The 142,537-nt window shown below is 45.6% G+C and overlaps 7 protein-coding genes across 16 annotated transcripts in view; 5 read left to right on the top strand and 2 right to left on the bottom strand.

Moving 5' to 3' along the window:
- LOC115531208 (probable phosphatase phospho1) overlaps window positions 1-1,160 on the top strand; it is a 3,121-nt gene extending 1,961 nt beyond the window's left edge. For all 3 annotated transcript variants that reach the window (XM_030340337.1, XM_030340338.1, XM_030340339.1), the window contains exon 2: window positions 247-1,160. In XM_030340337.1, coding sequence (XP_030196197.1) covers window positions 281-1,063 — 783 coding nt within the window. In that variant the 5' untranslated portion in view covers window positions 247-280 and the 3' untranslated portion in view covers window positions 1,064-1,160. The remainder of the gene's footprint in view (window positions 1-246) is intronic.
- Window positions 1,161-7,480: 6,320 nt separating this feature from the next.
- LOC115531510 (gap junction gamma-1 protein-like) lies at window positions 7,481-18,670 on the top strand. Of its 5 annotated transcripts, none has more exons than XM_030340829.1 (3): window positions 7,481-7,799; window positions 8,344-8,417; window positions 15,462-18,670. In XM_030340829.1, the coding sequence occupies exon 3, from the start codon at window positions 15,733-15,735 to the stop codon at window positions 17,179-17,181; it is 1,449 nt and encodes a 482-aa protein (XP_030196689.1). In that variant the 5' UTR covers window positions 7,481-7,799; window positions 8,344-8,417; window positions 15,462-15,732; the 3' UTR covers window positions 17,182-18,670. The 5 variants fall into 5 exon arrangements, with proteins under 5 accessions (XP_030196689.1, XP_030196690.1, XP_030196693.1 ...); XM_030340830.1 differs by having other exon boundaries at window positions 7,492-7,855; XM_030340833.1 differs by having other exon boundaries at window positions 7,492-7,855; window positions 8,344-8,403.
- A 336-nt stretch (window positions 18,671-19,006) lies between these two features.
- dbf4b (DBF4B-CDC7 kinase regulatory subunit) lies at window positions 19,007-29,418 on the top strand. Its single transcript, XM_030340758.1, has 12 exons — window positions 19,007-19,111; window positions 20,485-20,619; window positions 21,581-21,775; window positions 22,353-22,403; window positions 22,525-22,591; window positions 23,246-23,310; window positions 23,406-23,445; window positions 23,619-23,664; window positions 25,135-25,266; window positions 25,840-25,978; window positions 26,245-26,378; window positions 26,648-29,418. The coding sequence occupies exons 2-12, from the start codon at window positions 20,491-20,493 to the stop codon at window positions 28,056-28,058; spliced, it is 2,409 nt and encodes an 802-aa protein (XP_030196618.1). The 5' UTR covers window positions 19,007-19,111; window positions 20,485-20,490; the 3' UTR covers window positions 28,059-29,418.
- Window positions 29,419-31,164: 1,746 nt separating this feature from the next.
- On the top strand, window positions 31,165-63,723 carry LOC115531497 (disintegrin and metalloproteinase domain-containing protein 11). 2 transcript variants are annotated; one of them, XM_030340809.1, is made up of 27 exons: window positions 31,165-31,556; window positions 32,371-32,546; window positions 34,031-34,107; window positions 34,324-34,393; window positions 40,393-40,475; window positions 42,016-42,079; window positions 43,639-43,702; window positions 44,715-44,800; window positions 45,366-45,440; window positions 46,120-46,191; window positions 46,740-46,906; window positions 47,308-47,392; window positions 47,878-47,968; window positions 48,185-48,236; window positions 49,307-49,406; window positions 50,059-50,130; window positions 51,829-51,921; window positions 52,628-52,708; window positions 53,265-53,315; window positions 53,680-53,743; window positions 54,128-54,233; window positions 55,778-55,897; window positions 57,978-58,146; window positions 58,446-58,560; window positions 59,110-59,200; window positions 60,517-60,534; window positions 61,230-63,723. In XM_030340809.1, the coding sequence occupies exons 1-27, from the start codon at window positions 31,499-31,501 to the stop codon at window positions 61,243-61,245; spliced, it is 2,316 nt and encodes a 771-aa protein (XP_030196669.1). In that variant the 5' UTR covers window positions 31,165-31,498; the 3' UTR covers window positions 61,246-63,723. The 2 variants fall into 2 exon arrangements, with proteins under 2 accessions (XP_030196669.1, XP_030196668.1); XM_030340808.1 differs by lacking the exon at window positions 61,230-63,723 and having other exon boundaries at window positions 60,517-61,104.
- Window positions 63,724-66,172: 2,449 nt separating this feature from the next.
- Window positions 66,173-74,090, top strand: fkbp10b (FKBP prolyl isomerase 10b). The gene is made up of 10 exons (XM_030340342.1): window positions 66,173-66,532; window positions 67,088-67,233; window positions 67,864-68,053; window positions 68,288-68,433; window positions 69,191-69,380; window positions 70,923-71,068; window positions 71,503-71,692; window positions 72,307-72,449; window positions 72,616-72,779; window positions 73,256-74,090. The coding sequence occupies exons 1-10, from the start codon at window positions 66,339-66,341 to the stop codon at window positions 73,448-73,450; spliced, it is 1,704 nt and encodes a 567-aa protein (XP_030196202.1). The 5' UTR covers window positions 66,173-66,338; the 3' UTR covers window positions 73,451-74,090.
- Window positions 74,091-74,199: 109 nt separating this feature from the next.
- Window positions 74,200-82,100, bottom strand: LOC115531211 (cytosolic 5'-nucleotidase 3). Its single transcript, XM_030340343.1, has 10 exons — window positions 81,907-82,100; window positions 81,184-81,261; window positions 80,664-80,762; window positions 79,991-80,060; window positions 79,385-79,431; window positions 78,548-78,633; window positions 77,564-77,653; window positions 77,083-77,245; window positions 76,017-76,217; window positions 74,200-75,450 (listed from the first exon to the last, which is right to left on the bottom strand). Exons 1-10 carry the CDS (start codon window positions 81,907-81,909, stop codon window positions 75,331-75,333), a joined length of 957 nt encoding a protein of 318 aa, XP_030196203.1. The 5' UTR covers window positions 81,910-82,100; the 3' UTR covers window positions 74,200-75,330.
- Window positions 82,101-95,209: 13,109 nt separating this feature from the next.
- On the bottom strand, window positions 95,210-110,768 carry LOC115531412 (60 kDa lysophospholipase). Of its 3 annotated transcripts, XM_030340656.1 has the most exons (18): window positions 110,352-110,768; window positions 108,450-108,579; window positions 107,929-107,964; window positions 106,484-106,595; window positions 106,071-106,196; window positions 105,556-105,639; window positions 104,898-105,024; window positions 104,382-104,494; window positions 101,376-101,561; window positions 100,919-101,032; window positions 100,542-100,661; window positions 99,678-99,773; window positions 98,589-98,752; window positions 98,189-98,275; window positions 97,507-97,606; window positions 97,092-97,157; window positions 96,873-96,911; window positions 95,210-96,318 (listed from the first exon to the last, which is right to left on the bottom strand). In XM_030340656.1, the coding sequence occupies exons 1-17, from the start codon at window positions 110,518-110,520 to the stop codon at window positions 96,894-96,896; spliced, it is 1,848 nt and encodes a 615-aa protein (XP_030196516.1). In that variant the 5' UTR covers window positions 110,521-110,768; the 3' UTR covers window positions 95,210-96,318; window positions 96,873-96,893. The 3 variants fall into 3 exon arrangements, with proteins under 3 accessions (XP_030196516.1, XP_030196517.1, XP_030196518.1); XM_030340657.1 differs by lacking the exon at window positions 107,929-107,964 and having other exon boundaries at window positions 110,352-110,767; XM_030340658.1 differs by lacking the exons at window positions 107,929-107,964; window positions 108,450-108,579; window positions 110,352-110,768 and adding an exon at window positions 106,914-107,907.
- Between the last annotated feature and the right edge of the window lie 31,769 nt (window positions 110,769-142,537).

The following is a 142,537-nucleotide window of genomic DNA, read 5'->3' on the forward strand; positions in this document are numbered from 1 at the left end:
TTTTTTTTTCCATTTCTCTTGTTGATCAGCCATTTCCATAACACCAGCTCAGCCTGCATAAGAATTGTAAATACGCGCTTATCTCGTGCGCCATCACCCAACCCCCATCACGTGGTAACCACACTGCTCAGGAGGACTCTGAGCAGTTATGTATTTAGTTTCACCCAGTGGCACGATACTCGTTCCTAATCTTATCATTTGCTGCACGCCGTGCTTGACGACCACACCTATCTCTTCCTCCTTCAGTGAAGGACGAGGCCCCCGCTCTGCTCTGACCGCCATGGCCGCCCCTAGCACGGCCCCCGCCGCCGCCAACGGCCAACGCTTCCTCATCCTGTTCGACTTCGACGAGACCATGATCGCGGAGAACAGCGACGACGCGGTGGTCCGCGCCGCCCCCGGCCAGCGGCTCCCCGACTGGCTGGTGGCGGCGTACCGCGAGGGCCACTACAACGAGCACATGCAGCGCGTGCTCTCCCACCTGGCCCAGCAGGGCGTCGGCGAGGACGCCATCCGCGCGGCGCTGGAGAAGATCCCGCCCACGCCGGGCCTGGCCGCCCTCTTCCAGTTCCTGCGCGCCCACCCGCACGACTACGAGGCGGTGGTGGTGTCGGACGCCAACACGTACTTCATCGAGACGTGGCTGCGGCGCTTCGGCGCGCTGCCGCTCTTCCGCCGGGTGTTCAGCAACCCGGCGGGCTTCGACGCCGCCGGGCGCCTGGTGCTGCGGCCCTTCCACGCGCACGCCTGCGCCCGTTGCCCCGACAACATGTGCAAGCAGGTGATCCTGCGCGAGTATCTCGCGCGGCGCCAGGAGGAGCGCGGCGGCCAGGCCTTCCAGCAGGTGCTGTACGTGGGCGACGGCGCCAACGACGTGTGCCCGTCCCTGGCCCTGGGGCCCGGGGACGTGGTGTTCCCCCGCAGGGACTTCCCCATGCACCGGCTCATAGAGGCGGCGGCGGGGGGCGGGGGCGGGACGGCGCCCCTGAAGGCCCAGGTGGTCCCCTGGAGCAGCGGGGAGGACGTGGTGGCCTGCCTGCAGACACTGGGGAAGGAGAGATGAGGGGGAGGGGGAGGAGGCCGTGTGTGTGGAAAAAGAGACAGGTTAAAGGAGCAATAAGGAGAGCGAAGGAGTGTGTGTGTGTGTGTGTGTGTGTGTGTGTGTGTGTGTGTGTGTGTGCGTGTGCGTGTGTGTGTGTGTGTGTGCGTGTGTGTGTGTGTGTGTGTGTGTGTGTGTGTGTGTGTGTGTGTGTGTGTGTGTGTGTGTGCGTGCGTGCGTGCGTGCGTGCGTGCGTGCGTGCGTGCGTGTGTGTGTGTGTGTGGGCTAGAGAAAGAGAAAGAGAGGCCACTTGTAAGAGCAAGATAGAGAGGGGGAGAGGATGAAGGAGTGTGTGTGTGTCAGAGATTAGAGGGCTGGAGCGCGTTAGAGTGGACGAGGCGAGTACCCTCAGTATATATGCATGATTACATCCCAGCTCACCTAGAAACCTAAAAGACATTTACCAAGACAAATATTATCACAGTATGATTGTATACCCAGCAACCCCCATAGAGAGGATTACGTTTTCTACTGCATGAAAAAAAAATCTACCTGAATCAATCCTTTGTAACTACAGCCAGACAAAGGGAAGCATTTTAGCTTTTGTAATGCTTACTTTATGAGCTTATACAATTAAAACAGTAGTTTATTGTAATACAACCCTTTAAAACCACTCAATATAACATTCTATAGCTCTTTTTCCCAGGTATACGTATCAAACCACCTCAAACATTTTTGCTAGACTATAAACACAGATTAAATCACCCATTTGACTTTTCAGCCTTGTATTAAATACTTGTACTCTAGGAATTCAGCTAGTACTATTCACTAGTAGAGGGAGAAATATTGTGAAGCAGTATTGAAACAAGCTCGTAAGGAATAGAGAAAGGTTAGAAACTGTCTATTTGATGTATCCTTTATTCTGAGGTGGGACAGCTTCTAGCCATGGTCTCTGAGGGGTTTTGGTTGATGGAGGGGGGGGGGGGGATTTCAATCAAATGCCATCAACCTCCCACTCACCCCTACTTGCCCATCCTTTTGTTTATATACATTTGGTCTTTCAAAGGCCCCCCGTTTAGACTCTCAGACAGCTAACGGCCCTCTAAACACTAAGCATTAGTCTGTCTTTTATGCAGTATTTCTGACCATTTCCCATTCAAATCCTCTCAGTATTCTGGAGGTTCTTTATATTGGTGGCAACAAAGACAGAGAGAGAGAGGGGGGGGGGGGGGGGGGGGGGGGGCTGTTTGTGGTTCCTTGGCTCCCCACCCCAAGAAAGCATCACACAGCTACCCGTGGTTAATTATTCATTTGAATCCAAGACAACAAGCATGGATTACAAGCTCAATGTGCTCACATACACACAAGGACAAACACAAACACACACACAGAGTACGTGCAAGCCTTTACTCAGTGTTGACACGTCATCTGGGTGCTGAGAACGTGGCAGCGTAATGAACACCGACAGGGAGCCACCAGCGAACAAAAGGAACACGACCGCTACCCTTGACAAGTGCATGTCTTTTCTATTTCCTCTGTCCACACCAGCCTACAACTCGTCATAAGTAGTTTGTTGGGTTTGTAGACAAGCAAAAATTAAAAGCCAGCTACTGTGCTGGCACTTTAAGTCGTTGTGGATGGGGTGAGGGAGGCTAGGTCTCGAGGTAGAACCAGAAAGGTTCTAAGTTTCGATTCCTTGGTTCCTTGGCGTTTGTGTGAGGGGGAAGGTCGTGTTGTAGTGTGTTCACCCCCTGAGCTTCGACACTGCAAACCCTCAAAACGTAGACATGTTCGGCTTGATTAGTTGCTCAGTGTTTGTGTGATGTGTGTGTTTGTGTGTGTGTGTGTGTGTGTGTGAGACGGGTTCATTTTGCATTGCCCTCCACAATCAGCTGCAGATAGGCTCCAAAGTCTCAGAGTGTATATTTTTTTAAATGTCATAGTTCCTTTCTTTGAGGTAGTTGTCAGGTATATACAAGTAAGTAAAACAAACATCTAGGTTGAAGTAACCTAACCTTGATACGTGTTTGTATACAATATTTACAGGTAATTGGTAAAAAAGTGGTTGTGTTCTTGAAATCAAATGGCCGGGATTACTGTATGCCTGTAAAACGATATAGTAGTATGAATCTGTTAAAAGGAAAGCTTTTATTTTACATTGCGGACAAATAAAATAATGTTATGTATTATGCGTGCAAAAATTCACAACAGATCTATGTACCTGCTTTTTACTCTTCATTCCTTAACCTTTAAGCAACAATGAATTTGCACTCCTTGCTGTTCATGAGAGAAGGGTTAACGAGTGAATATTAAGGGAGTTTCATATTGGGAGTATTATACAAAGATTTACAGCCTTCGGAACGATGTTAATCCATATTAAGAATTGTTTTTGCTGTTTGCTTGTGTAAACAGGTTGTTTTGGCAAACCAGTTCACTGCCGGGTTCATGATCAATTGGAACCAGGGCAAACACAAGGTAGATTTCCAGAGACAGAAGATACAATAAATGTGATTGAATAACCCATTGCAAGTGATGAGGTGTAATCTTCTGCATGGACTTTGACCGTCTTGTAAAATGGAGGAAGCCTCATCACCTTATCCGTAAATTATCTGTGAAAGAGGAAGCTAAAGGTACGGAAGCTTTAGTGTTTATGGTGCTCCACCTATTAGGACTCAACAAGGGACATTTGTTATGACTTGAATTTACCTGTGTGTGCGTGTGTATGTGTGTACACCTGCAAGTTCTGCAAGAACCATTGCAATAATTCATGTGACATTGTGGTGAAAACAACTAAAGAGAAACCCTCAAAACGGTGTACAAGTTACAGTTTATTTACACTGTACTTTTTAATGTACAATGCGGATGTGTAATGAGGAAAATCACCAGTCTGCAACTCCCTATTTTTGTCTTCAAGATCACATTCTTTATCAGGGGGAAAACACACACTAGGTATTCTGTAATCAATCACATGTTTCATCGAAGATCATTATGGATCACATTTGTGTTGGTATTAATAAGCTTAAATTGCCAAAATATACCTATGGCACTTACATCTACCTTGATGTGTCTGCTTACTGATTCTGAGTTTTGTGCAATAATTTCAGTGCAGAATACTTGACATGCATGTTGAGACATTCGGTGTTTGCTAAATACACTTGTGACGCATATTTGCAACCTGAATAGCTTTACAAAATCTTTATTTATGTTCCTGATTTATTTAATGGGCCACAAACCGTAGGCAACTAAATTGTATAATCATGACCCACTAAAAGGCTGTATTATGAAATGATTTAAATAATTTATTGAAATAATACGTTTGTTTAATGACAGTTGCAGCTATCATATAGTAATACAGCAACTGTTTTTTGACTTTCCATTGTCTTTAAAGTATGGTTATTTAGCCAAAATGAACAAATGTGTGTCTGTTTAAAATATATCATTGTAATGTAAAGGAATTTAAGCCATTACCTAATTAAATCCCTTAATCCCATGGTGGCTGCTTTCACTGTTTCTTTATTTGCTCAGAATAGTTTTCATAATAAAACGTTTGTGTGTAGAGTGTACAGTGTGTAGAGCGAGATCCTTTTGGCCAATATTTTTCTTTCCAATAAGGAATTTGCAGAAGAAAAAAATTTAACAAATAAATAAAAAATACAAATCTTTAGAATGTATAACTTTAACAAGATAAATGGTCGGGGTATGAGAACAACGAACGTGTGACAAGAGAGACTGGAATTAGGGTATAGATTATTTAATAATTATCTTTTTTTCGAACAAACGCCCATTGTCTCTCACACATATATTCTGAACCAAAGGGGGGCGCCAAAACTATGACAAAACATCTCGTCGGGAGCGCCCCGCGGGGAATCACCGGGTAGAGCGCGAAGTCCGCGCGTACCATTAAAGGAGACATATTATGGTGTTTTCCCAACAAGGAAACATAGTATTTGAGTTCCAGAAAACATGTTTTTGAAGCTGTTTGCTGAAAATAGCTTTTAGAATGCGCTGTTTCTGGTGTCTGTAGCTTTAATGTTTATGAGCTGCAGCCCATTAACCAATGAGCTGTCAGACTGATCCACAGCATGGAGGAGAAGGGATTGTTGCCGTTTGCGGACTCCTGGAGCTCTATCATATAATATAATATAGGCTAATAATATTATATATGGGTATTTATATAATATTATAGCTAATATCCCAGCCAAAAGTTATGTGCGCCTGGGATGATATTATGAATCATAAAGACTGCGTCTGACCGACGTCTCTGGCATTTCCACAACAAGTAAAGACTCGTAGTGGGGGATACCTCGGCCATGGTTGAGAGGAATTGGGGGAAAGGAACTTAGCCTTGACTCTCTGAAGTCCATGAACCGCGACATGGAGGAGAAAGGGATTGTACTCCGGGAGCTGAGCTGCCGGACTTGCCGCCGAGACCTACCCCCGCCGGACCTGCCAGCTTCGGCGGCAGTTCAGCTCCCGGAGTACACCCGCCGGAGCAGCCGGAAAGCTTCGGCCGCAGTTCAGCTCCCGGAGTACACTGCCGGACTGCCGCAGAAGCCGGGCGGCTTCGACGGCGGTCAGACTGCCTCTTTCTCTTCCATGTCTCCTCCTCTGGACTGCTGCCAAAGCTTCGGCCGGCAGTACGGCAGTGAAAGGGATTGTACTTCCGGAGCTTAGCTGCAGGGCTGCTGCCGAGTTCCCCCCGCCGAAGCTGCTCGTCCGCTTGTCCATAAAATCGTAGCCAATGCTCTGATTAGAGGGGAGTGGGGAAGTGGGAGGCAATATTCAATTGTGCCCCCTTTCCACGTAGGAGGGGGCACCGAAACAGACTCGCTCGTTTGGTAACTGTAGGCGGGGTACTTTCAGAAATGCATATCTCCCTCAAAAAATCATGTACAGACTTTTTTCAAAGTTTGTATGCGTGTGGGAGCACCAGAGACCCAAAACAACACCCCAAATCCCAGGAAAAGTGTTGTTTTCATAATATGTCCCCTTTAAGGCCAGTGCCTTACCCCAGGGACCCGGGTTCGATTCCTGCCCGTGGACCTTTGCTGCATGTCCTCCCCTCTTTCTTTAGCCCAATACCTGGCTGCAGGCAGTGCAGCTGCACTGAGGACGCTGGCCGTCTGCTGCGATGCTGCAGATCCAGCCTGGAGTTGGAAGTGCTGCTGATGCCAGCCAGTAGGCTAAAGTTATCCTGCGATTCAGCATTCTCCATGTGGACCATATAAAAGAAAAGATGCCTGCTTCGTCTCTCCTCTGAACTCGTCAGAGGACATCGCAACAGGCCCAACTCATGTCGTGTTGTCTGTCCGATCAGCAGGAAGTCTGTCGACTAATCTTAAATCTTTAATCTCAATCGATTTGACTTGTGTCTCTCCGTGTGTACGTCAGTGAGTCATTTTGTACTTCAGTGATGGTAGGCCTAGGCCATCCTCTCATACTCATCGGACACCTAATAGTGAGTGTCTGAAATTCTCACTCAATATACAATAATTGAGACCTCTGCTCATGTTGTCTGTATATGGGAAAGTGATTAGATGTAACTTGTTGTCAAATCCGGTTCTAAATTATTTAAAGGATAAGAGAATTGGAGTATAACCTAAAGCAATAGGCCGGAGCCTATTGCGTACGAGCGCGTACGCACACACACACACACACACACACACACACACACACACACACACACACACACACACACACACACACACACACAAACACACACAAACACACACAAACACACACACACACACACACACACACACACACACACACAAACACACACACACACACACACACACACACACACACAGATGATCGATGATATACATATTTCAGATATGGAATACAGAAATGTATTATTTTTATTTCATTGTGAAATGCATTCACATGACTTGATAATTGATCAATTCAATGATTTTTTTGGATGCTCTCCCATCCACTGATACAGAGAGTAGGACTGTTAGTATGTCCTTCCCTCGCCCCAAACACACGCCTCACAACCATTAAGACACTTTTAAGGGCCAATGTTATCCGATAATTGGCTTTGGGGGATAACGTCATTGATTTCTCCCCCATTCAATTACTGGCCGAGGTGAAACATAACTCAGTTAAGACTCTGGGCTACCAAAGAAAAGCCAGTCAATGGCTCCTCATGTCAAAAAGCCTCCTTCGTAGCTCACCCAGCTCATCGGCATGCACATGTCTCCATCGGCCTTCTAATTCTCCCTCACTAAACACACGTGAAAAATACAATAACCGAATGAAAGAAAAGTTGTATTTTTTTCCTTCACAGCAAACTTTTAGGTAGCCTGTAAAGGACACACGCACGCACTCATAGACACACACACACACACACACACACACACACACACACACACACACACACACACACACACACACACACACACACACACACACACACACACACCCTCCCCCTCCCTGCGGCTGATAGACTCCCATCAGAGGTTCAGTGGGAGCGGCGGTGGGTTCTGGGTTGCCCACGGTGGTCGGGGTAATACTCACTCACCACTCAGTCAACCGGCGGGTTTAAGCTTCACACTTTGGAGGATTCCTGCGAGTTCACGTTTTAAAGTGTGGCTTTAAGGTAAAACCCCTTCCCATTGAAAGATAGGGGCAGAGAGGATGGACCGTCTCCCCGGACCCTGTCAGGCGGGGTGCTCTGCGAGGTGTTAGTGTTGTCGGGTCCACATGTGGTCGGACTCGGACTCGGAGGAGCCGGAGACACCGTGAGGACGCTGGGGTAAATACACCTTATCTCCTTTGAAGCCCACGTTTCTTCTCAGCGGTCTGGTAAAAGTATGTATTTTAAGATGACCAGACCAGTGTGTCAGAGCGAAATGTAAAATATAATTTAATATGGTTAATTGATAAAATATAATTGTGTCTAGCTAGCTGTTACACTGCCCTCGGGTCGATATCTCAGGTAACTTTATTGGTTTATTCGTCAGCTTTGCACTTTCTTTTACAACTTTTAAACGACCCTAAGATTTACATTTAACGTTATATAGGTCTGACTCACAAACACAAATTCCCCCCTCAAAACATAGCCTACAGAACTTAGCTAGCAAACTTCCTCATGTCGATATGAATATATTGTGAACGTGTAGCCTACGCCAAATAATTTGTTGATTGAATTTTGTTCATCAAATCATCATCAAATATGTTTTTATCTCGAAATAAAAGTTTAAATAATAACTCAAATAAATGTCAGACAGCAATTTGGTTTCCATTAGTTTCTCGTTGTTTCTTTTTTAATACTGGTTTCCTTTGTGCTGAATTGGCAGGTGCTTTAAAATGTCTTCGATTTTTGACCTACAAACACTGGCAACCCAAAAGGCGTAAAGGTAAACAGAACCAGGTAATCAAATGATGCCCTAAATCTCGATCTGTCTATCTATCCATCCCTCCATCCATCCATCCACCCACCCCTCCCTCCCCCTCCATCTTCCTTCCTGCCTCCCGTACCCCCTTCCTATCTCCCCCCTTCTGTCTTCCATCCATATTCTGTAAATTCTGTCCATGGTGCAAGTTTCAGGAGTTTGTTTATGATTCAAATGAAAACAGACATCTCACCTTACTACCAATCAAGCTGTGTGACACATCTTAGAAACTCATTCCACAGGGAGTGGGTCACAACACATTGACATTAACTTAACATTACGCAGAAGCACACTTCATGCAAAAAAAAATGCACCATTGGATCTGTGTGTGAGGGTCGTTAATCAACATCAATAACTCCAAGACTTTATTTATTCAGGCCGAAACAACATTGAGAAGGGACATATGAGTTAGAGGTGTAGTGGTAAGTGAGAATATGAAAAGTAAAGGAGCAATGAAATTAGTTGATTTTTTAATGAAAGAACCTATTAAAAACCAGAGCTAGAAACATTTGGCTCCTTCAAATGTTATGTCAGGGTGCCTTAACGAGATACTCAAGTCAAGGTTATGTCATAAGAAACAATTCCCCCATCCGCTGTTACTGTCGGTATATCTGTACCCTCCCATGCTTGAACTCAAGAGAAAAGGAAGTGAAGTATGTGATTACAAGGCTTGTCATTAGCAGTGTAAACAGAGCCCGCACCGTCGGCATGTCGTCTTGGCTGGGACATCCCAGCCCTCTACTTTTTTATCTAGCTCTCAAATTAGTCAAGCACCCTAGGCTATAGATGGTGTTGTTTGGATCTGTTCATAAACACTGGCTGTTTTACTGTATGTGTTGAGATTACCTCAAATAGATTGCTAACATTTTGGCCATGAAGAATCCTGCAGATTCTACCACTGGGATACTGGGACCCCTAATGAATATTGGAGGCCCAGCAATATCTGAACTGATGAAGAGAATGCGTGCGTGTGTGTGTGTGTGTGTGTGTGTGTGTGTGTGTGTGTGTGTGTGTGTGTGTGTGTGTGTGTGTGTGTGTGTGTGTGTGTGTGTGTGTGTGTGTGTGTGTGTGTGTGTGTGATTGTCCAAAATACTTGCATTGACATGAGCCTGTGTAGGGTAGGTTAAAAAAAACACAAACATAGTCAATGTGAATGGTGGATAGAATGTGTCATATTGTTCGCTACCTCCCCTTCACCTCTGGTTTCGAATGGAACACATGACAGTCAATCCTTTGTAACCATCCTGTTTGGCTCGTCTTCGCCTGTGGTTCTTCTTCTTGTTGTGTAACTGTTCCTCTTCTGTGGTAGAACACTGGGAGTGGTAACCGTTACTGGATGAATGCCATGGTTCGAAGCCGCGAAGAAGAATAAAATTCCGACCTTAGCGTATGCCACCCGGCCCGGTTCTGCAGCCCGCAGCTTCCCACAGCGGGTTGTAAAATAACTTAATTGATGTTTGGACCTTTAAAGAAACCAAGGTATGGAAAAATGCCTGTCTAAGGGGACGTCACGCTGAGAGAGAAGAGGCCTGGCTTGTTCACAGCATGCGTGCTGATGGAAATTAGTTTTTATTGAATTGTATATTAGACAAGAGGTTGTAAAGATATATTCACGATTTTGGCTTGCCTTACGTTTTGAATTGGTGGCAGGATAATCATGGCCAGTGAACAAATGCATGAGGAGGAGGGTTTTTTAGTACATGGATTGAAACAATATCCTTAGAGTTGTCGAGTAATAAGTGAAAGTAAATGAAAAGAGAGATGCTAAATGCTAAAAGACAAAATATATAAATATATATATTATTTTTTTTCAATCCTTTTTTCATCATCGATAAAGTTATCCTTATGTTGCCCCCTCCCCTTGCCCATGTTGAATAATGCTTGTTGAATTTTTTTATTTTATTTGAATATGCCGTCGGCCTATCCAAATCGAGACAGCGAGACTGTCGGCAGTCTTGTTAAATGATGAAGAAGAAGATGGCTAACTATTTGCAGGACTAGGTATTAACGTCTCTCCCTGTAGACGGTCAATAGTTTTTCCCTGGTGTGCTGCTCTAGACAGACAGTACCCCAGGCCGATGGCACGTGAAGCATCATACAACACGCCCAGATGTGTGCGTCTCGGAGTCGTGCGACCACTAATGATGCTGGTCGTTTAACAGATCAGGCCTCCATGAGCCTTCATTTGTGTATTTATTTATTTTCAGTGGACAAAAATGCTGACAGGAAAGCAGGTTTAGAAAACAGTTTGGGGTAGGGGCTGAGGAGTCCAGGGCTGTGCCCTCTGCTATCCTTTCCCTCTCAAGTTTGTATTTTACTAATTTCTTTGTGCACTGTGCTGAATATTCCTCCAGCCATTATACCAAAAGATGTGTGCTATCTTGTTGCTAGCCCTTGTGCACACCTGCTGCTTGTGCTGTGTGGCTAGACAAACAGAAAGCCAGGCAGCCTGCAGACTTACTGACTGACAGCCAGACCTGCAGCAAGGCACGCAGACAGATGGTTATAGAATGACAGACAGACTGATGGAAGGACAGACTGATAAACAGAAGGACAAGCCCGATGGCAGTCTGCTAGCGAGGTAGGTTGCTACCGACGCTCTCCCTAGAGACCTCCATTACCTATCCAGCTCCGATGTCAATCGGGAAGTGACTTACCAATATGATGTCTGTATGTTGGACCTCTGGTCAATATGTTTGCTGCAGATGCTAGTCTAGGCTAAAAGTAACTGTAACGTGTTGGGCAAAGCATGCTTCAAATCGAGTCCGGTCTTTTCTGATGTCTCATTGTTCTCTCCGGCCCCCCTGGGGAGTCATCCTTACTGCCAACCGTTGACAGTTTGACCTCCAAGACACTGTTTGTCCCACGCACAGTGGTGCTGAAACATAGCTGGCCTGTGACCCCATTTTAAGTTCTGGTAATTCTCATGACCCCCATCTTCCTCCCCCCATGGTATTTACTATATCAATAACATCCGTTGATCTCTACGTCTCAGTGATGGTCTGCACCACGGCATCAGACCAAGCCAAATAGTTAGCTTGTTTGTGGCTGTTTATCATTTGACTCCAACCACAGACTGCTAAAAGTATGAACCTAGCGTCCCTGACAGCCCAAGTTGGTTAAAGCACAAAGTAAATGTTAAATGGCCTTCATTAATATATAGCTTTTCTAACCAGTGGCCACTCATAGCACTTAACAGTATTGCCTAACATTCACCCATTCATGCACACATTCACAAACCGACGGTAGACTCAACCATTCAAGGCGACAGCCAGCTCGTCGGGAGCAGTAGGGTTATGTGTCTTGCTCAGGGACACCTCAACAATCAGCTAGGAGGAACCGGGGATCGAGCTTGGCTCACCGGATGTCATACCATTATATTCAGCATCCACCCCTAGACTAGCCTCCGCATACCGCATACCAACTAAAGACTGTATCAAGAACTTCATGCTTGTTTCTACCGCCTGAGATTCATCTCACTTGGCTTGGCTGGTTCAAAACAAAAGTTGAAGAGCCCTTGTGCACAACACACCCATCTCCAAGCTGCCTCTGGATGAGATGTGTTGTGGCCTTGTGGGATGACACAAGCTAGATAGTTAGATGTTGTTTTCCTAAGAGAAACCAATAAAGTTTTCTCACCCACACAATCCTCCACAAGTCCTTTGAACAGTGCACGCAAAGATCATGGCTTCTCGTGTCCCTGGCCCTGAACTGGTCCAAGGTCCATCTGTGTGGGGATCTTGATGCCTGGAGCTTGTGAGCGGGTGCAGTTGTCTGTGTGTCAGTGGTGGTTACGATGCTTGTGTTAGTCACACTGAGCCTTGGGCAAAGAGTTGACATACAGTAGTATGACTGTATGACTCGTCTCTTTTTTGAATTGATGGTTGTAGAGAGGTTGACTGAGTGATGGCGTAGAGAGAGTGAGAAGAAGAGAGAGCGGGATGAAGAGAGTGAGGTTCACTGAGTTACAACGATCGCAAGGTCACATAGTTAGATAACTGATAGTTATTGTTGAAAACGTACAAAAGGGTTTTGAGAGGAAACAGTTAATCCTCGCAATGGTACACACAAGCCTTTACCACAGATGTGTTGCACTTTGAATTAGTCTGCCTTGTTTTCAGCTAGATAGGCAACAATATATTTTCCGACATGATTATACCTTTATCATCCAAATAATTTGAGATGGGGGGAATAAAATATGTAATCTCAGTATTGTTAGTCACAGTTGTTTGTGCTATTTCATAAAATAATTAAAAAAAGATAATTAGGCCAAATGTTTGCAGTATTTTATGATTGTTGGTATCAGCCAAGAATGTTGACATCCCTGATGTTTTCACCCAGTGGGTTTGTTTTTTAATGTTTGCATCTCCTATACTAAAAAAGTGTTGCTATAGACGTTGCCGTGGCTACAAAATCACAGTGTCAGCGAAAGGACTGTCTGACAAATCTGTTTGCGTTCTCATGACATTCACACACACACGCACACACACACACACACATACACACTCACACTCACACACACACACAGACACACGCACACACATACACACACAAAAACTCACTCACTCAATCACTCACTCATCTCATATATACACACACACACTCACTCACTCCCCCACTCACTCCCTCACTCAATCTAAAAAACACACTCACACATAATCTCCCACGAACACACACACAATGCAGTGTACAATTCTACTTGTAAGCCTTTCGGTCCCTAACATTCTCTCACAAATGAGCACGGTTACTTTGCATGCGTTGATTGGCTCTCCATCCTAGCCCCCCTCCCCTCTCCTATTTAAATACAACTACAGTATATTGACTTTGAACGGACCCAGGCCTCGGTGGAAGGCCAATTTATCGCGTCAAAATCAATTCACTCAACTCTAATGTCTTTGCTCTGAGGCTCAGGCTCACCTCCTCAATGTTAAGGCAGTCCGCCTGCGTCTGGCAGCCCCTACAGCCACAGAGGATGCCTAGCATCCAGGCTTGTCTGTTGTGTCAGCATGATGCTCTATTTCATTCCATCTGTTGGTTAACCTCAGGACTTCACTTTAGCGCATGGTTATAACACTTGAAGTACCACCACCTGGGCCATTGGTTCCAATTACTAAATGTTATGTGTGATGGATAAGTGCATCGTTGTTTTCCAAGCCTTAGGGGGCGCTCTACGGCACTTGTTAAGTGTAACCTGTAACATTGTTCTCTAAAATGTACATTTAGGGCATTTAGCAGACGCTTTTATCCAAAGCAAATTACAATTAGCACATTTGTCAGAAGAAGGTTAAACAATATATCGCTGTCGGTACAGTAAGGATGTTCATAGAACCAAGTGCAAAACAATAACAATCACTAGGTTAACCCATCCCCAGCAACAAAGCTAGCTAGAATAAGACAACAAAGCTAGCTAGGATAAGACTAAAACCTAAACAACACTAAACAACGTTCTTTGCTTCAAGAAGTGAACATCGCTACCTACCTAAATCTCAGCAGGTTTTTGTCACTCTGTATAACCGGACGGGTTTTGTTTGGTATGCTAAAAGTGCTGTGGTATGGTACCAAGCTCTGCAGTAGCGCCTGCAGACAATGCCGCAAGACAGGTAGACACCTTTGGTGTAATCACTTTATGATTTCTGATAATAATATATTATCAGAATTAGTGGAGCACTAATATGCATACAGGAAAAGCACACTTATGTCATGATGTTGACGTCTGAACAGAAACATGAGCAAACAGGGAACATGTTTGTGTGTCTCTGTCGTGTGTGTGTGTGTGTTTGTGTGTGTGTGTGTGTGTGTGTGTGTGTGTGTGTGTGTGTGTGTGTGTGTGTGTGTGTGTGTGTGTGTGTGTGTGTGTGTGTGTGTTTGTATATCTGTTTGTGTCTGTGGTGACAGAGAGAGCATTCACATGTGCCTGTCTGGGAACAGGCATCCGGGAATTTGTTTGCAAGTATGTGCACATGCCTGCAAAAGAGAGTGTGTGTGTGTGTGTGTGTGTGCGTGTGTGTGTGTGTGCGTGTGTGCGTGCGTGCGTGCGTGCGTGCGTGCGTGCGTGCGTGCGTGCGTCTGTGTGTGCGTCTGTGTGTCTGTGTTAGTGCAGGAGGGTGGTATGTGTGTTTCCACAGGTTGATAAGGTGTGGTGGTCTCCTGGCCTTGATAATGGTTAGCATGTGTCTCCCATGGAGGGATGCCTAGTTAAAGACGGAAGTGCGGATCTGTGCGGCACACCCAGTCACATACACACCAGTTTATAGACACACATGTTTGTAACACACACACAGGCACATACACACCAGTTTATACACCAACACGTTTACAATACACACACAGGCACACACACACACCAGTTTATCCACCCACACGTTTATAATACACACACAGGCACACACACACCAGTTTATACACCCACACCTTTATAACATACACGCAGGTTCACAGAAGCACATACACTTAACTTGGTTATGGTTCTGAAATGTTTTTGTGGTGTACGGCTTGACCTTCGCAAAGCAATTACATTTTGGATCCAAGTTCAACAAACACACTCTTACCCTCCTTTTTGGTGTAACAGATTTCAGGGACTGTGTCTTATTTTTTACTCTCGTTCTCTCTCACACACTTTTAAATTCCAAGCTCCCTTTCTCTCCCTCTCTCCCATCATCACTGTCTCTCTCGTCAGTCCCTCTCTCTCTACCATCACTATCTCTTCCTCATCAGTTATTCAAATATTGTACTTCTTTTAATTCCATTTAATATCGTGAATATTTTGTTTTTGGTTTAAATTATTACAATAATTATATAGATACCAATTATCCAGAACCCATTTTTAGAACTCTTTATCGTACGTTTATTTTTCATTTCTTTCCCATTGGTATATTTATTCCTGTAATAATTATTTATCCATAATAAATTGGGGAATATAATGTTTAAAGGTAAACCTCGGCCCGCATGAGACAACAGTAATAATGCTAATGTAATCCAGATTCCATGCACTAATCTTCAGCCCATTATTTTATCTTTGACAGGGGTCCTGCATAGCGCAAAAAGTGCTTCAATCCCTGCCCCCTTCCTTCCGTGGCTCCTTCCATCCTTCCCTCCCTTCTCCATTTGCTCCTCCCTTGCCTCCTACTTTAATCTCTTCAATACCATCTCCCCTAATTTCTTCCTTACTTCCCCTCCCCCTGCTTCTTCCCTTGTGACTCTTCCCTCTTTCCTCCCCCCTTCTCCTGCATCCACCCCGGCCCCCTTTCCCTTCTTACTCTCATCCCTCCCTTGCTTCCTCCCCTTCCCGCCACCATGAGCTGGAGCTTCCTGACCCGCCTGCTGGAGGAGATCCACAACCACTCCACCTTCGTGGGGAAGATCTGGCTGACGGTGCTCATCGTGTTCCGCATCGTGCTGACGGCGGTGGGCGGCGAGTCCATCTACTACGACGAGCAGAGCAAGTTCATCTGCAACTCGGGCCAGCCGGGCTGCGAGAACGTCTGCTACGACGCCTTCGCCCCGCTCTCCCACGTCCGCTTCTGGGTCTTCCAGATCATCCTGGTGGCCACGCCCTCCCTCATGTACCTGGGCTACGCCGTCAACAAGATCGCCCGCGCCGACGACCGGGCGGGCGTCGGCGGCGGCGTCGGCGGGGACGGTTTGCCCCAGCGCCGCGCGCCCAGGAAGTCGTACCCGGGCGCCCGGAGGCAGCACCGCGGCGTGGAGGAGGCGGAGGACGACCACGAGGAGGACCCCATGATCTACGAGGTGGCCGAGCCGGAGAGCGACGGTGGAGGGGCCGGGGGAGCGGCGGGCGGGGCCGACGGGGGCGCGGGCGGGGCCGACGGGGGAGGGGTCAAGGCCAAGGCGCGCCACGACGGGCGCCAGCGCATCAAGGAGGACGGGCTGATGCGTATCTACGTGCTGCAGCTGCTGGCGCGCTCCCTGCTGGAGGTGGGCTTCCTGCTCGGGCAGTACGCGCTGTACGGCATGGCGGTGCCCTCCACGTACGCCTGCTCGGGCCCGCCCTGCCCGCACACGGTGGACTGCTTTGTGTCGCGGCCCACCGAGAAGACCATCTTCCTGCTCATCATGTACGCCGTGTCCCTGCTCTGCCTGGCCCTCAACTTCTGGGAGATGCTGCACCTGGGCGTGGGCACCATATGTGACATCCTGGGCTCCCAGCGCTCCCCAGCGCCCTCCAACGACGAGGCCTCCCACCCGTACGGAGTGGCCAGAGGGCCGGCGACGGAGCCCGCGTACGGGAACGTGCCCTTCTCCTGGAACACGCCGTCGGCCCCGCCCGGCTACAACTTCGCAGTCAAGCCCCTGCTGGACTCCAACGAGTACCAGGAGCCGGCGCTGCAGCCGCCCCCCGCGGCCCTGCCCTTCACAGACCTCACCAACGCCAAGGCGGCCTGCCAGCAGAACCGGGCCAACATCGCCCAGGAGGAGAACCAGCGCTTCGCCGACGACCAGAACCTCCCCAAGACCGGTGTGGGCGGCGGCTGCGGAGCCCTGCGGAAGGAGCTGCACCTGGCTCAGAACCGGCTGGAGGCGGCCATCAACGCCTACGGCCAGCAGGGGGACTACAACAAGAACGGCAGGTCCCCCGGCAACAAGGCCAACAGCGGGGGCCGCAAGCAGCGGGCCGTGTCCCGCACGGGGTCGGGTCGGGCCGGTGGCAGGGGCCAGGGGGGGAGCAGTGGGAGCAGCTGCAACAGCAAGTACGGAGAGGTGAAGGGGTCTGAGTGGATCTAGGGAGGGGGAGTACGATGGGCTGGAAGGGGGGGGGGCAGGGTGGAGCTGGGTCCGTGGTTAACACGCCTCATTTAGATATCAGTGAGTTCGGTGTCCAGTGAATACTTAGCTATTAGCCGGTCTTATGCGCGGCGTTGTTCGGTTACGCGGGACTAGTAGTGAAGTGTATGCAACCTCAACTAAGTGTGAAATGATGTTCACATCAAGAAGTGATTCATGTGCCAAAAACACTGCAAAATACACAATGTTAAGACGTCAACATTTAGCAATATTTTCTAAAATCTTTAAAACAAATTGTGTTATTATATTCTCGTATTATTTTCAAGGTCGACTTGGGACAAATGCTCTTGGATAGTGATGTTTGTTTTCTTTAGAGGAAGTAAGTGTGTACAATTTTAAAATACTTTAAATCTCCCTTTACATTACACACATTTACACATTTAATTGAAACATATTTCCGGGGCATTTCATCTATAACCAAACATTTTTCAGTTATTTATATAGCTAACTGTATTGGAACCAAACTATTGTTGTTAAAATGTTAGGCCATTAGCACTCAAGGAAGCATAATCCCTTACTGATTTGGTATTTATTATTTTGTATGGTGTGTTCATTTATGTGAAGACGTTTATCTGTAGAAGGGGAGTTATGCTGTGTTATCCAACGTGCCTTAGGTTACCTGCAACTGAAAGAGTAATGTCATTTGGAAACCGCATCCCTAAAAAGACATACGCTATTTTATTTATGATAAGAGGGAAACTTCTGACTGACCCCAAGACAACGCGGCCGCCACTCGTGATCCCATGTGGTTAAAACGTGTATTATCCAATTTTACATTGTTCTTCTCTTTCGACGTGCAATATAATCGTACATATAAAACTGAACGTTTATTGTCATCACATGGAGTCAAATGCATGAATAATTCCTGAAAAATAAGTTCTTCTTATAACTGCTGTCAAAAGTGCCACAAGAAATGTGTGTTGTTTTGCAATGCACAACATATCGTCCATGATGTTTTGTTCAAGCTATTTTTGCGTGAAAAGCTTACATTTTTTGTCAAGAAATATAATTTTCCAGTATAAGATTCTGTTTTGTGAGTGTTGAACCAACTGAAACCACTCAGTGTTGTTATGTATTGTATTGCAAAAGGTTGACATTGCTGTTATCAAACAGGCTGTTTTTAAATGTAGTCTACTGTCCAATGTCAAATAGCTTTTTTACAGTGAAGCATGAAGTTCGTTCCACTCCCTTCCAATAAAGTTTATTAAGGCCTTGTTTACATGATTGAAACTGAATGCATTAAAGAAGAAAGGGAATAAATAATTATCCAGGTGCTTCTGGCTTGAGTTAAGTTTCTCAGATGTCTTTAGATTGTAAAAGTTAGCAAGGGTTGTGCTGTTTTCGATATAGGAAAGTCATTTATTGTGTTGAAATTAAAAACTGCATGTGTTGTTTTTCAAAGGCATTCATAAATAAATTGAGGAAACAAGTTGTCTGGTCCTTTGATGCCCCGACCTCCACGAATTGAATGAGAATGTTAATCAATCCCTGGTAAACAGATGGAAATTAGGGTAATACTTAACCATAACAACGGTGTTATTTGATTGCTAAAATGTACAACTTTTTCAGTACAGATCGGATAGGACAGTTGGAGTTTTTTTTTTTGACAAAAAATAATGTAACCGTTTATTAGAAGTGTTATTTTCAAACGCTATAAAAATTTATCGTCAACATTTATTTTTTGTTCTAGGTGCCTTCTATTTACAGACTTTTGGGCCGTATAATACCGGATGTGACGTTGGCTTTGGGCTTTTGTTTTTAAAAAGCGGCGGTTGCTCCAAACCAGCCGGGCCGGCTGTCTGTACTCCTTAAGTTATATACTCTTCTTAAGTGAGATAAGCCACCAATATCCCTTTGGGCATAACACGAAGTGAGTACTGTTTTATGATTGCAACGGATGGGTAGGACACCAGACGTCCGTTCCCTTGCTAAGTGAGGTGTTTTAACTTAGCCTTTAAAACAGGAGCTAAGCTAAGGGCTGTTCACTTAGCCTTCATAAGGGGAGCTAAGCTAAGGGTTTTTAACTTGGCCTTCATAACAGGAGCTAAGCTAAATGTTGTTATATTAGCCTAAGGTGTGTTACATTAGCCTTAATAACAGGGGCTTAAATAAGGTGTGTTATATTGGCCTTAATAACAGGAGCCAAGCTAAGTTTGATAGAACTTGAATTAGCCTTCAAAACAGGAGCTTAGCTAAGGTGTGTGACTGGTTCGATGACTACATGTTTTTGTCATGTGGGTCAAAGCAGTTTACCATGACCGTGTGCCCTGGTGTACATGATCCTGCATGGTTTATATTGCAATAGTAATGGTACTACTGATGCATATATGATGGTTTATGTTATTAAGTTATAAAGGTCTTAAACTTCCCAGCTCTTCAAGAGGAGGTCTGTGTCTCATGTATCTAAGGGCATGTTTGACTAAAGCCACGATCAGCCAATCGTGATGTGTTGCATGTTGCAGTCAACATGACATTTTAAAATGTAAAATCACGACCTTTATTATGAATACACAGTTCTTGCATTATTCACAATTCACATAGTATGGAAATGGCAGGTGGACTTTGCAACAAGTATCATAACTACAACTAAGAGACAATATACTCTAGCAGTTACTTTATTAAAACTTATTTCCCCAAGAAATTCTCGTGTTCATTCATCTCTTTTTTAAACCTTTTCAACAACCTAGCCGTAGCCAAGAGAGATTTGAAGATATGTATTTAAATCTGTCAGAAATGGCGTTACCTAGCTTATTATGTGAAGAAATCATTAAACATCTATCTGACTTCTAAATAAGAAGCTCCAATGTGCTGTTAAAATAACCCAAATTGATGTTAATGTTTTAGCAGCCAGAGGAGTTAAAATTTTAAAATACAGTTTAATTGCAGTTCTTGTATTTTTCACAATTGACATGGTATAGAAATGGTAGGTGGACTTTGTAAGATATGAAGATGCAAGAATGAAGTTATTAACGCCAAGAGGAGTTCAAATTGTTTCCAAGAAAAGTGTCTCTATCAATAATTGTCTTGTTGTATGCAAAGGACTTTTAACCATGTGCATTTTTAAATGGAAGCAAATGCAAAAAATCGATAGCTTATGAGTCAACTACTGCCGCGACGAACCCATATGCATCTCCGATGACCCCTGAGATTTGGAAGAACTGCAATAAAGTATGCAAAAGTAGAATGTAAAGTTAGCATCACATTCACACTGTTCTCCTGCCTGTTGTTCGTGTGCTGCTGCAGTCAGCGATGGGAGGAGGCCTCCTTGGTGTCCTGCCTCCTGGGGAGAAGAGGCTGACGGGAAAGTCCTTCTTCCTGGACAACGTCAAGAGACGGGCAGCCGCCTTGCTGGTGGAGGCCATCTTTCACCTGGGAGGGGTAAGCTAACTGCTTACACATAGGCCTTTTCCTTCTACGAGCTACCTCTAACCTACCAGAAAGGTTGGGAGTTGGGAGAAGAAGAAAATCCAGAAAGCTTGTGTGTGATTCGTGCATTTCTAGACATCTATATTTCTATTTAGAATTATGGAAAGTAAATCGCATTATTTGGTAATCCTGCTACAAAGACTGTAAAAAAACTGAAGACTAGTATCCAGATTGACATTCACACACTGACACTCGCACTGATTATCCTGCTAAAGGTCACCTTTTTTCTGAACAATAGTCGGGGCCTCAAATGCAATTCATCTCCTTTCACATTTGCTGCAGTGCCACCAATTACAGCAAATTAAATTATTTCCGATAGGGCTCCTAAACCCATAGATGGAGGCATTTCGACCCACACTGGTAAAGCCACAATGATGATGAGACTAGAACTTTGATTTTTCACTCCCATTGCCAGTTTAGCGTAATTAATCAATAAGAGTATAAGTCATTTGGTAGAGTGTTTTATCTAAAGCATCTTCCAATTCCATGCATTGATGCCTTGTTTGCATGGGAGGCTCCAGTGGGAGTTGAACCTAACCCTTCCAGTGTTTACCAGCAGTGGAGCCACACTGGACCTCTAGATTCCAAACAGAGCAAACGGTGGAGCTGGTGATCAGCTAACACCAGGATGTCTTTTTTTTTCCGGGGGGCATGTGACTCAGGAAGTAGAACGGGTTGGCTCGGAAGGTTGCTAGTTCGATCCCCGGCTCCTCCTAGCACCGTGTTGAGCTGGCCATGAGCCTCACCCTGACTGCTCCCGACGAGCTGGCTGTCGCGTTGCACGGCAGACACCGCCGTCGCGGTGTGAATGTGAGGCAGTATCGTAGAGCACTCCTATTGGCCACTGGTTAGTAAAGCGCTGTATAAAGACGGACCCTTTACCGTTTGTTCTCCTCTTGTGTGTCCCTGACAGAAGGTGGAGGGTTTCCTCCACAAGGACGTGACCTACCTGGTGACCGGGAGCCAGGAGGCGTCGCCAGAGGAGAGGATCCAGCCCGCCAAGACGGAGGCCAAAGGCGGGCGAGGGGAGACGGACCCCCCCAGAGACGGAGTCCGGGAGGCCAAGGACCGGCCGTGGCCGACCACGCCCCTCCCAGCGCGCCCCACGGTCTGTCCCCCGCCTGTCTGTTCGCTGTCCGTCTGTTTTAAAACATGGAGGTGTTTGTAGAGACACAAACGTGCTCTTGTTTAAGCATGGTCTATGCTTGCTAGTGTGTATATTGTGTATTATATCTGTTTGCTGAGTTTGAAAATACTAGCATGGGTTTGATCATAAAATCAAAGCGCTTCACAGTACACCCCCAATGTAAAATACAATGGGACTGAGATGGGTAAGATCTCTTTTGCTGCTCTTTCATCCTGGAGCGGGCTGTAAATAGACCTTAAAAAGAAAGTCTGCTGTCATGAGTTGTCAAAAATGAGTTTGTATTTGTTGGATGTTCCGTTTTTCTTGTTATTGGCCAGTTCACCCTCGCAATTTTTTTTTTATAGTGATGTGTTTCAACCTAGATTAATAAAGTAATGGTTGAATAATGACGTGTTAATGATCTGGTCAGTGTTATGTTGCCGTAGTTGTCAAAACCATCAGAAATCAGTCTCATCAACTAGTCAAATCTTAACTTGCGGTGAGTGTTAATGTTTAAAACTGCACTGTTAGCTCATGTTTTTTTCTTTTTCTTTTTTAGTGTTTCGGCAGTCGTGGAATGGCCCTACTGGAGAAAGCCATTCGCAACAATGTGAGTGGTCCTGTAGTCACAATAGTGGTTGACATTTAAGATCTCTGTGGTTTGGTATGTCAACTGTTGACGCAGTGGAGTCCTGCTGACAAACAGGCCTTTTGTTGTTATTTTCTTCCAGGAGCGACTGCAGGGAAGTGTCTTGCAGAAAGCCCGCTCGTGGGGTGTGCAGATTCTCTATGTGGATGGTATCCTTTTTGACCGATGCCCCCCTTATGGCTTGTCTTTAGTGTTCTCTTGGTGTAGTGGGTCTTCGCTTACAGCAGAGGGCACCGTATTCCTGTTATGAGCTTCAACAGTCTGTTAGGATGTTGTGGTCTCATGATTTCCTCCTGACAATAGGTTAAGAATGGTGGGGTGCCAATTCAAATATTCAGTAATAGTTTTGTTTAATGGACTATAACCATTGAAACCGTCTCTCCTGGCTCCATGAAAGCTTCTACTAATACGAAATGTCAACATTACTTCCATGTACCAACTCTGCTGAATAGCAATTAGCGTGCATGTGCAAGTGTCACAAATGTGAATTAAAGTGCTTTTCTTGCTATCTTGGCGTCACTATGGTTGATCCCCCGGAATGGTATGTTTCTTTAATACGAGGCTAAGCAAGGGGTATGTGTTATAAAAAAAAGACATATTTCCCCACAGACAAATTTCATATGAAAGTCCCATGTTAAGGATAATGGGACTATTTCTTATGACTCCAAAGTCCATACTGTAGACTTGAAGCACAGTGTGGAGTGGAATGGATGCTCTCTATGGTAGAGGATGTGTTTAAGATAAGATAAGATGTACTTTATTCATCTCAGCAGAGAAATGTTGTGTCTTTAACTGATTCCAAGATATCCTGCTGTACCTACAAAGATTAACAAGAGAGAGCTTCAACACCAAGCAGAAAAAAGCAGAGGTAATTTTCTCAGAAGATGCAAAAATCTTTGCATCAATATCAGTTTGGTTTGATGGGCTTTGGATGACATTGTATGTTTCCTTTTGCTTTATCAGCTGAAGAACTGCAGCAAAGTAGCTGTTCGTGTCGTTAAAGGTTAGTTAATGCTCATAAACACTTGTATTACTGTCTCTTACTGCACTGTCTCAAAATATTTCTAATCATGTTCTAAATTAATTGTATAAACACTCAAACTTTACTTTCTTAAATTTATAAAATGAATGATGTATAATAAATGAACCACAATGTTCTGCATCCTCTGTCCTTAGCTGCCGGTCTGAAATGCCCCTACCTCAAAGTGGAGGATTTAAGCAGGTGAGTGAGTTTCCTCTTTCCATGCTTTTCCCGGTAGAGTAAGTGCTTCCATTGCCTTTGTTTGACATTTGAATCCAAGTGAAACAATACCCTTCAAGATCTTTAAGCCATACCGTCCGTCCCCCCCCTCAGCTTTTCCTCTAAATCCTTTTATGTTAAGGGATTCGACACCCATATGTAAAGGGATCCAGGCCTTTTTCTATGCAGCTTTGTTGAAGGATGCCTACAGGTGGAAAGCAGGCACTGGGGATCAAACCCAGAAGTCCTCTGGCTGGGTAGAACACCTTAACCACATAATATTGCTTTTCCAACACACTCTAGCCACTTCACATTCCAACACTTAAACCTAATTTTAAGTCTTGATATGCTAGAGCCAGCATGAACCAAACCTGGGGTAAGCACCGTGTGCAGGGTTCATGTGGCGATCTGTCCCGTGGTGCGCGGCCCGGAAATGTGGAACCTCTGCAAGCATCATGCAAGAGCCGCGTGTCCACAAAACCTAAGGCGGCGGGGTATGCAATGGCCATGTGTGGACTGCACTTCACAAGCAGCGCATCACCGCAACCCCTAGTTCTGTTTTACTCATTTAAACAAGCTAAACATCTGTCTTGGACTTGGACTCCAAAGCCTGGCTATATATAAGCAACAGGCCAGAGGCCAGAGAGAAAAGTGATCAGTTTCTAGATCTTTCCTTCTGAACAGGAAGGTGGGTTGGTTATTATGCCCCGGAACACGCTACGTTCAGCTCCAAATGAGTGTAGCGAGAAAGGGCGTCGTTGACCCAGGGTGACCGGTCTGCAGCTACCCCCTCCCTCCCACTGTGCGTGGGCTCACCCCTGCGGCTTGAGTTTCGGCCCTGGTGGTTTTCCTAATCGTGATTAGTTTAGTGAGTTCAGGCAGCTAGTGTGTCAGTAGCACTGAGTGAAGCGGCCCCCAGGAGCCCAGTGCTCTCCCAGTGGGGACAGATACCGTATCCAGTCCACCGCGACGGCTCCGTACACAAGCCAGGTCAGGGAGGTCTCTGCCCCAGCCAAAGGTTCCCTTCAGTGGCCCCTGTCATTTTAGCTAATGAAAGGAGCCCTCCCCTGTCGGATGGCACCTGTGCACAGGGAAATCTAACCCCACGGTATCTGAAACGGTGTGTGAGACTCGCTAGGGTCTGCCTCCAATACAACGCTTAATATGCATTCTTGCCTTTTTATGTTCTATATATTTTGTACCAAAGCATCTCTCTTGTGAGGAATTATTTACTTTTGTAACACAGACTTCAATGAATGTAATCGGCCCTTAAGTTTATGTTTCATTCCACCTCTAGTTCTTTTGATATCAGAGTTAACAAACTTGCGACCTGACATGCTTGTATTATTTAGTATAATTTGTGGCCACTCACCAATCCAGAATGCCCCCTCTAGTGGTGCTCTTCAGCAGCCTTCTGACCCTCACACTAACCTGATGACTGGTGCTCCACAGGAAGTACCAGCCGCTGTACGTCCAGTCCCTGAGCTTCCCCAGCTTCTGCTTCTCGGGCCGCTTCGGCCCTTCCGAGCCCCCCCCTCCTGCTCCCTGCCCCGAGAAAGGCCCGGAACAAGAATGCGACACCAAGTTAGTAATGGTCTTTTACCTACTGAAGAACCAGGCACTAGCCCAGTAGTGGGAGTACGACCTGGGAATATAGTGTAGCTAGTCAACACACGTTGGTTGGACATTACTATTAGTCCAATCAGAGGGTCTTCTGAACTCAAAGGGCCACGACTGAACGCCATTATCACTTACTATGGATGAAGGTTGAAGGGAACTGCTGCAATTTGGGTTCATTTAGGTTATATTATCTATTTAAACAAAGGGGGTGCAGTCCTTGAATACTATTAAGTGTTTGGTTACTCTTCACAAGGAAAACCAAACCCTAAAACAACCTATTCAAGATAAAGTGATGTAATCAGTAACTTTAGTATTATTATTTTATTTTTTTAATTGGCCACTGAACTATGGTCATAGCATCAAAAACATCAAACTATTAATTCTGAACAGTGGATTGCATGTGTAACAGCCTGCAGAATGCCGAATTACTGATTAATCAGAATCAGGTATTCAGTAAAGCTGTGTAAAAAACAATTGTACTGTAATGGATACCAATCTGTCCTCCACCAGCCTTTCTAATGATTGTCTGTTCTCTAGAGAGTCCCACAAAGTGGCCAGCGGACCTCTGGGCCCCCCGGAGCCCCCCCTGCCACTCAAACCCTCCCCATGGCGGGCGCTCAACAAGGTCCAGGGCTACTGTGAATGCTGCCGGGAGGCCTTCACCAACCAGGAGGAGGTACATGGAGGGAACTATGGAATCAAAAACACATAAAGTGAAGGGTTAAACAAATAGCTCATGTGACCGATTTGAATACATTTGAGATGAAATATAGTGTGTGTGTGTGTGTGTGTGTCATTTGAAATAGCCCTAATGTATATCATTTCGAATCCCATTGAAACCGTTGAAATGTGTGTACGATTCAAATGCCGTTGAAAGTCATTTTCTCCCCCGTCTGTCTGTCCTGTGTCTCTTCCTGTGTGTGTCCCCACTCTGGTCCTCAGCACCTGGTGTCCGCCACACACCGTGGGTTTCTGCAGCAGGCCTCCAACTACAGCGCATTGGACCGGTTGGTGGCCAGCCTGCTCCCGGGCTTCGACCCAAACCCCCCCCAGCACATTGACCCTTCCCTCGACAGGTGACCCCTCTAAAACCCCAGATATAGATATAGATTTTTTTTTTTAAGATTTAAAGAATGATCAATCTTTAAATCTTTTAATGGATCACCCACTCACACAGAAACTTTTTTATGTATCCTTCTGGCTCTATTTTGATTAGGTATTCTCCTACCATGAATAGCAGATGTTATATTCATGTTGATTACAGCTCAACCTGCACAGGTGCAGTGTGTATATTTCGGTTGATAGTGTCTGCGGTAACATCGTGATGTGTTTATGCCCCCACCAGCGTCCCCACCCCAGCGTGCGGCCCCAGCCCCGGTGCGGCCGACCTGCTGACCCTCAGTGACGGCGCGGCGGAGAAGGCCGTCAGAGCGCTGCTGAACCCAGTGGCGGCCTTCGACGAGGCCTTCCGCAGCCTCCCCGCCAAGCCTCCCTCCCCGCCGCCCGCCGCCCCCCGGCCCGTGCCTTCACACCACGCCTCGCACCCGACCTGCGCGCCCATCCTCGCTGCCCTGCTGGCCGCCCCACGCCCTCCCTCGCCGTGCATGGGGCTGCGACCTCTGGACCCCCCGACGCTCACCCCCTGCTCGCCCCTCCGACAGCCCCCTAAACTCGAGCCGCTCTCCCCCTGCAAGCCAACCCCGGATGGGACCTCTTCCGATCCGTACTCCCAGCCCCCGGTCCTCAGTCCCCAGGCCCCGGACACCCGTTACGAGCGCCTCGACCTCTTCTCGGACCCGCCGGAGCTCAGCCCTGAGATCCCGATCCTGCCCCTTCCCGCCCTCCAAGGCATGCAGGTCTCTGGTTCTGAGACAAACCACAGTTTGTTCAATGTCCTAGAGAAGATCGGAGCGTTGTGTCCTGAGACCAGCCCCCCGTCGGCCCTGTGTCGTTCTTCCTCCTTCCCCCTGATGGCGTCGACGTCGTCGAACTCTAAAAAACGCAGCCGGTCTGCCAGCCCCAGACGGAAGTCCACGAAGAGGAGGAGGCTGGCGTTCTCTGTCGACCAGCAGTCCTTTTGCAAACCAGAGGGTGACCTGAGTGTGGGCCTCCCTGGCCCTGTACACCTCGGCCCCGTGTGCTCCAGTACAGACCTCGCGGTGGCTGAGGCCTGCATGGGGTCGGACCCACCGGGGGACTTGGGTCTTGGTGAGCCCCTCCATCTAAAGCCCCTTCTCTGGGATTCTCCTTCCTGTGGCCCGGTCCCTCCAGAGGGAGTCAAAGAGGCCACAAAACCCACTTTCACCTCGTTCCTTGTGCCACACACCAAGGTTTTCTCCCAGCCCCCCAGTCGTTTGGCCAGCAGCCATTCCGGTCTGGGGGACCAACCTCCCTCCCCGGTCTCCCCCAACACTCCAGACTGTTCCTTCTCCATCCAAACCCCCCCCGGGTCCCACCACACCCAGTCCAGCCAGTGCTCCCTCCCCCACGCCGTCTCCTCTGTGTGCATCGAGTCCGCCCTGGTGCCCGACGTAGCCGGCCTCTCCCCGTCGTCCTCGGAGTCGGACTGGGACCACGAGTTCCTTTCCCGGCTCGCCCCGACGGGAGCCCCCCCCCAGGAACCCCTCCTCTCCAGCCGGGGGCGCTGTAGGCTGGACCAGGAGCTCCTTCAGAGGGCCTGTACCTGGGCGCACAACAGCAGCTACGAGGCGCGCCTGCACTCCGCCCTGCAGCCCCCCACCAGCCGGGTCCTGTAGCGGGGCGGTGTGCTGAGGTCCGACACCGGACACGTGGCCTTCCCTCCCCTCACCGAGTCCGTTCGCTTTTTTTATTTAATGTTTCACCTCCTCTCCGTTTAGGTTCTCCAAAAGAAGCCGAGCAAGTTTACGATGAATGTTTTTAAATCATGCATCCATGAACTCAGTGTCTGGGCAATGGGTTGCAAAAGGTGAACACAATCACCCTCAGCGTCCTGCTCTTCCTGCTTCTGAGCCTCTTACCAGAGGAGAGTATAACCACACATGCACCCTTTGGTGACCGCCTCTCCATAAAGTACCCCCCGGCCCATCAGGCTTTCAGCCTCTCTGATGCTATTGAGACTTTAATGAGGCCCTGCTCCGATGGGATATTACTCAATTAGTCCTAAGTGCTGCTAGCGAGCCTCCAGTACATCCCGGCACTCTGTTGCTGCGGAGCGCCCAGGGTCAGAGCGCTCTGCTAGGGATCAGGGAGGAAGTAGCTGTAGCTCAAGCAGCTGCTGCCTGCCCAGTGAGCCGGGTGGTGATAATGGCACCATCGGCTTCATGGGAACCATTGAAGGTGACTCATAGTTGTGGCGAGGGGATGGTGCCAGGACTAGCTCTGAGCGGCCCCCCCCGTCTCCAGGCACTTCAGTGGATAGGCTGCGCACAGGACGTCTAAGGGGGAGATACTCTGATCGGCCTGATGGGAGAACAAGGCCTAATCCCATTTCTACCCCTTACCCCTTCAAAAAACAAGGGGAAGGGGGAAGGGGTAGAAATGGGATTGGGCCCGGGCCCAAATCTCATCATCTTCAGGCTTGAGGCTGAAGATTGAGAACCCGAGAATCTACGATAATGAATCGATTATTACTGAAGTGCTTTTGTGCAGTGGACTCGTTTGGAGGGACACCCCTGGCTATCAGTGACCATGCTGTGAAGCTCAAATAACTCCTTTTACTTTGGACAGTGTATCACTTAAATAAGCTCAGAAATGGACAACCGGCTTTCCTCTCCATCTCCAATATAGAATAATATATGTAAAGAGAAGAGAACGACGCAAGTGGTTTTCTACAAATGGCAGCTTATTCATGGTGAAAGTATTTTATTGCTTTGAAATGTGAAATTAATTTGAAATAAATGTTATGGTTTAAATAAGTCATGATTTGGTTTTTAGGATTTTCTACATCACTGAGGACCTATTGACTGTCTACTGTTGAATTTCAGCGTATGTTTTTATCTTTACCATAAACACACCAAACCACTTCGCCATAAATGGATTTTCTACATCTCGATATACCTCACCTCTAAGTCGATAACCATAACTTGAACATTTCTGAATAAACTATTACCATTTCTAATGCACCATGGAAAATGACCACTGGCTAAGTTGCTTTGTTCGCTTTCTTTCTGAGTGATATTTATGTGGGATGTGGTGTGAGCGTAGTAGATTGTTCCTTCGTTATCCTCTTCAACCTGCTAATGTAGCATTAATCTGATACCTTATTTATTTACTTCCTTTTTAACTAATGTGTTAAATTATTCCAGGTCAGGCAGGCAGTCTCACAGCAGACAATTGAGGCTTTAGATTACAGAGATTAAATTTTGGTTAACCATACATGGATTTCTTTAGTTAATTGCAATCCTACAACCTATAATTTAGGTCTGAATAACTGACTAAGGTCCTTTTACCTGTAATGATTGAGTCAGCTAAATATATTAAGGAGTTCTTCAGCAATGTCTTTAATTTCCACAGATTCATATTTATTAATATTTTTTTTTTTTTGTCAACTAGCTAATCGATGTACATTAACTAGGTGAGTGTGTAAGCATTGCTTAACAATTGTCGTTCCTAGGCTTTATTCTTTCTTAATTATGCTTTGCAAATATGGTACCTAACTACATCCAAAATGTTTCACCTAGAGACTCCATTCTCGGAGACCTCAACTAGGCCTACTTCATATTCATAACTTGGTGCTTCAACCGTTAAACTTTGTATCAACATTCAACAAATCAACACACTTTGATCTTCAGATATATCTAAACAGATTTTCGATCTAGTTTAATTTAAAGGGGACTTATTATACCACCAGGTGTGAGTGTGATTAGCCTTACAAGCCGTTTCGAAAATCGGCCTAATATGACATCACTAGTGGGTGTGTCCACCTAGATCTGTGCTGGATAGATGAGCAATGTTTACTTCAGTCCACTGAGTAGGCTGGTAGATAGATCTATCCAGCACAGATCTAGGTGGACACACCCACTAGTGATGTCATATTAGGCAGATTTTCGAAACGGCTTGTAAGGCTAATCACACTCACACCTGGTGGTATAATAAGTCCCCTTTAAAATCCACTTCGTATATTTTCAGTTGGTCTCTCAGCTAGAGCGCGAGGACGTTTTAGCACACGGTGGCTATCACAAAAGCTAACCGGTGAGGACGTTGGGAGCCTCGTAACAATGTCAATATTTAACCTAGAAACAAAATGTTAAGCTTAAATGGTTATGGTATTTCTTGTTTCCCTGACGCAAAAGATATTAATCAACTAGAAACAATATTTTTCACGTCATGCTATCTCCATCATCACGAAATGCCGTATGAAAGCTGGGACTCCAAGGAGTCCAACTGGATAATCTTCATAATTTTGTGAGCTTATCTCAATTAACTAGATGTGAAGGAATAAGGTCAATAACATACTTTTCCAAGTTACCACGCACACACACACTTTTCAACCATTTCAAACTTTACATTTCCATTTCAACAGCTCAGCTATTCTATATTTTATCTCAAATGTATTCAAACTTGATCACATTAGCTATTTGTCTTTTTGTTTCCAACCATTTAAAATAAATATGAAAATGTTGTGCGTGTCAACAATGTAAATATTTAGACTTGAACGCAGTTCAAGCCTTTTCACTTTTAGGCCATTCCACATTTCTTATGTGGCTTTATTGAAACATATTTTCAACCTCACTTTGCAATGACTCCAGCACTTACAGGAAATGCATTTTCTTGTTGTAATATAATAAATATTATTGGAGGCTTGAGCCTCACGAGCTGTTCTCCAGGCGGTGGTTGCCACGGCAGCGTCAGCGGCGCACGTGACGGCAGGGTGGGCTTTGATCTCCAGGCGCGTTCTGCCGCGCCGCTCCCGTTCGCGCATCTAGTCGCTCGCTCTCCTCCAGTATCAAGCGTTCATCTCGGAGCCTCGATGACTTCGACCGAGGGTATTGGACCCAAAACAATATAAAAACTGCAAATCGTACACAAGTACCTGGCTGTCAGTCACTCGGGGGCGGTGGGTCCTATAGGTGGTGTTGAGCGACACATGTGGAAACCAGAATGTCTTTCGGATGTATAGTCGGTCCACTGAGATAAAGGGACGCCTATCAACAGCCTCCTTTGATCCGACGCGTCCTCACCGTTTCCTGGATACCTCAGGGACTATGTGAGCACCATGCTGGCCGTGCGATGCCTGCTGTTCGTCACAGTGAGCGCACAGTGCGCCGCCACAGGTATGGGGAGGATGGTGATGGAGTGGTTTTTGACCAGGAAAACGTTTCTAGAATTGGGCTAATCCCCCAGCGATGTGAAGTACAATACAGAGGGATGCTGTGTGTGTTATGGTCCCACCACACGGACCAGTCTGGGTAGTACTGGTTGTAATGGTCCCACTACACGGACTATCTGTCGGCTCCGTTGCCCTCTCCTTATTGAATTAGGCCAACCGTAATTATAGGAGAGGGTACTTTTATTATCCTGCCCTCGGGGATGTGTGCTGCCTGTGTGTTGGTGCATATTATATACGACGCGTATTAAGATAGTTTGGAAATGTGTAGTAAAGCTGAGACGCGCAGCAGATCACCGTAGTGATTTCTGTGATCCTACTACCAGATGGCCGTGTGGTGTCGTCCCCCCTTTCCCGTGTTCAGATCCCCGCCAAATCTAGCGCGGGACGTCGGCTCACTCCCAGCGGTCTGGTTCAATGAGGCGCTCCCGTACAGCTTCATCAATATTGGATCGATTACTGTTTCGAGTTCTGTATTTCACCGACACGGTCTGCGATTAACAGTTAGTGCTAATTGTAGCTATTGTCAAAATGTAATGTTTTTCCCCTTCGGTTGACTCACTGACGAATAACTTGAGATATACAACTGTTGATTTCAGATGTCTAGTCCCAGGCTGATCCACTTTAGTCACGAGGTTCAGGGATCTTTTGATCTTATCTATTAACGATATTCTACAGCAGCCTTCATATCCACTGTTTTACTGTCTTATCATTAATTTGGCTTTTTAAACAACGGTTTATCATTTGGCCGTCGCGTCCAGCCGTAGATTTTGACGGGGCTTTAAACGGGCTTAAAGGCGTTTGGGACCGGGAGAACCACATCCAGGAGTCGGAGGTGGTCCGACCCCAGCGGCTCCTCCACAAGAGCCACTCCCACGAGGAAGTGCCCACCGCACACCTGGCCACGCGGGTGCACAACTACACGGCGGGAGAACAGGCGAGTCTCAGCTTGTAAACAACTTACCACCTGAGCACCTGAGCAAGACACGCCTCTTCAAGTGAACTTTTCACGGGGTGATGCCACCATGTCAGGTGTGAGTGTGATTAGCCGTTACAAGCCGATTGAAAATCGGCCTCTTCCTGTTTTAGTGACATCACAAGTAAGCGTGTACACCTAGATGTATGATGGATGTATAGATCAGCAACATTTGCTACAGTCCACGGGTTAGGCTGGTTGACTGGTCCATCCAGCATACATGTAGGTTGACATGCCTCCCTTGTGATGTCACTAAGGAACAGGGTAGGGCAGATTTTCAAATGGCTTGTAATGGCTAATCACACTCACACCTGGTGGCATGATATCACCCCATTAACTCACAGCAGACCTACATATTTTACATATTTTATACTATACTATATTCCTGAATATAATGCTTTGCCCTATCGAAAGGTTTCTGTTCTTCATACGGTTTAAAACCAGAAGGGTAGGCCCTGATCTGACACCGTAAGCAGTTTCAAAGTTCAACCGTCGTTTCGCATGACATCTTTCATGATCCCCTTCGTTGTCCTCTGGCCCTCAAGTCAGATGACCACAGTGGTCACATATCTAACACTTTGTATCACATCATCCACCCCTGAGAATACCCAAGCACAGCACCCTTCAACCATGATATTAGGTGATAGGTCTCATATCCATCTGGGCTCTGGTTACCGTCTCCATCGCGGCTGTTCGTCAGGCCAGCGGGCGATGAGACCTGCCCTTCATCTGCTCTCTGTGAAGGCGGTCTAGCTGGACTCCAGCCCAGCCCATATCTCAGTTTCCTGGGATAACTGTTGAGTCCTCGCATCAAGACGGACCTACAAGTGTACAATAAGTGTACCCACTTATTGAATTTTGTACGTCCTGGTACTTAATGTACGCACTTATTGTACGTCGTACTTCCTGGCACAAAAAAAAAAAGTATACAAGGAATGGGTTACCTACCATTATTGGTGCTTGACACTTGGTTCTATGAACATCCTTATTGTAGCGACAGCGATATATGGTTTCTCCTTCTACCGACAATTGTATTTATTGTAAGTTGCTTTGGATAGAAAGATCTGCTAAATGCCCTAAATGTAAATGTAAGACGGACTGGCTTATTCCAGTCAGCTGCCCTCCTTTCCCCTAAAATCTCCTGGTTAAGACCCACTGCTTTGGGTATACTGACGATACAGACCTATAATTATCTAATGCTAAATGTATCAATTTCGGACAACCTTGTGGCAGCACAAATCAGATGCCATGTCCCTTTTAGAATTAACATAACCTCAAATTGAGATTTTTTGACGTATTTATTTCATAACAAGAGAAAACGGGAAATATCAGTATTACCTACTATTGATTAGTTTGAAATGCTGATCCTATTTTTGGATCTCTTTTATGGCAGCCATAATAAGAGCCATCTCTTCTCTTTTCATCCACCACCCTCTCAATCTCAGCCCTTCCACCTGGCCCAGGCCAGTTTTGTCCTGGAGGCATTCGGCACCAAGTTCATACTGGACCTGGAACTCAACCAGTAAGCAAAGACACACACACACACACACACACACACACACACACACACACTCGCAGGCACGTACACACTAACATATACACACCAACACATACACGCACGCACGCACGCACGCACACACACACACACACACACACACACACACACACACACACACACACACACACACACACACACACACACCATGTATCTAATCCTAACACCTCTGTCTGTCTGCAGTAACCTCCTGTCCTCAGACTACGTGGAGAGGGACCAAGGCGATGGAAACGGGGGATCAGAGCAGAACGTGGTAGGATGCTCTGAAATAACTCACAACACTCCTGCCTTTGGTTCCTTCATCTGTAAGAAGTCCCAAAAGCTAGCCAGATAGGATGAATTCCAGAGGTTATCGTGTAGCGTCGATGTGGTGCCTGTGTTGTGTGGTCTTAGTGTTGGATGACGATATGTTTCTGATTATTATTATTATAATGACGATGTAGAATAGTGTAACTATAGGACAAGTGAAAGGGTGTGCTTGAATGCATTCGGTTGGCCTATATATATCATGATTTTAACAATGGGCACTGGCATGACTAACTTAATGAGATGCACATGTTTTTGTAACGCCTCTGTGATAAAAGGCCTATCCCCTCTTTCCACAAGGTGAGACAAGGGAAAGGTATAGAATAATAAGAAAGATGGGTCGTGAGCTGTCAACGTCATGTCTATATTATTTTCCGCTTTTTTTCTTCTATCTATCTTCCACCCTTGCTGAAAAAATATTGCCATCAAATGTTGCCATGACTACTAGCAGTCAGCTATGAGGGCTGTCAGAGACTGGTGTTGAATACTGGACACACACACACACACGCACCCACAAACACGCGCACCCATACACACACACACACACACACATGCACGCACGCACGCACGCACGCACACACATTGAACAGTAATTGTCGAGGAACACAATGTCAGAGACGGACAGTTTTGTAGAAAACCTGTCCTGGCCCAACCAGGCTCATTCAATCTGGCCCCCTAATCCTCCTCCTGTAAAATTGGCTGACTCATTAATTCCCTCACTCTCCACCTCAAGCGGGTGTGTGGTGAGCGTTGTGGCGCAGATTGGCTGCCGTGCATCAGCCAAGTGGGTGCTACACACTGGTGGTGGTGAGTGCGGTCCCCCCCTTCACCGTAAAGCGTCTGAGTGTCTAGAAAAGCGCTATATAAATTCAATCCATTATTATTATTAGTAGCAGGTTTGAACCGTCTATTTTATTCTGCCATGCTTCAAAGACAGAGCAACAAGTAACGCCCCTTTCAGGCCATTGCCATGGATACACCAGGACAGCAGTGTTTAGGTTGTGGTGAAGGCAGTGGTTTTATCCCTTTTATTCCTGTATTGTACCTGTAGGCATCGTTGAGCAGCAAAGACGCTTAACCTCCCCTGGTCCTTAAGGACCTATTCCATGTTACTTAAGATAAAAGCATCTAAATGCATATCCATATACTGTTATGCAAATAAGCGACGGAGAGCTAGTTATCGTCGTTCATCACTTATTGATGTCAATGATATGATTTCACAAGACAGTTGAGGAAGAGTACACCACTCACATGGACCTTTCATTCTACGATGGGGATTCATCCGCTGTCTCCCACAGATCCATAACCACTCCTCTCATCTCCTCCTGATTTATGTCGTTTCATTGGCCGTGTCATAAATGTATCCCGCCTTTTGTGCGGTGGATGGCATGGCACCTTTTCTTTTATGGGTCCCTGTGGGGCCTGGGGCCCTTCACCAGCGCCATCCGCTCCAGAAGCTCATTGTCCCACCGTCCTACACTGGGATTGCATGTCAGGGTGAGATGGAGGTCGGAGTTACCCAGAGAGGGAATTACCTCGTTATGTTTTCTGCATGGGAAAGACTCGAGTAGTTACTAGGACTCGAAATAAATGTGTTCCCCAGGAGGCAAGAATTTTTATATTTGAAAATGATTTAGCATTTATGTTAATTTTGTGTTCATGTAGAGCTTTAAGTGCCTTGAAAAGAGCTCTATAAATGCAACTAATGGTTTAAAGTACAACACTGTTGGGTGGTGAATGTGTGTTGGTGGAGGGGGTGTGTCGGACGATTGAGCTCATGAAGGTCCATGATGGTTATGGGTGTCCATGGTAACTGTGTGTCTTTAACCGGCGTCCCAGATCAGTTGCTCATTGATGATTGAGCTTTGTAGTGCCGTTCTATTTTTAATTCCCTTCTCCCTGTCCCACTTTTTTTCATTTCCACAGCATTCTTTGCCGGCTTTGAATGTTAATTTCTTAAAGTCGCAATGTGTAACATTTGGTCTAATTAAAGGACATGGACATATCTATTCAATGCTGATTGATAGCATTGATTTCAATAATGTAATCAATAGAATCGCATCCTATAACCCTGAAATATGCTACAAATAAAAAAAGCTGGCTAGGCCAGTAACCCGTAACCCCTCGTACTCACACAATGCAGTCCCCCGTGCTACGCCAGTTGATCACACAGTGGCACAGCCAGTGAGAATGGAGAGAACACTGTTATTGTGTTATTCTTATTACTTCATGTATCCCGCCTAACCTGGTGAGACTTAATCTTACACATCGCGACTTTAAAGGCGGGGGTCGGCCAGTTTGGTTTGACAGCAATCACATTAATATGTGATGAAGTGTGCGATTAAACTGAAGATTTACATAAATTAATTTCCATACAGCGCACATACGATAAGGGAGATTTACATTTCATTTGTCATAAAAAAAATGTATCGGCTTCTCGTACATCAAAAAGCAAACAACAAAAATGCTTCAAGCTCACGGGAAATGAAGTCTTCTGTCTGTGAAGCTCATCTCCCCCCTCGCCCCCCCCCCCCCCCCCACACACACACACATCCTGTTAACGACGTTAGCCGACTGAGAGAGGTCATTACCTCCACACCCAGTCCCGACCAGTTAGTGTTAGTGCCCTGTCAGCCAATTAGATTTACCTCTACTTAGCCGTGTAACCTTGTACATTATTTATTTCATTTATTTTCTTTCTGCAAAATCCTAAGTGCATATTTAATCTACGGGAAATACCGTGTTTCAGTTTTGTCAGTGGAGATGGTTGAGTCTGCCCTGTCCCGTTTTTCACTACTCATTCTTAAAGAAATATTAAGATTCTTGATCTTGATTAATATTAGGTTATTCCTAACAGGTAGCAGATGTATCTTCTGGGGGTGGTTTTAGTGATTCGGAGGCCCCAGGCAAAGATCAATGGGAGGCCATTCTCCATATTGCCTAACGCAATCATAGCTAGTGTACAAAATCTGGAGGGAGCTCTTCTGCTCTTCACATTTAACTTAGCCACAGAACCAACGGACGGACCCAAAGGAGAATACCAACTGAAGAACCTCGGTTAGAAACATGGCAAGAAAATGATTGTCAGTAATTCACATTAAATTTCTTTAAGACAAAAATATAGATGTTTTTTTGGTAAAGTGTGTGTGTGTGTGTGTGTGTGTGTGTGTGTGTGTGTGTGTGTGTGTGTGTGTGTGTGTGTGTGTGTGTGTGTGTGTGTGCGTGCGTGCGTGCGTGCGTGCGTGTGTGTGTGTGTGTGTGAGATGTGTGTGTGTGACGTTTTGGTTCATGCGCTTTCCAGCTTTGTTGCCTGATTGGTCATCTGTGTCAGGCTTACTTTGCCAGCCCAGTACAGATCTGAAGAGAAGGGGAAGATAAAAGACGTGCTTATACATTAAGAATGTTCCCTCTGCTTGCAACAATCAAACCTGCACACACATTGCTCTTGGCTGTCGCCTTATCTCATCTACTATAACTATTTAACCCAATAGTGTTCAGCAACATTCGTCTTGAGGTATAAAATGGAGGAGGACTGGGGATTCAAAGACAAGGGTGACGTTCTATGTTGATTCTGTGATTCTATGTTGGAACAATCTGGAGGGGAGATGGAGACTGACAAAGAGAGTGGAAGGTCAATATCTTAAGGAGGAGAGGGATCTAATGAAATGTATCTCAAGGAATCATTTGAAACATTTGATTTGATTTATAAACAATCTTGTTTTCTATGAAGGAAAGGTTAGTGGACAACTGCATACCTATGTGTACCTGTGTGTAGTAGTCTGATGTGACGTACAGTGTCTCTGGTCATCATGGCATTTGGAATGTCCCCATCTAGTCCACTATATTCTCCCACCCCCACGATGCCTGTTATACCATTGTCACGATTGTATAACAGTACAACTGGTGTTCAGATATACATTTTCACCTTCCCTGCATTAGCATTTGCTGATGGCGATATCAGTTTTTGTGTGTACGCTGCGCAAACAACAGGTTGAGGCAGCAGTAAGGTTGCTGCTTCACTAGAGAATTGTTACTGGAAGAGTCAAAAAGACCATAAACACACGTTGCCCGTGTCTAGGGAGTACTGAGGGCATTTTAAAGTGATCGGTCAGCCCCTTGATCAGGGTTGTTGCTAAACAGATTGACTCAAATCACCCCATTTATGCCTGCTGCATGGATACAATTGATACATATACGTATTGAATTGCTTGATAATGTCCTGTCCCTGACATATCATTTACTTTAACATTTAGGGCATTTAGCAGATGCTTTTATACAAAGCAACATAGTGACAAGTACATTTGTCACTATGTTCATTGAACCAAGTGCAAAAAAAGTACTATGAATATATCCAATGTAGATTAAGTGTGTACAATAAGTGCGTACATTAAGTGCCAGGACGTACAACATACAATGGTGGCTGGAAGGGGCTGGGTAACTATGCAGAGTCGAGGTGAACCCTGAACAGGTGAGTTTTGAGTCTTTTGCGGACGCTGGTGAGCGACTCTGCGATCCTGACATCGGCAGGGATCTCGTTCCACCACTGAGGTCCCAATCTAAATAAAACCACAGCCCAACAAAAGATATAGTTAAAACTGAAAGGGGAGACGATACTGGGGCACAGCAGATTAACCCTGGACAGTAAACAGGTTCTAGCCACACCGATGCTCTGGGGTGATACAAAGATTATCATCATTCTACCCACTCCATCCAGGAGGGAGAAATGAGTGGTGAAGCTTTTCAAATGAACAATGGTGATGGACAGAGGCCGACGATAACAATGGCATGTCACCCTTCTTTAATTATGAATGATATTTTCTCCTGGGACAGTGGATAGGTATTATCTGGTGTGGGGGGGGGGGGGGGGGGGGGGGTAGTGAAAACGGACTGCCAGCCCAGGTGTAAGAGTGAAGGTCCTTCTCTATCTCGCTCTGCCAGCCTCTGTCTCTCTCCCGGACAGACTGCCCTTGGCTCAGGTGGCAGCCATCGCTTATTGGGCTTCATTACAAACACTTGACACTGACCTTCACACACACATACACACACACACGCACACACGCACACACACATGCACGGATGGATGCACACACAAAGAGATACAGAGGCACAGAAATATTAATAAAGACATGTACGTTTGTGCGTGGCTGTGTGTGTGTGTGTGTGTGTGTGTGTGTGTGTGTGTGTGTGTGTGTGTGTGTGTGTGTGTGTGTACGTGTACGCGTATATTTATGTGTTTATAGATTAATGTCTGTGTATTTATGGGTGTATTTATAAATTCACACGTATAAATATTTTTATATATATGTTTATGTGTATGTATATGTGTGTGTCACTCTCTGAAGACAGATGCACACACACTTTCCCTTTCCACATCTAGCTGAAAGGGGTGTCTAGGGGTGTCTGTGGTGCTGGTGTACAGTACACACACACCCGACCAAGTAAGAGGATACTGCAGGTATTATGTCTGCTGTGGGGACACCTGAACCACAACACCAACCGCACAACTGATTGAGATGACCCGGGACTATGGCTTATCATAGAGTCCCCTGTGGAGGCAGACGCACGCACGCATGTTCATGTTCTGTGTGTGTGTGTGTGTGTGTGTGTGTGTGTGTGTGTGTGTGTGTGTGTGTGTGTGTGTGTGTGTGTGTGTGTGTGTGTGTGCGTGCGTGCGTGCGTCTGTGTCTGTGTCTGTGTCTGTGTGTGTGTGTGTCTCTGTGTGTGTGTGTGTGTTTGTGTGTGTGTGTGTTTGTGTGCGTTTGTGTGTCTCTGTGTGTTTGTGTGTGTGTGTGTGTGTGTGTGTGTGTGTGTGTGTGTGTGTGTGTGTGTGTGTATACTTTAGCCTGGAGTTGAAGCATTGTATTGCTATCGGTGGCTGCTGCTCGTTTGTTAAATGTGTTTATGCCCGTCCCCCTGAAGCTGTGTGTGACGTGTCCCCCCCTCCAGGGAGCAGACCACTGCTACTACCACGGGCGTCTGCGAGGGGAGCACCGGTCCTGGGCTGCTCTGTCCACCTGCCACGGCCTCCGGTCAGTTCAACAAGACTTCAACACTGTTCTTATACGGTGATATCGGAAAAATAATGGTGTATTCATACTTACCCACTCATTTAGCAGACGCTTTTATCGCTTTTAAGTACATTTGTCGCAAGAAGGAGAAACAATATATCTCTTGTCGGTACAGTAAGGATGTTCATAGAACCAAATGCCAAGCACTTACAATCGCTAGGTTAACCCATTCCCCGTATACAACAATGCTAGCTAGCTTAAGATGCTACACAACTAAGTACTATTTTTAAGTGCCAGGACATAGAACATGCAATAAGTGTGTAGGAGGGGCGGGAGGGGCTGTTTATACAGAGTCCAGGTGAACTCATCAATAGCCCATACAGCCTATGCACAGCTGTGAGATTTTGATCTCACAGCATTGAGGTCTGTTCCCCTTGCCTCAGAACAAGATGGATCTTCACGCTCATGGTTTGATTGCTCTTGCATATGCCTTCGCATCCCTCCTGTTCTGACCAATATCCAATCACAGCGGGTTATCCAATGGGGTGGGTTTTTAATATGGCTGGACTTGGGGCGCTATGGGGGTGTTTTCATAAACAGATCATAATCATTTTATTACATCTAAGTACACAAGAGTACCATTATTTGGCTTGGTTAGAAGCCACATAGCAGCAACAATACAAGATAAAGTAATAAAGATCAGTAAAAATAAAAAGATGTAAAAAGATGTTAGTAAAAATAAGTAGCAGACCCGGATGGCTGACGCTGATGGGCAACACGTTTCATTACTCGATTGATTGTAGATTTATCCGATTGCCTCATTTTGGTCTATATTGCTGAATAGAATTAGACGTCCGGTAACTCCTATGCAACGCAAACTATAGTTCACTACTACAGCCAGTAGGCGGAATCGTAATAAATTCCAAGCCATTGAGACAGATCGGCATGGACATATTTTGCTACTGCGCTCGCAAAACTCCCATGCATTATAGCTAGTAGCACCGTGTTATGAGCAATATTTCATGTGAGCAGTTCTCCTTTGCGAATGGCTCGGTTTGCTGTCCTGCTTATTTGATCATGTTCAAAATGTCAAAATGACCTATTAGGTGGATTGGTCAAATTCCCATGGTATTATAATCGTTTACAACGTTTAACCGGCCCAAAGGTGATCGATAAAGTTTACTAAAAGATGTCCCTCTCCCTCTCATTTCGAATTTAAAATGATGTGTGAATGACATTATTTGCCCAAGCATATTAAAACATGATTTATGTTAATTAATACAGTAAATACTGGTAAGTTCAAATTAAATGATGATAGTAGCATTTTGTATCGGAGTAGAACCATATAACCATAATTGTACTACTCTTATTCTGTACAAATATATTTCTCTTACTTTATCATTCAAAAAGTTCTGCGCTTTACTTGCGCCTGACACCCTTAAGTCCAATGCGGGAAGAATAACCAATGTTATCGTGATGACGCTAAATAATCCACAGTCTCACCAATCTACAGTACATGATCTCATATGATCTCATGCATGAACCCGCTGTCTTCCTCCAGGGGGATGTTCTCTGACGGGACGTCCTTCTACGGGGTGGAGCCGCTGGACCCTGGCAGCCAGCAGGTAAGCTGAGGCCGGGTGTCTGCGGATGTCTCAGAGGAGGCGCCCGCTTTGTCCGAGAGGTCGAAGGGTCGCAGGAGGCCACGGCCCGTTGTATACCTCGCTGTCGCACCTTTTCGCTTCCCCACTTCCCACGTTTATTATATTCCCTAGTTTCGTACCTAAATGTATTCAGGATGTCCGATTTATTTTTTACGTTCTTCTTAGAGGAACCCAACCCTGTTACCCATCTTACGCTATATCGTGTTCTGTTCTGCTCTATTTGGGAAGTTATTAAGGAGCCTCTCTCTCTCTCTCTCTCTCTCTCTCTCTCTCTCTCTCTCTCTCTCTCTCTCTCTCTCTCTCTCTCTCTCTCTCTCTCTCTCTCTCTCACTACACTCTTTCACACTCTCTACTCTCTCATCTCTCTTTCATTTCCCCCACCGCCACCCTGGCAATGAAGCTGTTACTTTATCTGTATGGAAACTGTTGAGCTGACATTCAATTCCCCAGATAACAAAAATCGTCCGGCCCGGACTGACTGTAGACAAGATATGTTTTCCTCTGAGAGCCAATTCGTGTGAGATCCAGGGAGGGAGACAGAGGGATATGCAGACAGAGCAAGAAGGGGCTAAGCTAAGGAGTGACTGGTTAAGAAAGCTCTGCACTAATGGAGTCCACTCAGAAGGTACTCTATCTGAGCCCCAGCCCTCTGCTGATGGACCTATGGCCCTTTTCCAATCGGTCCAGTGGAGCATCGGCTTGTTGACTTTTTGTTCCCATTACCAGGTTAAACCCAACTCCTGAGATGGAGCATCTCTCGAGTCGGGCCAAAGCGCAAGACCCGCAGCCAAGTGGGATGCGCTTACCTCACATTTTGAGAGACAAAAACTGGTTCTCGAAGCAGTTGTTGTCTGTCGGATTGTAAGAATATGGGCCTAACACTAAAGACAATAACTGTGGGTTATTGTGTCTGAGATGCATTCTCATGCGGAGAGCAGCCAGAGGTTTCAACACTTTGAATAGTTAGATTCAAGCGCTCGGCAGGGATTTTAGTTTGATGATGTTTGCTTGCAATAGGAAATAGCTAAAACAGGTCAGATTAGTCTTGTTCTACAGACTGGACATTGAAAGATATTTCACACTGTTATATCGCTAATATTGACAATCATCAATTTTTGTTTGCCATATCAAGGACTTCATGTGACACTCATATGTGAGAAACATTGTCCAAAGTGTAATCTGATATACATCGGCACTCGATAAGATATTGAGATGAGGAAGCAAAAATGAATATTCAACATCAAATTGAATTCATCAGCGGGGATATAAGTGTGTGTGAAAGAATAAATCCGCCGTTGTAAAAAATGAGTGTGTTGTTGTTTCATAAACTCAAGACAAGCGCGTCATCACTTAAAGACACAAGTGGGTAGCCCCGTTGTAATGGAGATGCAAACTCCCAGCATATCAATCCCTGTTCCCATTCACTCGAGACCACATGCAGGGAAACCTCCGTCACTTTGCAGGGAAAGACTGTGAAAGGGGCTTAGGTGTGTTTACTGATGCGTAAAATGTCTTTACAGGTATACAGGGAGCATGCAGTGTACCGCATGGCTGACGTGAACTTGCTCCAGCCCTCCACCACAGGTAGGACCTCCCGTAGCTCCCAGGGTGTCACCGCCACCCCTGTCCTCCTCTAGGACCTCCATCCCACTGCAAACGTTCCCGTTCCATCATCGGCTACACCCTCCTTCTCCTCCTCCTCCTTTTAATGTTTCCATCGCCATCGTCACTCTCTCTCTCTGTCTTGCTCCTCTTTCTCTCTGTCTCCCTTCCTCTCTCCCTCTCTCTTTCTTGCTCTGTCTCGCTCTCTGTTTCCCTCCCTCCCTCTCACCCTATCTCTTGTGTTCCCCGATACAGGTCTTTCTTTAACTTAGGTGTAACTTTGTTTCCCTCCTCCCTCTCAATGACTTTATTCGCCTCTTTCTCTTCCTGTTGTTCTTTCTGTTTCTCTAAATACTTTTTATGGTGTGTCACCTTCACCTCATCCCTTACTCTCAATGACCTGTCTCTCTCTCTTCCCCCCTCTGCCTCTCTTTTGTTCTCAGTGTCCTTCCCTCTTTATTTCGGTCTCTTTTTCTGGCCGTCGCTGGGCTAATCTTGGGCTCGCTATCACTATCTTCATCTCTCTCACCCTGTCCTCTTTCTCTGCGTCTGTTCTCTCTCTCTCTCTCTCTCTCTCTCTCTCTCTCTCTCTCTCTCTCTCTCTCTCTCTCTCTCTCTCATTGCACCACACCCTGTCCTTCATCAGGTCATTTCCCTCAACATCCCTGCCAGCAATTCCCGGCTTAATTCCTCTACCATGTCCCCACCTCCTCCTTCCTCTACCCCCTCTCCTGTGTCCTTCTCTCCTCACCTTTTCCTCTCCCCTCCCTCCATTTAATTCTAATTAATGACACTACTTCTCTTCTGTCCACTTCCTGCTCTCCTTCTCAGTGATCAGGGTGTATTTTGAGGAAACAATTCGATCACATATGGGATAACACACACACACACACACACACACACGCACACGCACACAACCGCATGTTTTTCCCTTGCTTAGCTATCTGGCTGTCTCACTCTCTCTATCTCCCCCTACTTTGTTTGTGTTTGACAGACAACCGCAGTGAGACAGACGCCGAAATAAAGGACATTGGCAAAATTCCCATCGCCATGGAAACCCTCAGACGCTCCAAAAGACAGGTCACACCCAAGAACTGTCAACCACCATCCGATAAAAACACAAATGTATAGAGCTACCCTGAGACTGATTTAAATATAAAGAACCATATTTCAATTCCACCCGTTACAGAAACACATATATAGAACCACATAACATTAGTCAATTACAATATTTCTGAATCCCTTTGTTATTGTAAATGTTTTTTAGTGTTTGAATTATTTCAGTGTTTCCTAAATGCTCCATACACAAGCAAAAAAGAAACCCATGAAAAAGTCTGGTGTAGAGTGGTGACGCCCAACCAGCAGTATAAAGTCATGGAGATCGCTTGGTTCTGCAGACAAATTGTGTTTGTCAAAAAGTGTATGTGAAACTTTTTCACATTCACAGCAATGTGATTTGGCCCTTCACTACTGGCCAAGTCTCTCTCAAGGACAGTCTCTCTGTGTGTGTGTGTGGGGGGGGGGATACTGTCTCACCTGCTGAGAACAATGTGTTTTTGTGTGCCTTTTCTTTCCCTGAGTGAAGGTTACGAGGACGCAAGCTTCGACAACTTTTATCAGTCTGGTTTTCTGTCGCCCCCTGCAGGTGAAACCAGGGCAGCGCACCGTCACGACAGAAACCAAGTACATCGAGCTCATGGTGGTGAATGACCACGACCTGGTACAAACTACACTCATGTTGGCTCTGTCTCTATGTTTTGTAGTAAATTCTTTTGTTTTTCAATGTAGGAAAGTAACACTATTCTTCATCCTCTCATCCCCTTCTTGTCTGCTTCTATCCATTCTCCTTTTTCCTTTTATCTTAATTTTCTTCTCTCTCTCCTCCTCTCCTCTCCTTACCCCTCTCTGGTCCTCTCTGGTCCTCTCCCCTCCTCTCCCGGCACCGCTCTCCTCCTCCCTTCCCTTCCTCTCCTCCTCTCCTCCTCCCTTCCTCTCCTCCTCCCTTCCTCTCCTCCTCTCCTCCTCTCCTCCTCTCCTCCTCTCCTCCTCCCTTCCTCTCCTCCTCTCCTCCTCTCCTCCTCTCCTCCTCCCTTCCTCTCCTCCTCCCTTCCTCTCCTCCTCTCCTCCTCTCCTCCTCTCCTCCTCTCCTCCTCTCCTCCTCCCTTCCTCTCCTCCTCCCTTCCTCTCCTCCTCTCCTCCTCCCTTCCTCTCCTCCTCTCCTCCTCTCCTCCTTTCTGCTCCTCTCCTCTCCTCCTCTCCTCCTCCCTTCCTCTCCTCCTCCCTTCCTCTCCTCCTCACTTCCTCTCCTCCTCTCCTCCTATCCTCCTCTCCTCCTCCCTTCCTCCCTTCCTCTCCTCCTCTCCTCCTCTCCTCCCCTTCTCTCCTCCTCCTCTCCTCAGTTTGTCCAGCTGCGTCGCTCCTTCTCCCAGACCAAGAACTTTGCCAAGGCTGTGGTCAACATGGCTGATGCAGTAAGCGACTCACAAAGACCCCTTAGCAACGTTACTCCTCACACATTCTCCTGAGTCATCTCCCCCACCTCCTCCTCTCCTCCATCACCGCAGGGACAATGTCACTTTGTAACCACACACTAATGTGGGAGACTGCTGCCAAAGCCCAGGGTCATACCACATGCTTCTCTCTGATTGGCTCGTAGTCCCCGGTGATATCAGTTGTCGTCAGTTGGACGTGATTAGGGAGTATGTGTTTTGTTGATTTGGATTGATTTGTGATAAACATAATTAGTACTTGGAGCACATTATTGTAAGGTATTCAAGATGTTTATGTGGGCTCTATGTGCTCTCATGGCTGGGATAGTGAGGATAGACAGAAAAGGTTGAAAGAGTGGCGGAATGAAATCGTCTGTAAATAAAATAAACAAACCCTAGTCACAAAAGTGTCTGGAAGTGTGTTTCGAAGTTAACTATTTGTATTGTTATCTTCATTATTAATATGTCGCTGATAAATGCCAAACTGATTTCCGCCAGCCTCAACAACATCATCTCTCTCTCTCTGTCAGATCTTCAAGGAACAGCTCAACACACGTATCGTGCTGGTCGCCATGGAGACGTGGTCGTTGCACAACATGGTCTCCGTGGGCGACGACCCCTTGGTGACCCTGCGCGACTTCATGAAGTACAGGAAGGAGAGGATCCGGGAGCACAGTGACGCCGTGCACCTCTTCTCGTGAGTCGTCGTAACGCCTTTTCACAATAAAAGTCCAGAAAACGGTTGGTGTCTATTTCGGTCAGTTGGTATTAATAGATTGGCAAGTTAGCCTCGATCTTCCCCGGCGACAGTAGCTCAGGAGATAGAGCTAGTTGACTGGTAACCGGACTGTTGCCGGTTCGATTCCCCGGATCCCCGTAGTGTCGAGGTGTCCCTGAGCGAGAAACCTCCCCCTCAATTCTCCTGACGTGCTGGCTGTCGCCCTGCGAGGTTGACTCCGCCGTCGGTGTGTGTGTGTGTGCATAAGTGCTTGTAACTCGCTTGGGATAAGAGCGGCAGCGAAGTCCTCTAAATGTGATCCTCCTCTTGGTAGAGAGCCAATGTTTTTTGCCTGTGTGTGTCTCTCTCTCTCTCTCCAGGGGCAGGACGTTCCTCAACAGTAAGAGCGGGACGGCCTACGTCGGCGGGATGTGCTCCGTCACTCGGGGGGGCGGAGTCAATGAGGTCAGAATCACCGCCGTTCACCAGAATGGGTTATTTCATATTGAGGCTTCATATCGATTAGTAACAAGTAGTTAATTGGAGAAAGGATGGGTATGGGTAGGATTCCTGTTTAGATTTGTATTGTGTACTGACTATTGGAGAATTTAGAAAGACTCTTGTAGCCGAATCGTGTTACATTGTGCAAGGAGCAGTTGGGTGGAGGGATGCCTGAAGTTCGGACTATAGGGATTGAACCATGAACCATATGATCAGAAGAAACAGGGAAAGATAGAGAAAAGAAAATCCCAAAAATGTGGCATGATGTAAATTCATTCCATCCGTGTCCATAAATGTGCCGTGTCTGTAAACATCGATAGCACCACCTATCGAATATCGATGTTTATCGATGAGTATGTAATTATGTATGTGTGCATGTGGCTATCGCTATGTGTCAGTACGGTATCATTGTGTCTACGTCTCTATTTCCACGTGTCTCTGCGCTGCAGTACGCCAACGTGGGTCCGATGGCCATCACTCTGTGTCAGACCCTGGGTCAGAACATCGGCATGATGTGGAACAAGCAGAGGGCCTCCGCAGGTAACCCCTCACATCCTTCGCCTCTCTCCAGCCAGTAACGTATCAAGCCTGCTTGTCTAATTGCAACGTTTCCCTCTAGTGGTGAAATGGTGACAGTGCAGGGCCCTTTTCTAGAACGTAATCCACAGAAAATTTAAGTACAATTAATGGAATGAAAGACGCTGTCTAGTGTTTCATTATTTGAAGGTGTATGATGTTTTTTTATGACTTTACCAGGAGACTGCCGGTGTCCAGACCCGTGGCTAGGCTGCATCATGGAGGACACTGGGTGAGAGAACGGCTCTCTTTGTGCACAACTGCAATACAAAGTTCAGAGTTGTGTTTCTCCCCCACAGGGTGAGAAACACAACTCTGAACTTGCTGTGCACAAAGAGACCCTGATCAATAATGTGTAATTGATGGAAGACACACTACTGAGGAATAAGCCTTACCTTCTCCCCGCAGTTAAACAAAAACATTATGTTCTTTTACTGTTCTTTCCTCTGCATTGTGGCTGCATTATGGCTGCTAAAGTTGCAGTAGGTAGTGGAGGTGTAAAGAGCGAGAGAATGAAAAAAAGGCCGAAGGGAGCTAGGATGAGGAAATAACAATAACTAAAAACACAAAATCTGATTATACATTACTATTATCACCGTTGATTATAACGCTGTGTGCGTGAAGGCTATTGACAGGAGTTATGGATTATTTCTGGAAGACATTCCCTGATTTGTCAGAAATCTAAATTGTCTCACACAGAGACCAACCAGAACAGCTCTTCTCACAGAGCATTTCACTAATCACTGGCAGATGGCTATTGATGGCCATTTCTAACAAATTTTGCATAATAAAAAAGCTCTTACATACTTATTTAATTTAGGTTCATGATTTGATTGTGACCATAAACAGAGTCTGTAACGATCTACTTTCACTTCATTCAACTTGTTTCTTGTAAATTTGTCATCATGTCAGGCATAATTGCTTTTCATTGTGACATTAATTTACAATCTTCTTCCATCGGGTTGATTACCAGACGCTGTTATCCTAAGCAAAGATGTGAAGATTCATACACTCAATGTGGATGATCAATATTAGCGTGCAGAGAGTAGCAATAGGAATCAGAAAGAGATAACTAGTTGTTTTAAAAATGTATTGGTGGTCGTAAATAGGCATAGAAGGCAGAGATTTAAATAATTGACGCTTAATTGTTAAATTTATGTTTTTTGTTTTTTTTTGTTTTTCCAAAAGTTCTTTGTTCATCTAACTGCCGAGCTGGAATAAAGGTTTCTCCTAATTCCTTGTGTTCTGACATCCACTGTCAGTTCAACTCATAAAGTTTCTTCGTTCAATCTGTCTCCCCAGGTACTACCTGCCGAGAAAGTTCTCCCGCTGCAGTATAGACGAGTACCTGCGGTTCCTCCAGGAGGGAGGGGGAAGCTGCCTCTTCAACAAGCCCAGCAAGGTGAGCTTTGCAAGGAGAGTAGCTGTGGCGGTGTGGACCCAATGGGAGTGGATTGAACTTTGATGGGAAGCTCATGTACAAACCCCACTTTTCCTTGCCCTTGCATGCATCAGGTGTTAACGTTAATACAGACGGTGAAAATTTGACATCCGAAACCTGCAGCATCTCTACTTCGTCCTGTTGTTAATTCAATACCAATACCCGACTCAGGACGGTATCAATTTTAAAGGGGTGATATCATGCCAACCGGAGTGAGTGTGATTAGCCATTACAAGCCATTTGAAAACCTGCCTTACCCAATGTTAACATTGTTTCGGCAGTTCTAGTTAGAAATGTGCCTTTTATTGTCCTAATCTTCATTCAGGGATTGTATATGGTGTTTAGTTAGTCAGTTAAACTGGTCGTGGTGTTTTTCATGCTTGTTTGGGGGTTTTGAGGGGATTTCACCGGGGTAGGCTATATTCTGTTGTCGTCAGAAACCATTCAAGGTAGAGGCTCTTCTGCTGGAGTAGAAATAGAGGTTATGTACACTATTGTTATGGTCCTGACCTACTATGGGTTACCGTCCAGTTATACTCATTTCATCGTCATTTTATATTATTTCATTGTGACGTGATGACTTGGTGGTAATGCTCATGTCTGTGTATTTCAGCTGCTGGATCCTCAAGAGTGTGGCAATGGCTTCTTAGAGGTTGGGGAGGAGTGTGACTGTGGATCCTACCTAGTGAGTACAACACAGTCGGCTGGTGATGATGATACCGGGTTGTACAGTTTATTTACATTTTCATTTACATTTAGAGCATTTAGCAGACGGTTTTATCCAAAGCGACTTATAATAAGTACATTTGTCAGAAGAAGGAGAAACAATATATCTATGTATATAGGTACACTAAGGACGTTCATAGAACCAAGTGCCAAGCACCATTAATTGCTAGGGTAACCAATTCCTGTATACAACAGAGCCAGCTAGGATAAGATGCAACCCAACTAAGTACTATTAAAATGCCATGATGTACAACATACAATAAGGGCACTCTCACACTAGGCAAGTTTGCCTGTTCCGTGCTGCAGGAAGATTCAGCACGATTCCCCCCCTCCCCACTCCCCCCGCTGGCCCGTGGTCACACTGCTCCCAAAGGCCGTGGCCTGGGCACGAATGCTCCTTCATACATACGTCATCACGTCGTTATACGATAAATACGTCACCACCAAGCGTGGTGTCCAGCTGCGACTGAATGCTGTCGTCGGCCCAAATTTAAAATAAACACTCGACTTCACTATCGCACCAACGTAAACCCACTCGTGGACCGCTTGCCGCCATTGTTTAAAATGATTGTTGTAGGGGAAGAAGGGCATGGACCTATAAAGAAAGAAAGGTCGCGCAAGGACTACGTCATCCAGCTCACGTTGTGTATCCGCGCGTGTCATCTCATTAGCATCTGTACTTTGGCCACGGCACACCTCTCCCAAGTGTGCCGTGGCCAAGGGGCTGTTCCGTGCTGGTATACGGATGGCGTGGTCACACTAGCCAAACGTTCTAGACTTTAGTATGCAAATGAGCTCGGGCACGGGGCCGCGGCCCTAGTGTGAGTGGCCCCTAAGTGTGTACATTAAGTGCCAGGGCGTACAACATACAATAAGTGTGTACATTAAGTGCCAGGACGTACAACATACATTAAGTGTGTTGGAGGGACTGGGAGGGGGTGGCTATGCTGTCTAGGTTAACTCTGAACAAGTGAGTCTTGAGTCTTTTGCAGAAGAATGTGAGATAGTTCATGCTCCCTGCCATGGGTTGATTTGGTATCCATGGTACATTCCTATTGGTTAAGAATAGCAAAGTCCACAATAGCAAATAGCACCTTGTGCATTAAAGGATATTTTAGTCTCCTTATGTTTAGAGTAGTTAGTTACTTGTAAGAAGCTATGCACTTCATGCATCAGCTTAGAGGATTCTGTCGTTTGTTAAGACCCAGGGTTAATTGTTTACATGGTTAATGTTGACGAAAACAACCCGTGGTGTTTGTTCAGCTCACCTCCTCACGTTAGATAATAAAGAAAGCTAAATGATAAGGCGTTGAAAAAGGGATTCTTGTGATTTAAAATCTTCATTTAATAATGAAAACATGACATTAAAACCTGTTTAAATTCTTATTACAGTAGTTTAATGCGCTGGAATTCTATAACTGAACTATCAGCAGGACAGACACTTTTGTTTTCTTTATGTGGATATCTGAGAGATATCTGAAAAGGGCAATTAAATGGGAGTCTGAAAGGGGAACCTGAGACCAGTGTAGGCTGATTCAGGAGTTCATTTGGCCCTGAACTAAAATAAGGAATGAATCTTCGAATTGAACTGCCAAATCTGCGGGGCTCTCTGCAGTGTGCTGCGAATAGTAAGGCACCCTGGGGTGTTGTTCCACAGGAGTGCTCCCGGAGCGGCGGGGCCTGCTGCAAGAAGTGCACCCTTACCCATGATGCCATGTGCAGCACCGGCCTCTGCTGCAGAGACTGCAGGGTAAGAACACAGCGTTTAACCTTTAATATTCTGAATGGCAGCAGGTGTGATTTATACCTGACTTATGTTGCATTTATTTTGTTTATTATTCTATTGATATTCCTCTCATTTAATTATCATTTCACATTGAATGCAGCAAACATGCATTTGTGATATGTGAAACTGAATGAACACCCAGAGATTACCTAATGACCACTATGCTTTTCTTTATCTCCTTCTTTCGCTCTCTCTCTCCTCAATCCTTCCTTCCTTTTCCTCTCTCCTCTCATCCCTTCCCTGTCTTCTCCCCTTCCCTCTCTCCTCTCCTTTTCTTTTCCTCTACTCTCCTTTCCTCTCTCCTCTCCCCTCTCATCTGATACTCCTCTCCTCTCTCTCCTCTCTCTTCTCCTCCCCTTTCTCCCCTCTCTCCTCTCCTCTCTCCCATCTCTCCTTTCCTCTACTCTCCTTCCTTCTCTCCTTTCCCCACTCTCCTATCCTCCCCTCTTCCCTCTCTCCCCTCCTTCCTCCCCTCTCCCCTCTCACTCCCCTCTCTCCTATCCTCCCCTCTCTCCTATCCTCCCCTCTCACTCCCCTCTCTCCTATCCTCCCCTCTCTTCCTCCTCCCCTCTCCCCTCTCACTCCCCTCTCTTCCTCCTCCCCTCTCCCCCCTCTCTTCCTCCTCCCCTCTCTCCTCTCTGAAATGATGATTGATGCTGTGTGTGTTCAGTATGAGCTGAGGGGTTCGACGTGCAGAGGGGCGGTGGGGGACTGTGATATCCCCGAGACCTGCACAGGAGACTCCAGCGAGGTGAAAGACACTCCGCTCATTGATGAACTAACAACACTTTCTTAATTCCGTATTTTATGAGATACAAACATTGGTGTATGACCAGGTCGATGCTGCTGCTGAATCCAATTTGACATTGGTCTTTGTTGGGATTATGCACAGTGTTTTTAAACAAAGTATTATTGTTTTTTTTAATCTCAAAATAGGAGGTTTGGGTGTGTCTATGTTGAAGTCTAAAACGATAAATGAAATAGTTGAAATACATTTTTTTTTTTATTTAATCAAAGATTGCATCTCCTTAGTACACACCTTAGTACACTTAGTACACACAGGTCAAATACAAATTATGAAATACTCTAGTAAGTAATGAAAATACCTATATCATACATGTCATTTAAACAAGGCCCCTCTCTGGTTTTTGATTCTATTATATGAATGACAGAAAAACAGTGCCGTAGTACAGCAAATGAATCTAAACATTAATCTGGTGTGTTCTGTGTACATCTACTCATCAACAAGAATAAAACTTAAAACTAAGTATCATTGGATATGCGAATGATTCACATTTCTCTTCCAGTGCCCGCATAATGTCCACAAGCTGAATGGATACACGTGTCAGACTGGGCAGGTATGTCTGTTTATCTTGTTTGTGTAGTTATACTAACGTTTTACATCCAAAAACTACTTTTGGCTTGAATTAAAGTGTTCCCGGGTGGCTTGGTGTGAACAATAGATTGTTTTTGTTCATAACAGAAAAAGCTTCCTAGGAATTTGAGTAAACTTATAATCCGCTCTTACAAACACAATTTAACAAGCAACAAGCAGGAAGTATGTCTCTAGTTTGGCCAAACGTAGCTCCGTCACTGGTCTAACCCCTTTCATTACCACCAATATTTACATGACCCCTAAAGTACCTCAGACTCATATTTGTATCTTATCTATGAATTATGCATTCAGAGTTCATCCCAATCTCGTGTCTCTTATCCCATCAGGGCCGTTGCTATGGCGGACGCTGCAAGACCAGAGACGGACAGTGTCTGTCCGTGTGGGGCTACAGTATGTCACACTCACCGTCTGTCCTTCCTTCATCCCCTGATTAAGCCAGACGTCACGAGGCGTCACACATTCCTTCTTAAAACCACTGACTTAGACACCACAGCTGATCCCTTCTTAAAACCTGTATGTTACACCAGACATCACACAGTAGTGCGATGATGGATAGATCAGCGACACTTGCTACAGTCCACTGGCTAGGTTGGTGGACGGATCTATCCATCATACATCTAGGTGGACACGCCCACTAGTGATGTCACTAGGGCACAGGGAAAGGCCGATTTTCAAATGGCTGACTTTTTTACAAAACAATCCCCCCTTTAAGTCCCCAGGGTTCCTAAACCTCACCCTGATCTACAGCTCATAAACGGCGTCCTCTGTCCCCAGACTCCGCGGACCGCTTCTGTTACGAGAAGTTCAACGTGGAGGGCTCGGAGAAGGGCAACTGTGGACGGGACCCTGGCGGCCACGGGTGGCTGCCCTGCCAGAAGCTGTGAGTTCTACTGACACGGGGGCGGCAGAAGCTCAGGAGGGAGGGCGGGGGCTGACGGGTAACCGGAGGGTTGCTAGCTCGATCCCAGGCTCCTTCTAGTGTGTGTCGAGGGTGGGAGTGTTTGAAGAGGTGTCCCTGAGCAAGACGCCTCCCCCTGACTGCTCCTGACCAACTGGCTGTCCCCTCGCGTGGTTGACTCCGCCGTCGGTGTGTGAATGTCTGAATGAATGGCTCTAAGTCACTTTGGATAAAAGCGTTGACAAAATCCCCTAAATATAAATGTAAATGTAATAGCGTCTGCTTCAAATAAGATGGACAGGACAGCAGAGTCGTCAGGCAGATGGGGGTTGAGTGGGTGAGGGAGTGAGGACTGCCCCCTCCATCATGTATTGAAAGCATACCATCATGGATCCTTGGTAAATACTTTTTGAACCTCAAAAGCAAGGTTTCAATATTTAAGAGTGGATATCGGAGGGTCTATGTATACCTTATCAAACCTATGAGGTGTCTTTTCCTACGTTTTCAGGATCGACCTTTTCATTAAAACCTTTTGAACCTTTTTCAGAGGATATTCTCAATTCTCATACCAGTATTTTGTGTACCACTACCACGCCCCATTTTATGGCCACGTTCCTCACTTACTTGCCACACGGCTCTGGTGTGTCTGCATAAACCCACAATGGTTTGACCCGCTGCCACAGCCCTTCATTATATGAAAACAGTGTGTTTAGAAGCAGCGATGCGCAGTTCTTGGTGTTGTTTCTACCCCTGAATTACCTTTGAGACACCGATCACACAATGGAATACTTCAAATACGCCATTTGAATGTCCCTAGGGATCTCCTAAAACCTTGAATTACCCTTGGGTAAAAGCAGGGATTCACTGGACTGGTAGATAGTGATGGTGACCACGCCCTCAGCCTTGCTCCACCTAGCTACAGTCAGTACAACGTCAACTCACGGGCGCTTTGAGCCGTAGCGCATGTGCACTCGCCTCGGCACTGTTGTGCCCGGAGCCGTGGTCGGGAAGTCTTTGACGACATCCGTGAGTCATGTGCCTGCTGGCATTCAGCGGCCTACTAAAGCACCCTCTCCCAATATAGCCATCCTTATTCTGGGGCAACGGGGAACTGGGGCTGCCGTGTTCAGCTCGGGAGCTGCTTCGTCGAAATGAATGGCGCTGAATCCAGTTGGATTCACGCAGAGAGAATGGGTCTGACCCCCAGACAAAATACTTTCAGAGTTTGATCACCAAGGTCCACCGATTTACCTAAATGTCCTGCAGCGAGACGCCTCAACCCTACCTGCTATCATTGTACGTCTCTCTACCGCTCTCTTCCTGTCTCTCTACTTCTCTCTTCCTGTCTCTCTACTTCTCTCTTCCTGTCTCTCTACTTCTCTATCACTGGCCCTTTGTCTCTCTCTCTCTCTCTCTCTCTCTCTCTCTCTCTCTCTCTCTCTCTCTCTCTCTCTCTCTCTCTCTCTCTCTCTCTCTCCCTCTAACTCTGTCTCTCTCCCTCTGTGTGTGTGTGTGTGTGCTATCAGGGACGTTCTGTGTGGCTTCCTGATGTGCACCAACCTGACCTCCCGGCCGCGCTTCGGGGAGCAGCAGGGGGAGCCCACCAGCCTGACGGTGTACCACCAGAGCCGCTACATGGACTGTCGGTGAGCTCATCCTAGAGGTCCCAGGGTCACGGGACGCAAAGGACTCAAAGGATCCCGTCAGCCAACAAACTGTGTGTAGCAGTTGTAGTCCACTCATGTAAACTGACCCAAAGATACGGCAAAACCTGACAAGCTACACTTGGTTCACTCAGCGGAGATGACCCCGTCTCAGGAGAGGGCCACCATTACCGATCAAATTATACATTGTGTATTTTGAACTGTTGAATATATACATTCTACTGAATGAACTAAATAGAAAGATAAAGATTCAAAAAAAAAAACAGTTTTTTCTGAACGTCAATCACGCATGAGACATGAACGCAATAAATCAATATAAAGAACAAACAGAAATCGAGTTAGGGAATTGCAATCTGACAGAGAAAACATCGTTTTTCCACAAATATGCATCACCTATTTATTCAAAAAATCGGCGAGGTTCCTCTACTTTAAATGTATTCGACGTGTCAGGTGGCAAATGTGTGCTAACTTCACACTGTGTTTGAATGTCGGGGGTTTTATGGGTTGAATGATTTCAGAAACTAGCTGCGACCTGACAGGCTAATGTCACATTCCTGTAGTGTTGATTGAGCCGATGCTTATTGGAGCTGGAGTCTGTTGTTGCTGCTCGCTCTTAATCTATTGTAGCCAGAGCCAGCCGGCCACTGCCCAAGCTGGTCCTCAACACAGCCAGAGTTCAACCAGTCTGCCCTACACTCCAGATAGAAAGTGGAGATAATAGTTGGAAGGGTAAGACAGAGAGATAGTGGGAGAGGATGAGTCCGAACTTATAGGGGGCAAGAGGGAACAAGAGGATTAATATGAGATGTTGAATTCCTCCAGCTTTTCCCTGGAGCTAAACCTCTCCACACTAAGCCGTGCCGTTAGTCGACTCAGCTGTGGTTGTGGAGCTTAAGCATTGATTGTGCTACAGGGCACATTGTACATGCAGACATTAATAATCTGAGATTGGGGAACTGGCAGAGGATATTTAATAGTTGGATCAAGATGATTTTTAATAGGGGTGTAGTTAAAGATCGAGATAGATATCTTATTATTCTGAATCGTTCACAACTTCAAAATAGCGATATATATTATATATTATCATATATTATTTGCTTTTGTATTATCATTATTGCAAAATTTAGCTGAAAAGCAACATCACCTTTACTGATAACGTTACTCTGCTTTCATGTCATCATTTGCAAATTATCCTGTTAGAAACCTTAGCAGTTTAGCTTTGGTCAATAGCTTTGTGTGTGTGTGTGTGTGTCTTTACCCTTTGTGTACATGCCTTGACCCCTTCTAACACAGGATGCCTGGAAGTGTCCTGCCATAATCCCCCTGTGGAGTTATATAAATCAATAGGAAATAATAAAACTATTATTTATTTCAAATATTGATGGTGTCAATCCCCTGCTCCGCCCCTAGTGAGGGGCCATGACCCACTGACGGGTCAAGATGACCCACTGACGGGTCAAGATGACCCACTGACGGGTCATCTTGACCCACTCATGGGTCATGACCAGTGCTTAATTTGAGGGGGAGCAAGGGGGAGCGCGCTCCGGAAGCTCTGACGCGCGCTCCGGAAGCTCTGACGTGCGCTCCGCCAGCTCTGACGTGCGCTCCGCCACGAGCAGTATAAAAAAAAAATGCGCTGCGTAGCGGTAATCAATGAAGTATGACATAACATTGTGTGGGGAATAGGTACTTTGGCGCCCCGTGCTGCAGGCGTACACCCGTGTATAGATGGAAAGAAACCCTCACTGAAGTTCGTAGGTTCCCCCCCCCCCCCCCCCCCCCCCGTCAACAATCGCTACGGACCCCCCCCCCCCCCCCCCCCGGTCAACAATCACCGCATCCCGTCCTCAGCGCTCCGGGAGCTCCCACTGGACAAATTAAGCACTGGTCATGACCCATGAATGGCTCCTGACTTACTCATGGTTCCCGACCCAATCATGGGTCAAGACCAACTGGGGGGTCCCGACCCACTATTTAAGAGCCGCTGCCCTAGAGACCCTTCCCTTCTCTTTTCCCACCTGTGGCTCCCTGACGACCTTTGACCTTTGACCTCTGTCCTCAGCGGCGGCCACGCGGTGCTGGAGGACGGGTCGGACCTGGGCTACGTGGAGGACGGGACGCCGTGTGGGCCCAACATGATGTGTCTGAACCGCCACTGCCTGGCCGTCAACACCTTCAACCTCACGCTCTGCCCCGGCTCCTCCCCCTCCCGCATCTGCTCCCACCACGGGGTCCGTCGCCACGGCAACAAGCCTGTTGTCTGTCCTGCTTTAGGTTTCACAGCGCCTTAGACGGCGTGTCGGCCGGTGGTTCAGGACTGCCAGTCGTATGGGTCTGTGGGTCCCTATCATTATGTCGGGAGTCGAAGCCAAAACATGGTGGCCTGTGCAATAAAAGGCGTTTAACCAATCAATAGAGGGCGGTTGGAGTCCATATCTACATCTTTTAGATATGGACTAAAAATGTCCATATCTAAAAGTTTAGGTTTTAAACCTGCACTGGATCAACGTGCCCCTCTCTCTCGCTGCAGACGTGTAGCAACGAGGTGCGCTGCATCTGTGACGCCGACTACACGGGGAAGGACTGCAGCGTGTTCGACCCCGCCCTGCTGCCCACGCCCATGGAGGGCCCCGAGCAGCACAAAGGTAGGGGGCGGACGTGCTTCCTACTTCTGGGCGTCATGTGGCTGAGGAGGTAGAGCGGGTTGGCTGGTAACCGGAAGGTTGCTAGTTCGATCCCCGGCTCCTCCTAGTGTCGAGGTGTCCCTGAGCAAGACACCGACCTCACCCTGACTGCTCCTGACGAGTTGGCTGTCGCCTTGCGTTTCTGTCTCCGCCGTCGGTTCGTGAATGTGTGCATGAATGGGTGAATATAGTAAAGCGTTTTGAGTGGCCACTTGTCAGAGAGCTCTCTATAAATGCAGTCCATTTACCTTTTACTTTTCTCTTCTCGACTGTATGTTGCATTCTAACTTCTGTTTTGCTTTCCACGACTATCACTGCAGGTTTTCGCTGTAGTTCAAATCTATGTAAGATTAGAAGAACAAAAACAATCCACGACCCTACTTGTTTTTTTTCTCGTCTATCCATTTGTGCCGACAAGGTCATCGCCGGGCCAAAAAGCAGGTTTCAGATCTGGCCACCAGTGGGCGCTATTGTGCACAGTGACATTAAAGCAACTCTGTTCCCCTCCAGGGCCCAGCGGCACCAACATCATCATCGGCTCCATCGCCGGGGCCATTCTGGTGGGGGCCATCGTCCTGGGGGGCACTGGCTGGGGCTTCAAGTAAGACCTGTCTCTTTAATAAGCTCAGTCATTATTGTGAAATAATGACCAGCTTGCTGTACCTGTTCCCTCTTATTACACAGATACTTTTTTTTATTATTGGAAATGTATTTTATTGCTCCTGCGTAAAGAAAAGTATATAACTTTCTACAGTTGAATTCAGAAAAGACAAATACTTACAATGTTCATATTGTTCTCAAAGTGATCTTACATGTAATCCCATGCGTCCAGAACCCAGTGTTTAGCTGCATGCATAGGCGCCGGAACCTATGAGGCCGCGGGGCCAATGGCCACTCAAAATGATCTATATATTTTTTGCCTGTATTGATGAACTATTTAGTTTCCCAGTAATGTTTTGGCCTAATATTGTTACTATACAAATGAACAGAGCTTCGCCTCCCCGCAACCTTATATTGATTGAGTCTAAAACGTACTCAACGATTCAGCCAATGAGAGTACTACAGCAGGTAGCAATCGCGTTGCCATGGCCCAAGGGTAAACTTTATGTTTTATTTTTATTTTTTTCTACATCACAATTGCATGCTATAATAAACCATTGTTTTTACCTACCATTACGAGTCTTGTTTGGTCTAGTAGGGAATTCTCACAATGGCGCTGCTGCTAGCTTTTGGCGGGTTCAGACTATACGATTTTGCCCCGATTCGTTCGTCCCAGCCAAATTTGAAATAAATAAATAAGTTGGTTAACATATTGACTAGACAAACGGCAAACTGACCAATTATATTTTTCTATAATCTCCCTGCTTCTGAAATCCCCGCCCAGCGCTCGTCCGCTGGTTTTCCAGAAGCATTCCACTGTGCGATCATCCCTGCTGCATACGCCCTCACACATTGTTGAAGTCATATGCTGGATGCTTTACTCTTAATATGTCTTTTAGTTAATGATCGGGCTAGAATAAGACCACGTTGGCTATGTTCGCTGTCAACAGGGGACATTTCATAGTGGTTGGACATTTTAGCGAGCCGACAGGCTTTTTGTCGGGACGTAGAACACGCATTATTTGGATCACAACGGTGCTGCAGCGCGTCGCTTCCTATTGGTGCTAGGGGCGGCAATTGACGCGTGTGACGGCCGGCTTTAGGATGATGAGGTGTCACGCCCTGTTCGACACATGCACTTGCATTTGGCCCCCCCCACCACTGAGATCGTTCCGGCGCCACTGGCTGTATGTTACAGCTTCCTTGACTCAAGGAGGAAATGGCTGTTGATTCTGACTTTGAACTCTTGTCCCCATTGTCACCATGTTCGCTGTCTCCTGTTCCTCCTGCTCTTCCCACCCTTCCCTGGGGAACCAGGAACATCCGCAGGGGAAGGTATGAGTCCTCTGAACAAGAGTCCTTCTAAACATCTTGTGTCTGAATCACAGCCCTCACCCTCCACCTCCCTCGATTCCATCATAAATATAACCAAAGCGTCCTACAATATATCCAGCGTCTGTGAGTGCATACATAACACAGGACCCTAGTGGGAATCAAACCCTGAACCCCAGAGCCAATGCTCTATATCAGTTGGCCAAGACGGGAGCTTCAGGATCTTCTCTTAACTTAACTTCTCCAATATGTAGTTTCACCCAACATTTACAAACATGTTGCATTCTTCATTTCCCAATGCAGATATTCTTCCCCTATTTGTACCCTGGTTTTTTTTATCATAGATGCATTGCTTTTAAATGCCCTGTTTTTAAATTGTTAAACTTGAATATTTAGATTTATATCAGAGACTTGTAGATGGATGTTTAACTCAATGGTCGATTTTTGTCTTTCACAAAACCCTTTAATTAATGCATTAGTATCGCGTGCTTAGATATTTGATAAAGTCACGTTTGGGTTTGTCATTTGTAATCGTCCAATATAAGAATAAATACATAGGAGTAATGCTTTCAAGTGTTTCGTTTTATTTGAATAACGTTTCATGATTTAGTGTAATGTCTGTTTCGAATGCCCATTCTGAATTTTTTAACCATTCTGAATTTTCTTAACCACTACCTTTTTCCTGCCTCTCCTTCTAGATCTGGGGGTGGGTGATCCACTGGTCATTCCCCTGCTCTCCTCTCCAGCTGTGATCTATCTGAGGAATCTATCCTCAGTCTAACACGTCTTCCACTGACCTCAACCTTTTATTCCTACCTTGGACCTTACATTATCCTGTTACCCTACCTTAACCTAAATCCTACCTTCAAGTACACCTAATGTACCTTACGTAACCTTAACTTTAACCTTACCTATAATCTTAAATTTAACCTCACCTTAACATTTAACCTGAAATCTAACCTTAACTTTGACTTCACTTTAACCTTACCCTATCTTACCTTACTTCACGTTACAATTCTTCCTCCTACCTCTCCTATCTCCTACATAGAATATAATTAACTTAGTCAGAACATCATTAACTGTCATAACTTTCTCTCCCTCTCTGTTAAAACCTAACTTTCGGCACAGGCCAAAGGTGCAAGAATACATTCCGGTTATATGCTGTATATCAGGGAAACACTTTCTTTTTTCAACTCACCATTGTCAAAATGTGTCTATTAACAGCCTTTCGTAATCTTGAACTGGTGAGCGTTCCAGAAAACCCACATACTCCAGTTGAATTTGTCTGACCCCTGAGTGCTCAATATGTTTAAAGCACACAAAATGGGTCTTCTCCTTGTTCTGCCGGCTGTTACAATTCCCTACGCCTTTATAACGACTTTAAGTGGTCAGGATTTAGTAAGTAGCATTTGCTTGTCCAACTAGGTAATGTTTATGCAGTATCTCAATCTGATATATACACCAGTCAGCTCTTCATATATTACATACATTTATCTCATTCACAAATGAATGTATAATTATTCCTGTACAGATTGAAAAGGATGTCTGCAGAGTCTAGTTTTTCAGAAATAGTTTTGTGTGTAGTTTACCACTGACCATTAATCCAGCTTGATTGACAACTCTCTTGGCTAGTGTGTCCATTATTTTGGCTAGGTTGACTTTTGCACATACACACAGAATGCCTTCCAAAACCAGTGTGCAGTATATATTATCTAGCCAAGATAAGTACTGTATATGTATACAATATAAACAGTACTTACGTATACGTAATGCAAGTCAAATTCAGCAGTTAGTGTATCAATTAATACTCAATGTTTAATCTTTCTTATAGCTGATTATTCTAAATATTAACATTTACTAATTGTTATAATTTCACTCGCTAAATAGTTTCTATATCATATTTACTAAAATTACTATTATTTTCCAAAGCATGCATCAAGCTTTTAGGAAAAGGATCATTTTAAATGTACAAATGCCATTTCTCAAGCCAAATATTCCCATGGTTTGACAGTCAGTATTGGGATACTGGCTGAAAGTGGTACGTATGTATTATCTGGTGGCTGTGTAAGGCTATTACATTGCCATTGGAAAGGTGCTAAAGAGTTGGAAAACTACGTAACAGTCGTTTTTACAAAGGGTGTCCTGTTTTGTAAAACCACCATGGTACATCCCAAAAATAACTATTTAAACAAAAAAAAATAATCATAAAACAATTGTAATTAATAAACCAGTGTGGAGCTGGTTTCACTGTCACATCTTTCCTGGTTAAGGCCGGTGATGATCCACAGCCCTGTATGCCTATCCTGACTTAGCCCCTTGGATTCATTTTAAATGTAATTTTGAGGGAAAACCTGGAACGACTCCCTTTTCTGTTTGTTTTACAAAAACAAATGTTCATGTACTTTGTCCAAATACTTTGTCCATGCTTTCTCTGGATATAGCGGCCCATCATTTATTTGTAAAGATATAGTGGAAGGAAGTTGTGGCAAAATAGCAATAACATACAACACAAAGAGCACTTAAGTGATTTAGGAATAGCTTACAATATACTGTAAAATATGCTAACATTTTGCCTTTTTGTACAGAGATAGACCGGTCTGTACAATAAACCAGTGTCATGTTGGTTTTCCAAAGCAGAAAATATGGAAGAATTAACCAAATACATTTAATACAATTTAACATACAAGTGACCTAGATGACACAATCTAACTGAAAATTGTACACCTTTTATATAACCACCATCGTCCTTGGATAATATAAGCATAGCCAACTCAAATTGGTTAACTCTATTCAATTTCCAAATAGTGATCCAAATGAACACAACTAATCTGTCATGATGTCATTCCCAAACTCATTTATTTGTGTGTCTAAATGGTAATACATGTAATGAGCTCTAACGTTAAAATGAAAGAAGACTAGACAGAAAGGTAGGTACGGTAGTTAAGGAATGTTAATGTGTTTACATAATCTGTAATTTACACATTATCTGTAAAATAAAGTGAAGATGACTCCTAGATGTAGGATTTTTTTTAATCTTATTTTCTGAGTTTGTTTTCTTTGGCATTCTACATATGGAATAGCTGTAAAACAAATTATTGATGTGAATCTGTAATTACAGCATTAATCTAAATGACTGAACTTAGTGAGAATGTTCAGAAGTAACAGAAAAATAAAATCTAAAAAAATATCAAACTTGGCTTTCTCTAGTTTTTTCTTAATTATGTATAGGTATACCTGGTAAATGTTCTTATTTTTTTATTATTTATAATTTGGTGGCTGGGGATATACCTTTGTGGCTCTAGAACAGACGTTGCTTTAGGCCTGAACAGCACCCCCATCCCACAGAGAGGTGGTATATTATCTGTTACAGCTGTTACGTTTACCAAACTCTTTAGTTGATAAACTAAAGTCAGAACTGTTCATTCGTACACTTCAGTAAACGTTTATGGGTAGCTTAGGCCTACTTCCACCTGTATACTACTGGAATACATCTAAAAGTCACAGTTATCTCTAGGTCTAAACAGCCTATATCTCTAAATCAAATTTCCATTTAGGAGAGATCCATCTCTGTTTACTGCCAATGACCCCTTCCCCCCCCCCCCCAACTGCACAATGCGTTGAGTGCTGTAGTGCAAAGTGAGGTTGAATATATGTTTTTAGCAAAGCCACGTAATTTAAGACGTAAAGGAATGTTAATTTTGTTTAAATCATGTGAAGGGATTTGAACAAAGTCAAAATGGAGTAAACAATGTAAGCATGCAATGTAAAATGGTTGGAAACCAATAAAGTGAAGTGTTAACCAAATAGCTAATTTGATCAAGTTTGAATACATTTGAGATAAAATACAGAATAATCTGTTCTGAAAGTGTGTGTGTGTGTGTGTGTGTGTGTGTGTGTGTGTGTTAGTGGTGGATTAAATGATTCGTTTCCGTGACCCAGTTCGCGTGATTCAGTTCGCCAAGAGGAGTCGTTCGTGAATCGTTCGTTCGTTTGTTCGTGAAGTCGAGTTTCCGGTAGCACTAACTCCACTGAGTCTGACCGCACCAGCTGAGAACTGTGCAATGGCGTGCATTCCATGATGCGAATTACTGCTACCGGAAACCAGGCTGAACGAACAAACGATTCGCGAACGACTCCTCCCAGCTCAGTCGAGTTTCCGGTGAATCAATTCACGGGGAACTCGACTGAACTGGGAGGAGTCGTTCGCGAATCAGCCTAGTTTCCGGTAACGGTGAATCGCATCATGGAATGCACGCCATTGCAGGGTTCTCAGCTGAGTCAGTCAGACTCAGTGGAGTTAGTGCTACCGGAAACTCGCTCGTTCGTTCAGTAGAGTTTCCGGTGAATCGAATGGTGAACGAGACGAACGAGAGAAACAAACCGGATCGGTTCGTTCGTCCTAAAGACTCGTTCATTCGAACCGGTTCGCGAATGAACAAGCCAACACTAGTGTGTGTGTGTGTGTGTGTGTGTGTGTGTGTGTGTGTGTGTGTGTGTGTGTGTGTGTGTGTGTGTGTGTGTGTGTGTGTGTGTGTGTGTGTGTGCGTGGTAGTAAATTGGAAAAGTGTGTTTTTGACCTTATTCCTTCACATCTAGTTCATATAAATGACAATAAGCTCAGAAAATGATGAGGCGTATACAGTTGTCTCATTGGAGTCTCAGCTTTCATATGGCATATCGTTTGTGGAGATAGCCTGACGTGAAAAAGATTGTTTAAGCATTGTTGTTAGCAATTAGCTTCTACCGGGAGCAAACCGCTATGAGGTAAGCACCTAGCCTAGCCATATAAACGGAGTCCCCACAGACACACGCCCAAAATATAACAATCATATTTCCAAACAATTAATAATTTTAGAAACATTGTGTTTCTAGTTTAAATATTGACGTTGTTAGGCTCCGCGACGTCCGCAATGGTTAGCTTTTGTGATAACTACCTTGGGGCTAGAGCTGGGACATAATCACGCTCTAGCCCCAACTGAAAATATACGAAGCGGGTATGAAATTAAACTGTTAAACTGTGATTCTGAAAAAAGTATAAATGATATCGAAATTATTTTATCTTAAAATAATTGAAGACACAAGTGTGATGATTTGTTAAAGGTCTGAACAAAGGTTAATGGTTAGAAATTCACCAAGTAAGGATGTATTTAAGTAGTTCAAGTGTCAGAGAATTTACACGTTGACAGTTGACTTCCATTGTAAAAAAATATGTTTTAAAAGTAGAATATCTTAAAAGTTTAAATTTATATATATATTTAGTATTTACATTTTTTATATATTATACTTTTAAAACATTATTTCTCACAATGTATATGTATATGTGTATATATATGTATATATAAAGTGAAAAGTAGGGAAGGAGTAGCCTAGGTCCCAAAGTTTGTAGGGAATAATAAAGGAAGAAAGAGAGAAAGAATAAAAGCTAAGAAGAACATAGGTGAGCGCTCACCTAATGAATGCTGGCCAAACAGAGGGTTTGTTTACCGAGCAGGAGTGCGGAGCAGGCGGCCGCTGAGCTCTGCAGCGACGCTCTCCGACACTCTGCAGGCTGCAGGCAGCATCCCGCAGACTGTCCACGTCTACAACATTCCTCCAGCCCCTCAGCCCGACCCACCGCTCCCCCTCCAGCCCGACTCACTGCTCCCCCTTCAGCCCGACCCACTGCTCCTCCGCACAGTCTGCAGCCGACTTTCCCGAGGTGCCTGCGTAGTTATCCGGCACTACCCCCCACACCATCGATGCAACTCTAAACTCCTTTAAATTTAGTAGTTTTTGTTTTAAATTTGGTTTTATATTTATATTGCAACATGTTCGCCGTGTGCGTTTTGATTTTGGTGCTCAATGCGCTGTTTTGCGTGGAGTGCAACCCAAGTCCCGTCGGAGATGTAGTCGTGGAGAGGTATTCAACGCCGGCTGCGTGTCCCAGAGAGGTGAAGAATGGAGATCATGTTCGGTATCACTACAACGTGACTCTGCTCGACGGGAAAACATTCGACTCAAGGTAAGTCAACCGGTGGTTCACCGGGTAGAGTGCGTACCGTTAAGGCCCAGTCCTTACCGCAGCGACCCGGGTTTCGATTCCTTCCCGTGGTCCTCTGCTGCGTGTCTTCCCCTCTCTCTCTCTTATATCTTCCTGTCTTTCTTTACAATGAAGATGATGAAACCTTAAATCTAAAAAAGGTAAGGCAACGTGCCATGCAGCATGGGCTTTTGTAATATGGTGTTTAATGATGTAGGCAATATATTAGGCCCATTCCTAGAAAGTTTACCCTAATGTTACCATATAGGATGTAATGCAAACTCATGGTAAAGCGATGTGCGAGCGATGAAAGATGGGGCTGCGATTTGATTCTATGACCTTTATTTGCCTTTAATTGCGGTATTGGAGTAACTGTAGCCCGGGGGCATGGTTTGCATATGTGGCACTCAGGACGCCACTTTTTTTCCATTTGTATTTCGAAAAAAAAAAAATAGGAGGAGGTGGAACTTAGATGTTTACAGAAATGGGCTACACACGGTCCTTTTTATTTATATATTCCTTCCTGCCACTTCACAGCCATCAAAAAGGAGTACCCAAGGTTGGACTGATCGGGGAAGGCCGTCTGATCGCAGGCATCGAGAAGGGGATCGTGGGCATGTGCATCAACGAGCGCAGGAAAGTCACCGTCCCTTCACACCTGGCCTATGGCGCTGCCGGTGCAGGTAACCCGGTCGCTAACGTCACTTATTCATCAGGCAGCCTTCCTTCATCCTCACATAAATTGTTGTCATTCAATAAATAAAAATATATAAAAAAATAAAAAAAACGTTGACGTGTAAAGGGAAAGCGTGTAGTATTTATTTATTATTAATTTATAATTATTTATTTATAACGGCACTTATTCATCATTCTTCCTTCATCCCCATAAATTATGTTCTTATTCAATAAATACAAATATTTCAAACTTGGGTGAAGTTTAAAGGGGTAGTGTGAAGTATTTATTTATTTTATTTTATTTTCCTTTATTATACCCAGAGAGCCTTCTCAGATGAAATATGTATCTTACGGACGTTCTCTGACCTGATAAACCATGTAAAAAATTTGCAAAGACAACAATTAACAAATAAAAATGCTTTTCAGTAAAAACCGACACTGGAATTGTGTTTGATTTAGTGGCATCTAGTGGCGAGGTTGCAAATAGCAACTAACTGAACCCCCCCTCCCCCCTTCCCCTCAATAATGGGGGGGGAATTCATATATATATCTATAACATTACATTTATTCTCATTTAAATTATTTAAACTTTTCTCACATTAGCGTCTTGGATTGAATATGAACGTTTTTCCTTGTAGGTGATGTGGTACCTCCAGATGCCACCCTGGTGTTTGACCTTCATCTGTTGGACCTGTGGAACAACGCTGACATGGTGGTCACCAAAACCATCTCCACCCCCAAAGACTGCCGCCGCTCCATCATGCGCACCGACTTTGCTCGCTACCACTTCAACGGCACGCTGCTCGACGGAACGCTCTTTGACTCCAGGTGAACTCACACGCTGGCATATATCACATACTATTTTGGTGACTTTAGCTGTTTTACATATTCTCAAAAACAATTACTAATACAAATTGATTCAACTTTAACCTCACATTATGGGAGAAATGCCAATGTCAAGTAAAACATCTTCTCTGTGTGTCTCAGACTGTGTTGCCAGGTCTTTGGTCCCGCGTAGTGTGAAGTGTGTTTTACTTTGCGCTTGTATGAGCCCCACCTCAGCTACGCCCGCGAACAGACCCACGACTCCCTGGTGGGCGAGGGCTGGCTGATCAAGGGCCTGGACGAGGGTCTTCTGGGCATGTGTGTGGGAGAGATCCGCACTGTGGTTATCCCTCCCTTCAAAGGCTACGGAGAGAAGGGACTGGGTAGGTTCATGAGGAGGGGCTGTGTTTGGTCGGATCCCCCAAATGTCGGTAGCGTATATTTAGGGCATTTAGCAGACGCTTTTATCATAAGCAACTTACAATGAGTACATTTCTCAGAATAAGGAGAAACAATATACCGCTGTCGGTACAGTAAGGATGTTCATAGAACCGAATGCCAAGCACCAACAATCGCTTGGTTAACCCGTTCCCTGTATGCAACTAAGATAGCTAGGATAAGATGCTACACAATGAAGCACTATTTTAAAGTGCCAGGACTAAAACATGCAATAAGTGCAGGCATTCATTTCCAGGATGAACGCCATACGATAAGTGTGCGTACGGTAAGTGCCAGGACGCACAACAATAAGTGCCTAGGATGGGTAGGGGGGGGGTCAGCATATCCTTTGGGGCTTCTGGGGCACGTGTCCTCACCCGTACCTGCTCCTTTAGGAAATGGACCGGAATTCACTGCTTTGGAGCCGATCATTGCTGCAAAGTAAATGTTGTATTTTGTCGGAGGGTAGAGAGACAGTCAACATAGGGGAGAGAGAGGGGGGGGTGATGAGGAGACGAGTAATGTGATGAACATATTGAATTCAAGTATGCAACATGGTTATTATAAGTAGTATATAACAGTCAGTGTTAAAGTAATTGTAATGGTATTTAGAGAATTACTTAAGCGACGAAAGAATCCATACTTATAAGCAGTGTTGTCACGTCAATAATAAAAAAACAACGTGGACGTTGGTGTTACCAGGCCAGGAGGTGCCGTCCCAGGCCACCCTGATCTACAGCATCCTGCTGGTGGACATCCACAACGCCAAGGACAACATCACGGTGGAGAACCAGGTGGTTCCTGAGTCCTGCACGCGCAAGTCAGTGGTCGGAGACTACATGCGCTACCACTACAACGGAACCTTCCTGAACGGGGTCACCTTCGACACCAGGTACACCGTCAACATGGCTTTAGATGTACCACCATGAAGCCAGGTACACTGGTCGTCATGGCTTTAAACATACCACTGTGAATATTAACATGTATAGGCTAGCGGTCTTTCTCTAGGTCACCTTAACCCTGAGTATCATTATCCCTAACCCCTCTGCTCCAAACCACTTCATACTTTATGAAATGCATGGAAATAAATCACTTCTAAATAAAGAAGTGACTTAGAATGAACACCTCAGCCAAATGTTCTCTACATCCTGCCAGCAATCAATAAAGCAAAAGCCCTGATGAAATAAAAGAACATGTAGGGTATTCTGTAGATGTTGCAGGCTTGTAATAAGCCTGTCCAATCATTTGGCCGGACTTGAATGAATGGATGTCATCCCAGTCTATCCCACGGAGCAGCCCGGCTGCCTGCTGTCTGTCACGTGTGAAGGGAGGGGCTTTGGAGGAGGCCCGAAAGGAGGGGGGAGTTTTTTAGTCGGATATTCAAAATGGATCTCTCTCTAAAAATAACGTACTCTATCTTTAAGAAGTTGGTTTGTTTCCTTTTGGATTTAGTTACTTTTATAAATGGGGTATTATTATTATTCTGGTTCTTTAACCTCCAAGGTTACGTTCCTTGTTATTCTGTGAGAAATGCTGAAGTACAAAATCCAAGTCATTAATAGATAAAGCCCTAATAAATTAGGTTTATATAGCGCTTTTCAACAACTCAAAGACGCTTTACAATGAGTGGTTGTAAAACAGACAACAGGCAGACAGCACAAGCACCCATGGCTGGATGGGGGAAGGGGGGTTAAGAGACGGGGGTAGAGAATAGATGGGTCTTGAGACGGGATTTGTAAACCGGAAGGGTCTCTGATGTCTCGGGGGAGGGTATTCCGAAGGTGGTGAGGCCGCCTGAGGTGGATCTGAGGGACAGTCCAATGGGGGTAGGTAGAGAGGAGGTCAGTGAGATACGGGGGAGCCAGTTAATTAGTTTATTCGTTGGGAAACAGGAAGTCAGTGGAGGTCCTTAGGGACAGGGGTGATGTCGTGGTGCCAGGGTTTGGTGTGAGTCGCATTCTGGACCAGTTGGGAGTTTATGGACGAGGTTGGCACTGATGCCGGCATAGAGGAGTGAGTTGTAGTCCAGACGGGAGGGTGTGAAGGCGTGGATCAGTGTCTCAGCAGCAGAGCGTGTGAAGGAGGGCCTGAGGTGGTAGAGAGCAGTTTAACGACTTATTGGATATAAGGTTCGAGGGAGTGGGCTGGATCCAGGATCACAAAGAGGTTGCGTGCCTGGGAAGAAGGGAAAACAATAGTGCTACCAGTGGTGAGAGGGGGGTTGTTGATTCCTCTGATGGTGGACTCGGAGGCATTGAGGAGCAGTTCAGTTTTGTCACTGTTGCTTTTGAGGAAATTGAGCTGCATCCAGTTTTTTGTATTGCATGTGCAAATCTGATCCTTAAACCAAAACGGGGCAGTCAACAGACAGTTTTCCTTTGATTTAGCTTCTCATTTTTGTCCCTCTTGCTTATCACTGTTAAACTGTGTGCAGCTACCAGAGGAACACCACCTACAACACCTATATCGGCATGGGCTACGTCATCACCGGCATGGACCAGGGGCTCCTCGACGTGTGTGTGGGCGAGACCAGGAGGGTCATCATCCCGCCACACCTCGCCTACGGTGAACAAGGAGCCGGTGAGTCCTGCACAGAAGACCATCCAAGCACCGTGTTTGACCTCTTTAGCCCTCAAGCATGGGTACCTCTATAATCTACTATTAGCAAAAGCATTTCTAAGCTTTAGGGCCTTTTGCTTAGCATTGTTAGCGCTAGTATTGTTATTTTTTAGCTGTAGCTATGTCGGCTTTGGTGTTTCTTGCCTTTAGCCTTACCATTCTTAGCTTGAGTTATCGTGGCCTTTTTTTTCCTTTAGCATTCTTGGCTTTAGCAGTCTACGCTTTAGGGTTTCAAGCCTTTGCCTTCTTAGTCAAGGCGTTCATCTGTATATTCGCATTAACTTCGTCATCTTCAACGATGACTGCCACATCATCACACTGATGCCACCATTGCCCTAATGTCCGGCTGTTGAGATAACGCTGCGTGCTCTCGTGGTGGCGGGGGTTCTCTCTAGGCAAGGACATCCCCGGCTCTGCCGTGCTGGTCTTTGACGTGGACATCATCGACTTCCACAACCCCAAGGACAACATCACCGTGGAGATCATCTCCAAGCCAGAGATTTGCAACGAGACCAGCGACGCCAACGACCTCATCCACTACCACTACAACTGCTCCCTCATGGACGGCACCCTGCTGTTCGCCTCGTAAGTCCCCGCACCGCGCTCGGCACGCCCCACAACCCTGTCCCCACCGGTTTAAACTCAGTTTAAATTCAATATTGAGCTTTGAAACCCAAAGCCTACAGCCGTTTCGGGACAACAAGCAAGGTCAAACGGTTTTAGACAAAGTATTGTGTAGTGTAGCAAAGGTTTACAGAGTCATTATGATTTTAAATATGCTTCCTATTCATCTTTTTTATTTATTTATTGTTCCTTTATTGAACAAGGTGAAGTCCCATTGAGACATTGAAATCTCTTTTACAAGCGAGTCCTGGCAACTTAGTCGTACCTGTATTACAAAACACTCAGTATCTTCTCTTAAAGTATTCGGTAAAACAATTCTGAAGTATAGATAAAGGGCAGCAAGCCAAAGAGAGCGAATTGACTCTTAACCCCAAGGTACCAACGTTTCAATCCCCAATGTCCACAACCTACCTTGGTCCGGCATCCATGAGCAAGACGCAACCAAGCCCTACCTGCTCCCTAATGACCGCTATGAGTATTCACTGGAAATACCTTTGGACACATCTCCTAAGTAACTGGCCTCTCCATGCCCATATGAGGAGATCAAAGGCTTATTTTCTTCCCTCGTCCAACAGAGGGAACTACGAGAACCACCAGGAGGCGCTGCTGGGAGCCGACAAGGTGATCGACGGCCTGGACCAGGGCCTGAGGGGCATGTGTGTTGGGGAGAAGAGGGTGGTCACCGTACCCCCCCACCTGGGACACGGAGAGAAAGGAGGTGAGGCCAACCTTCCTGAACGGCAGTTCCTGACTAACGGGTGCAAATTGCAGTAACGCTTTCTGGTTACCAAAATAAACCATGTTTTGACTGTAACCAGAACATGTTCTGATCTCTCTCTGTCTCCCTCTCTCTGTCTGTCTCTCTGTCTCTGTCTCTCTCTCAGCCACCGGAGTGCCGGGCAGCGCGGTGTTGGTGTTTGAGCTGGAGCTGATAGACCTGGCGAAGGGCGTCCCCCCCGGCTACCTGTTCGTCTGGCTGGGAGAAAGCCCCCAGGAGCTGTTTGACTCCCTGGACATGAACAAGAACAAGGAGGTGCCTGAGGAGGAGGTGAGTGGCTCCCTCCCCGTCTGAGGATAGCGTTGTGTTTTCCTCGAGCGGGGAAGACAAGAGGGTTCTCGGCGTAGTGAAGGTTCACCTCAATGTTTTTGACTCAACCATCTGGATCTGATCGTTGCTATAACCGCAGGTAAACATTTGTCCATATGAAGTAATGACAGTTCACCTGTCTTGAGATGATGCACAAGTTACTATGGGCGAGTTAGCGAATATGTAGATACAAGGACAAGCCATTTAGTGGAGATCTTTAACCAGAGGTAGTCTAACTTAGGATGGTCAGCTCCAGTGGGAATTGAACCGTAAACCCTGGCAGTGTTGATGTTGCGCTCAACAAGTTAATTCATTCAGGACTTATTCCAGACATTCAGGGACAAATCACATCACTCACATGTTCCTGGGAATGCATGCGGTTATCGGAAAACAAGGAAGCCCCCTTTTCACGTGGTCCTTATGTTTTTCTATTTCAGTTCGGAGAGTTCATCAAGCTGCAGGTGGCAGAGGGCAAAGGTCGCATGAAGCCCGGCATGGACCCAGAGGAGATCATCGCCGACATGTTCAAGAACCAGGACAGGAACCACGACGGACTGATCACCCCCGATGAGCTGAAGCTGAAGGTGGAGGAGGACCAGGAGCGAGAGGCCGCCCAACACACCGAGCTGTGATGCGTGGAAACAGACAACAAACATACCAACAAGTGTAACAAGAAGACCGGAAAGAACAAACAGAAGAAAGGTCGGAAAGAACAATCAAACAGAAGATTTATCAGAAAGAACAAGCAAACAGAAGATATATCAGAAAGAACAAGCAAACAGAAGATATATCAGAAAGAACAAGCATACAGAAGTAAGATCGCAAAGAACAAGCAAACAGAAAAAAGATCGAAAAGAACAAGCAAACAGAAGTAAGATCACAAAGAACAAGCAAAAGGAAGAAAGATCGCAAAGAAAAAGCAAACAAAAGAAATATCAGAAAGAACAAACGGACGGACAATGAAATGTGCGCATCCTCTCTCAGGGACTAAGCCAAACACCTTTGAAACATTTTATGACTGACTTTAACTTCAAGGTTCTTTTTTTCCATTTAGCATCATTAAAGCAACACATTTGAAAGTTTTGTTTTTAATAACGAGAGAAAATATTGAAAGTAATTATTTTGGAAACTTTTTTTTATTTCTGTGTTGTGTGATTGGTTGTGTTTGAAACAGAGTTTTAAGTAAGTGCATTGACTTAAATTAATCTACCGAACAAGCCCCTATTGTTATCGTCCGTGACGTTTGTAATGTTAAAATGTTTTTAAGAAAAATGGCGTTGTCTCTTTTTTATTGTAATTTATGATCAATATTATCCACTGTCCGATAACTGCTCACATTACGCCAGTATCTTTGAAGATATCGAATTACGTTACGTTTTGTCCACAGGCTAACATTATGATAATTGAGAGGTAAGAGTTACTTAATGCTTCCCATAACATCCCAGCTCACACAAGATTGGATTTAAACTTTTTCTTTATCATAGAAGCTTCTAATGGAAAATACAGATAAGCAATACTTTCATATTACGGATCCCAAATTATACTACAAGCAGAATTGTAAAATAATATATCCCTAGAAATTAGTAGTTTATTTGACGGTTGAAAGATGAAAATAGGCCTACATTACCATTTTAATTTTGTTGCAAGTCTTTGCTGTCAAAGTATTTTGAATCAACACACTACTCACACCCTAGTCAGCTGAATGTTAAAAAATAAAAATGTCAAACTCTCAATCGTATTCAACACACAGGCACAAAAGTTCCTTCCTTCCATTTTAATCCTTGCCCTGTGTAATGCCCTCCTGGACTACTGTAATCCAGGAGAGGGCATTAACTTGCAAGTATACAATGTCAATTTAAACAATGAACATTTTTGAGTAGCTCCCATGTTGTATATAACTGCATTGGGTGCAGTATACACTGTAAACAGGCTGCTGGCACTAACCTTCTCAGGTAGAGGTAGCATTGAGTAGCACCTTGCATGGTCAAACATGCAATCATTTAAAATTCTCTTACACCCAAGATAAAAAGCACCCATCACTTTGGTTACTATCATACATTGAAATCATGCACATAAAATAAAACCCATTTACCACAAAGCAGACCTTTTTTCAACAAAAGTGATAAGAGACCTCGTGCAGACTATAAATATTTAGAAAAATATTTACAAAATAAAAGCGTATTCATATTTATGGAGCTAAGTAAGTATCGGCATGAACACAAACCTTGTGTTAAAATTAAAAGTTCTGTTGTCACTAGATAGAATCTGAGACAGCTGTCGGTCACCTGAGATGCACATTACAAACCAGACGTACAGTACACATGTGAACACTCCCAATAGTCGCCATGATCTGGTCTGAGGTACCCGGCGAGATGCCACGCTGACTTGACGTGTGTTTACAGCATTAATATTGTCCATCCATCGGCAAGTGAAGTGAAACAGCTCCATGCGTCATGTGACAAGTGTGTCTTGCACTGTAAACAGGTAGTTGTATTTCCTATATGTTGCATGGTCACTTGGCATCTTTCCCAGAGGTGATGAACTTCAGCAAAGCGTTGGGTACCTCCATCGACTCGTCCTTAACCAGAACAATGTCGAAAGCCTCCACGTACGACTCTGCCCTCTCCTCGACCTAAACATAACCCAACAAACACATGGTTTGAACCTAATGCTGAGCCATTGTGGAGGAAGCAACCTAGGGAAGGGGCTCATCAACAATGCTGCAAATGATGGATCACATAGTTTGGTACTTTTTGAGAGAAAAACAGAAACAATGGTTTGATCCAAAATTGTCAGTTTGTTTGAAAATAATCAAGGGCCAGATCGCCAGCTCTACAGACATTGACACCAGACACCAGGTTCAACACACACACACACACACACACACACACACACACACGTTATGCACTTGAAAGCTCATTTGTTTGTGTTTGCATAGTCTACTTTAAACACTGACTAGTTTAAAGTAGCCAGTTTGAGTCAGAGTTAGGCGTCCAAATCTTTGTTGAACTATAATTTCTATAATGATTTCACATTGCATTTAGAAAGCTAGGGCCCAGTAAGAGGCCTTCCGGCTGCAGATCAGAAAGCCCACACAGGGTGTCACGGCACAAGTAAAACTGTACCAGCACAAACAATACAAATACACAAAAACCACACGCCAATGTAATAGTGTGGGTTCTTCTCCCTGGGCCAGACCTGGTCGTTGAGGAAGCCCACGGTGAGCAGGTTGTGGGGCCGGGCCACCCCGTCGGCCATGGCCAGGTCCCCGAGGGAGTCCCCCAGTAGCAGCACGTTGGGCCGCTCCCGGAGCTCCGGGAGGGGGGCGGCGAGCAGCAGAGCCCCCTCACGCTTGTTGAAGGTGTGGATCAGGGGACCTTTGAAGCCCCGCAGAACGCCCTGAGCCCCCGGGGACAGAGATGGTGCGTCTTAGGACATGCATCAACAAAAGGTGCACAACTAGTGTCGTATATTGGAGAGTTGACAGAGAGGGAGGGAATGGACATGGAGCACTTCAGAGTTCACCTAGACTCTACACCCCTCCGACGCACTTAGTGTATGTTGTACGCCCCGACACCCAAAAATAGTACTTATTAAATGAGTACGTCGTGTAGCATCTAATCCTAGCTATCTTTGTTGTATACAGGAATGGGTTATCCAGCGATTGTTTGTGCTTGGCACCTGGTTCTATGAACAATCGTCCTTACTGTATCGACACCAATATATTGTTTCTCTTCTTCTGACAAATGTACTTGTTGCAAGTCGCTTTGGATGAAGCGTCTGCTAAATGCCCTAAATGTGAGTGCATACAATAAGTACTTTCTGACAAATGTACCTATTGTAAATTGCTTGTTTTGTTTAGAAGATTTTCTTAATGTTCAATTGACCAGTTCACACTTACCAACTCCCTAAAAAAAAATACTTTGCATGTTTAGAATATTTTATCTAAAGCAACCCCAGAGCCCAGAGAACACAGTGGAGGGTGGGGCATTTTGCTTACGGATGCCGACATTTTAGGCTTTGTGAACATTTTGGGATTGAACCCAGTGCCTTCCTGCTAGTCCAACACCTTCACCCACCACTACACAATACGAATCCTCCTCGGCTCTTCCACGTGAAAATACTGTACAACCCACGCACCGTGGGTCAATTTAACACATCAAACATATACAATAATGCGCATTACAAATAATTCACAAGGGGGGTTATGCCTCAAATAAAAACCACACATGCGGGCCAGAATGGGGCATGGCCCTAGTCTTACGTTGGCGTCAAAGTCCATGTAGTTGGAGATGACGTGGACGTTGGGGTGGAACACCTGGCTCTGACGGACCACCTCCTCCAAGATGTCCCCCACTCCCGCCGAGAAGATGAGCAGAGGGACCTGGAGCTCAGCCAGGCGGTCGAAGAACACCTCGTAGCCCTCCCTGGAGAGACACACACACACACACACACACACACACACACACACACACACACACACACACACACACACACACACACACACACACACACACACACACACACACACACACACACACACACACACACACACGCGCGCGCGCACACACACACACACACACACACACACCACCTGTCACTTTCTTAACTTTGATGTTGACATTTAATCTCCTTTTTAGGGGATGAAGGAAGTTTATCATATAGGATAGATCCGTGTTTTGCTTCATAGATGATGAACTGAAGGGAATTGTATGTCCATGCCTGTGTATGTTTGTGTCAAGTACCTGAGAATAACACCAGACTCCTGGACCGCCTGGGCCAGCATGTCTCTCTGGATCTTCTGCTGGATCAACAGGTGATGGACCTTTGTCCACCTGGAGCAGGGAAGAGGAGGACATGGTTCACATTTCTGACAGGTACATCTATGTAGTGTGATCCACTTTGAGAGGGTTTATCCATGGATTTTGACCAGCAGCCAAAGGTGTGTTTTAGGTGCAAGCATGCACGATGTTGATGTGCACGGTACTGATTTGCGTGTGCACAGTACTGATGTACACGTGCACGGTATTCAGCTGTTTTCAGCCTGCGATTTGTAGCCGTCCAATGTGGGTTTCATAATACTGTTTATCTGTGATAAGCAATCACATATGTAGCCTGCTGTCTATTATAAAGTCACTTGTTGTGTTTCTACCATATACTGCTATTAGGGGTGGAATGGTTCACAATTCAATATATAACTTTATTTTAAGGATTTTTTTGCGTATTCCTTTTTGACGTTTGGCAACATGACTAGCAAACCATGACTAGCAAACCCAACATTTCAGTTTTTACTTGAACTGTTCCTGTACCGACAGCGATATATTGTTGTTCCCTTTCTTCTAAAAATGTAATTATTGTAAGTCGCTTTGGATAAAAGCATCTGATAAATGCCCTAAATGTAAATGCAAATGTTCAAACCCTAATTACTAACTTATTTATGCTTCCTAAATTTAGTCAAAAGCCATTCATGAGCCACCATGCAACCATCAGTATCATGATGCGTTTGTTATTCTTCTTAAGCAGAACACCACATAAGTATTTTTCTACAGTATTTCTACAGTAAGGCAATAATCCCTATCTAACATGGTGCAGTAGGGGGCTATGATGGTAATAGCCCCCTACTTTTACATGTTATTACTTGGTAATAACATGTAAACGCCTGTCATTTCAAACACTTTCAAACGCATTGAGGATCAATGGATACTGGTTCTGATGGATCGGTTTCCTACCATTCCACCATCAGGGGTATTTTTTGCTCCGAGGTCAAGCTGGGGTCGATCTCTATGGGGTAGTAGATCTTCAACAGCTTCCTCATCTGGACGCAGGGGGGTAAACACAACATTAGAAACGTGCTAGTAGAAGTATATGACACTGCTATTGCAGCAGCTTTAAAAAACACTGTGGGCTCTCACAATGAAAATATATACTACGATATTTAATGAGAGAAATAAAGTCTTGCAGGACAAGGTTTAGACTGCTGTATGAGACAAACTTGCAGATAACAGATCATAATCCATGTTCAAGAGAAAACTGAATACTGAGAATACTGAGAATACTGCATTTGTCATTTTAACTGGTGGTCTTTCAGTTATGTGTGAAGCAAGAAATTAATATGAAGAGCTTTTTGATGCTCCGCCTCTTTCCGTAGGTTTTAAAGCTGTAGATTATTCATTTTATTTTTGGTTGTTTTACTTTTTATTTGGTGGTCACGCAAGAACACCAAAGCCTGCCTGTCTCAGATAAAGTTTCTATCTTCTTCATTTTTGTCATAAGCATAGATCGGTATGATCTATAATCAACAAATTTATTCAACTTTGAGGTCCAGATGTTTGTGGTTATCTATGTTTCTGTGGAAAAAAGGTATATCAGTGGTTGTCTGATTATATGTGTCACGTGACATGTCAACCCTTTGTTCTCATCAGAGAAGATAAGGTTGTCCTTAACACACACAGTATCACACTGCCTTAATATTTGCATGGTGATGTCATTTTCCATCACATTGGTTTCTGATAGTTACTTATTTAAATGATAGTACTGCATGCATAGGCCTCACAAATAGTGCTTACATTGCAGGCACAGTCTTCATCGATGAGTAGTCTGTGGTCCAGGATATCTGGGAGGTACAAAGAGACATCACAGGGTTTCTACAGGTTTCAACAAGTTCAATGTAAGACTTTTAAGACCATTATGAATGCAATTTTGAACCTATTTCACCTCCATACTTGCAAAAAAACGTATATGAAGGATATGAATGAAAATCACTGTCCCAGAATTACTTGCAAAGTAAATAAATGTATTCACAATCTAAAGAACATGATTACACAGAACTTTGTGTACGCAAAAGTTGTAAGAGTATAATATGCGATACTTGTAGACGACATTAAATGTCTGTGGTTAGGGTTAGGGTTAATTTTGTTATAGTCGGCCGCTCTATGTCTGGACAGTCAGATAAAGCGTAAAAGTTTACAGCCCAAATGTTCCATCAATAGTAATGTGGCTTATTATAATTACACAAACTAGGTGTTTTAAGGTTGTCTTGGTGGTGTAACACCACCTGCAGGGGCCCTAAACATTATACTTTTGTATAAAAGAACGTGATCGAATCCTGCCCGTGATAAAAAATAAATAATAATAATAATTAATAATCAATTATCTCCCTGTGGTCTACTCACTGTGGGTGGTGGGCGCTCTCTTCCCGTGGTGGGCGAACCTGCTGAGGGTCATGTCAAAGTCTGAGATCACCTGAAGGGCACAGGGGTCATCACAGGTCAACACTGGTTCAAAATGACATCACAGCTTGTAACGTGCAATGGTGCAGGTCAAGGTTAGCATTAGCTCCGGTTAGCATAAAGTAGAAGGTAGTCAACAAGTAGGAGTAACCACCGGTACTTCTATTATATAACTGGGACCATATTACGCCAGGTCACCGCGGTAAATTTCACGGCTATTTCAAATTTCAATACAAATACACACACTATTAGATACATAGGTCCAAGATCCCTACCTACACCGACTTGTTACAAACTAAAAAATATATATATAAGAATGGAGACTAAACTGAAGACGGCAGTTACTCGTAGCAAGGCGGAGGAGCACGCGCACTTCTTTAGACTCAACGTTATCTTGCATAACAAACAATTAGGGTGAGTACATCAACGTTCCAGTACAGTACTGGTTTCAATAAGATTCTGGTTGAACCCACAAACGACAGAGAAAATATCTTGTCTGTCAGCTTGTCCACCTTCAATACAATATCGTGCATACATTTACAGTCCGGCAACAGTAAAGGGAATACTGGAATTGGTGGTTTAACGGTTTACTGAAAGCACGCGCAGGCCTGTGTACCTGGAGGGTCCCTGGTCCGGCATGTTGCATGGCTCGCAAGGTGTTCTCCACCTTGTTCCTCTGCCTCATCAGCACGGAGACCTTGGACAACTCTGGCAACTGTAAAGACAGGGCAGGGTGGTGAGGTGGTTAGGGGGTTGAGCCTCCCAGCCCAAGGTTATTGGGTATAGCTACTGGCTCTCCCACAACAAGAGGGACCTGGCTTAAACCAGACTAAACCTTAATGTTGGGGTTAGGAATATGTATAGAACGGGGAAGAGTTCAAACATGTGGACTTCAATTATTAAAGTGCTTTTAAACGCCAATGTTTTTTTTCCACACACAAATAATTTACCAATTTTGCATATAGTATAGTATAAAGCAGGCAAAGGGAAAAGAGGAAGATTATAGTTTAAACCAAACCAATACTATTCGCTGAACATCTATGTTAGCTAGTTATAAACATGATGCCCTCTACTTAAACATAGTGTCAGTAGAATAGATTGGAAAGTATAAAGACAGAATGGGAATAAAAACCCACCTCAGTCCTGGTGGTCCACTGATACCAGATTGCCAGGGCGGTCCGCACTGGGATTTTTATCCATGGGACGGGATATGTCTGGGGAGAGGAGTCGACCAAAATACAAGAGAAGAGAAGACAGATATTGATGAAAACCTAGTTTGATGCTTTGAGGAATCGTCGTTTTGGCTTATTCAGGGACACAAGGTAAGCAAGCTTGCACTCTGGAGTTGGTTCATGAAGTTTATATTGGAGGTGGTCGAAGCCACCCTACAGGTTTTCATTTACCAGGTGAACCTTCGCTTTGTCTTGGCTTTGTGGCAAAGAGGCCATGTTTCTAGTGTTTAACTTATCTACAAACTCATAAAACCTTAGTGCTATATGGTGTTTACTATCTGGAGAAGAAAACATTCATAACTGTTGTTAGCTTGAAACATGCCATCAGAAAGAAGCATAGACTAAAATACCGGTAATTGACATCAATATCTTGGATGAGCTCAGTATTCATTAATCATTGGTTAGTTCACTTTTACACAACCTTGTACAACAGTACAACTGTACTGACAGCGATAAATTGTTTAACTTCTTATGACAAATGTACTTATTGTAAGTCGCTTTGGCTAAAAGCGTCTGTTAAATGCCCTAAATGTAAATGTAAGTACAATAACAACCGGTAGGGAATCCCCGAGTGTCTTCAGCTCGTTTTAAGTACATGGTAGTCTGGTGGCTAGCTAAATAACTTACCATTTTGAAAGTGTTCGGAGTCAGATACGTATTTGTAGACGTCCGGTGAAAACGACCAGGATAATGCCGAGCATATGAGGCGATTTCCAAAATGACATTTGTCCTACTTCTCGCATTACAATGCTATAGTGAAAGCTGTCTGTTGACAAACGCAAATCCATACAGATGGACTAGCAGATCCCTTCATTACATCTCGCGAGATTTCATATATTTGCAAATCCATTGAGATGGGACGGGGGTTACAGGGTCTAACAGAGCACGTTGTAACATCTCACAGATATATATAACGGCTATATACATTATAACTAGTTTATAACGTTATATTGTAGAGAGTAGTTTATAACGTTATAAACTAGACGTATAAACTGGGTTTGACGCTCTGAGTTAAAGATGCCAGATTTTTGTGCTTCGTATGGATGCTCCAACGAAGGGAATCAATTGATATCATTGATGGTATCCAGATTCCATAAACCAAGCCAGCATCATGTTGCCAAAGTCCACACACTTCAGCTCCAGTGAGATAGTACAAGAAATACGTTTTGCAAGGTGGTTCTGCTCTAGGGTGATTAACCATTCGTGTCATTGTGTTGCCGTTGGGTGCCCAATAAAACAATGTTCACATGGGAGGAAGTTTAGGTTTCTCTTTTTGCTGCAATTCGCAGAGAAAATGTATGTATGTTCCAATGACTTATGAAAACACGTCGGATGTATATTCAGAAACCAACCCGCTGAAGATTGCTTAAAAATAAAGAAATCTTCAGCCCATTTTGACTGGGAAAAGTCCTCTATTCTAGTCAGATGTTACATATCTATGGACAGTATATCGTCGTCGTCGTCGTCCCTCAATCGGAAAGAAAATAATTAATTTTCTTCCCAATAGCTCTTCACTATTATGTAAGCATGGTGTCTGTCAGTTCATTAGTTGTAGTTTTTTCTGTAGATGGTATGTTTCTTGTGACTTAAACGTCCCTATTACTGGATTTAATCTGCTGCACTGACATCACTCCCACTAACCTTGATGTCATTGATTTCCCCATCTCCGACCACAAAGCTGTACTTTTTGACATTCATACCCAACTACACAAAACCAAGGAACAACGGACCATCTCCTTCAGAAACATCAAACTTATCAACACCACAGACCTCTCCACCCTGATCAGCTCCTACCCCAACCCTCCCCCAGCTTCCTCCCTGACTGACCTGGTGACTCACTACAATAACTGCCTCTCCTCCTCCCTCACCACCCTGGCCCCCCTGAAAACCCGCTCAGTCTCATTCACCCACACTGCTCCCTGGTTCACTCCTCATCTGCGCCAGCTCAAAGCCACTGGTCGTCGACTGGAGCGACTCTACAGTAAGACTCAACTCACTGTACACCGCCAAATGTATTCGGACCACCTCCATGACTACAAGAATGCCCTCACCACTGCCAAAACCTCATACTACTCCAACCTCATCAACACTGGTACAGGCAACAGCAGAGTCCTCTTCTCAACAGTCAGCCACTTACTTCAGCCTCCTAAATCTCTCCCTCCAGACATTTCCACCACCCAATGCACTGCGTTCCTTGACTTCTTCAGCTCTAAAATCAACACCATTCACCAACAACTGGCCTCATCTCGCACCCCCTCTGATGACCCACCCTGGATGATCACCTCTGGCCAACCTCTCATCAGCTCCCTCTCTGACTTCACCCTAGTAACAGAACAGTTTCAGAACTCATCCGCAAAGCCAAAACCACCACCTGTCAGCTCGATCCTCTTCCCACCTCCCTTGTCAAAGCATGTCTTCCGTCCATCTCCCCCATGATCACCAACATAATTACTCCTGGACCGCCTAGCTGGTATTGGGATCACTGGTGCTGCACTCTCCTGGTTTACATCCTACCTCACCAGCCGTCAACAATTTGTTCAACTAAGCAACCACAAGTCTGGGTGTTCAGGTGTCTCACTGGGCGTCCCCCAGGGGTCAGTCTTGGGTCCACTCCTCTTCACCACTTACCTCCTCCCGCTGGGCACACTCCTCCGTCACCATGGGGTCCATTTTCATTGCTATGCTGACGACACACAGGTCTACATCTCCACCAAACCCACCGCTGCCATCCCCCCCACCTCCCTCATCACGTGCCTGGAAGAGATCCGGAGCTGGTTGAGCAGGAACTTCCTGAAACTCAATGGAAACAAGACCGAGGCCCTGCTCATCGGATCCAAATCCACCCTCACTAAATCACAACACACCCCAGCTCCACTCATAATTATCGATGGATTCCCAGTACCCTTCTCCTCCAAAGTCAAGAGCCTCGGCGTCATCCTGGACAACACCCTCTCATTCGCACCCCATATTCACAACATCACCCGGACTGCATTCTTCCACCTCCGCAACATCGCCAGACTCCGCCCATCACTGACCCAATCCAGCGCTGAAATCCTAGTTCACTCATTTGTCACATCACGCATAGACTACTGCAACGCCCTCCTCACCGGACTCCCCACCAAACTTATCAACAGACTGCAGATCATTCAGAACTCAGCCGCCCGGATCATCACCCGCACCAAATCATCTGACCACATTACCCCTGTCCTCATTCAACTTCACTGGCTCCCAGTACACTACCGCATCCAATACAAAACCCTACTCCTCACCTACAAAGCTCTCCACAACCTAGCCCCCAGTTATCTCTGCGACCTCCTCCAAGAATACACTCCCTCCCGCTCCCTCCGCTCAACCTCTGCTGGACTACTATGTATCCCCACATCACGACTCACTTCAATGGGTGCCCGGTCATTCAGCTATTCAGCACCCAGGCTCTGGAACTCCCTCCCCCGCGCCTCTAAATTAAATGTATTATTATTATTATTATTATTAACACACATAGCAACCAATCAACATGCATTTAAGAATGATGTTTTTCCAATTATGACGTCACAATTTGTTCCTAAGCAATATCTTGTGTGCAGAGAAAATATATCAGGCGTTTGGACATTGCGTGTAGTAGAGAGAGAGAGCAGCTTTGTTGAAAAGAGAGATATTTGCTAATCAACTTTTCGACATTGTAGTGAGAACATGGACGGTGAGTTCCCAGCTCTGTGCAGAGCAGTATATTTTTGGTGTACCGCTGTGAATGCTTCGGGTCTTCCGAGAGCTCTTCGGCTCAACACCGCCACCTTAAGTTCAGAGAAAGACGCACGTTCAATTTTGATACGAGCTTCAGTTGTAGGTCAATTTGTATTTTTTATTTAAGCTTTATTTATACTCGAGAGATCAATTGAGGGTTGACCCTCATTTGCAATGATGTCTAGACTGAAAGAAAATTGTTTGTTTTTACATGGCATCCTTGCTGGATGACGAGGTTATTCCCTCACAGCAGGTAGCTCGTCTACCCATTGAACATGCGTGTCTTTTTCTCGCCTGATGGTAGCGCTGCTAAGACGCAAATCTTCGAAATGTATGTTCCGTTGGAAGAACCTCATAAAAACATTTTAGTCCCGTTTTAAATTTACATTTTAAAGCGGGAGTGAAACACGAAGACACATACTGTTAACGGCCCGACGTAGCCTACAATAATAAATAAATTAGCAAGTTAGCTATTTCTACAATTTCTTTAGCACAATTACAAACCAATCTTTGGATGTCGATTTCATGTCATTATAAGCTTTTCTAATTCTACTCTCTCTCTCTCTCTCTCTCTCTCTCTCTCTCTCTCTCTCTCTCCCTCTCCCTCTCCCTCTCCCTCAATCTCTCTCTCTCTCTCTCTCTCTCTCTCTCTCTCTCTCTCTCTCCCTCTCCCTCTCTCTCTCTCTCTCTCTCTCTCTCTCTCTCTCTCTCTCTCTCTCTCTCTCTCTCTCTCTCCCTCTCTCTCTCTCTCTCTCTCTCTCTCTCTCTCTCTCTCTCTCTCTCTCTCTCTCTCTCTCTCTCTCTCTCTCTCTCTCTCTCTCTCTCTCTCAGGTCAATCATTCTCCGTGTCCAAAGGAGACCTGATAACCACAAAGTCTTCCACCTACCTGGTTGAAGACTTTCTTGGGGAAGGAACCTTTGGGAAGGTGGCCAGATGTGTTAAAACAGGCACCAATTTAAAGGTGGCTGTTAAAATCATCAAGAACCACCCTTCAGTGTTAGCGTCGGTTAGGCAAGAGGTAAAAGAAAGCATTAATAAGTTGATAAATAATGTTAATAAATAAATATTGCTAAAGATAATATGCCCATTTTCGAATTGTGTGTTTCTTTTTGGTACTAGTTTTTCATGTGATTTCGCATTGTAAAATATCTCTTTAACCTGCTCTTTATTCTCAGATTCACATCTTAAGGTGCCTCCGAGCTCTGGACCCGGAAAAGTGTGGGATTGTGAGATGGATGGGTGCCCTCAAACACGGTCCGCACTTCTGTCTGGTGTTTGAGCTCCTGGACCAGTCTCTCCAAGCCTTCGCCCATCAGACAGAAAACCACTGTCTGCCGCTGATGCAGATCAAAAATATAGTGGAACAGGTAAGGTTGGACCTCAACCTCAACACAATTGTAATGTCGTTGCTCGAAACACAATACATTGTTGTATTTCTGTGTTTCTGATTGCGTATAATCATCACACTTTGCTCTTCGGTACTGTGGAGGGTAAGGGTCACCCTTTGGCGAAATTTACAGTCTTCTAACTCAATTAACTAACCCTAGTGCATCCACGGGAATTGCGTAGATCTGCAAAAAACCGTGTCTACGTCTCATCCAAATGTTCAACAATGGGTACTGGGCTGGCCCATTGGCCCATTCTACTAAAGGGCCGAGTAGAATGGGTCATTCCCCATCCGTCTGCTGAAATGCTCACTCCACTTCAAGGCAGCGTGGAGAACACATTGGCCAAAAAATGTTGTCACCTTTTTGGGCCATCACCAGTTTGCACTCCTGTAGACCGCATTCAACACTTTAACAAAATAATAGAGTTCGAGAAGTCTGATGACGTAAGATCACTCACGAACAAGTTAGAACAAAGCGGGAGCTAGATGCAAAATAACCAAAGAACCACCCCCCAGACCTCTGCCTATATGCACCATTCTGTCCACACACCATCCATACGTAATCACCTCATCCCATGCATTCTTCTCTTATGTTGAAATCTACTGTACTTCCAGTACGCTGTTACACTGCTAACCAGTTCTCTCTAGTTCTCCTTTGACTCACAGCCTGTGTCTCACCATATAAGGAACATGCTAGCAACACACATTAAACATGTGAAGCTTGGGGCGGCTCCAGGCCGACCAAACTCACTCTCCTTGGTTCAGCCATAATGGTAACATACTGCAGCTGTACTGGGGAGAGTGGTAACTGTCATCAAACATTGATTTTCAGCTGGCCTCAGCCCTTGACCACCTTGGCACCCTTGGGATCATTCATGGCGACCTGAAGCCTAACAACGTCATGATGACAGGACAGGACACTCAAGTCAAAATCATTGACTTCGGCTGTTCCCTCCATTTGTCCCAGGCAATGATTGGCTTCAACTTGGGGACCCTTTGGTACAGGTGAGTAACTGACAGCCATCCTGACCTGGTTGGTTCCTATTGGTTGCTGATTACAATGGTTGCTCCAATTTCCTATCTTTTTTTCTTATCAGATCCCCAGAGATCATACTGGGTCTCCCATATACAGGCATGGTTGATATGTGGTCCCTGGGTTGCATAGCAGCTGAATTGTTAATTGGCGACCCCCTTTATCCCGGCTACACCGAGTATGATATGGTAAGTCGGTGTATTTAAACGGTGTATTTCAATATACCGAAAACCTTTTACACAGAGAACAATGTTCAAATTACAAGTCTGAGTCTGTGGGGATCATTGGAAAGATGTTTGAATCCCTGAACAATAATAACGATCCTTCACATAATCCAGTGGCGGATTACTAACAGGAAGGATGTGTTCTGTTGTGTTTCAGTGGGCATACATCATACATACCCATGGTGAGCTTCCTGATGCTATGCTGGACCAAGGCATCAAAAGCCATTTGTGTTTCACCAAAGGATCCGTCTGGAGACTCAAGGTATCAATATACCTGTCCGTCCACCTGTTTTACTTTATCTACGAGTCAAAATAACCTAACCAAATCAGAGGCTATTTTCCAGACACAACGGGAGTATAAGAAGAACATGAAGAGAATAGGGCTCAAGAGGCGCCGGCCCAGATCGTTCTTTTTTATCTCCCTGGAGGAGGTGGTCAAGGTAGGTGTTGATCCAGTAATGTTGCAGACTTAAATGCAGTGGCCATGTTGTTTCCAATCTTCCAAATCATTTCACTTCAAACCTGAAGGTAGGATATGAGCCAGGCCAAACTATCCCGCCGAGCTTCACGGACCTGTTGAAGAGGATGCTCCATCTGGATTGTGACCAGCGCATCACACCACACGCACTGCTGGAGCATCCCTTCATCAGCCTGGGGACAGAGATCCAGACCGACAGCAGCTGCCCTGAGCCCACTCTGGTCCAGCCTTACAACAGCAGTCCTGAGCCCACTGGGGACCAGCCTTACAGCAGCAGTCCTGAGCCCACTGTGGACCAGCCTTACAGCAGCAGTCCTGAGCCCACTATGGTCCAGCCTTACAGCAGCAGTCCTGAGCCCACTGTGGACCAGCCCACCATCAGCTACACTGAGCCCACTATGGTCCAGCCCTACAGCAGCAGCCCTGAGCGCATTGTGGACCAGCGCTGCAGTCTACCTGTGAGCCACACACCTTCTGTGTCAGAGGAACAGAGGAAGGTCTCACTAGACACCACAGACAGTGGCAAAGGGTAGGTGTGCCGTTCACTCTCCAAATCTTTCTAGATCTGCTATTGAGTTGCTTCCTAATATCATGCTTTCAACATTCAGGATTTGTTGATGGAATTACGATACATTAAACATCTTTCCTCTTGGTTTTTAATTCAACAGCACTGTATCAATATCTACCGCTTCCTCTGCTGCCACGGAGACTGTGGAGGTCAAGCCAGCTGTAGCAGACAACCCACTAGGTTAGTTAGAAGTCTAAAGCCTCAGTCTACTCATGTTTGTATTTTAAACTAAATCATAATCCTGTTTTGGTGTCATTTTCAGATGTCAACCCAAAGAAGAAGCAGCAGAAACAGGGCAGAGTAAAGAGGTTTTTTAAGACGGTTATGAAATCCTTCTGCTGTTGCTGCTTTGCCCATGGGGACCTGGAATAACTGGTTCCTACATGGACCAGCCCAACAGCAACTGCTGGCCAGAGACCAGTGTCGGCCACCCCAAAGGCTACTGCCTTGAGACTAGTGTGGACCACCCCAAGGGCTGATGCCCTGAGACTAGTGTTGACCACCCCAAAGGCAGCAGCTGCCTTGAGACTAGTGGGGACCACCCCAAAGGCTGCTGCCTTGAGACTAGTGTTGACCACCCCAAAGGCAGCAGCTGCCTTGAGACTAGTGTTGACCACCCCAAAGGCAGCAGCTGCCCTGAGCCCACTATGGTCCAGCAATACAGCAGCTGCCATGAGCCCATTGTGGACCAGCACTGCAGTCTACCTGTGAGCCACACACCTTCTGTGTCAGAGGAACAGAGGAAGGTCTCACTGGACACCACAGACAGTGGCAAAGGGTAGGTGTGCCGTTCACTCTCCAAATCTTTCTAGATCTGCTATTGATTTGCTTCCTAATATCATGCTTTCAACATTCATTTGGTTCGTGGCTCAGGCACTGCTTAATTCTCTGTTTTTAATCAGGATTTTTTTGATGGACGATACATTAAACATCTTTCCTCTTGGTTTTTAATTTAACAGCACTGTATCAATATCTACCGCTTCCTCTGCTGCCACGGAGACTGTGGAGGTCAAGCCAGCTGTAGCAGACAACCCACTAGGTTAGTTAGAAGTCTAAAGCCTCAGTCTACTCATGTTTGTATTTTAAACTAAAACATAATCCTGTTTTGGTGTCATTTTCAGATGTCAACCCAAAGAAGAAGCAGCAGAAACAGGGCAGAGTAAAAGAGGTTTTTAAGACGGTTATGAAATCCTTCTGCTGTTGCTGCTTTGCCCATGGGGACCTGGAATAACTGGTTCCTACATGGACCAGCCCAACAGCAACTGTGCCTATGGGCCACCCCAAAGGCTGCTGCCTTGAGACTAGTGTGGACCACCCCAAAGGCTGCTGCCTTGAGACTAGTGCTGACCACCCCAAAGGCAGCAGCTGCCTTGAGACTAGTGCGGACCACCCCCAAGGCTGCTGCCTTGAGACTAGTGTGGACCACCCCAAGGGCTGCTGCCCTGAGGCTAGTGTTGACCACCCCAAAGGCAGCAGCTGCCTTGAGACTAGTGTTGACCACCCCAAAGGCAGCAGCTGCCTTGAGACTAGTGGGGACCACCCCAAAGGCTGCTGCCTTGAGACTAGTGTTGACCACCCCAAAGGCAGCAGCTGCCCTGAGCCCACTATGGTCCAGCAATACAGCAGCTGCCCTGAGCCCAGTGTGGACCAGCACTGCAGCCTACCTGTGAGCCAAACACCTTGGAGGTGTAACCCTCAAACATTAAGACTGTTGCAGCGTGAGCAGGTGGTGAGCAAAGGCTGGAGGTTTTGGACTGAGTACAAACCTCAGTCCTTCAGGGCTGCTGTGAGTGCACAGACCTGGTCAGTGTTCTTGGACGCCTCAGACGATATACATTTACTGACGGACGTATCGGCTAGCTACATTGGGTTTGGTAAAGACTCTGTGATCCCTACCAAGGAAGTGAAAGTCTTTACAAATAATAATCCTTGGTTTCAAAATAATTTATATTTTGATTAGTCAAAGGAAGACTACTGTTAATAGAGGTGATGCAGCCAAGGAGAGGGAATTAAGAAAGCTAAAATGAATACAGAGTTTAGAAGCAATAAACCAAGAGCTGCCTGGAACGGCATGAACAATTACTTGGTGTTATGAGAGGTGGAATAAGGTAGTTAGGCTCAATGGTTTTAACTCTGATACATAACTAGCTGGATTTTGAGTTCTACTTGAGGTTTGATAAACATTATTATTTTTATGATTTTATTATATTTTTTGTTTTCATGGAACCTCTTCAGCTACAAAAGATACCAGTAATCTGGGAACACTCAACTATTGTTGAAGTGTAAAAACACAAAGACTCATATTGATTTCAGACCTGTAAGACATCTTTCATTGTGAAGGTTTTTGAGAAGGTGATAAAGCAGGCTGTTCAGGTGCAGGGTTCTTTAGATCAGAGCTGACAGAGGTGTAGAGGATGCCACCGTGATGATGCTAAACTTGCATTTTCCCTCATTGAAGCCGAGCTGCCATTCTTCTGGCCATTTAACCAGGAGGTCACGGTCTGCCTGGATCTGACATGGTCGTCTCGGGTTATTATTCTGTTGAAGATATTGGTGTCGTCAGCAAATATCTTTGCTGTGCTTCAGATCATTTCTAGGAGGTAATTTAGGAAAATGACCAGTATCAGTATCGGTCCTAGGACACTCCCCTGAGGGATTCTGCTCAGTACAGTGGCCCAATCAGAGAGCTTACCAATTACGGTAACCCTCGGTTTTCGTCCCACAAGGAAGTGCTGGATCCAGCTCAGGAGGTTGCCGCCCACGCAATAAGCTCGCAACTTCTGGAGGAGACGAGTATGGGGCACACTGTCAAAGGGTTAGGCTTAAAATCCAGGTATATGACATCTAGTGGTTCTCCCCTATCTAGCCAGTCTGTCCATATCTCCAGTGTGACCAGGAGCTGGGTCATACAGGACCTCCCTGTGACAAACCCATATTGAGAACCTCAAAAAATAGTCTCCCTCTGTGATGTGTTGTACCAATATATCCCTGACAAGTGATTCCATAACTTTACCTACAACTGATGTGAGGCTAACAGGTCTGTAGTTGCCTGGTACTGTCTTCTTTCCCTTCTTGTGGATTGTGTAATGTTGCCGGTCTTCCAAGCTTCCGGGCGTCGGTTCTTCAGCCAGTGAATTTTTGAAGATCAATGACAACGGGAGGCCAATGGTAGATTCTGTTTCCTGAAGGACTCTGGGGTGCGGTACATCTTGTCCGGATGATTTTGTGGGTTTTAGATTCTTCCGTTTTTTCTCTCCCATCTAAGCTGTGATATCCAGATTTACTATGGGCTCCCCTTTGAGTCTCCGACTCAGATCTGGCATGTTGTCCAATTTGGTTTCCCTGGTAAAGATACTGGCAAAAAAGTCGTTTAGCAATTGAGCTTTCTTGCTGTCATCCTTGGTCAGTGAGCAATCCTCTTGCTGCAGGTCTCCTAGTTTCGGGCGATTTTTCAATTTGCTATTTGTGCATCGCCAAAATGCCTTTGGATCAGTCTGGATGTTGCGAGATAGATCACGTTCAAACTCTCGGCAGAGCTTACGGGTGCTGTTGATCAGGTTGTCCAGGTTGTTCATCTTTAGCAAGTGCAACTAAGGACCTCCAATCGGCTTTTAATGTTGTTCAGCAAAACCTCCATGAATTAAGACTGGTACTAAATATTGACAAACCCAAAATGGTAACTCAAAATAGCAAAGCGATTGAGAGTCCCAACCTACAAATACCTGGGCCTTTTCCTAGAAGAAAATCTCTCTTTCGAACATCACATTGAGTGCCTTACTAAATAACTAAGGAGGAAACTGGGTTTCTTGTACAGAAATAAATGTTGTTTTTCTTTTGGTGCCAGAAAGACAATTGTCCAAACAGTTCGTTATCCATTATTGATTATGGTGTTATTTTATATATATGCATTCAAATTCATGTTAGATTCTGTGTACCATGCAGCATTACGATTTGTCTATGATTGGTATCCAAACGCACAATTGCAAGTTGTATGAGAAAGTTGGTCTGTCTTCCTATATACCTGTAGAATGTTACACTGGCATATGTTTCTTTATAAGGCAATTTTGCACGAACTGCCTCCTTATTTGTGTTATCTACTGGCTCCTAGAACTAACAGTACTCGTATCAATTTTTCTTCGGGTGACCAGATGTCCCACTTTGTGCGGGACAGTCACCCATTTCCATTACTTTTTACACTCTCGCAAATTGAGACGTTGTCCCGCATCATTACACCGCACCCTTGTCCACACCCTTCTATGTCTTCAATGGAGTGCATCAGGGTGGAATTCTGTCCCAGCTACTATTCAATCTGTACATGGATCATCTAATGTATCTAAAAAGCTTAATGATTGAAAAACTGGCTGTTTGGTGGGGATAGCCTCATTAATCATATGCTTTACGCTGATGATTTTGTGGTACTGCTGGCCTGCAGCAGATTCTTAGAATATGCTCTCAATATGGCATAATGTATGATATTAAATGTAACTCAACGAAGAGTGAGGTACTGATTGCTAGAACCAAGGAGGATAGGAAGCTTGTCTCTCCTTCTTTCTCACTGGCAGATGAACCACTAGTGGTTGTAAAGAAGGTTAAATACCTGGGACATGTGATAAGAGATGACCTCTGTTATGGTGATGATGATGATGATGTGCAGCGTCAGTGTGGTAAACTGTATGGGCAGGCAAACATGCTTCAAAACGTATTGCACTCCACTGTATACTGCCCACCTGTGTTGTAATTATAGTAAAGCGAAAATGAAAAAATTCAAGCGGCATATAATGATGCTCTGAGAATTTTGCGTAAAACTCCCTTGGGGGGGGGGGTAGTGCCATAGAAATGTTTGTGACAATGTGCCCACTTTTAATGCTTTTCTGAGAAATTTTATGTGTAGTGTATGTGCAGATTGACTGAGTCTCTGAACACGATTATTGTGTCTTTAACTGATGTTGCTCAGAGTGACACAAGGTACTCATCTTGCTTCTGGAAACATTGGACCCGAAGTTTGTATGTGTTTTAAATCTGTTTGTATTATAATTGTTGATGCCTCATTTGCATCCTTCTTAAATGTTTTGTATTGTTTTATATATATATATATATATATATATATATATATATATATATATATATATATATATATATATATATATATATATATTATATATATATATACGTACTGTGCTGTCTTTATGGACCTTCCTGTGTATTGAATAAAAAATGATTTAATTGATTGATTGTTATTAATAGTCAGACTCGACTTTTTATTCTTTGAAATGCGTGTTTTATAATCTGGCTTTGATCAAATAGCTTTGTGCGGAGTCAGCAGTGAGTGCATTCATCAGGGGGCGGGCGGGCTGTTAGATCATGTCAATCAAACTGGGACGCGGACGCAAAAAAGGGCAGGCCCACCAACAGTGTGGACGGCATGCAGCACAGCACACATGGAGGAAAGCACGACACGTACGGCTAAGAAGAAGAAATGCAGCTACAATAAAGACTGGGAAATTATCTATCCCTTGGTGAAACCACCAGTGCAAGGGTTAGGGGAGTCTGGTAAAGTTTTGTGTGAGGTTTGCTTGAGTCATTTTTCCGTTTCACACGGAGGTGAATACGTCGTGAAACGACAGACAATGCGGGACACAAAAAACGTTATTATTTTATGTATTGCCTATTGCCTAATTTTATACCCAGTTGTGCCTTTAGTTAACGTTGTCCAGTAAATGCAGATAATCTTCAAATGCATTTCTTTTCTGTGGTTAATCTGTGATTCTGAGCTGAGTGAGTTTTGTTTTGTTCAGGTAATCAGCCTAAACTGCAGTAGCCTAATCCAGTGCATGTTTTACTTGAATATGTGGTTCAGTATATTGTTCTACTAGAGAAAACACTTTAATGTGGTGTTTTGAGTTGTGCTGGGGTTAGGTTGTTGCTCTGTTGTTGGAGAAAAGGCACATTAAAGTACAATACTTGAAATAACAATTGTAGCCTTGACTGTCGATTCTATTTGATTGTATGCAGTCAGGTGTGTTAATTTGAGGCACTGTGAAATAGCATGAAAGCCCCATGCCTACTAAGTTTTCTCAAGTGACATTTAAATAAGATATATTTGTTATGTGCTACTGAATCAACCAGACGGCAATACTATTATAAGCAAAGGGGCAGAATATACATATTTTAAGTTATTTTAGACTATCTCAATGCATTGGTATCCCACATTGTCCCACACAAACCTAGTCTTCGTCCCACATCTGGTGAATTGGGATCTGGTCACCCCATTTGCAGCCCGTTGAGATCAAAAGTAACGACGCTTCCCCGTTACTTTTACCTAACAGTAGTGAGGACGCAAGACTGCGTCGCGATGGTTGAGTCACGTTTAGTGGGACTTGATAACTGTAGCTATTCGTCCTGTAAGGATCAAGCGATATCTAAATATACTATTACCTTCATTGGTTGGTTCAAAGATGCTCGATGTGGACATAACATTTCACCATTTATTACAGGAGATTTATTTAGAAAGGGACGTATTTATTAAATGTTTTTCATACATTTTATTTCGAAACAAACAGGAACAGCATTTAAACATAGTTGATATGACAGGTACACAAAACCCTTACCATAACCCTGATTGCTGTCCAACAAAACACAGAAAATTAAAAACTCAACAAACCTTAATTGATTGCTTTAGAAGAATACATTCAAGTAACTACTTTATCATTGGCTTTGGGTACAAACATGGTCAAAAGTGAAAATGAAGCGCTGCAAATATAACAACTCCTCTTCAGTAAAAGCACCAGAAGTCCAGCACAGTGCGCAATCAGTTCAGCAGCAAAGACAACAGCATACAGAAGGCCGGAAACTATGGTTCAAGAATCTCAAGTGCAAGTGTAGCACTAGGTTTAATAAAAGTGTGAGCATGTGCACACACACACACACACACACACACACACACACACACACACACACACACACACACACACACACACACACACACACACACACTTTTCCGCATCAGCAAATACTGGATAGGTTCACAGATGCTGACTTCGTTGTTCGTTTCACAAAAAACAATTAACTCACAATATTAATAAAAATCTTTCCATTTCACAATATTCAACGATGCAATCTCATTCAATTCTAGTAAGTTAACAGAAACTACCGACATATTAATTCATAAACCCATATATAGGAAGGTCTCCGGACAGCAGATGTCTAAAACAGCAGGTGGGATACAGATTCCCAGACAAAGCGTGTCAATTTCTTCTCATCATCTTTTTGAGCCATTGACAGAAGATTCCCTGATTGCCTGGTATGGACAAGTGGAAAAACAACATTTACAAGAACATACAATAGATGAACATAAAAATAACACACACACATAACCTTGGCGAAAAGTGATGCCAGAAATAAAGGTTCACATGTGCTCGTGTTTGGTGGCGTACGGAGACCCGCGTCACAAAGGGGCCGAGGACGCGCTGAAGCGGCAGGACTCGCTGGAACATTGGAAGGGGAGGCGATGGCGCCGCTCTGGGAAAGGCAGTGAGCGAGCCTGGCTGGCGTAGGAGCCCTCCCGGGTCTAGCATCCCTCCAGAGGGGGGGTTGGGCTTGATCCCCCTCTGAGGGAGAAGGGCGAGAGGAGATGGGATTAGAATGGGGGACGGGGGGGTTGGGGACGGCGGGGAGCAGAGGCTGCCTGTTCAGAGGACTATGGCTGCTTTGTTCTGACCGCATGCACCCATGCACACAGAGATACACAGCTTTCAGGAACAGCCGTTGGCACAGGTTTGAGGTGTGCAGGCACTTCCTGGAGATCCAGCCCAGTATGGTGGGGTAGGATTAACAACATGGTCCCTATGATAAATGATAATCATGCTTCTAAACTTTTAACTGAGTTGTTTTTCTTTTGTAAAATGGGCCAACAAGACCTTAAATTTACCAATACAAAAGTGTCGAAACTTTGCCCTCCATACACATCACAAGTGTAGGGATATACCCACAAATGAGAATAACGAGAGCTGAACAATTCACACACAGGAGGGGAAAAAGGAACGATAACAAATCCTTAAGGTCAAAGGAAAGGAAGATTCCAAAGAGCATGCAAGGGAGGTCAGAATCCAGATACAGGACAATCCCACGGGTTATACACACATAGACAGTCTATATCATTTACCTCACCCCCGTCACCATCATCCTACTCATCACCTTTTCCCTGGAATTGGCGACAAGACAAGACAGACAAGAGTTGATGACAGAGAGACAGAGAAACACACTAAAGTTCAGTGGGTTTACTGGCTTGCGTTGTGTCTTAGGAGTGTGTGTGTGGGGGGAGGAAGATTGGCGACGAACAACGACAGAAAAGGTTGTAGCTAAACCTGAAATCAGGGCTCACCTGATCCTCGGCACTCAGGAGGCGATTAAGAAGCGCGACGGCCTCCAACTTCCCAGCCCCCGTGGCCTGGAAGGAGGAACACGTTACTGTCATGTTCAAACACTAGAATGGTTCTCCTCCACGCTTTTATCCAAAGCGACTTACATAAGTACATTTGTCAGAAGAACAAGAAACAATACATCACTGGCTGTAAAGTAAGGATGTTCATAGAACCAAGGTCCATGCACTAACAATTCTTAGGTTAACCCATTAACCCGTATACAAAGAAGATAGCTATGATAAGACGCTACAGGCTACATGATGCTACGTACTGTTTTCAAGTGCCAGGACGTACAACATACAATAAATGCGTAAGAGGGGTGTTTTTAGGAGAGTAAGGGAGGAGAAGGAAACGCAAAAGGACTCCAGTACTAACCACTGAAAGGGCCGACTGTCCGTCGTACCCGGGGGTGTTCAGAACGGCCCCGGCTAGGTGCCAGATCTGCAGACCGTCCAGGTCTCCGTGCGCCGCTAGGCTAAAAACACGCAAGGTATCAGAGGTCAGAGTAGCCCTGGACGTACAGCCGCCGTTCCACTAAACAACCAGAATATCTAAACCGCTGCAGTCATATCAACCAGCAAGCAAGCATCAACGAAGGGACTGCATTTGTTTTATTTTTTCAAAAGACAGTGAAATGGAGGTAGTGCATGCACTTCAAAATTGGCGACGTGGTTAACCATCGCTATGGACACGTTGCGGGCCCCTTATCAGATCTTCAACCAGCACATTTTACAGGACATGTTGTAACGCAGCAGGATAGCATCCGGACCGTGACGGAGCCGACAGGGCCAGCGACCCGAGCGTGGGGGCCACACAGAGGAGCCAGGCTCTGCGTGCATGGGGGCCACACAGAGGAGCCAGGCTCTGCGTGCATGGGGGCCAGGGAGAGAGAGAGATGCTGGAGATGAGGAGAGCCGCAGTTTTGCAGCCTGGGAGCATTCCTGCTGCCACTCGGCGTCAAGACTGGGGAGGCTGGTCGTAGCTGTGATGACGAGTGTGGGGGTGGTCGTCTCAACGTTTGTCCCCCCGGCCCATACCATCTCTGAGCGCGTCTCACCTGCACAGCTCTGTGCCCGAGACGGCCAGCTGCTCTCGGGACAGGTGGGCTCCGGTCTTCCGCAGGAGCCTCACGATGTCTTTGCGTCTGCAGGAGACCACAGAGGGGCGGAGGGGGGAACATAGGAGTTGTGCATCAGTAACAATTGGGCACCAATGAGTATAATTAGGAGGGTTGCGACAGAACAAATATGCCCTTGTTGGGAGGTGTCCATCTTGTTGAGGTACAAACACAGGGGACAATACAGCTTCTACCATCATATGCTCTTTTTGAATGAGTGGTGGTGACAAAAAGAAAAGGTAAGCAGAATTGGATAATTGCCAGGCAAGTGTTTATTATTATTAAAATTATTAAAAGCCAGTTAAGCAGAGTCCTTCACAAATGCTACTGCGGGGGTTACCTGAAGCGCACTGCGTTAGACAGGGGTGTGTCGCCGTAGCGATCCCGGCTGTGGACGCTGGACCCGTGCTCCAGGAGGTACTGGACCACCTTCAGGTGGCCCTCGCACGCAGCGATGTGCAGCGGTGTGCGTCCGTCGTAGTCGCCAACACTCAGGTAACTCCCCTAATCCACACACCACGACTGACGTTAGTGTTTTGGTAAAATTATGAAGACCGGATGACGATCTAGTTACAACAGCTGACGGGGCGATATATATTTATTAAGGAACGATAGAATAACTGAACCAATGGAAACACGGCCGAGCTTAGCCTCCAGGTCCCTCAAAGTAACAGAAGCGATCAATGTTAGAGAGACTAAATAAAGTTACATCAAACCATCAATATAGTATCAAGTATATCTGCATCAATCTTGTAAATCTGTATAACTGTCAAGCTGCTGCGTTCAACGTCTTGGCCTTAGGGCTGCAGCTAACGATTATTTTTTATAGTTGATGAATCGAACAGGATCTTTTTAAGATTAATAATTTTAACAATAAAAATGTCAAAGCAAATTTCATCACAAGGTAACAGACTACAAAGAGAAGGCTTAAAGATGCTTGCTATTTCTGACAAGCCAACAAAAACAATATTTCAGTACGGTTCGTCAATTTGGAGGTTGATTTTGAAGGCCAGTGTGACTCTCCTGAAACACATTACTCGCTCGCTAGCTTTAGCAATAGCTCTGCCTAGCCTTGTGGAAAGCTCTGGTCATGCATGATCAGTGCATGGGCAGAGTGTGTGCAGGTAGCAGGGTAGGTAAGTAGACAGACGGCCTGAGACAACCACAGACCAGCCATTTCTTTCTTTTCCCAGTTTTTTTCCCCAGAGCATTTGCTTTATTGATTACTGTTGAGATGTAAAGAGAACAAAAATAAATGCTTCTGAAATAAATCACCTTTTCTAGCTTTAGGAATTAATTGTTTTATACTTATACTTCATAAATGACTATCAAAATAAGATTTAATGAATTTTCTCGCTTGGTCGACTCATCGTTGCAGCCCTACCTGGCATGCTACATTATTATTTTGTGTTAATTCAGTGTTACTTGCCATTTCCCGGATGGATTCCAGGGCCTCCACGTCTCCGATCTTGGCGGCGGCGCAGGCCAGCGGGGGGGCCAGGGCGTCGCGGATGGCTTCCAGCTCCTGGGGAACGGCATTCAAAATCAGGGAAGCTTTATCCGTCGCTTTTGACAGAGCTATCAACGAATCCTATTCTCATCTTATCTCTGCAACACAGTGAAAACGAGTGCTAGCATTACTGCCACAGTAGTATCCCCTTTTTCAATATCGACTGTATTTATAAACTGCACAGGACAGTGTTAGAATAGAGCAAGTCTTGGAGCAACTCCAAGAGTTCAATTCAATTAAGATTGAAGAACCACCATCAAATGTGACTTTAGTCACACCCTTCAGTGGCTGTTTATCCCAAATCATTTCTTCAGATATAGGTAATCACGAGCAGGGCGGGAAGGGACACCAACTGCTATCAACCTTTCCGCCGACGGTCAAGGACACCAGCAGCTGGGCACTGAGCACATTTGGATTCAGAAGTAAAGTCTTAGGCTGCGTTCCTATCATTAAAAAAACGGCCCCGCTTACACTTTCCCTCACGATTTGTTGAAAAGCTGCTCTGCACTCACACACAGAATCATCGCAGCCATGGCATGACATTCTCACACCCCAAGTGTGACTCCCAAGTCTGTGAGCATGCCCAGTGGCGCCTAAACACTTGTGGATTTTAGAGTATGCCGGCACTGTTGGAGAAATCTATGAATCCAGGGCTTGATCGTATGCAGTGTGCAGAATCCCTGGCTGATGGAGACTTGGATCTCATTGACAAACACTCAACTTTCCACATGCTGCATCTCAGATAGGGCGTAAAACGTAAAGCATCTTCCCGTTCAGACTGACCTCCTTGCAGCTGATGCTGAGCGACTTGGCGATGACCTGGATGAAGCGGCTGTCACTCAGGTCGAGCTTGGCTCCCGCCAGGTCTGCCATCATCTCCCCTCGCAGGTTCTGGGCCATCATCTGGACCATGTGAGGCACGTGCAGGAACCCAAAGATAGGCATGCAAACGTGGGGTCAGCAGTAGTCACAACCACATCGGCGTGTTGCTAAACTGACAAACAATTGTTAGTGCTTGGCACTTGTTTCTACGAACTTCCTTACTGTACCGTAAGCGATATATTGTTTCTCCTTCTTCTAACAATTGTACTTATTGTAAGTCGCTTTGGATAAAAGCATCTGCTAAATGCCCTGAATGTAAATCTAACTGCAAGACCCACCTTCTTTTTGGTCTGGTGGTCCAGCCCTTCAATGGCCAACACGTAAGACAGCTTGGAGAGGACCGCCTCGGGGGTCATGTCCACGCCGGGCAGCAGCCCCGCTTTATACAGGACCTGGGGAGAGGCAGGCGGGTGGCTACCATCCAAGGGCTCATTACCCTCGTCTGCCATTTTAGGGACTACTTCTCCTCCAAACGATTCCTCTTATTTCAGTTTTGACGACATTTCGACTGCATTTAAAAACTGCACAGGATGATGGTAGGATTCAGTTCGTTTAAATTCCAATTAATTAAGATTGAAGAACCACTTTCAAATGTGACTTCGGTCACGCCCTTGTGTGGTTGTTTTCCCAATAGCATTTGTTCGTGCGGTTATTCATTCAGACTTTTGTTACCATTTACTCCTGACCCACTCGGCAGAAGCCCTTCTCTGATGGCTAGCCCGCGCTAGCTCCTACCTCGCCCGTGGCGTACACCTTGGACACGGTGCCCCTCAGACACTGGGTGGTGTTGATGATGATCACGCCTCGGTCCGTGGCCTCCTTCAGCTCGGCCAGGAGGTCGGCGCGGTTGTCGGGGGCGTTCCCGGTGCCGTAGGTCTCCAGGACCACGCCCTCCATGGGCGGCTGCAGGAACGACCTCACCTGCGCACGCGGGGCAGACGCGTCAGACCACGCAATACATGGACTCCACTGAACCGGCCAGACACACGGGTGGAGTCGAGGCTACATGGGACTTTGTGTCGGTCACTGGGTCTCTGTCCCCTGCAAGAGCCCCCAAGAGCCCCAGAGGTTATGTGCCCCCCTCCGAAAACCTAACTACAAGTCAGGGTGATGGAGATGCACCACCAGCTGTGCCTTTCCTACTGGGTTTGTCGGTGCAATCATGATTATTTTTCACACGTGTTCCTTTGTACGACACATCAGCTCCCTGTTAAAGAGATCACCAGATGTCGCCGAATAAGTGTCGGGTGCTCAGAACCACAGACTCCGAGTCGTAACTGCATCCCGACCTCGACACCTGCTGCGTACCTACAACTCAACACACAAGTATAATTGGGCCTTTTTTGCTAAACCTGAACCTCAACTGCCCTTCCCTGTCCAGCGTTATGGCTCTACTCCCCCATCCCCCTCCCTGCATGTGATCCCAATTCCTCTCCTAAAAGCACAACTGCTGTCGTATTGTGCTGCTGCCATCCCCGACACCGCATTGACTGGCACCCAGAGACTTCCTTACCCGCCGGTAACCATGGCATCTGGAGGTGAAACCGCTAAACGCCAGGAAGAGGGGGTGGGGGAGGGGACCAGTAACTTACAAAGACATGAGCAGAAAGAATGTAACTAGGCTCGTATCGTCACTCTGAACATAAAGTGGGACAGCACTCAAATGCCCAGCAGGAAGGGCCGTTTGCTGATACAATAGACGGATACACTTTGCCCCAAGCCTCTCGTACAGACTGAAGTACTTCGAACACAAAGCAAACTGCTGCGGTACAGTGAACAATGTCACCCAAGGCAGGCAGGGAGGGAGACATAGAGAGAGACAGAGAAAAGAGGGAAGAGAGAGAGACAGAGACAGAAACAGAGCTAGAGACAGTGACAGGGACAGAGACATAGCTAGAGACAGAGAGATAGACAGAGACAGAGATAGAGACAGAGACAGAGACAGAGACATAGCTAGAGACAGAGATAGAGACAGAGAGAAGAGGGAAGAGAGAAGAGATAGAGAGAAGAGATAGAGACAGAGACATAGCTATAGACAGAGCTAGAGACAGAGTTAGAGACAGAGCTAGAGACAGAACTAGAGACAGAGAGAAGAGGAAAGAGAGAAGAGATAGAGATAGAGACAGAGCTAGAGACAGAGAGATAGACAGAGAGACAGAGACAGAGCTAGAGACAGAGAGATAGACAGAGAGAGAGACAGAGACAGAGACAGAGAGATAGACAGAGAGAGAGACAGAGACAGAGACAGAGCTAGAGACAGAGACTTTTGATGGTTGAAGGGGTAACAGGAGCAGACGGAGACAGGAAAGCAGCTCTCTTTTCATCTCTGGATGAAAAACTAAATATTTGAATAATTTCCTGGGGCCAAAGGATTGCTGGGGACATCCGAACAGAGCCAGGTAGTACTGGCATAAGGGAAATCACAAAACACAAAAATAAATTGGAAAAATAAATTGAGGAAATTAATATGGCGTTAGACTGGGATCTAACAGGCAAGATTGTGAGTGGATCTTCTTGGATTGTCGTACAGTTTATCGAGGGCAGGTGACAAGCCACGCAGTAAGACAAACATTTGGTGTCTACTGGTCCTTCAGGAGTGTGGCAGATAAAGACATTTGATTTAAATACCTATTTGCCATTGCAGAAGGCGTCAGGTCCCTTTAGACGCATAAACACCAGACTTTACCACGGGGAAGGGCTCCTGTGGCGAGGCGAATTGGACTGAGTGGAAACGGTTTGTGGGTGGCCTATATTTAACTTAGGCCGTTTACAAACATGGGTCAGGTGACTAATTACAGGGAAGGAAATAAACAAAGTCTTTCTCGAGCAAATATTTGTGTAAAACATGGATGCTATTCTCAGAATTCTGTAAGAAGTTGCAGAGGAAAGGACACTACCAATACTTTAGAAGACAGACGCATGGCTAGATGGAGGGCTTCCTTCATGCCATAGCCCTATGTTGTTTGGAGCCCATCGTCATCACATAGTGAAATGTATTCCTATAACTGAGCAAAGCCTGTGCAGTACACATACACATGCATAGTAGTTGACACATATGGATGTCAACGAAGACAAAAGCAAAAGGTATTTCGGCTAATTCACACGCACTGAGATAATGGAATGGCGCCAACACTGCAGACAAGATCATGATTGAAAATTTATGTTTGTTTTTCAATTTACATTTCATCTCGCAATCTCGTTCTGAGACAGCAAATATTCTCACCCACTAATGGGCTTGAAACTAACAGCAAAATAGGAAAAATATTTGGATGATTTTCGATGTCACTAATGTTGCCAATGAAAACAAACCAGAGACAGGTTATGAGTTACCTCTTATTCAATAGTATTATAATGACCTTTCTGATCTCTCTGCATGTGAGAGAATGAATGACTACAAAACTTAATGAGCCATTTCCAACTGATGACCAAGAGCCATACAGAAGACCTCCAGACTCTGACTCAACACCACCTGAGACAGCTTACAAAACTACCTGTGGCCACGAGGTGCACACTGTGGATCAATCGCTCTCCAATCCTCCCCCTCTCCCTCCCTTGTGGACTCCCCGTATATATACCCTCCCTCCCTCCCCCCCCTCTTTCTGCCTCCCTTACCCTCTCCCTCACTCCCTCCCCTAACCCCTTTCCCTCCCTCCCTCCCTCCCTCCCACAAGTTTACTTACTTGCTCCCTCCCCTATTTGTAGCTGTCTCCCGCCGTCTCCCCTCCCCCCTGGCTGACTTACGGTTGCCGCGGTGATGCCAGGGAACAGTCTCAGCAGGCCCACGTTGCGGTTCAGCTCTGTGCGCACGCGGAACTTGGTGGAGGTGTTGGCTCTCCACACCGTGTCCCAGTTGACTGTGGGGGACCGAGCATTAACTAAATCGCCACGGTAACCACAACTGGAAATACAAACGATAAGATAGCACCATGACAAGCCATTCAATCATCCATCCGTCCATTTATTCATCCATCACCTGTAGCTGCTATCATTGCTGTAACACGGGGAATGGGTTAGCCTAGCGATTGCTGTACTTGCACTTGGTTCTATGAACATCCTTTCTGTACCGACAGCGATATATTGATGCACTTCTTATGACAAATGTCATAAGAAGTGCAACAATATATGACAAATGACGAATGACAAATGACGCTTTGGATAAAAGCGTCTGCTAAATGCCCTAAATGTAAATGTAAATGTAAAAGCTAGCACCATGACAAGCCATTCAATCATCCATCCATCCATTTATTCATCCATTACCTGTTATATCCACGTCCATCTTGGCCAGGGGGGGAAGGTTAGGGGAGGCAAAGGCATTGAAACTCCCAGTGTCCACTTTGGTGACGCGGTTTCCCCTGTACAGTTTGTTGCGGAAGTACACGCATACCTTGATAGGAAGAGGCGTGCAGGTGAACAATGTATTTTGATAGAGGAATATGGATTTATAGTACAATCTTTCTGATGAGGACAGCAGCCATGAACCAAACGTCTGTCGGGAAGGACGTTGGTTCAAGCTAAACCATTATAGATTCATTCACTCGCTAGACAAGTGAATTCAGCTAAAATAGTGTCAAACATATCAACTGTTTCATCTTTCCTGTAAAAAAGGGAGTATAATCAGTTAGTTTTCATTGTCCTCCCAGTATCTTGTTGAACTCCCTGACAGTCCTCTTACTGTTTGAGATAATAACCTGCTGTTGTGAAACACACCAACGTTTACCCAACAATCTCGTTGACTGAGAATGTTAACAGTTTTGTTTCCTTCCCTCCACATAAAACTATAACAAATTGTCAAAACAATGACAAATTTTTCGGTCTGATTTACAAATATTAATAGAAGAATCAACTGACACACAGTAGCAACATATACGTAGTATCTATCTGCAGTAGCCAACAGTAGCAGCCTCTTATTGCTCACCTCTGGAATTACAAACAGTCCAGCAATCAGCAGCGCCCCCATCAGGTTGTCCCTGCCATCGCTCCTCATTTCATAAATTGGCACCTGGAAGAAAGTTTATGTTTTCAAATCAAATAATTACATTTGAAAAGTGGTGCATCGGTGACTAACCCCACTGATGTGCAAACCAGTCGGGCGACAATATGCCTTGGTTACCCGGGTTTAAATGTCTTATGCTACATGTCACACCCTCACTCTTTCAACACACTCAACTATCCTGTCGATACAAAAGTAAAGTAGAAAGACATTAACAGTGACATTTGGGGCATTCAGCAGAGGCCTTACTCAAAGCAACCTACAATAAGTACATTTGTCGGAAGAAGGAGAAACAATATGTATAACGACAGTATAAATAAAGCTTGAGCTGCTGCTCCCACGACACGACCCCGGATAAGCGGATAAGAAGAGGATGAGGATGACGACACTGCCAGCACAGTAAGGATGTTCATAGAACTAAGTGCCACCAAGCACGTTACCTGGGAGCCAGTGAGGATGACGGGCTTGCCCAGGTGCTCACACATGAAGGACAGGGCGGAGGCCGTGTAGGCCATGGTGTCCGTGCCGTGGAGGATCACGAAGCCATTGTAGCACTCGTAGTTTTTCTACCGAGACAAATTTATGACGGTTTAAAAGGGTGAGATGACCAATCCATGGAAAACACATTTTGTTTAGTCAATGAGCAGATACATCTATCCAACACGCACCAGCAATGCCTTCTTCTTAAATGTTTCACCTTATATTTAATTGATGAGCAGAAGGGTGTGAAACATCATGCTCTATGATGCCTGCAGGTGGGTTTCTGGCCTTGTTTATTCAACTAACAGTTTGTTACCCAAAAGGCATGATAATTAATGTGCTGCAGAGAAACTGATAATTGGGCATCACATACCTCGATGTCTTTCCCGATTTTTCCCCAGTCCTCGGTCGACATGTTGGAGGAATCCAGTAAGGGGCTGTACTCTAGAAAGGTGTACACCACCTGTTTATTGTCCTTGTACGACCTGTGAAAAGACGTCGACTTTGCAATTATCAAAAAACATTACCCAGCCGTTTAAAAGGAAGGGCGTTAAAAGTAAGCAGTGAATACAGCAGTTACAACAAAGGCAGATATTCAGCATAACAATGAAAAGGAGTAATGGATCACACAGGATATCATACGTTCATTCTGTTAATCCTAGTTTATGCTTAAACTGGAGAGTGTTAAGAGAACGGATGGGAAATGTTTGAAAAACCCAAGCATGTTCAACGAAACGATGGACTGTGCAGCAGATCCCCTCCTGCTTGAGCTGCGGGGGGTCCCGGGAAAAGCAGGCACCTACCAGGCAAAGCAGCTGGGAAAAGAGTCTCCTTTTAATAGGAAAGGCAGTGGGTGTCTGCGGACGGCGCCCCTCTGAATAACCAGGGCCCTTTTCTCTACAGTCACAGAGGGGGGGGTGGGGGGGGGGGACAATGACAATACCCCAGTCAGCCCTCGGTCCAACGTGCAGCCCTGGAACATGTTGTGGATCAGCTTATGGTGCGACCAGGACAATATGCTAACCGCAATGAGTTAAGTCTTGTCACACCTTAAGGTGTGACAAGGTAGTGCATAGCCTACTGACGCTAGGATGCCCCGCTGTCTGATGAATGGAGGACTAACATTCGAGTCTGTGCTTGTGAGTGTGTTTTTTGGGGGGGGGGGATAAAGGTTGTGGGGGTGTGGGCCGGCCTTGTGGCCCGTCTCTCGATAAACAACAAATAAAGCATCTGGATAAATCATTAGCCAGACCATTTCCGTCCCTGGGAATCAATGTTTAACATATTCTAGGCAAAAGCAAATGATCCAGACCGGCCTATGAGGTTTCCTCATTCGCCATTACCTCTCGCCATTACCTCTTTACTGAAAAAATTGCAAAAAAGAAATGTAATCATGCCAACACATATCCAAATTGCAATGCTAAACACATGCATATTAACATTTCAATTAGGATTACCTCAACTCAATATTGAGATATTTCAAAAGTGCCACGATAACAGCAGAAAAAAGGGGTTAACAGCTTCAGAAGGAGAGATACCCCAGGAGATGAGCAACATCCACAAACAAAAAGCCTTTTCTTCAAAGCTTCTTCTTTGGCCCAAAGCCAGCCACCCTCTACTTGTATTGAAGTCACAGAGGGCGGATGTCACATGACCCATGACCAAACTGACTAGTAGCTTCAATGTGTCTCGGGAATCTCAGCAAGGCCTTTTCTGAACTGCAAGCAGGATCTTAAAACGTGCTCATGGCACAAGGTTTTCAGGCGACACGACAAAAGCATAGTAGAGACGCACACAATGCCTCCAGTACTACAATACCGTTTAAAGCGCTCTTCAGCATGGCTGCTTGGGTTCCTGTTGGGGCAACACAGCAGTTGAGAGTAGGAAGGAAGGATGCAGAGTGTATCTGTTGCAGTAATGGTGGGAGGTGGTGGGGCTGTTGCTTTATTTTTTACCCCTGGTGATACTAAATATAAACCAAGAGATTAATAGAAAAGTATGTAACCATGACTTGGCCTGTACATAGTGCTGTGGCTTGCTAGAAGTTCAAAATGAACCCTCCATTCTTTAGCACGAGTTTGTGTCCATAGTGAAATGAACACATCTTCGACAACCTTAGCCCACACATCAGGTCGACAAATACTTAACACTTAAATATTAATTAGTTAGTGTAGAACTTACTAGTCATTCGATGGTGACTCCTAAATAGACCAATGGGATTGCTAAATTCAATTTTATTTGTATAGCCCTTAATCACAGGTACAGTCTCAAAGGGCTTAACAGGCAATATATATATGACATATGCTATGAAGAGGTGTCTTGGTGGACGAAAGGCTTACGGCAGCACCAGTGTTTTGTCCGGGGTATCGTAGAATTCGTACAAGCCTGTGTCCTGGGCATATTGCTCATCGTGGAAGGTGGTCAGCTTTCGCAGGCCCTCCACAAACGCATTGGATTCCGGTGAGAGGACTGGGGGTGAGACAAAAACAATCAGCCTTTGAGAGAAACGCGTTTGGGGCGGTGTTACAAACAAGCAGCCAAGAAACCTGGCTGACAGTGAACTTTGCTGGTAACAAGGAAAAATTCACTTGGTGCACATGCGCAAGACTACAATATAATTATTATTTTTTTTTTTGTTTCCATGTTAGCGTTACATTACGTACTCACAGTGTGAGAAAAATCGTTGAAGCTTATTCAAACCTGAGAAGTGTTTTCGTACTGAAGTACTTTAATGTACGATTTTTTATTTCAATACATCTATACCATTGGATCTTTCACTTAGTTGAGGAGAAGTACATTATCAACCGTCAATTTCAGCCTTGACAATTAGTTGATATATGCCTTCAGACATACTGCATGTCAGGAAGACCTCCATGTTTGTTATTGTATTTGGGCAAGGCCACTTTAAGCTTTCCATGAATCTGTGGGTTGCTGTTATTATCACACAGTTGTTGCGTAACTTTTCAGTTCACTTTGCCGTTATTACTACTTGAAGGTTTGAACGCTCCAAAGAAACAGGCAAATTGTTTAAAAAACATCACATATCACAAAAGGAATTGGTAGCATAGCACATATGAATTAATCTAGAAATGCATCCCCTAGACTTCAAAGAATTGAATTCCAAGAAAGCCTTCCTTCCAATCTCAGTATTGCCCTTCCAATACTGTGAAGCACCAGGAAAACACACTGCACAATTTAGGGAAGAAAACCACAAAACGGATATTTTGGTGTTATCCCGTCATCACGTCTGATGTCACTCCTTGTAACATGAACCTGTGTGCTGGGCTCTGTCACCCTCGACTGCAAGCATGAGGAGTTATATTTACACAGTGAGCATTGAGTTACTGTTTAGCATCGCTACTGAAGAAGGCCAACTCGCTCCACCCCCATTACTGGACATATGGGTGAATGACTCCTGTGGGGACAGGCCGACTTTTATAATTCTTAATAGGTAGGGAACATTGCAGGAATGGTCGGGTTGATTCACTCATCTAGGGCATTGTTCAAATTAATCAATTGATGTGCCACAATTTCCCCCAGCTAAATAAAGATAAACCTGAAAATAATTGTTGGTGCCAAAGATGAAAGTGTTAAGTTACGGCTCTTAACGAATCTCGATCAGTGAAGACTAAAACCAGGTTCCTTCCTACATCTTGGTGTAGTTATGGACTCAGAGCTAAACTGTAATAGCAACATTAGGATTAGGATTTTTTCTTTATTGGCATTTATGCAGAACATAATAGGAATTTGTCTCAACTTTCCAGTGTGTGTTTAAGAAATATTGTTTATGGTTTAGGACAACATACATCTCTCATCTGCTTGCGTGTTATCAGCCAACTTCAGCCCTAAGCTTGGATTGATCCAAGCTTGGTGAAGTAGCTTTTATTTTATTTCTTTAATGATCAAGAATACTCTTGATCAATAGCCGACACGATGTTGATTTGAAACCTTCACAGACACATAGTTGACTAGCGCTCTTCCAGATCCCAACCTTCAGCGAAATGATTGAACAGCGTGCCTGTGTGCAAGTCATCAGGAGTGTGATGCTTCAACCTAAACAGCAGTATATGTAGTTGTTATTGTTATTTTTTATTATTCCTTGCAATGAATTACTCACTGACGCACGTAGTAGGCTCAGCGTAAACTACATCCTAAATGTCCAAGTAGATGGTCCATCAGATGATTCCCTAGAAACGTGATACTCTCTCCCGGCTCATCTGAGAACATGGATCGATACTTACCGTCGTTATGACTCTTCATTCCGATGGTTCCTCCGGTGTTGATGACCAGTACCCGAACCTCTCGCCTACTGCCATGCAGCGTGCAGTTTCGCATCGCGTTGGGGAGGCTGTCAAGACACTCCGCGTCGCTGGTTTTGGAATTAGACAAAGCTCGAGCGAGTGAAGTCATGTTTTCAGAGATCGAGGGAGGATTCAACGTAGACGTCTTATACTAAACCCCTCTCGGCTCTGGCCCTAGCTTTAAATCCGACCACAACAGTGGAGTCTTCTCTATGGTCCCACGTTCCCGCAACGCAATGACCACGCAGACGCTTCGACGCAGTAGTGAACGTTTATGGTTCTGCGTTGGGTTTTAGTGTGTAGCGACGCTTTAGTGACACTACATGCGATTGCGGACGTCAACGGATGACCTAGGGAGTGTCTGACGCATAGGGGACAAGTCTCTGTAGACGCATACTGCAGCCAATCAAATCTCTCCCTGATACAAAGCCGATGTGTGGATGTAAATACAAAAGATGACACAAACAACAGGTGGCTAAAAACAATCCTATTATTCCACATTTCTCCAAAAAAAATATAACGGCCGGATTTTTATTGCTTCTTCCTGCTTGTTAAAGGCCTACGTGCAGGTTAACCGGAAGTTGTGATGAAAGGGTACATATAGCACTCAAAATATGTGTATCATGTATAAAATGTCTCCAAAATAGTGTTAAAGTCCAGTTTTTGGCCGTAACGGGTGTTTTCTAACGCAATTCAGCGATGACGTCACGTTGGGGAGGCGTGGTGGAAGGTAGCCTCAGCCTACCAGAACTAAAGATAAAGATAAAGATAGACTTTATTGTCATTGTACAGTCACCTATACAACGAAATTGGGAGAGCAACTGAAGGTGCATTACACATACAAAATAAATAAACAAATAAATAAATAAACACGCAATTTAAGTTAAAGATTGTAAACAAACAAAACAAGACAGAAATAAGAAAAACATTTGGAACAAGACAAGGACAGGTGATGTCAGAATAAATATAAAGGCCGTAAGCATATTGCACTATATAGATAGTGATGAATCTTTGTTTCAAGTTTTATTGGTGTTGAGTGTCCTGATTGCCCAAGGAAAGAAGCTTTTGTTCAGTCTGTTGGTTCTGCACTTCAGGCTCCTGTACCGCCTACCAGAGGGCAGTAGGCTGAGCAGGTGGTGGCCGGGATGGAGGTGGTCACAGATGATCTTTCTTGATCTTGAGATGCATCGTGAGCTGGCAATGTCATCCAAGGAGGGCAAAGGAGAGCCAATAGTTTTTTCGGCTGACCTTATCACCCTCTGCAGCCTTTTCCTGTCAGCCACTGTACAGCCAGCATGAGTACCCTCAGGAAGTGGAGTCGTTGTTGGGCCTTCTTCACCACCGCTGATGTGTTAGCTGACCAGGATATGTCCTCAGAGATGTGAGTTCCCAGGAACTTGAAGGTGGAGACTCTCTCCACACAGTCACCATTTATGTGGAGAGGGGCGGGGTCAGCTCTGTGACGCCTGAAATCCATTATAACCTCCTTTGTTTTTATTGTGTTAAGGGTCAGGTTGTTTGCAGCACACCACTCCACCAGCCGCTGCACCTCATCCCTATAGGCCGACTCGTCTCCTCCGGTTATGAGCCCCACCACAGAGTGTAGATGGCATGCAGGAGTGGGCTCAGCACGCAGCCCTGTGGAGAACACGTACTGAGCATGAGGGGGGAGGAGCTGTGGGTGCCAATTTTAACAGACTGCGGACGATTTGTAAGAAAGTCTTTTATCCAGGCACAGGTGGCGGGGGGGAAGTCCAGGGCAGCTAGCTTGCACACAAGGATGTCAGGGATGATGGTATTAAAGGCCGAGCAGTAGTCGACGAAGAGCATCCTTACGGAGGTCTCCGGGTGTTCCAGGTGGCTGAGTGCAGTGTGGAAGGCTGTAGAGATGGCATCATCAGTTGATCGGTTTGCTTTGTATGCAAATTGGAATGGGTCAAAGGTTGAAGGGAGGCATTCTTTGATGTGATGAGTCATAAGCCTCTCAAAACATTTTGCAACCACTGGTGTTAGTGCAATGGGTCTGTAGTCACTGAGGTTATTGATAGTTACATTTTTGGGGACAGGGATTATGGTAGCCGACTTAAGACATGGTGGGACGATGGCATGTGTCAGTGACAAGTTGAAGATCTTAGTGAAGACCACTGCCAGCTGATCAGCACAAGCTTTGATTACTTCGCCAGGCACTCCACCAGGTCCAGTGGCTTTTCTTGTGTTCACTGACCTGAATACACGACTCACTTGATGTTCCTGGCTAGTGAGTGTGTGTTGGCTTGTGGTCGGAGGGGTCAGCATGTCTGTGTTGGGCCTTTTAGCCTCAAAACGGGCAAAGAAATGGTTGAAATCCTCTGCCAGCGAGGCGTCGGCACTGATGGTCACTGAGGGGCTGCTTTTATAGTTTGTGAGATGTTTTAATCCCTGCCACACTTGACGAGGGTTGTTGTTTGTCAGATGGCCCTCAACCTTCCTTTTGTAGGCCTCCTTCGCACCTTTAATTCCTCTCCTTAGGTCCGCTCTCGCCACGCTGTACAGGACATTGTCCTTTGTTTTGGAGGCGGCGTTTCGGTCTCTCAGGAGTGACTGGACTTCACTTGTCATCCAGGGCTTTCGGTTTGGATATACTTTGATGTTCTTATCAACCGTCACATTGTCAGTGCAGTATTTGATGTATGACAATACGGTGTCATTGAAGCCCTGTAGATCCTGTTGTTCAAGGATACTCCAATCTGTGTGAGCGAAGCAGTCCTGCAGTTGGGAGAGTGCACCCTCTGGCCAGGTTTTTACAGACTTTGTGATCGGCTTGGTCTTCCTCCTAAGGGGAGTGTATGCTGGGATGAGGAGCAGCGAAAGATGGTCAGACAGACCCAGATGTGGGAGGGGGACTGCTCTATAAGCATGCTTTATGTTAGAATAGACACGGTCCAGTGTGTTGTTTCCTCTGGTGGAGCACCGTACATACTGTATAAAATTGGGAAGGACTGTCTTTAGGCATGCTTGATTAAAATCCCCAGCGATGATGTGATCAGGATGAGCTTGCTGCTGTTTATTGACACTATCATGTAGGTAGTAAGAGCTATGCTAATATTTGCATCTGGTGGAATATAAACAGCAGTGATAATTACCACTGTCAGCTCTCTGGGCAGATAGAAGGGTCTGCAAACTACTGACATTGCTTCTATGTCCGGGGAGCAGTGAGTGTCTGTGCTCTTACTGCTTGCGCACCAAAAATCATTGTGAACATAAACACACAGACCCCCTCCTCTGCTCTTTCCGGATTCCGTGTTCCTGTCGGAACGGTGGATAGTGCGTCCCGCTAGTAGAACTGACACATCCGGGATCAGCTGATGTAGCCAGGTCTCCGTGATGATCATAACACAGCAATCGCGAACAAAGCAGTTGGCTGCTAGATGCAGTTCCAATTCGTCGATTTTGTGAACGATGGATCTTGCGTTAGTCAGGAAGATGTTGGGTAACGGGGGTTTGTGTGGCTGTTTCCGTAGCCGGGCTAGAAGACCCACTCGGCAACCCCGCTCTGCTTGCGCTCCTGGCGCCGCCTACGCCGCTTGCTGGGGCCAACGACAATCCAAGGGGACTCCGGTGGCCGCGCTATGTCGAGCGGGATGTTGTGATTCCGCTGGAAGTCGCTCGTAACTGCAACCTGACAACGTAACCCGAAGTTCAGGAGCTCTGTGTGGCTGTTGCAATGTTCTTCTTGGAAAGAGGGGTCGAATCCAAAGGAATAGCTTTAACAAGACTTTATTTGTATAAAGTATTTTCGGTATGGTAAACTGATGCTCTGAAGTAAAGAGAGATTGAAGATGTGTTCTAAGCACGTGCAAGAGTGTTCTCCTAGCTGATCCTAGCCACAAACCCACGTATGTCTAATCGCTGCCGAGAGAGCTCTAAAGGATTTCATGGCTAGGTGGACTTCTTTATGGACTCAGCGAGGACCGGAAGACTTGGAGAGAAACCGGTGTGACGTAATCCTCGGTTTTCCTCGCCTGGTCTGTGGTGCTGCCCTCTGTGGCTAAAGTATCTATTGTAGCCTTCAGTAATGTCCTGCTTTCCCTTGTGGCTATGTGTAGTATTTACGGCTTATATATTTGGTCCTACCCCCTATTGGTTAAGTGAGGGAAATACAGCTTGTGTTCCTAAAATACGTAACAGTCCCTCCTTGGTCATCTTAGATGACCATACAATAATATTTTAAATCATAAACACCATTTACCACACCGAAAACATAGTCAAAGTAGAATCTATCATCAACACCATCAACCGTCGCGGAAAGACCTCTTGAAGAGAGGGGAAAAACCACTACGCGTCCCCATAATACTGAGACGGCATTCACGTTGTGGGTCTTGTTGAAAATACAGGTCATTATTTAACAATACAACAATGAACATGAATCTTGTTATCATACAATCACATGGCCAAACAGCACACAAACAAAACTATCAATAGAAATCCTGAGCTAATACTTTTGGTCATGTGCTACAAGGTCATAAAATATTCAACAGGTGCAAAAGTAACGGAAAAATTGGTGGTCATAATACAATTTTAAAATTTCAAAAGGATTGATAAGCTAACATGGATTTGGGGGGTTCAGGTGATCTTCGTGTATTGGTGCGCCGGTTCATGTGGGTGGTTTGGGCATGGATTTGGGGAGTTCAAGTGATCTTCGTGTATTGGTGTGCCGGTTCCTGTGGGTGGTTTGGGCATGGATTTGGGGAGTTCAAGTGATCTTCGTGTATTGGTGTGCCGGTTCCTGTGGGTGGTTTGGGCATGGATTTGGGGAGTTCAAGTGATCTTCATGTATTGGTGTGCCGGTTCCTGTGGGTGGTTTGGGCATGGATTTGGGGAGTTCATTGTTTTTTCTGTCGCCGTCGGGTCTGTAATTCATGAACCCAAGACTCGTCCCTCCTTGTCAAGGGCTCATCTCAGAGAGGTTACTCCTACACCATAGGAGCCTCCTCACAGGTTCTCCGTCGTCGTGTCAGCAACAGGTGGCCTGTAAAACAATCGTCTCAAGGAAGATCAACAGTACCATTATCAATGCAGCGATTCAGAAATAACGAGTTGTACTCGCAACCAAACAATACTATATTATAACAAACACAACTCGTCTTGGTGGTTCAATAATTAATTATTCAAGTAAATCCAGGATATTGATTATCTTAGACACAGGTGCTACAAATGGTGGCATTTTATTCTATATATTGTAACTGGATAGGTTCGGGTTCCTCAGGTGGTATGTCATTTAAGTTCAACTGATTATATCTGATTCCTACGTAAGCATGAATGTCGCCTGGCACTTGTGTAGCGCCCACTGCTGTGGTGATCAGCCGATTCAGTAGCCCTCGTGCGCAGGGAATACAACAGCAGCTGATAACAGTTAACACGGCTACTGCCATTATTCCCGCGATTAGTACTGACTGGATCATACCTCTCCACCTACCAAACAGGTTCTCCATCCATCCAGCTATTGGGTCACCAATACCGGAGTTCTCGGCCAACTCCAACTTGAGGGATTGCAGTCCAGCCAATGCTCTGGCCACGGACCCATCTGGTGCTGTGTTATTGGGGATAAATGTACAACATGTTGTCCCTATCATCCCGCACACCCCTCCTCGTTCTGCTAATAACATATCTAAAGCTAGCCTATTCTGATAGGTCATCCGGGAGGTGGCATCCAATTGTTCGGACAGTCCTTTGACTGCCTCTTCTGTAAAATTAACAAACCGTTGTTGATTATAGTATATGTAATTTATCCAGTCAACGTTTTTATTAATTGTAGACCACCAAAATAGAACTGATTCAAATCCTGCCGCTATCTGATTCCGGGCTTTATGTTCGTTGGGGACCCCTCGGGGTACTCCTATTGTGTCTATGTATATGTTTTTATCAAAACTACCCGGGACTGGTGCATACTCTCGTTTCCGACGGGTCAAATCCGGGAGACCACCGCTGCTGGATAATGTGAGATCCATCACAGTCTTGCTATCGGGTAAAATGTAGATGGGCATTATTAACTGTATGATTGCACATGTTCCTGAGAATTCAAAGGGGAGAACTCCCCTGAGGATCTGACCTCCACAGAACCACCATATATCACTACGGGCATGGGTCATATTGGACAACAATTTTATCTCTCTAGTGGTGTTACAAGAGTCAAGAGGAAATGATCCCACTTTTCTCCCTGTTCCCCTTCCTGTGATACAATGATAGTCCGGAGTTAAATTAACTTCAAATCTTGGGGGTATAGATCTAATTGGGGTCTGAGGATACATGTTATTTAGTCTGGATTTTATTGCAATTGAGCATCCTGGGATGTGGCCGTCCACGAACAATTCTAATAGACAAACAAAACCTTGCGGTGAATTATGCGGGGTGATTCTAGCGGGGGCTGTGGTCAAGGAGGGGCGGCCGGCGGCACAGATAATGCAGTTGGTCTTGCCCTGGGCCCGGGCCGTGTAGTTCATCCATTTTAACCACATGTTCTGATCAAGCTCACCCGTCTTTACCTCCCAATATTCTTCGTGCGTCCCTCCATTTGGGTGCACTACCGGGGGTGGTGAGAGATGTGGCGCTCCTAAGGAATCATACGTCCCTCTAGATGGAAATTTATTGGGCCCGCATGCAACTCCTGATAGATGGATAACTACTTTTAGGTCTTCCCCATAAGTATCCGCCCTTAACATTAGAAAAACCAGGCCTTTGTCTGTCTTATGAGATCTGTTTTCGGGAATGAGTAAATCTGCCCTTAACTTTATGAATATTGACTCTCCCTTCACTGCTAGACCATTATTGCTCCAGACTTCCTTATAGCCATATAATCTTCTGGTAAGGGAGATTCCCTGTTGGATTTCCTTGTAGCTGGACCACAGGGGATAATAGCCCTCTTTGTACCCAGGATGGGTAAGCCACGATGCCTGTGACCACTCCTCGCAGGAATAACCTCTCATGTAGCTACCGTCTCGTCTGGTACTTACGCACATGTACTTTTCTGCCTGGTAGACCCGGTCCATCCTGGTCCCACAAGGCAGCATATCACAAAAATTCAGCTCAAAGATACTTTCTATCCCTCGACAGTACCTTAACCAGACCTGACCTGTTGTTGTTGGTTTAGACGGTGGGTACCTGGCGATGTTGTCTCCCGCTCCTTCTTGGAACAGGACTGCCAGAAGGAATCCTACCAGGTACTTTCCCAAGGGCACGCTGTGGCCCATCGTCTTGGGATGAGGAGTGTTTGTCCTTGGCTTGGAGTGCAGCTAGGTCGATCAGGGTCTCAGTCCACGATCTGCCAGGAGTATCTGCTTTGCGGCACCGGCTCAGGTGGTGCCACTGGGCCCCGCGTCGGTCCTCTACAGAAACAGAAAAGGGTGTGGCCAAGAGTACCTTGTATGGCCCCTCCCACCGGTCTTCTAGGGTCTTTCGATGGTGTTTTTTCACCCAGATCCACTCGCCAGGTGTTACTGACGTTGGTGAAGGATCCTCTGGATCGGACGGCTTCTGGTCTGTGATCTGGGAATACAACTTTAAAGAAGCTTGAGTTAGTGCTTGCAGGTATTCCTGCATTACTTCATCAAACCTGTCTGATGGGGGTCCTTTGGATGGTGGGCTGTATGGTCCTTGCATGGGACGTCCTGTGACTAATTCATGGGGGCTGAGAAGGGTGGTGTTAGAAGGAGAAGATCTTATGGCCATTAATGCCAATGGCAGAGCTGTTATCCAGGTCATCTTCTTCCCTGCTGTCTTTTCTTTAACTTTCCCTGTCAGCTGATTCACCTGCATGCGTCCTAAGGTTCGAGTTTCTGCCTCCTCCCTAGATTTCTCCAGTCTGTTGCTTTTGAGTATTTTTGTTAATTGATTTTTGATTGTCTGGTTTGCTCGTTCTACCAGGCCTTGCGATTGGGGGTGATATACTGAGCCGAATCTATGTTTGAGTCCTATGTATGTTTCCACCTCTTGAAGGTGGGCGTTGGCGAAGTGGGTACCATTATCTGAGCAGATAAGCTTTGGGTATCCCCAGCGGGGAATGAGTTCCTGTGTTAACCATTTGATGACTGTTTTCCCGTCCTCTTTTTTAACCGGAATTGCTTCTACCCATCTAGTGAACCTGTCGACGGCTACTAACATAAACCGTTTTCCGTCAACTTTGTTCTCTTGTCCCATGTCTGTGAAATCAATGTAAATTTCTTGAAATGGGAGCTGGGGCACGGGGAATTGTCCTTTGGTTATCTTGAATCCCCGCCTTTGGTTACAGGCTTGGCATGTTTGACAGTCCTGGACATACTGGTCGCACACAGCTTTGAGAGCTGGATGCCACCAGTATCTTTCAATCCTTTCCCGGGTCTTGGTCTTTCCTTCGTGTGCCAATCCATGTTCCTTCCTTAGGAGGAACAGCAGGGCCTTGGAGGAGACAACCGGCTTTCCAGTGGTGGAGTAGTATATTCCATCCAGGCTCTGTCTGGCTCCTTTTCCTCTCCACGCCGATTTCTCATAGGGTCCTGCTCCTCCTTGCATTTCTTTGACCATCTGTTCATCTGGGTCCAGGGCTGTTTCTTCGTTGACCATCATCTGGTGTACCACCGGGGTGTATCCTCCTTCTTTTAGATGTTCAACTGGGACGTATCCGCCTGCTTTCTTAGCTGATTCATCCGCTGCGTGGTTTCCTCTTGCCTCCATTGTTTTTGTTTTCTGATGTCCTCGGCAGTGCATGATGGCTACTTCTCGAGGTAGTTGGGCTGTTTTGGCTAACAGCAGGATTAGGTCTGTGTGTTTTGCTTTGGTATTTGCACTGGTGATCATCTGTCTGTTGATCATTTGTTGTCCGTTTAGGTGGGCTAGTTCGTATGCGTAATTGGAATCGGTGTAGAGATTTAGCGTTCGCCCCTTGGCTATCCGTAGAGCTTCACACATAGCATATAGTTCGGCTCTTTGTGCTGAAGCGGGCTGTTCTAATATGCCACTAGCCAGAGTGCTGCATATTCCTTGTTTGGTCTGTTCCACTACAGCCCATGAGGCCAGGTTTTCTCCATTGGCGGCTCTGTAGCAGCATCCATCGGTGTACAAGGTCATGTCCACTGGCTGTAGGGGTTCCGCTCTCAGTCCTGGTCGAATCTTCACTGCCTTTTTTATTTCTTCTGAGCATGTGTGAGGTTCTCCATCGTTGGGTCCGGGCATGGTATCCGTCATGTTGGCTCCTTGGGTGGTGAAGGTGACCATGGGATTCCCCAATATTCTCTGGAGTTTTGCGTTCCTGGTTGCTGTGGTGATTGTGTAGTCTGAACTATCCAGGTATGCTTTTACCCCGTGGATAGTGTGGACCACAACTGGGTGTGTCATTACTATGTAGGCCGTCTTGTCCAGGCTTTTGGCGATGGCGCATATAGCTTTTCCACACTCGGGGAGTCCTTTTTCTGGTGGTTCCAGGGCAGAGCTGTGGTAGGCTAGGACATTCCGTTGTCCTCGTTGTTTCTGCCATAAGATTCCGTTGACCACACAGTCTTTTACTGACACATCCAGGTGAAAGGGTTCTTTGTAGTCCGGGGCGGCCAGGGCTGCGGCACTATACATGCTTTGTTTTAGCCTGTTGAATGCTTCTTCTGCTTCAGGGGTCCATTCCAAGGGGGCTTTTAGATTTCTGTGTCCTGCTTTGGTGATGAGTTGTCGCAGTGTAGTTGTTTCGCCGGTGTAATCAGGGATGTAGGTCCGGCTATATCCTGTCAGTCCTAGGAATGCTAGCATTTGTCGGACTGTGATTGGCTTTGGATAGGTTTTGATCGCGCTTCTGTGACTTTTGCCGACCTCTCTTCTATTCCCTCCTATTACTTTCCCCAAGAAAGTAATCTCTTGTTTCACCAGTTGCAGTTTTGTTTTCTTGAGTTTGTATCCTTTTTGTGCTATTGTTTGCAGCAAGTTTTCAGTTGCCTGTAGGCAAGCTTCCTTTGTTTCAGCTGCCACGAGGAGGTCGTCCACGTATTGTATCAGGACCGTGCCTGAAGGGAGATCCAGGCCTGCAAGGTCCTCCTTGAGGCAGGTGTTGAAGATGGTGGGGGTGCTTCGGAAACCTTGTGGCATCCTTCTGTACGTGTATTGTTGATTTCTATATGTGAAAGCGAAGAATTGTCTTGACTCAGTGGCCAAAGGGATGCAGAAGAATGCATTGGCGAGATCCACCACCGTGAACCATTGATGTTCAGAGCTTATTGGATTTAGGGCCACGTATGGGTTAGGGACCTTCTCCGGGGGGGCTATGGTCCGAATGTTGATGGCCCTCAGGTCATGCACCATCCTCCAGGTTAGCCCATCGGCTTTTCTCACTGGCAGGATCGGTGTGTTCCATTCTGAGGTGGTCTTCTCCAGCACACCTGCTTCCAGCAGGCCCGTTATGGTGTCGTTGATTCCCTCCTCCGCCTCTGGCTTTATCCTGTATTGATGTCGCCATTCCGGGCGATGAGGATTCTTCACGTTCACCACAATGTTGTGCTGTGGGGTGTGCCCCACATCATACGGTCCATTTGCCCACACCGTCTCCTTAATGCGTGTAAGCATGGTGGTCACTTCTGGGTCTTCTGGCTCGTCGCTCTTGGTGGTGTTGTCGATCACCATCCGATGTCCGTCCACTCTTCGGCCGATTGCCTTGTTCGTGGTACGTGAGGATATTCTCCAGAATTCTGCATTTGGGCTTCTGTGTAGATATTGGTTGTCTGTGGGTTGCCATTCACGGACCTCTTGTGCTCTTTTTACCATTGGTCCGAGTTGTTTGGGTTGGTGGTCTGCGCTGACCAAGAGGGAGACATGAGGGACACTCTCTGGCTCCAGCTGGAACCAGGATAGTTGTTCTTCTGTGAGGTCGACTCCTGCCGCCACTCCTTCGGGTCCCAGGTATATATCTCCACATCTTAGGTCCTCCAGCTGTCCATCTTTCTGGCTGTACCATGGTTCATCGTAGGTCAGGTCCTGCTGGTGTGTGATGTTGAGCGTGCAGTGTAATGGGTCCAACAGTTCATTGTATTCTCCGATTTCTTGGATCCACATTTCCCACTCTCGATATGTGCTGTCCAGTCCTGGAGTTGTCTGTGCTGTTCCCGTCAGTTCCTGCCAGTAGATGGTAGGGCTGGGTATCACTAGGTACCCCACGATACGATACTATCACGATATTTTACCCACGATAACGATAATATCACGATACAGCGATTCTGCGATTATCGATATATTGCAAGAAATTTCACCCACGATACATCATGATATCTGTGTCACTGAAGAAATTCAGAATTTATTACAAAAACATTTTATGCAAAGTAACAGAAAATTAGAAAACAAAATAAATGCAGAAAACATTTCATTGCTTAGTTTCATTCGCTCTGTTTACAGTGGATGTATCGCAATGGCGAGGCGCACACAGCCTTTAGCCGTGTTCTGTAAATATTCTAGAACACACGGGAGTCCTGGAGCTCTATATCAAAATATTATCATATAGCCTACATAGATATCTATATAATATATATTATATCCGCCAAAAGATGTGTGATCCGATATTATGAATCTCAAACGACCGCGTTGGGTTCTCCGACGTTCCTGGTTCTTCAACGTCCTCATCAATGTGAAGTAGACCGAACCACGACAAGGAGGAGAAAGGGATAGTTCCCGAGCAGCGCTTAGGCACCTCCGCCTCCGGCGGTGGTCCCTCAGCGGGTCTCAAGCTGGAGACATTCGCCGCCAACAATCCCTTTCTCCTCCATGTCGTAGTTCATGTTCTTGAGGGAGTCATAGCCAAAGTTCCTTCCCCCCAATTCATTCTCAACCTTGGCTGAGATATCCCCCAATACGAGTCTCGTTGTAGAAATACCAGAGACGAGAGTCCGACAGAACGGTTATCCAAATAACAAGGAAGTGTACAACACTTGCGATACAGTCCTGGAGCTCTATATCTAAATAATATCATATAATACATAGAAATCTATATAATTTAATACATATTATCACGGCCAAAAGCGGTGTGCGCCTCGAGACGATATAATGAATCACAAACGACTTTGTCGGGTTCTGCGACGTCTCTGGTTCTTCCACTTTCACATCAACCTGAAGTCGACTGAACCGCGCGCTGCCGGCTGCCGGCTGCCGGCTGCCGGCTGCCGGGCGATGGTGCCTCGCGGCAACCGGCGGCATGACGCAGTTCATGTACTTCAGCCAGTCAAAGCCAAAGTTCCTTTCTCCCAATTCCTTCTCAACCATGGCTGAGATAACATAACCCCCACAACAGTCTCGTTGTGGAAATACAAGACACGTCAAAGAACCGACAAGAAACACTTGCGTTACAGTGTGTGTATTCACACAAACACACACACATGTGGCGCTCGCACGGTCGAGTCTCATTGGCGGGCCAACGTCTCTGGGCGGGCCAGGCAGAGTAAGGGGAGGAGCTGAGATTCCTGATGACGTCAAGAATACAGACATTCCAAATCAGCGCACTTGAGCCTCCGTTTTTTCAAAGGCCAGCAGAACAGCTAGTGCTCGTTTTACACCAAACGCAAGTTTTAGCAATTGGGGGACCATAGGCAGGCTAGGGGAACTCATTTTTATGTTAGAAAACCTCATAAAGTGAGATTTTCATGTCATGGGACCTTTGAATATCGATATTTGGCGTCAGCATATCGATAACGTCCCGCAAGACGAAATATCGCGATATGTCGCAGTATCGATATTTTGGCACACCCCTAGTAGATGGTGGTATCTTCGTGAGCTTCTGGCTTCGGGTCGTCTATTAACATGAACATGTGTGCTTCTTCTGGTGCGGGTTTGGCGGGGTGATACAGGGTGATGCCTCCCAAGTTGCAGGCAAGAGTGATTTGTAGGGAACCCATTAGGTCCCTTCCTAATAGATTGATGGGGCATTTTGGGGCGTATAGGAATGAATGACTTCCTTTCTGTTCTAGTATGTCGAAGTCGAGTGGGGTTGTGAACGGTTGTTCCATGGATTTCCCAGAGAATCCCATGGTTTTTAGAGAGCGGTGAGAGAGTGGGGGTGTTTTTCCCGCGAGTCTTCCGATAGTTGATACGGATGCTCCCGAGTCCACTAGAAACGTGCATCTGTGTCCACCTACGTATGCTTCCACAGTAGGTTGTCCGAGACCCAGTTCCTTTCTCGCCTGCTCGTCCTCTGGGCAGCCCTATTGTATGGCTAACATGGTGTTGCCTGCTCTGCGCTGAGACGCGGGTTCAGTATTCTGATATTGCTGTTGTGACGGGAACCTAGAATGGGCCCTGTCGGAGTGGTACTTGGGGCAGTTTCTAATCCAGTGTCCCATTTGGTTGCAATGCATGCATGGATATTGACGCATTGGCCTGTCTCTTCCTCTTCCGGCTCCTCCTCCTCTGTGCGGCTGGTTCTGTCTTTGTTGACCTGATTGTTGCATGGCGTCGGTCACGTATGCAGCGTATGCGGTGGGTTCGTTGCCCTGTCGTAGCCACTCTGGAAGTGGGGTCACCTGAGGGACTGCTTCGGACATTAGGGACATCATGTTCTCGTAATCCTGGTCTTCTTCGGCTTTCTTGAGCTGCCGGGTCATCTCCACGTCTTTTTCTATGTTCACCCTGCACATCTGTTTGAATATTTCCTCAAGACCTCCGTCGTGGTCTTTCTTTGCTCGCTTCTTTTTGCTTAGATTGAGGTGGTGAATGAGGTGTTCCATCCACTCTGCCTTTGGTTTGACGCACAGTCCAACCACCGTCTCCAGTCCAGTCTGGGCCTCGGGCGGTAGCCCACTCAAGAACGCCTTTCGGAAGGTGTCGTTTGCCAGGCTGCTTTCGTATGGGCTGCAGTCATTTTTGTCTGCCCATAGGATTTCGGCTCTTCTTACGTAATCATGGATGGTTTCTTCTGGTTTGATGGCCAGGCCTTGGATTCCCACTGCACTGAGGTCTGGTGGGTATTGTCGTTTGAGGTTATCCCAGAAGGCATTTCGGTATATGTCGAAGGGTGTTTTGTCTGGCACGTGAGTAGTGTGGGTCATTCTTTCCAGTTCTATTGTTTTGTCGGAACCATGGGCTTTGCCGAGGATGGCCCTTACATCTCCTATGGCCAGGACATCACCTGACGTCTCCTCCTCGAACGTCCTGATCCAGGCCGGAGCTCCCGCCGTGATCGAAGGCAAGCGGCGGGCCAGGATGTGCCTTTCTCGGTGTCCCCAACCGGAAAATATTTTCCTGTCCCATGCGTCCGCCATCAGGGGTGCCATCAGGTCGGTGCCCTCTTCGTCTGAGCATTCGTCGTCCGACCGGTTCGGACTGGTACTCTTTGTCTTGGTATTTCTAGTGCGGCGATCCGTCTTGGTTGCGCGGTTTCTGCCTCGGGTTGCGGGTTGGGAGGCTGATGTTTGTTGATCTTGTTTAGATCCCAAGGCGGCTCCCGCGGGAGTGCCGGTCGTCTTCTGTATGGCCCCCGTACTTGGATCATTGTTTACGGGGTTCTCTTGAACGTATTGTGGGTTTTCACAGTTGTCTTGTCCTTGTCCTCGAATGTTAGGGGAGTTTGAGTTCCCCATGTATCCTTGGTTGGAACAGTTTGGATCTCCTAGTAGATGCTGGATGGGTTGTAGTATTTCCTGCTGTTGCGGTAGTTGTGGATTGTATTGTAGTTGATTTTGGGGAGCGTAGACTTGGGTTGAGTCGGGTTGGGGTTTGTGTTGTAGCTGCTGCTGCTGGGTTGAGTTGTACTGGGGGTTTGGTTGTAGCTGCTGCTGCTGCTGCTGCTGCTGCTGCTGCTGCTGCTGCTGCTGTTGCTGCTGCTGCTGTTGGGTGCTGGGTTGAAACTGCTGTTGCGGCCAGTAGGGTTGGGGGTTGAGTTGTAACTGCTGCTGCTGCTGCTGTTGCTGCTGCTGAGTGTTGGGTTGAAACTGCTGCTGCGGCCAGTAGGGTTGGGGGTTTTGTAGCTGCTGCTGCTGTTGTTGCGGCTGCTGTTGGGTGCTGGGTTGAAACTGCTGCTGCTGCGGCTGCTGTTGGGTGCTGGGTTGAAACTGCTGCTGCTGCTGCTGCTGTTGCTGCGGCGGCTGTTGCGGCTGCTGCTGTTGGAATTGTTGCTGCTGCTGCTGCTGCTGTTGCTGCGGCGGCTGCTGTGGCTGTTGGATGTTGGGTCGAAACTGCTGCTGCTGCGGCGGCTGTTGCGGCTGCTGCCGTTGGAATTGTTGCTGCTGCTGCTGCTGTTGCTGCGGCGGCTGCTGCGGCGGCTGCTGTTGGAATTGTTGCTGCTGCTGCTGCTGCTGTTGCTGCGGCGGCTGCTGCGGTTGTTGGATGCTGGGTTGAAACTGTTCGGCGCCGGGTTGAAACTGCTGCTGCTGGGTGCCGGGTTGAAACTGCTGCTGTTGCTGCTGCTGGGTGCCGGGGTGAAACTGCTGCTGTTGCTGCTGCGGGGTGCCGGGGTGAAACTGCTGCTGTTGCTGCTGCTGTTGCTGCGGCGGCTGCTGCGGCGGCTGTTGCGGCTGCTGCTGTTGGAATTGTTGCTGCTGCTGCTGCTGCTGCTGCTGCTGTTGCTGCGGCGGCTGCTGCGGTTGTTGGATGCTGGGTTGAAACTGTTGGGCGCCGGGTTGAAACTGCTGCTGCTGGGTGTCGGGTTGAAACTGCTGCTGTTGCTGCTGCTGGGTGCCGGGGTGAAACTGCTGCTGTTGCTGCTGCGGGGTGACGGGGTGAAACTGCTGCTGTTGGGTCCAGTAGGGTTGGGGGTTGAGTTGTAGCTGCTGCTGCTCGATTGGGCAGGGTTGGGGCATGCCGACGTTCGTTGCGCCCGGAGGGTGGTCCGCTTCTCGACCAATTATTGCACCCGGGCCGCTTCTCCCTTTTATCACGCGGTCGGTTCCGTCCTTTGGCCCTTTCTTTGAGCCGTACTCAACACCACCGTAATCCTGACATTCTTCCACGAACGACAGTTGGGGTTGATCATTGTACGAGATTTCCACAGGCCCCTTCTCTATGTGGAGCATTGGGAATTGGAGGGCAGGTAAATCTCGAGGCGCCGGGTGGTCATAGCAGCCGTATGGTGGTGGGGCCTTTGTATTGTTTGGGAAAAGCGGGTTTTCTTCGAGGCTGGGGCAGGTGTTGTTGCGGAGACTGGTGTCCTCTCCACATGGCGTCGCTTTGTCCCCAACGTCCGCTTCGTCTAGGGTGAGTGGGGTCGTACGCTCCTCGACGTGAGGTGCTGCAGGCAGCCCTTTCAACACTGTTTTCTCTTGGTGGGAAAGGTTGGTTGGTCGCCCTTCCCTCTTCCGGACTTCCATGTTTATTGCCGCATTGTAGGCGTTGAGTAGGGCGTAGGTGTAGCTTTCCCTCTTTTTCCTGTGGTCGACTGAATCCGCGTTTCGTACCTTCTTTGCGTTTGCGCGTCTCGTCGCAGCCCATTCGCTCTCCTTTAGGGTGTATTCCCAGGCCGCTGTTGTAAGGCCGGTGGTGACCTTTACGCCAACAGCCCAAAGTCCAACTCGTTCCCACTCCTTTCTGTACTTTTCTTCTCGCATAGCCCAATTTTTCTGTTGTTCAGTGGACAACGCTTTGTCCTTCAGGGCGTTCGCCGCCAAATACCTGGCTACTGCCGCCCTCATCTGGGCCGGGGTATCTGGGTCAGGTCTTGCTTCCGTTAGGCGAGGTAGCGCATTGAGCGAGGCCATGATGTCTGGAAAGGCGCGTCTGCTGGGGCTAGGCGTGGGTGAGCAGTTGGGGGCCGCTGTCTGGTGTCGCGGCAGGAGTGCTGCAGGCGTCGTTCGGCCAGCAGGGGGAGGCGTTGAGGGTACTGGATAGGCGCCGCTGCAAACCAGCAGGGGTAGGCGTAGAGGTAGATGCCGGTGTTGGTTAGCAGGGGGGGCGTTGAGGCAGGTACCGGGGTTGGCCTGCAGGGGGAGGTTAGGGGGGGGGGGGGGGTCGCGGCACAGGGGCTGCGAAGTACTAAGAGTGTTTTTTTTTTTTTTTTTTTTTTTTTGTTTTTTGGGATTCACAATTTATTTATCGATAAAGAAACTTTTCTTGATTTCTATCTGAACGACAAAAGGCTGTGATAACCTATTACCTATAGCCAACACTTAAATGACCAAGCACACACTATTCGCACGTCGTGCTGTGAGTGTACCCGTCAATAAACAAGTATTCAATGGGATGGGGACAGGGATCTGCAACAGGACCTGCGGAGAGGGTGGCGTTAAGGTGGGGAAGTGAAAAAAAAAAAAAAAAAAAAAATTAAAAAGTTAAAAAGGGGTGGGGGGGTTTACTCCAGGGCCTGCGGAGAGATGAAAAGGGTGTGAAGGGGGTTTACTCCAGGGCCTGCGGAGAGATGAAAAGAGTGGGAAGGGGGTTTACGATAGGGTTTGCGGAGAGATGAAAAGAGTGGGAAGGGGGTTTACGATAGGGTGTGGTTAGGGACAGAAGGGTGGGGAGGGGGGGGGTGAGTTTACGATAGGATTTGGGATATTGGGACAAAAGGATGGGGACAGGGGGGGGTCTGACGACCGGATCTATAGAGACAGGAACAAAAGGGTTGGGGTTATCAAAAGGAGTTTATGACCCGATCTGTAGAGACAGAGACAACAGGGTTGGGGTTATCAAAAGGAGTTTATGACCGGATCTGTAGAGACAGAGATAAAAGGGTTGGGGTTATCAAAGGAGTTTACGACCTGATCTGTAGAGACGGAGACAAAAGGGTTGGGGTTATCAAAGGAGTTTACGACCGGATCAGTAGAGACAGAGACAGAAGGGTTGGGGTTATCAAAAAGGGGTTTTCTAGGGTATGGGTGAAAAAGTACAACAACTATTCGAGTTGTTCCAGTCCTACCGGACTGTGCAATCAGGCCACAAGATGGCCTCGGCGCCAAGAGAGAGAGAGAGATGAGTGAGTGAGTGAGAAAGAGAGAGAGATCTGCTTTTGCTTAGGTCAGAGGTTATGCAGTCTTAACAAAAGACTGACCATTCATCCCTTACTGACTTGCAGGAGAGAGAGAGATGAGAGTGAGTGAGTGAGTGAGTGAGTGAGTGAGTGAGTGAGTGAGTGAGTGAGTGAGTGAGTGAGTGAGTGAGTGAGTGAGTGAGTGAGTGAGTGAGTGAGTGAGTGAGTGAGTGAGTGAGTGAGTGAGAGAGAGAGAGAGAGAGAGAGAGAGAGAGAGAGGAAGAGAGAGGGGGGAGAGGGGGAGAGGGGGGAGAGGGGGAGAGGGGGGAGGGAGAGAGAGAGGATGTAACACTTGAGTTGAGGCCCCCTGTTGCTTTTCAGCAATGGCGTTTGTTTCAAAAAAGGTCTCCGACTACAAAGACTGTGGAGGTACGAACAAAGGAAACGCACGTTTCCAAGACGCGTTGTCCCTCTAAATCGTACACCACGTGGTACATCCAAAATGCTGCAGAAACAAACTTTTGGATCTCTATAAGAAGTATGAGATTCCTGCAAGTTTGTCCCCACGGCGGGTTAGCGAGGCACTTGATAGCAGATGGGTTATACTGCGTAAGTCTACCTCTACGGCTGTGTTATATACTATACGAACTTGCAGTTTCGATTTTCAATGGACCGGGCCTGGAGGAATCAAACCCATTCAAACTCCACAGCAAACAAAGCTACGCCACCGGTTTTATGCAAGTAAGCTAGATTAACGTTAATATGACCTTTCTCGCCCCACCGTAATGGCTCAAACGTTTTACTGGTCGGTTCTTTTGTACTGGCCGTACATTCTTCACACAACACATAAACCACAGGTATTATTTCTCCCACGCGGTACAAACATTTAGATCTAATCAGGATTGGATACAGTCTATCGACAAACCCATGTAAAACACACTCCTAGCCCTTAACTTCGTGAGCTCGTTATTAAATTTCAATCCGTTAGCGTATTCTAGGCCGTTTATCTAACCGGCTGTATGAATTTCAACCAGTCCAAGATCGCACGTCCCCGCAACCAGTCGAAGGCAGTACAAGCTATTCACCTAATGTTACTAATCTAACTATACAGAGTTTAGTCATTGACAATAGGTTCTGTTTACCTTTCTTGTGGATCCTGTAAGTAGCTTGTACTGCTGCCGACGGCCCCGCGGCCGCTGGTCTCGGTCCGGAACTTCCCAAGAACTTCACGGGGTCACCAAATTGCAATGTTCTTCTTGGAAAGAGGGGTCGAATCCAAAGGAATAGCTTTAACGAGACTTTATTTGTATAAAGTATTTTCGGTATGGTAAACTGATGCTCTGAAGTAAAGAGAGATTGAAGATGTGTTCTAAGCACGTGCGAGAGTGTTCTCCTAGCTGATCCTAGCCACAAACCCACGTATGTCTAATCGCTGCCGAGAGAGCTCTAAAGGATTTCATGGCTAGGTGGACTTCTTTATGGACTCAGCGAGGACCGGAAGACTTGGAGAGAAACCGGTGTGACGTAATCCTCGGTTTTCCTCGCCTGGTCTGTGATGCTGCCCTCTGTGGCTAAAGTATCTATTGTAGCCTTCAGTAATGTCCTGCTTTCCCTTGTGGCTATGTGTAGTATTTACGGCTTATATATTTGGTCCTACCCCCTATTGGTTAAGTGAGGGAAATACAGCTTGTGTTCCTAAAATACCTAACACTGTAAAAATGTTTAGCTTCACACCACGTCCTAAGACACACTAAAAATACAAAAAACACGAGCATAATACACTTAAATAATACACTAAATCAGAGAGCCAAGAGCCGCTGCGTCCGTGCGCGACGCCATAGCAACCGCTAACTATGGCGTCTAAGAGGTGGCAAGAACCACAAATAACATGTATGATGGCCCACAGCAGTATCATTTCGAACCTGTCAGACGTGAGAGGGCGAATGAGCAATTGCCGAGAACTGATGGCGGTCAAAGCCAATTAAATGCATGGTCAGAGGAGAATGAGTGGCGAGTTGCTATCATTTAGCAACGCAGCAACGAGCGCTGGAGCTAGTCAATGAACAGCAGTGCATTCAATAACGACACTTTATTTATTTTTACTGTCAGTGAATATCACCGAGTGAAAGTCAACGTTTTCTTTATATCTAGTGACAGCGATTATGTCGTAAGTACCGGTAAACTTAGTCAGGAATATCTAGAAATAGAAGGCATAATGCTAGCTAGGGCTAAGTTAGCCTATCGGACAGCAATCAGTGCACTTGCAAATGAGTGCCTGCAAGTATAACCGATCGTGGTGTGACATTATTTAACCATCAATCTACCGCAAATAGGACCAGACAGATGTAAATTGAACACATACACAAAGCACACCGTCCAACCCGGCGGATGCTGACAGACAGCCCACAACAAGCCAAACATCACCACGGCGGGTGTGCTCTCTCTCTCTCACACGCCCGTACACAATCACTCCAACTCCAAGGCTAGGCTGCTTCACTAAGACCACAACTAACCACAAGGCCTTCATAACCATGCAGTATGCCGACGCCGAAAAGGACACACGCACAGTCGCACACACCCATCTTATGCAAAACAATCCGTTTTATCATCAACATTCAGTCACTGCAAAGATTTCAAGACAAGCCTCTTACCTTAAGTTAGAATGTACCCAAGGTATGTGATTGATACAGTCTGGTTCGAGTTTCGCTTGCTATCCGTTTTTAATATGACTTCTCAACATTACTTCTTTCTTGCGTTAGGCGCACATGGCTAATTTGCATACGCGCATAGGATTGGCTGGCTCCGCAAGGCAAATAATAGAACATATTTAATTATTTTTCTATCTGTCTATCTATCTATCAACGCATGGGTCTAGTTTTAATGTGATGTATTTTGTGTATGTCCAGTCAGACTTGTTGTCTCCCTTGTTCTGTGTGGTCTTGTATACTGTGTGAGCAGAATCACCTAAATGAATTCCCGACGTGTAGTTTGGTATTAATAAAGACTTGACTTGACTATTTATCTATCTAGGCTATTAGTCAACAATTATTCGCCGAAGGCGAAGTGAATAGTGGGGAATAGCCCCCGAGACCGAAGGTTTATTTGTTATCAGCTGACATTTTGCGATGAAAAACAATATCGAGTTTGAGATGTCAATCATGGGATATTGCCCAAACCCCGAGATAGCGAACCAATCACATTGCGCCATCTTAGGAAGCTCACGTATTTATCTATGTATCTGTATAATCTGCTGAACACTCTCTTACTAGTCTCTACCCTCAAGGGGCTCAATGCTAGCCTGGTCCTACCAGACCATCGTACTTCATTTCATTTGTACAGAAGGTCTGGAACTGCTCAATTGACAAACGTTAACTCACTTGAAGGCGGGTGTCTGTTTAAAATGTTTGGATCTGCCCAGTGCCACTCTGGATCTGCCATAACCAATCGTCCAGACTCTCTGTACAAATGAAATGAAATGAAGTGAAGTACGAGAGTCTGGTAGAACCAGGCTAGGGGAGAAGCGCTGTCACGTTAAAATTGTACCGGCCTACGTCATCAGTTGTTGACAACTTGACAACTGATTTGATATGGGTTGTCCGTTGCCGGGCAGGTTTCAAAAAACATTCGGCTCATGTTTCCAAAGACGAAATAACTAATACAGATAACGGATCGCTAGATAACACTTGTTTTTACTTTATATTTGTATTGAATTGAATTGTTTAATCGAATTTAGCTAGTAAACTGAGTGTTTAAAGCAGGTTTCAAAAACCATTCGCGCTTATGTTGCCGAACACCAAATAACATAATACAGATAACGGATCGCTAGATAACACTTGTTTTTACTTTATATTTGTATTGTATTTAATTGTTTAATCGAATTTAGCTAGTAAACTGAGTGTTTTAAAGCAGGTTTCAAAAACCTGTCTTGTCACGCTCCATGAAGGAGTGCAATGAACGAGCATGAAAGTTCGCGAATGTTCAAGAACCTTCCTTATGAAGGTATTATTGTCGCAAAAGTCTTTAGCACCTGTAGCTGCAGAATTTGAACGCGTACACTAAAGTCACAGTAAATTTGAAGTCGTATATATTTATTTTGCATGTGTAGGCCTACTCTAAAGTCACAAATGTGTAACAGTACATTTGTAGTCGTAAATATTTTTTATACCATTGTAAACACCAAACAGGGTCTACGAGTACGCAAATCTGTGTTACAGGTGCACAAATCCTTTTGCTACAATTATTGCAGCGCAGTTGGTGCAAAACACATTCGCACACCCGTGTTTCATAATCTGAGAACATGCCCAAAAGGTGTGCATTCGTAACCCAAATTTGAACTAATGCATCAGAAGTTGCACATCTGTGAACGCTATGTTAATTCAGCATTTTAATGAGCGAGCACAAATCCATTTTACAACTGCTCGAATCTGCTCCTGCAAGTCTCAGCTGTGGTTTTTATTTTGCAGGTTGTTTTGCACCACGTCTAGGTGGTAAATGTGTAGCAAAAGTATTCGTATCCGTAGATGCCAGAGCGTCCGTGAGCGGGACAAAATAGTCTCGCCCATAATTTCCTAATCCAATGAAAATCGCCGGCAGGGATGCATTTCTCAAATTACACTGGGACCCACCGCGTGCCAGCCATCGAGCTATAAAGATCGCAGCATACTCAGCGCGGGATACGTTTCTTTCCGGAGAAGTGAAGAGGGCGTTCTACTGAACGGAGGTGGGTATCCTACATTATGTTGAATGAAATTACTCAGTTCAAGTGAATTCTCCCCAAAGTATTGCATTAACATTTCTGAACTTATGTTATGGCGACCATTAAAATACATTGAATGACATTTGCGGCATGTTAATGAAATACTTTGGGGGGAATTAGCTTGAACTAAGTCATTTGATTGATCTCAGATTATGAAACACGGGTGTGCGAATGTGTTTTGCATTAACTGCGCTGCAATAATTGTAGCAAAAGGATTTGTGCACCTGTAACACAGATTTGCGTACTCGTAGACCCTGTTTTGTGTTTACAATGGTATAAAAAATATTTACGACTAAAATGTACTGTTACACATTTGTGACTTTAGAGTACACATACAAAATAAATATATACGACTTCAAATTTACTGTGACTTTAGTGTACGCATTCAAATTCTGCAGTTACAGGTGCTAAAGACTTTTGCTACAATAATACCTTCATATTTTTGTACCTCTCGGCAGTTCATAGACCGGAAGAACATGGAAGGCTCCATGAAGCTTACCCGTCCTATGTAACTACATCTTAATTATTCTTCGCTCAGGAGGATAAGTGAGATTTTTGGCAGAGATAATTTTACACCAATGAGGACTTATTTATGAATGAATACGTTGATTTGAGGTAATAAATGACGTAAAATATTACACAGTGTCCCTTTAATGATAGTAAAAAGAAGACACATTAAAGAACCTCAATATTCATACTCAATGATATACAGGTGAGCAGAAGTCATTGAATATCATAATTTCACTGCAAAATGCCTCATGACATCTACAGCAACTGGGAGCAAGAATTACCCCAGCCTGGCCTGAAGGTGATTGATAAACTGACAACAAAATAAATGCCTGTTTGTATAATACTTGTTTTGTGCAGCTGTGACCATGTATGTTTTAGGTGTTTTTTTCTCACTTGAGGGCTTCAAAGTTAGCTTTATATAAATAAGCTGAGTCAGGTCAAGTCAAATGTATTAACCCACAAGGGGACCATTTATTGCAGCCAGGTAAAAACACATCATAAATACAACATACCAGACAGGATACAGTACAATGCAAGATCAATTAAATTGAAGACAATGACAAGCAAATTACTGAGTGCAGAAAGGGCTTAGTGCAGTATTTTATGCCAACAATTAAGCCTTCAAATTTCCGTGCAAAGAAAAGTCTTTGAATTTTTTAGATCTCTGAGTTCTACCTATAGAACCTCAAACTCCTTCTGCTTCTGGGGGTGGATAGATACAGAAACAGACCTTATATGGTATGAGCCTGTGCTTGATGCACCCCAATCATTTTGCTGGCCACCCTCACAAGCAATCACGCCTATTATTGGCAAGACTCAAACCACATCACATTACAAAAGACACTCAATAAAAGTATGCATAAAATAAATAGAAATGTACAACAGTCATCATTTTGGTGCACGCAGTAAAGGAATTATATTCCTTAAAAAGTAAAGACATTATTAAACCTTCTTAAAAATTGCATCTGCATTAGCCTGAAAGCACAACCTGGTATCACACATGGTACCCAAATATTTTTTAGTGCTCCACTTAATCAGTTTCAGTTCCCTCAATAACTGAGTTTGGGGATGGGTGCTGATTCCTTGAATGAATAATGATGTCCTTGGATTTTGAAACATTCAGTTCAAGGGAAACTCCTTACACCATGACACAAAGTCGTTAATGACCGGTCCATGATTATCACCTTTATCCCCTTCTCAAAAACCTTCACAAATTAAAATGTAAGTGTTACAGGTCTAAAATCCATAAAGACTTTGTGTTTTTACACTTGGCGACAGTGACAATAGTTGGTGTTGCCAGATTACTGGTATATATTTTGTAGCTCAAGAGGTTCCATAAAAACAATGTAAAAAATATACTGAAATCATAAAAATAATAAAATGTTTATTAAACCTCAAGTATAACTCATCAAAACCCAGCTAGTTATGCATCAGAGTTAAAACTGTCGAGCCTAACTACCTTATTCCCCCTCTCATAACACAGAGTATTTTTTTCATGCCGTTCCAGGCAGCTCTTGGTTTATACTTCTAAACTCTGTATTCATTTTAGCTTTCTTAATTCCCTTTCCTTCGTTGGATCACCTCTATTAAAAGCAGTCTTCCTTTGACTAATCAAAATATTAATTATTTTGAAACCCAGAGTTTATTATTTGCAAAGACTTTCACTTCCTTGGTAGGGATCACAGAGTCTTTACCAGACCCAAAATAGCTAGTCGTAACGTCAGTACATTTACATTGTCTGAGGCGTCCAAGAACACTGACCAGTCCTGTGCACTCAAAGCAGCCTTGAAATGCAAGGGGAGATGTGGACTGTCCTTAGTCCAAACCTCCAGTCTTGGCTACACCACCTGCTCATGTTGCAACAGTCTTAGGTGGACTACATTACGATCTGATGAGGTTGACCTCGTTGGACCTCCGAGTTGGACCTCTCAGGTACAAGGTATCTTTTATTATCCCCAATTTTGATGCCCAGCCAGCAGTGAAAAAGATGCAGCAAACACATAGGACAACAAATAACGCAAAGCAGATCAAAACACAAAAACAGATCACACTTGTTTCATGTGATGAATGATCAAACTAATGGCCGCAGGCATAAATGATTTTTTAACCGGTTCGTATGACAGAGTGGCAGCTTATATCTGCTCCCTGATGGCAGCAAGAAGTACAGGGGATGGGTTGCTTCAGCCATGATTCGAGCGGTCCTTCCTCAGTGACCTGACCTTATATAGGTCACTGAGGTTGCTCATTTGAGTGCCAGCAATCTTGCTGCAAACAGGGCAGCAGCCTTTGCTGTGGTCCACACTGGGCTCGGGGATGCAGCCTTTGGTGTGCTCCCTACTAGTCTAAGGGCAGCAGCCTTTTGGGTGGTCCACACTAGTGTCCAGGCCAGCAGCTGTTTTAGTTGTCCACACTGGCTCAGGCCAGCAGCTGTTTTTGTGGCCAACACTGGTCTCTGGCCAGCAACTGCTGTCGGGCTGGTCCATGTATGAATCAGTTAGTCCAGGTCACCATGGGCAAAGCAGCAGCATATGGATTTCAGTTCCTCAATCCAGAATTCTTCTGATGACTGTCATCTGTGGAGGTCCTGTTGGAAATGAATGTTGAAACACATAATATAGTAAGCAACACATTAGTTGATTGAGGAAGCATTGGAGAGTGAATGGCACACCTACCCTTTGCCACTGTCGGTGGCATCTACTGGGGCCTACCTCTGTTCCTCAAACATAGCAGGTGTGTGGCTCACAATGAGCTCAGGGCAGCTGCTGTCTTCGGCGTGGTTCCACACTAGTCTCAGGGTGGCTTCCTTTGGGGTAGTCCAGGCTGCGTTCAGGACAGCAACTGTTGGGCTGGTCGGCACTGCACTCATGCCATCAGCTGTGTTTGTGGTCCCCACTTGGCTCAGTGTGGTCATCCCAATGAATGTTGAACACATATTAGGAAAGCAACTCAATTGCGGATTCCAGGAAGAATTGGAGAGTGAATGGCACACCTACCCTTTGCCACTGTCTGTGGCATCTATTGGTGCCTTCTTCTGTTCCTCTGAAACACACTGTGTGCTGCTCACAGGTAGAGAAGGTTGTGTCTCCTTTTCCCAGAGAGAGCTCATTGTGTGGTCCACAATGGCTCAAGGAAACAGCGGTTGGGTTGATCCACACTGGTTTCTGGCCACAACTGCTGTTGGGCTAGTCCATTTATGGACCAGTTAGTCCAGGTCCTCATTGGCAAAGCAGCAACAGAAGCAGAAGGACTTCAACACCGTCTCAAAGAATCTCTTTACTCTTCATGTTTCTGCTTCTTCTTCTTTGGGCTGACATCTAAAAATGACACCAAAAACACTGAAATGTATGTATATTTTAAAGTACTAACATGAGTAGTCTAAGGCTATGGACTTCTGACAAACCTAGTGGGATGTCTGCTACGGCTGGCCTGACCTCCAAAGTCTCAGCTGCTGCCTTTGGGTGATCCACACTAGTCTCAGGGCAGCTGCTGCCCTTGGGGTGGTCAACAATGTGCTAAGGGCTGCTGCTGCCTTTGGGCTGGACCATAGTGTTGCAGCAGCCTTACAGCTGCTGTAAGGCTGGCCCACACCGGGCTAAGGATTTTTCCTGTAGGACTGGACCTTTGTGGGCTCAGGGAAGCTGGTGCCTTTGGTTTGGTCCCCACTTGGCTAAAGGCAGCTGTTGCCTTTGGGGTGTCCACACTAGTCTCAGGGCAGCAGCTGTCTTTGGGGTGGTCCCCACTGGGCTCAAGACAGCTGCTGCCTCTGGGCTGGGCCACACTAGCCTCAGGGCAGCAGCCCTTGGGGTGGTCCACAATAGTCCTCAAGGCAGCTGCTTTGGGGTGGTCAACACTAGTCTCAGGGCGGCTGTCTTTGGGGTAGTCCAGGCTGAGTTAAGGGCAGCATCTATTGAGGTGGTCCACACTGGGCTCAGGCCAGCAGTTGTTTTTGTGGTCCACACTGGTCTCTGGTCAGCAGCTGCTGTTAGGCTGGTCCATGTATGAACCAGTTAGTCTAGGTCCCCATGGGCAAAGCAGCAACAGCAGAAGGACTTCAACACTGTCTTAAAGAACCCCTTTACTCTGCCTGTTTCTGCTTCTTCTTCTTTGGGGTGACATCTGAAATGACAGGAAATGTATGTTTAAGTATAAAACTACTAACATGAGTGGTCTAGGGCTTTAGACATTTGACATACCTAGTGGGGATGTCTGCTACAGCCGCTTGACCCTCCGCACACTCCGTGCCAACCCCATAGGAAGCAGTAGGTATGGATGCAGTGCTATCAAATAAAAAGTCAAGATAAAAGATTTTTTAAATAAAGAAATTCCATCAACAAATCCTGATAAAAAGACAATTAAGCAGTGCATGAGCCTGAACCAAATTAATATTGAAAGCATAATAGTAGGAAGCACTCAATGGTGGATCTAGGAAGCATTGGAGAGTGAATGGCACACCTACCCTTTGCCACTGTCTGTGGTGTCTACTGGGGCCTTCCTCTGTTCCTCTGACACAGAAGGTGTGTGGCTCACAGGTAGACTGCAGGGGCTGGTCCACAATGGGCTCAGGACTGCTGCTGTAAGGCTGGACCAGAGTGGGCTCAGTGCAGCTGATGGTGGGCTGGTCCACAGTGGGCTCAGGACTGCTGCTGTAAGGCTGGACCCTAGTGAACTCAGGGAAGCTGCTGCCTTTTGGTCGGCCCCCACTTGGCTCAAGGCAGCTGCGGCCTTTGGTGTGGTCCACACTAGTCTCAGGGGGGCTGCCTTTGGGGCCACACTAGTCTCAAGGCAGCTGCTTTGGGGTGGTCAACACTGGGGCTTAGGGTGGCTGTCTTTGGGGTAGTCCAGGCTGAGTTCAGGGCAGCTTCTATTTTGGTGGTCCACACTGGTCTCTGGCTAGCAGTTGCTGTTGAGCTGCTCCATGTATGAACCAGTTAGTCCGGGTCCCCATGGGCAAAGCAGCAACAGCAGCAGAAGGACTTCAACACCGTCTTAAGAACCTCTTTACTCTGCCCTGTTTTCTGCTTTCTCGTTCTTTGAGATGACATCTGAAAATGACACCAAAACAGGACAAAATTATGTTTTACTTTAAAGGTACTAACATGAGTAGACTAAGGCTAAGGACTTCTGACTTACCTAGTGGGATGTCTGCTAAGGCTTTCTTGACCTCCTCAGTCTCCGTGGCAACACAATAGGAAGCGGTAGGTTTGGATGCAGTGCTATCATATCAAAAATCAGGAGAAAAGATTTTTAACATATCGTAATTCCATCCATAAATCCCGATAAAAAGACAATTAAGCAGTGCCTGAGCCCAGAACCAAATGAATGTTGAAAGCATGATATTAGGAAGCAACTCAATAGCAGATCTCGGAAGCATTGGAGAGTGAATGGCACACCTACCCTTTGCCACTGTCTGTGGTGTCTACTGGGGCCTTCCAATGTTCCTCTGTCATATAAGTTGTGTGGCTAACAGTAGACTGCAGGGCTGGTCCACAATGGGCTCAGGGCAGCCGCTGTAGTGCTGGTCCACACTGGGCTCAGGGCAAGTGCTGTAGGTGCTGGTCCTCACTGGGCTCAGGTCTGCTGCTGTAGGGCTGGACCACAGTGGGCTCAGGACTGCTGCTGTAGGGGCTGGACCACAGTGGGCTCAGGACTGCTGCTGTAGGGCTGGACCACAGTGGGATCAGGGACTGCTGCGGTAAGGCTGGACCCTAGTGGGCTCAGTGCAGCTGATGGTGGGCTGGTCCACACTTGGCTCAGGACTGCTGTTGTAAGGCTGGACCAGAGTGGGCTCAGACGGCTACTGTAAGGCTGGACCAGAGTGGGGCTCAGGACTGCTGCTGTAAGGCTGGTCCACAGTGGGATCAGGACAGCTGCTGTCGGTCTGGATCTCTGTCCCCAGGCTGATGAAGGGATGCTCCAGCAGTGCGTGTGGCGTGGATGCGCTGGTCACAATCCAGATGGAGCATCCTCTTCAACAGGTCCGTGAAGCTGGGCGGGATAGGTTGGCCGTGGCTCATATCCTACCTTCAGGTTTGAAGTAAAATGATTTAGAAGAATTGGAAACAACATGACCACTGCCTTAAAGTCCTACAACGTTACTGGATCAACACCTACTGTACCTCGACCACCTCCTCCAGGGAGATAAAAAAGAACGATCTGGGCCGGCGCCTCTTGAGCCCTATTCTCTTCATACTCTTCTTGTACTCCCGTTGTGTCTGGAAAATAGTCTCTGTTTTGGTTAGGTTATTTGACCTGTAGATACTTTAAGACCGGGTAGCAGACAGAACACGTATAGTGATACCTTGAGTCTCCAGACTGAATCCTTTGGTGAAACACAATGGCTTTTGATGCCTTGGTCCAGCATAGCAGCAGGAAGCTCACCATGGGTATGTATGATGTATGCCCACTGAAACACAACAGAGCACATCCTTCCTGTTAGCATCCACCACTGGATTATGTGAAGGATCGTTATTATTGTTTTGGGAATTCAAAAATCTTTCCCAATGTTCCCCACAGACTCAGACTTTTAATTTTGAACAATGTCTACTGAGACATTGTTTAAAAGTTTTTTGGTATATTGAAATACACGGTTAGACTTACCATATCATACTCTGTGTAGCCGGGATAAAGGGGGTATCCAATTAACAATTCAGCTGCTATGCAACCCAGGGACCACATATCAATCATGCCTGTATATGGAAGACCCAGTATGACCTCTGGGATCTGATAAAAAAGAAAGATAGGAAATTGGAGAAACCATTGTAATCAATAACCAATAGGAAACCAACCAGGTCAGGATGGTGTCAGTTACTCACCTGTACCGGAGGGTCCCGAAGTTTTGGCCAATTATTGCCTGGGACAAATGGAGGGAACAGCCGAAGTCAATGATTTTGACTTGAGTGTCCTTGTCCTGTCATCATAACGTTGTTAGGCTTCAGGTCGCCATGAATGATCCCAAGGTTGCCAAGGTGGTCAAGGGCTGAGGCCAGCTGAAAATCAATGTTTGATGACAGTTACCACTCTCCCCCAGTACAGCTGCAGTATGTTACCATTGATGGCTGAACCGAGGTGATTGAGTTTGGTCGGCCTGGAGCCGCCCCAAGCTTCACATGTTTAATGTGGTGTTGCTAGCATGTTCCTTATATGGTGAGACACAGGCTGTGAGTCAAAGGAGAACTAGAGAGAACTGGTTAGCAGTGTAACAGCGTACTGGAAGTACAGTAGATTTCAACATAAGAGAAGAATGCATGGGATGAGGTGATTACGTATGGATGGTGTGTGGAACAGAATGGTGCATATAGGCAGAGGTCTGGGGGGTGGTTCTTTGGTTATTTTGCATCTAGCTCCCGCTTTGTTCTAACTTGTTCGTGAGTGATCTTACGTCAGACGTCTCGAACTCTCTTATTTTGTTAAAGTGTTGATGCGGTTTTAAAAGGGGTGCCAAACTGGTGATGGCCCAAAAAAGTGACAACATTTTTTGGGACTGACCCATTCGACTCTGCATTTCATTGGCCAGCCCAGTACCCATTGTTGAACATTTGGATGAGACGTAGACACGTTTTTGCAGATCTAACGCAATTCACGTGGATGCACTAGGGTTAGTTAATTGAGTTAGAAGACTGTAAATTTCGCCGAAAGGTTACCTTTCCACAGTACCAAAGTGTGATGATTAAATACAAAGTCTTACACGCAATCAGAAACACTCAAGAAATACAACATGTATTGTGTTTCGAGCAACGATATTACAATTGTGTTGAGGTTGAGGTCCAACCTTACCTGTTCCACAATATTTTTGATCTGCATCAGCGGCAGACAGTGGTTTTCTGTCTGATGGGCGAAGGCTTGGAGAGACTGGTCCAGGAGCTCAAACACCAGACAGAAGTGCGGACCGTGTTTGAGGGCACCCATCCATCTCACAATCCCACACTTTTCCGGGTCCAGAGCTCGGAGGCACCTTAAGATGTGAATCTGAGAATAAAGAGCAGGTTAAAGAGATATTTTACAATGCAAAATCACATGAAAAACTAATACCAAAAAGAAACACACACAGTTCGAAAAAGGGCATATTATTTTCTAGCAATATATATTTAAATAACTTAATTTATTAACCTATTGATGTTTTGTTTTACCTCTTGCTTAACCGACGCCAACACTGACGGGCGGTTCTTGATGATTTTAACAGCCACCTTTAAATTGGTGCCTATTTTAACACATCTGGCCACCTTCCCAAAGGTTCCTTCCCCCAGAAAATCTTCCACCAGGTAGGTGGAAGACGTTGTGGTTATCAGGTCTCCTTTGGACACAGAGAATGATTGACCTGAGAGAAGAGAAGAGAAGAGAAGAGAAGAGAAGAGAAGAGAAGAGAAGAGAAGAGAAGAGAAGAGAAGAGAAGATAGAGAGAGAGAGAGAGAGAGAGAGAGAGAGAGAGAGAGAGAGAGAGAGAGAGAGAGAGAGAGAGAGAGAGAGAGAGAGAGAGAGAGAGAGAGAGATTAGAAAAGCCTATTGACATGAAATCGACATCCAAAGATTGGTTTGTAATTGTAAAGAAATTGTAATTGATAAATAAAATAGATAGCTGTTTTATTTATTCTCGTAGGCTACGTCGGGCAGTTAACATAAGGTGCATTAGTGTTTCACTTCCGTTTTAAAATTTCCCGGCAATCAAAACATTCCGTTTAACTGTACGGTTTAAACGCCAATATATCATTCCGGGATAGCATTAAACTGCTTTTAGGAGGTTCTTCCAAGGGAACCTGCATTTCGACGATTTGTGTCTTAGCAGCGCCTCCACCAGGTGAGAAAAAAACACGCATGTTCGTTGGGGAGACGAGCTAGCTGCTGTGAGGTGATATCCTCGTCATCCAGCAAGGATGCCACGTTTTTAAACACAAACTCTTTTCTTTCGATTAATCTCGACATCATTGCAAATGTAGGTCACCCCTGAATTGATCTCTTGAGTATAAATTAAGGTTAAATACAAAATACAAATCTACATACAAC

This window comes from Gadus morhua, chromosome 18 (assembly GCF_902167405.1).
Source record: "Gadus morhua chromosome 18, gadMor3.0, whole genome shotgun sequence".
Lineage (NCBI taxonomy): Eukaryota > Metazoa > Chordata > Actinopteri > Gadiformes > Gadidae > Gadus > Gadus morhua.

Excerpts from the sequence above, each read along its gene's own strand:
- LOC115531510 (XM_030340829.1), top strand. The coding sequence starts at position 15,733 with ATGAGCTGGAGCTTCCTGACCCGCCTGCTGGAGGAGATCCACAACCAC.
- dbf4b (XM_030340758.1), top strand. The coding sequence starts at position 20,491 with ATGGGAGGAGGCCTCCTTGGTGTCCTGCCTCCTGGGGAGAAGAGGCTG. Across the intron at positions 21,776-22,352 it reads CCCTCCCAGCGCGCCCCACG|TGTTTCGGCAGTCGTGGAAT; the intron begins GTCTGTCCCCCG and ends TTTCTTTTTTAG. Across the intron at positions 26,379-26,647 it reads ATTGACCCTTCCCTCGACAG|CGTCCCCACCCCAGCGTGCG; the intron begins GTGACCCCTCTA and ends TGCCCCCACCAG.
- LOC115531497 (XM_030340808.1), top strand. The coding sequence starts at position 31,499 with ATGCTGGCCGTGCGATGCCTGCTGTTCGTCACAGTGAGCGCACAGTGC. Across the intron at positions 32,547-34,030 it reads ACTACACGGCGGGAGAACAG|CCCTTCCACCTGGCCCAGGC; the intron begins GCGAGTCTCAGC and ends TCTCAATCTCAG. Across the intron at positions 45,441-46,119 it reads TGGTGAATGACCACGACCTG|TTTGTCCAGCTGCGTCGCTC; the intron begins GTACAAACTACA and ends TCCTCTCCTCAG.
- fkbp10b (XM_030340342.1), top strand. The coding sequence starts at position 66,339 with ATGTTCGCCGTGTGCGTTTTGATTTTGGTGCTCAATGCGCTGTTTTGC. Across the intron at positions 71,069-71,502 it reads CTACGGTGAACAAGGAGCCG|GCAAGGACATCCCCGGCTCT; the intron begins GTGAGTCCTGCA and ends GGTTCTCTCTAG. Across the intron at positions 72,780-73,255 it reads AGGAGGTGCCTGAGGAGGAG|TTCGGAGAGTTCATCAAGCT; the intron begins GTGAGTGGCTCC and ends TTTCTATTTCAG.
- LOC115531211 (XM_030340343.1), bottom strand. Across the intron at positions 80,061-80,663 it reads CCGGACCAGGGACCCTCCAG|GTGATCTCAGACTTTGACAT; the intron begins GTACACAGGCCT and ends TGTGCCCTTCAG. Across the intron at positions 77,246-77,563 it reads GAGTCTGGTGTTATTCTCAG|GGAGGGCTACGAGGTGTTCT; the intron begins GTACTTGACACA and ends GTGTCTCTCCAG.
- LOC115531412 (XM_030340656.1), bottom strand. The coding sequence starts at position 110,520 with ATGACTTCACTCGCTCGAGCTTTGTCTAATTCCAAAACCAGCGACGCG. Across the intron at positions 105,025-105,555 it reads GACTGTTTGTAATTCCAGAG|GTATGCGTGTACTTCCGCAA; the intron begins GTGAGCAATAAG and ends CTTCCTATCAAG. Across the intron at positions 98,276-98,588 it reads TCTAACGCAGTGCGCTTCAG|ACGCAAAGACATCGTGAGGC; the intron begins GTAACCCCCGCA and ends GGTCTCCTGCAG.